The 144,179-nt window shown below is 41.2% G+C and overlaps 1 protein-coding gene across 1 annotated transcript; it reads right to left on the reverse strand.

The window, feature by feature from the left end:
* Window positions 1–385: 385 nt before the first annotated feature.
* On the reverse strand, window positions 386–100,735 carry SDC2 (syndecan 2). Its single transcript, XM_047088975.1, has 5 exons — window positions 100,278–100,735; window positions 14,020–14,131; window positions 7,449–7,582; window positions 3,096–3,231; window positions 386–2,208 (listed from the first exon to the last, which is right to left on the reverse strand). The coding sequence occupies exons 1-5, from the start codon at window positions 100,335–100,337 to the stop codon at window positions 2,045–2,047; spliced, it is 606 nt and encodes a 201-aa protein (XP_046944931.1). The 5' UTR covers window positions 100,338–100,735; the 3' UTR covers window positions 386–2,044.
* Between the last annotated feature and the right edge of the window lie 43,444 nt (window positions 100,736–144,179).

Consider the following 144,179-nt stretch of genomic DNA (forward strand, 5'->3'; position numbering starts at 1 on the left):
AGGGATATTGTGCAACTTTAGAAGGTGCTAGAACTTCCTTTTAATCACTCCAAAGTGGATTGACTCTGTAAGTGATGGGACAGGAATTTGAGAATTAAGGCCATTAAGAATTTAAGTAAACACTGTTCCGAGTGCTGTTTAAAAAAACTTTTTTAATGAGTTATGTGGTAATTCCAGGAAACGGTCTCTAAATGAAGCAGTATTCATACTTTATTAAAAGTACATTATGTATTGAAAGGGTTGCTGTTTTTGCGGTGTTCTTCCTACTTGGGCGGCTCACACGTTAAAACAAAATTTATGGTTAAAACAGAAAAGGAAATGTTCAGTTCGAAGGAAATACCCAGCCGGGTACCCTCATACTTCCATCTCCTCCTCAGGAACCCCTGCTTTGCAGCTATTTCAGTGGTCAGCAGTGAGGCCCTCCTTTTAATGCACAGAGCCTCCCTGCCCTTCTTCCCTTCCCTATGGTGTGAACTATGGCATTCCGTCTATTGGTTCTTCCGTTAAGCTTCAGGAGAGATTTGGAGCACAATTTCCAAGGTAAATCAGTCTTCAGTCTATAGGACAAAACCTTAGATACTGACATCAGGAGAGTCCCCTTCGGTTCTTTGGAATTTAACTCCTAAAAATTATTTGCAAAAGCAGGCATCCCTCTCAACGTTGCCATCAGCTATCCTACAAAGGCTGCCAACTTCACTATTCCTTCCCTGGCAGTCTTCCAATATCTACACCCGAACACACACAGGACACATTCAGATTTCCTCTGGCCAATTCAGAAGTGAATCTGGTAATAAACAGCCTCATCGATGAGCTCTTTGGTTTTGATTTACAGACACTCTATGGAACACTCAGAAATCAAACCCACATCATCCTTGAGAGCAGATGGTCATTTGCAAAGGGGAGATGTACATTTGATCGAAAATGTACAAAATTTATAACAGTGACATTTTCAATATTAGGCCACATGATTTATTCAGTAGTTTTTATGTTCCCAAATTACAATTGATGTCTATTCGTAAGACTACAAAAGTTACCATTAGAATTGTCTGTGCTTATAAAATACCAACTTTTTTTTTAAACTGTTATATATACTCATTAACACCAGTCTGCAACGAGTTACATAGAATCATAGGCACTTCAAAGGCTTAAAAAGACGTTTACAACTTAAATGCATTTTTAAGAACAAAAACTGATTTTTCCTTAAACCCCTACTCGTACCTTCAAATTGCAAGAAATTAACAAATACAGTGGCCAAAGGAATCTGCAGCAACTTCTCAAAATACTGTTAGCATCTTTGGGTTTGCTGAGGCTCGTCAGTAACTCACATCAAATCCTCCCAAAAGAAGATCTGATTAGATAGCTATGACTGAACAGTTTTGTGGTAATAATCCAATTTTACACGTTAATTTGCTGTTGCAAATCTGCCTGAAGCTACAGGTAATGAAAAACAAAGCAAGTGTAAAATGGATAGTCTGACACTTAAAAATTTATACAAAGTGGAGGTTAAAGTTTACATATCTGAAAATCACATATACACTAAATTACCATTATCTGAATTATCCAAAGACAAATTGCACCGTAACAGCTACAAAAGGCATAGAGTTTTGTTTTGTTTTCAAGGGGACAAGAGGGAAAGTGCAGAGGAGAGGGGAACAGATAAATTAACAAAGTAAGACCACTTGGTAAGGTCTATCAGAGACACGCGGACACAAATTAAACAGCTTTCATCTTCGAACTGTAGGATAAAAACGATCATTTTGTATTTGCGCATAAAAGTTTAAACCGATTCCATGAACATAGAGGGTTTTCATAACATAATATTTTGCCACTGCTATTCACAGAACACTGCAGATGTTAAGTTTTAATTTTATGTTGTTCTAAAGAAATACATGAAAAGTTTTAAATACAATGGGATTTTATCATTAAAGTGCCAGAATGGCTCTTTAATGAGAAAAACAAAAAACAAAGATCTTCATTATTCTATGCAAAAGCTTTATTTTTAAAAGTTCAGTGATCTCATAAATAGAGACACTAAGTGGGAGTTTCACGCATAAAACTCCTTAGTAGGTGCCTTCTGATAAGCAGCACTGGATGGTTTACGTTCTCCAAGGTCGTAACTTCCTTCGTCCTTCTTCCTCATGCGATACACCAACAGCAGGATAAGGAAAATTGCAAAGAGAAAGCCGATAACTCCGCCAGCAATGACAGCTGAAACACGCCAAAAAGGAAGATTACTTTTAGGACGGATTCAAAGGTTGCAGAAATTAACTCTGTCAGGCCCAATCTGTTTACACTTTTATAAAAGGCTCCATTTGAAAAACCCCAAAACATTTAGAAACGAGATTCAATGAAACAACCGGGTCGTTACACCAATCTGACATTCCCAAGGAAGGTACAATACTTTCTTTGATTAGTATTAATATCATCCAAAAGCCTCAGCAGGAAAAAATGTGGCTGGGGCCTCAACTGACTCCATACTCTAAAATTCCTTAGTGTTCTCAGTACTCAAATTTCATAGTCTAATCTTCTAATTGCTTTTTCACCAAAGACACATAACAGGATATAACTGACTTAAGTTTTGTAAGGGTAAATATGAAAAAAAGCGAGCAAATTTCCTTTCTAGTCTTGGCTTTGGGACTATCCTTTCGAGGACTAAGTGTGTTTAAATCTTGCAAATCTTCCCCTTTAAAATCAAATAATACTTCCATCAGGTAAGCTCTGATTCGAGACAGCATTCTTGATGCCTTGGGCATTATCTGTGTCAACTGCCCTCCCCATAAAGAACTTTTCCTTCTCTTGAATTTATTTTGGCATCAGGATGACTTGGAGCAGGACTGATAGAGCTGCAGTCCCACCATCCCCCACACCCAGTTGTTCTGGACCAATTCAGTTCTGAACTTTCCTCTTCTTGCATCAGGCGGTAGGATGAAGGAGCTGACAGAAAATAAAGACAACATTTGCCTAACTCTTGTCTCTTAAGACTGCTCTCGGCAGGAAGGTGACATTCAGCAAGCTTGGCCTACACCTCTGAATATCACTTAGCCAAACAGGCCTATTTAAGGACCTTCCCACCAGGCCCCCACTGGGTTACTCACCTGCCAGGACTTCTGTTCGTTTAAACAGATTGTCTGAGTGTTTCTCAGTATACACATTTGTATCGTCTTCAGCTGGGTCCATCTTCCTTTCTGAGTCAGACAGGTGAACTTTTTCCTTATCAATTTCTTCAGGTGACTGATATTGGAAAAAGGAAAAGATTAAAAAAAAATCTGTATAATGTGCTGGAAAGAAGATACAATAGATATATTCCAAGGTTTATTTTTTCCAAACAATGAATGTGGGAAATAATTGGAATAAACACCAATGGGCAAGTTTTATGATGGACCCACGCTGTTCATGGTTTCATATAACACCCATCACAGGTATAGGCAAAACAGCTGGTTAATGAGTTTGTAATAACCCTAATGACATGGTTAGGTTGTTTTAGCTGACACCTCATAAGATCTGTTTTCTTACCACTCTTCAGGCTACAACTCTCTCTCGCTGCACCAACCCAAGAGCGTGGCCCCAAGTCTCCTTGTTCCTTCATCTCTTTGCCACATGGGGCTCTGGGATGACAGCTTCCTCCCAGGCTTTCTCTCCAGGTGTTCTCCAAGGCTCTCCCTGCTACCATTCTGCAGAGTAGCTCCCCAGGCTTACTCTGTAATGCTCCCCTCTACCTATTCACCCTTACACTTTCAGCAAACCCTGAACTAGAACTTCAGGAGTCTGGGTTCTATAAGCAGCTCCCGTGTGATCCACACCAAGTCATACCACTTTCTCGCACCTTGGTGTCCGTGGCCGTTCAGTGACGTGCACTCCCAGCTTCTTGGGTATCCCACAATTCTAAAGCTCAAATCCAAGATGGTAACTCTCAGAAGCTCATCTCCAGCCAGCATTAATCCCAACCCCCCAGCAGCCTGCAGGACACTAACTAACCCCTGGCTGTAGCACTGAATAACACTGATCTTCTTTTCTATGTCCATTAATGGTACCAGCTATTTTTTGGGGGCCCCCAAAGTTATTTGAGCACATTTCAAATCATATGTTTTGCCATACCACAGTCCTGCCAACTTGCCTTTCACCATTCTCTCATATTAGGTGTCTTCCTCAGCTCCCCATTTCCACAGCCTTGTTCAGGTGTTTATCACATCACACCCACATTCTTGCAGCAAACTCTAACTACCAGGCTGAAGTTCTACTTGACCGACACTACTGATGAAAACACTGTCAACTGCATTGGCTATTATTATAGACAATAATCCTTATCAGCTCTACTAGTCTGCCTACAAACAGCCAAGTCCATTTTCATTAGGATTCTCAGCTGTGGTCCAGTTAAGTGATTGATTGCTTTCTGAAGGCCAGAGTTCATCCAAAATGGGAGCCAGCTACTCGTCTACTCAAGTCTAAACATAAAAAGGAAAGACCTCACCTTTTTGGGGTGGCTTAAGGTCACTGGTATATCCAGGAAGGACCACTAACCAGACCAGGTGGATCCATCTGAACTCCAGAGTATGTGAGGTATTGGTCCCTGCCTCAGTGAACTGAACACTAGGCTTCCAAAGAAACTGAACTGGGGCCGCCATCTTCTTACAAGGACAGTCCATCAGTGTACAGACTTCCAGGTGTGCTGGATGGAACATTTATCCTTTAAATTGAAATGTTTTATTGTATAGAAGGAGGGGTTTGATTCAGAAGGATTATTTCCACAGGATGGAACTAATCTGAAATACCTTAACTCTTGTGGATATGTGCAAAATGAAATTACAAAAAGGCAACACAGATGATTAAATGAAGTCCATTAAAGATCTGTTGCATCCACGTCTGGTTGTTGGGATGCCTTGGAAATGTATCCGAAGTAAAAGATGATGACTAATGCTCTGCTTCAACAAACACCTGGGTTCTTTTCATTGCTGTCATATAAATTTACAACAAACTAGATAGGATATCTGTAACAGTGACGTTGATGCCACTGTCAGACCCATTCAAAAGTTGACATTAACAGTATCCTAGAGGCAATGCTTAACTAAGCCGTACCATGGAACTATAAGAAAATTAAATCATTAATTATCAATAGTATCATTATCAGTACCTAGGATGAGGAGTAGCATGCCATAAATCTCTCATGAAGCAATGAATAATCACTTCGTTGAACATAAATGATACTAGGAATATACATATATTAAAATGTTTGGAGATTCTTAATTTCTGAGCTCATCTGCCAAACATCTATCTATCTTCTTTATCTAGACCTGACACGATTAATTCCTTAAGGCCAATTTTTAAAAATTGAAATCAATTTTAAATTCGTTCTTGTCAACTGACCAGAACTCGATTGTCACATTAGATTTTGTTTAGGGTACAATTTTTATCACTGAAAGCCAAAACTGGGTTTCTTGCCTCAAGCTAGTGGGTCCTAATGGTCACAAGAGATTCAGCCATGACAAGCGGTCAAATAAAACCGCAGAACGCCAAATGCATCTTTCAATAGTCACACTGGAGAACTGTGCCACCCACACTGAGGGCCCCCTCCCCATCCTCCCATCAATGGCACCAGGTACCCTGCATTCCTCCCCTTCTTCCTTCTTCTCTCATTCGTTCAACTCCGTGCACTGACAGAGCAGCTCCTGCACATGGAGCCAGCATACGCTAGTATGTCTGCCCGTGTTCAGGGACCTTCTTTTTTCCTTTCTCCTGGCCTGTGAAGTCAGTCTGCTACTGACAGTATTTGGTTCTTCTTAATCCTACAGAGCATCCTCCAGTGTGAGGAGGGTTGGCCACGGCCCCTCCACATCTGCAGAAACGCATCCAGCTCTGTCACTCACTGTCCTGTTCCCATGCAGCAGGGACACAGAGGGAGGGACATGAAAGTGTGGGAAGCCGTCATGCATTCCTGCCTGTAGAGGGGCACTTCTTACTCCAGACGAGACGTGTCACTACCTTCAGGGGACAGCCCTCCACATCTTGTCTCCTACTAAAGCTTGGCAGCAGCTCATTTCTGACCAACAGATGGAGGAGCTCTCAAAGGGGACACTTGTGTTTCTAAGTTTTCATAAGCAGTCTGCGAGCCCTGGGCCATCTACAAAGCCTCCTACTGCAGTTATAAGGCTTATTTGGTGATTGCTCTAACCAAATTCAGTCAAGGCTTACAGAATGCTTCCTGGGTCTCAGGGGCCATACTATAGGCACCCACCCACATTTAATCTTCTCACAGACCCATGAGGAATGGCTCACAGAAGCTAAGAAATTTGACAGATCCAGGATTTAAAGCCTAGGCCTTCTTCAGACTTTCATATGCATTTTCCAACTTAAATAGCTTACCCACTAGTAGGTGGTCGGCTAATTACAATATAATGATAATAAGGCCAAAATCACCAGTCTCATAGTTTTCAACAACTAGTACTTTGGCTCTAAATCCAAAGACCTTATTTCTTAGTAACTCAGCCCTCAAAATGAATATATTGAGATGCAACCACGTTCATCATTATCCCTGAAAGAGGTCAAGTCTGTATTCTGCTGATGACAGGCCTGAGGAGACTTTAAGAAGTAACTGAATGAGACAGGAACCTGGAGTTTCCTTATTCCAGAACCCGTTTCATCATGTGTAAAGTTCACAATGGTTTTGACTCAGAAAAAAATTCTTTATGAACTGAAAACAAATTTTCTTGGCTTAAGTCCAAGTAAACAAAAAATTTTGTTTCTTAACTGGGTTTTGAGACCCTTAGCACCCTATAAAAATTATCCATATATAAGCTGGGCCGGGGTGATAAAAGTAGTAGGTAGTAGTAGGTAGCTGAGTGAGCTACTGAGCTATGAAGAGACGCGGAGGAACCTTAAATGCATATTGCTAAGCGAAAGAAGCCTATTTCAAAAGGCTACATACTATATAGTGATAACTCTATTACATTCTGGAAAAACCAAACTATGAAGACAGTAAAAAGATCAGTACTTTCCGGGGGTGGGGGGGGGCAGGAGAGATAAAGAGGCAGCACAAGGTACATCTGTCAGAACCCACAGAAGGTACAACACCATGAGCGAATCCTAAGGTTAACTATGGACTCTGGGTAAAAATAATGTGTCAATTAGGTTCATCAACTGTAATAAATGTACCACTCTGGGGGGGAGGTGGTGTCTGTGTGAGGGCAGGGGGCACATGGGAACTTTCCACTCAATTTTGCTATGAACCTATAACTGCTCTGAAGAAAAACGTTTATTTAAACAACAATGAAGGAGTCGGTGGGTAAACGTCAAAACGATCATAAAGAGTAAGAAAGAGCCATTTACAGCAAGATGATGAACGACCATTTGTCCTCACATAATTTTCAGTGGGGCTTCTCAAAAGGAACATTCTGTGCAATTTTTAAAATGAAACACTTACAATAACCCGGTAATGCAATGCAAAACAAACACACCTTCGTCTGAGCAGGTATCTTGTTCTGGATCTCCCATGTCGTGGTTTCCACTTTGGGAACAGCACTAGTGAACCCTATCTTTGGAAGTGGTCGGGATGTGGTCATCTCCGGGCTCTCTACGTCCTCATCAGCTCCTGGAAAAAAACAAGCAAAGAGGAGCTGAGCACATGAATCACAACACAGATTTCTATATCAAATGGTACTGTTCAAGATGGACACTGACAGGGCCATGTGTTTTCAAAATACCTGCTCCTCAGGAATTTGGCATTTAAGGGATGCCAGGTGGCTCAGTCGGTTGAGCCTCTGACTCTTGATTTTGGCTCAGGTCATGATCTCATGGTTCGTGAGTTCAAGCTCCTGCATTGGGCTCCATGCTGACAGCACGGAGCCTGCTTGGGATTCTCTCTCCCTTTTTGTGCCCCTCCCCTGCTTGTGCTCGCTCTCTCCCCAAATAAACTTAAAAAACGAATTCCACACTTAACTTTCCTGCAGTTTTCACTGCAATAAAGTGATTTCCAAGGGATCCATGGGCAGCCTGGCATGTTTTGTAATATTGTTCTAACACTCTCAAGGATCTCCTCTTTTACTTGAATGTTCAAACTCTTCTGTGCATGAGATTTCTTCCTTTCCTATGTTGAAACATGCTACATTTTCCATTTCATTTATTTTAAACTTTTTTTAACATTTATTTTTGAGAGAGAGAGAGAGAGAGAGAGAGAGAGAAAGAGAGACAGAACACGAGCGGGGGAGGGGCAGAGAGAGAGGGAGACACAGAATCCGAAACAGGCTCCAGGCTCCGAGCTGTCAGCACAGAGCCTGATGCGGGGCTGGAACTCACAAACTGCGAGATCGTGACCTGAGCTGAAGTCGTACATTTAACTGAGCCACCCAGGCACCCCTACATTCTCCATTTTAAAACACAACAAAACAACAGAAAGAGAAGACTCTCCCACAGTAGGCCCTTTATTCTCTGAGGGGAACTGCTGCTCTCTGCTTTTTTTACAGCCAAGACTTTTCCAGTGGTGCTGTGGGTCCTCATCAGCATCCCTGCTCACCAGCTATCTGTACCCCCTCTAGTCTGACCTCCCCTGTCATCACGCTCTCAGTGCTGCTTGTTAATCAGGTCACCAAGGTCCTCCACGCTGCCATATCCAAAGGCATCTTCCAGAGTGGTCCTCATATAATTGAGCCTCCTAGCACCACTGGACACTGGTCAGCTATTGTCTCCTTCTTGATATACTATCTTTGGGCTTCTAGGACTTGACTTCCCGGCTTTCCCCCTCACCTCTTGGGCTATTTCTAAGTCTCCTCTGCGGGCTCAGGCTTTTTTGACCTAGAGTTTAAATATCAGAGTTCCTTGAGCATCAGCCCCAGGCTGCTTCTTACTCTACACTTTCTGCCTCACCTACAGCCACGGCTTCAATTACCATCTAAACACAAACAAAACCTAAGTTTATATCATTAGCTTAACTGCTCCTCTGAAATTCAGGCCTACACATCCACTGGCCTACTTGACATTTTCACTCCAGTGACTCGAAGGTGCCATCCACCTCCAACGTGTTCAAAACAGAGCTCACAATCTCCCTCTGCCCCTACAGACCTGGTGGTCATCTGGTGTTGACGGGCAGCAAACAGAACCCCCCATTCCTGGAAGTCACAACTCTGGCTTCCTCTTCCTTACCCCACACTGAATCCATCCCCTAGTTCTACCAATTTTATTTTCTTAATATGTCTTCACTCTAACAGCTTTTCACAGTCCCAGGGCCACCACTCTCATCCAATGCCACCATAAACTGTCCACAAGCCACTGTCCTGCCTTCTTTCTGAGAGCCCCCTTTTCAGTCCACTGCCCACAAACTGGCTGTCACCCCATCATCCTCCTGTTTAAAACCATTATAATGGCACTCCACTGCTCGAGATGTATAGGAAATGCCTCAGCCCAGCCTTGCAGGGCCCAGCCCTGGCCCACTTTTCCAGCCTCCTTGAGCCTCATTTTCCCCTGTTGTCCCTGATCTCCTGGCAGAAGCCCTCACCTGGCTAGTTCCTAATTCACCTCCAGACGTTAGCACCAAGGTCATTCCCCATGTTATCCTCCCTCTCTTCCATATTACCTCAGTGTCCTCTGTTAAATGGTTTTTAGTACCACTTTTCTTACCGTAATTGCATTTATCACAAATTTGTAATCCTGCATTTATTTACACAACTATTGACTGAAATCTCCACTAGTAGACTAGAAGCTCTGTAAGGCCAAGAATTGCATCTGTTTGCTCTCCGATTGCCTAAGAGAATCCCCAACAGCCACAGGCTCCACTCCAGTATTTGTTCAATGAGTAACTAACCGCCAACTGCCTGCCACCTGGACACTATTTTATTTTTATTTTTACTTTTGCCTTTTTACCAGAATAGCATTTAAGAATTTCTGACATTCAAATACAATATTCTTTTTTAAGGTGATCATCTGTCAAATGTACAACAAACTCAAACTCAAAACTCTGCAACTCTAACCTGCTTCCTCAGACAGGAGCGAAAGACAAATACCTCTAAATTCCTCACGCGATCCTGGTAAAATGAAATGAGTAGTTCGGAAGAGGTGCTGTGTTGGAAACACGGCAAGAGGCTAGGACGCTGTTGCTTTTGTTTTTGTTTTTCAATTTCGCATTTTAAAATATTTTATTCTATCAACTATCTCCTTCAACTTTAGCACGTACACTCATCATACAGAGAAGAAATGGTAGAGTATATCTGAAATACATATGGGATTTGGCATTGAAAACAAATCTAGGACTGGTTCTGGCATCTTTAGCTTTGACCTTTGGCAAGGAATGCTGGCGTCAGTGTCTTCGTGTGTGAAGTGGGGATAGGAACGAACTCTCAGAGGTCTGAATGGGATATATTTTGGAAGCACCGTACATATAAAATGGTATGTAAATGTGTCATTAATAATGATGGCTCTAGAAACACACTTCTCGTTTCTAACAGCCTACCTGATTTTCTGTCAAAGTTTGACACATAATATGCTTGATTTGCTCCTACAATGAATCATTTCCTTGCAAAAAAATGTTTTTCAATGCCAAATGAAAAATTTTCCATTAAGGGCTTTCAAGACCCCCCTTTGTTCACAGCAGTTACAAATATGACTCACTGAATTAGGAGAATCTGTTTTGAGGAGAGAGGAGATTGTGTAAAGTAGAAAACTCCCTCAAGCTAACACTTCTTACGTTAGAGACAGAGGAGTGATCTGCCTCGGGTGGTTCTTCTACTGTATTTATTATCTTTATTAAAGTACATTGACCCTCTTGCCCGAACCAGAGACCCGGGTGCCCCCTTGATCACATCTCTGTCATCCCTGACTTTCAAACTCTCACTGTTCTCTCTGGCCTGAGACATCCCAGCCCAGAGCCCGTTTCCACCTGGGAAACTACTGCTCACACTGTCTTTCTCAGAATCAACGTCATCCCCTCTCTCCATTACAAGACCATCTGCTTTCCAGCTTTCAAAACATCATGGCTATTGTCTCCTCTACTGTTTTGTGTGTCCTTGTGAGTTAGGACCAATTCCTTTATTGATGGTTTAGTTGGACATTGGATGGTATGTGTGTTCCCTTGTTTTTTGTTGTTGTTTTTTAGTTTTTTGGGGTGTTTTTGTTTTTTGAGAGAGAGGGAGGGAGGGAGGGAGGGAGGCAGGCAGGCAGGCACGCAGGCAGAGGGAGAGAGAGAGAATCTTAAGCAGGCTCCAACCCAGGGCTCAATCTCACCACTCTGAGATCATGACCTGAGCTGAAATCAAGAGTCAGACACTTAACTGACTGAGCTGCCCAGGTGCCCCAAGGTATGTATGTTCCATAGCACCAGAATACTATGTTTAACTCTCAAATTTTTGCTGTACAGCATTTTCCTATATTATATCACTCCTGACATGGTGTTATAATTGTTTTTTTCTCATTTTTACATTTCTTTCAGGTGCTTGGTCCCCTGAAGACAGGGACCAAGTCTTCCTCATCTGTGTCCCAAGAACAAGGCACTATGTCTGGCATACAGTGAATGCCTATGAAATATTTAAGTGAATGGTCGGAGTGTTCATATTCATTAATGCCCATTCTTGAGTCCACACATATAGCATGGCCCCATCTCTTCATCCAGGAAGTACCCTTTAGGCCTCCAGCCATTTCCTCCAGTCCATTTGCTTTGCCACTAGATAGTTAAGATAGGAGTGAGGACAGAAGGAACAATGGCCAAAACCCTGGAGAGGATCCCAGTTTCCAGCTGGGATTGGGCATCAGCTAGGCAGGGTGGCCTAATTCTAGAGTGGGGTATTATGACACAAGAAGGCAGGACAACAAAAGAGCAAAAAAGAACACACTCTCAAGCCCAACTCCCCAGTCCCTACCCCAGCTCCATTACTCTGACAGTGCGATCTGAGGCAAGTTACTCAATCCTTCTGTGCCTCAGGCTTTCCCATGTGAAAAGTGGAGACAATAACAATCTGCCCTTACGTAGATGTTGTAAGTATAGGAACAGTACTTGACACGCAGGAAGTGCTTTATAAATTTTGGTTACAACTTCTACCACCTTTAAGCTGCAAATCAATATACTTTTAAGCAGCATAAGGAGGTTTCCAAAGTCCAGAATGATGCACTTCTTTGCAGCAGTGATCTGCCCGGGGCTGGAGCCGAGGTGGAAGCAAGCCTTAGCTCGATCCATCTGATTAATGTATTCAGGATTTCAAATGACCCACTCCAGACCCCTTTCATCTGCAAGGGTGGCAGAGAAGCAGGGCTGTGTACCTGCTTTCTTTACATTAAACTTCAGCACAATCTTGGCAGAAGTCAGCAAAGTGATTGAACAATAGCTACAAATCTAACAACTCTTGGGTTCTAAGATCTGTGAAATGGGGGAAAAAGGGGTCCGTAGTTATTATTTCCCAGGATACTCTGATGATGACAGTTACAAAGCACTTTTGAGGTGCTAGAGGAAGAAAAGAGGTGCCATGAGTGAAAGATATTAATAGTGTTGTGGGCCACGGAGAACAACTCTTTCCACACTCATTCTGCATGTGTGATATATATCACTTCCCCAAGAATAACGACGGCTATTTTTACATTCAGATTGCATTGTAAGCTCATTGTTACTAGGTCAGCCACCACCTCTCTTGTCTTTCTCAGATTTGCTTTTTTCCAACTTAAAACACTCCTATATAGGTAGATCTCTACCAAAGATACAATTGATTTTAGTTTGTTCTTGGTCATTCTGAAGCCCAGGCTAATCTGATTACAGACATCCACATTCAGGGTAACTTTTGCCATCTGTTGAATGTACAGTGAAAACTCAAAACAAGAAGGGTCTTGGAGAAGACTTTCCTAGCACACTGCTGACCACAATTTCCTGACTTGATTGTTAGTTGAATATATGCACAAGCTCTTCCTCCTTCCCAGCTTCTTGGAGGGGGGTGCATTCCTGGTACAGGTGAAACATTTATCACTACGGTAGATTGCAAAAATGGCCAGAATCCTTTACTACCCACCCCCCACCCCATATCCACATCCTCTGCAATGTGACTTTGTACATCCTTTCATTAAGAGTTGGAGTCTGGCCTGGACCTGTGACTTACTTTGACCAATAAAACGTGGTAGTGATGCTGTGCCAATTCTAAGCTTAGTGTGCAAGAGGTTTGCACACTTATACTTGCCCTCTTGGGATATCTGCTTCCTCCTCTGAACAAATGGCTGGCCCACTGGAGGATGAGAGACTGTGTAGACCAGAGCCAAGTCTGCCCCAAAGACATGTTAGAGCCCAGTGCAGATCAGCAAAGCTGCATACCCAACCTACAGTTGCCACTGACACATGAGGGAACCCAGTTAGCCCAGCCTAAATTGCCATCTACAGAATAATAAGCTAAAAAAATGATTGTTGTTTTTAGCCACTACGCTTCGGGGTGGTTTGTTATGCAGCATTACTGAGCTACTAGATAAGTGATACACCAGAGGAGTAAGGATATCACAGTATCATGATTTTATTTGGCTGCTACGTTCTCCCTCCCACTTTTGAGTAAGAAGGCATAACTCTTCTTGGTCCCACCCATAATCTATAACACAGGATTGGTAGTTTCATGAAACTAGCATTTGAGGGATTTAAGGGTAGATTCCACTTTTACCACTCTGAAAGCCTTCATAATAAAATCAAAACTAATGTTAACAGGACACTGACTACTTGCCAAGCACTAAACTCCTAGAGCTGTAGATATGTTCACCCCGTTAATCCTCACAACAACCTACGTGATAGAGACTATTACTACCTCCCATTTTATGAATGAGGAAACGGAAGCTCAGCTAAGTCAAATACGTTCCCAAGATCTCACAGCTTAAGTGGCAGAGAGCTAGAATATGCTGCCAGGCATTTTGACTTTTTAACCACCCTGCATCCTGCCTGCCTCCTTGAAGTGAGTTCCAGTAGAATGCGTGTGTGTGTGTGTGCGCGCACGTGCACGCACACATGTGCACCTATGCATGTGCATGGGTGTGGGTGCATGTGCAAGCACAAAGAACGGAGGTGGGCATGGAAGTAGCCAGCCTTACCTGAGCCTGATGCAGAAGCATAGTCATCATCATCAATAGGATACACTCCTGAAGCTTCTTCAACAGAGCTGTTGTCGAGGTACATGTCTTTATCAGATGTTGGCTCTGCTCTCTGAGAGAAGAATGAGAAGGGATTCAGGATGGTGAGATCAAGAAACGTGCTCATTTATCTTACTTGTTCAGGTTTACACCACAGTGACTATCTCTCTCTCTTCCAATCCTCTGAACCCACATTTCCACCCTCCCCTTCCTCAGGACATCCTGATAAGTCACAGGCTAACCACAGGCAAAAGCCCCCCAAGGAAGCCTATGTAGCCTAAAATCCAGGAGAACCAAACAGCTCAGAGACGTAAGCACCTATCAGGGGCTTATTTCATTATATTCCACTAAAGCTGCCCGAGTTTGGTGGTCCCAGGGCTAGTTATAAGCCAGCTCAGGCATTCTCTTTGTTACAGGGTCACCAGCTCAGGCATTCTCTTTGTCACAGGGTCACTGTGAGGCTTCCTTACCGGGAAACTTACCAACCATTCAAATTATTTAAGACTTTCTTGGGGATGAATACAATAGTATTACCACACTTCTGCCAAATCATGACCCAAGGATCCATCAAGGCCCTGCAAATATTCGCAGGCTTGGCCACACTCAGACCTTTATCACTACACCCAAGAGCTTCCCAGTTGTCCAGGCAGCCCAGATCCATGCCGACGCCAGGCAGGGCACCCTGTGAGCAGCAGTGCCTGTGGGGTTCATCTGACAAGGGCAAAAGCCCCCACAAGCCCGCTTCTAGGGCTCACTGGCTTAGCAGAGCCTTAATGACAAATGCAGATAAACCCACACGAGCACATTCTTTTTATATTACTGGCACTTGGAAACAGCAAATCACACACTTCATATAGAGAGGGATCGTTCGCTAAGTATACCAGCTCCCCGGCTTCTTGGCTCTTCAGTAAGAGTTTTAGTATTAAAATTCACCCTAATCTTGCCAGAAGAGTACTCGCATGAATTGGAGGCAGAGTAGACGTATAAATTTTTTTTAAATGGTTTCAGTAAACTGATATTTTACCACCAGTATCTCATGAAAACCGAGAAACAAAGCAGACTGTCAGATTCTAAACAACATTTGTGTTTAGAAATGGGCAACACTCGTTATTGTCCTATTTTTAAATATAAATTGAATGTTTGTTCCTAACAGGAATTATGAAAAAAAAAATGCTTTCCTTACTACACTGGCTTTCATTAGATTTCCTCTTAAAATAAAACTTTGTGTTCCAGCGGTCGCCGTGACTGGAACCTTCCTAAGAGGGCAGATGGGTCCAGCCCTCCGTAACAGGACCAACTTTATTCTCTCGGGTTTCAGTGGCTGCCTCAAGAAGCTGAAGCATTTTAAACCTGAGCCCATGTTCTCCACCAGGCTTCAGTGCCAACTGATGGAAAAGTATGGGAACTCGTTTTGTGTGAGCCACAACACCGGCACATCGAGAACTAAAACCTTAGGGACTGGTTTTCCAGTGGGTTGGCTTGTAGGCATCGAGTGACCACCCTGAGCCAAGAGCGTGCTGGAATTTTTCTGGTAGAATGGTCAGAGCTGAACTCTGCAATCTGAGGCCATCCTGCATCCTACTGGCTTCCAAGGCCATCATCACCCTTCCAGGCAGTAATTCCCAAAGCTTGTGAAGCGTGTCAGGAGGCCCACATTCCTCAGCTCTACAATCAACCCAACTGACCCCTATCAGACTCTCGGCGGCTTTGAGGCAAGGACGGTGCCACACTCATCTTTAATCCACCTCGGCTCCCTGTAATCACAGCTCCTGGCATACACTAGGTGCTCAGCAAACGTTGCTTAGGCTGTTTGTGCTCACACCGAAGAACAGTTTTCAGTGCTGCTTATGTTAAACTCTGTCCTGTGAACATCGTCTGGAGGACCCTCTCATTCTTTCTCTCAAATCCTGTCTACGAAAAAGGTTCTGACTTCCCCGTCCCTGTACGGCATCTAGCTAGAAGCTGCTAGAGGATTTTATAGGGTATGAACAGTTTAAGCCCTAAACTCTTACTGCCATTTCTCACTGTTTCATGTACACTTTCTCTTGCGCCTCAGCTGGGTCCAACTTGCTGAAGGCAGGTCTTCAATGACCCAGCATGCTCCCTGCCTCTCTCAAAGTACATGGGCACTCAATAAATATTTGTCCATTGAGATTACCTAAAACAAATTGGCCTTTGACTCAGGTTTCAGAGTTTACACATGTCACAAGACCTCCAGGATTCCTAAGGTTAAAAATCTCTCGATTCTAAGCCTGGGCGATCATCTGCCCCCAAACTTGCCATACATGTTGCACTGCATCTATTTAAGTAGCCCAGAGTCTGAAAAGTAAGTAAAAGTATCTTTTCACATCTTAGAGACCTATCTGTCTTTTGTTCATATTGATTTCATTTTCCTCTTGGCTCTGTCAAAGAAGTTTGATGGGGCATGGGTCACACGAAGATATTTAACCCCTACGGGTAAACTGCGTTTCTATTCATTAGGTGCGGCGGCTGTCCGGACTAATACATCTGTCACAATGAACAGACAGTTGGGCCAAAAACGTCTCCAGGGGATTCTGGCCACCTCACAGTTCAGCCACACTGGGTACCCTGACGAGCAACAGACTTCCCCAGGACAACCCTTACGAGGAAGTTGTCAGGCCCGAGTCGCCACAGGGCTTGGGGTAGAAGTCTGGGCGCATTTGAAGAAGCTGGCTTGCCCTCAGCCAATCGGGGTCTGCGGGGCTCCAGCATGGTCGTGGGGCCAATGGGATATTTAATGTGCTCGAGGGCAGCTACTTGTATGTTCTCCTCCATCCTCCAGTGTGGTGCCCATAATTATGACCTCAAACTAAAAGTTATCACCTGCTCTGATGTCAGGGGCGCCAAGCGCATAGGAGGAATTACCAAAATCCTTCCACAAAGTCCAATGAACAATAAGCAGGGCCCTTTTCACACTGTAGCAGATGATGCTCAAAGAATACCTCCACTGTCTTTCCTTTAAATAAAAAACACCTTCCCAAACATGACAAATGTCTTTTGTGAAGACTCCACACTGCAGAAGACTTCTGCAGTCAACATGCCTGGGGAGAGAAATGGATTATGCACCACCACTCCCCTGGGGAAAGAAGATGTGCATCTCTCGAAAGCCAGGGAAAGGGGTGACTCAAGAGGACTTCTTTTTACACCTAGCCAAAGGTGGTCTGCCTCACTAAGCAGAAAACCCCAGGACATACTCTGAATACTTTCTTGTTCAAGGAGACAGAGCCACTGGACAAAAGGAATGGGGAGAGAATGTACGTAGACACAGCCCGGCAGCTCGGAGCAGCCGGCCAACTGGAGGATTTCATAACGAGGCTGTTTAATTTGGGACTGACCATTTCTGTGAGGCTGTGCCAATGATGTTGGCTAAGAGGGCTCAGAGTACGAGCTGCAAGAAAAATAGAGCTGGTCTTTCAGACCTTTCCCCCTTGGCTGATGCAAGATGTGAACACAGGAGAGCAAAGGGAAGTTGTGGAAAGCCGCCTGGTATACGGGGGGGGGAATCTACTGCAAACCGAGATAGAGGTTGATACTCTACGACACCTTCAGCCACCGAACCCGGAGCACCGAACTGCCTGCAGAGAGGAGGCAGTTCTTCCCAGAGGAGAATGCACATTGGACTCAGTTTTGCATCCCCAAAATGCCTCAGGGAAGGCAAGATACATACCTGCCTCCACCCTAACTCCATCCCTCCCCTGGCCCCCAAATCACAGCAACCTCATCATACCAGGCCTGGACCATTAACTACTAAGGCCTCCTTACTTGGTCACTGCTTACGTCTTTGTGTTTGGATCCATTCTCTGCAGAGGGACCACCCTTAAATGTGACGGTGTCACTCCCAGCTGAAAACCTTTTATTGGCTCCCTGTCACTTACAGGATGAAATAAAAACTCCCTAGCCTTGAAAGAAGTGCTTTCACCATATGGCCTCACCTGCACTTCAGTATCAGCTGCTGCCACTTCCTCTACCCAACCCCAGGCTCCACGACATACTCAAGAGATGCGGTCACACCGATTTCCTTTATGTAATGCCTCTAAGAGGAAATAAACTCCTTTCAGGATGGCAAATTGAGGAAAGCAATGGTGACCTAGGTCTTACATGCCTGAGGATGATGAAAACCAGTATTTTGAGAACACGATTCAGCCCAAACTTGTAACTGTATCTAGAATATAAATGAACAGAGAAATGTTAATTCAACACATAAAAGACCATCCAGTGGACCAGTCTTGGTTTTAGTAATATCACCAACCTGTCTACTTTCTCAGCAAAGTAAATTTGTGACATAGCAACTGAACAAATCTACGCACTGGATTTTCTCACGTAGATAAAGCCTACTTTGAACAAATACTACGTTTCAAACTGCCAGTGTGGAAATCAGTTATTTAGAAATCTGAGGTCTTCCTTGAAAGATACACTGCCTTATCTACTAGATGAATGTTCTCTAAGTGCCTTAAACTAGTGCAAGCGATAAACAGTGGTCAAGATAATTAGAGCTCAAAGCAGCAGGTGTTAAATTCACTTTACGGTTTAAACTTAGGTTAATAACAAAGTCAGAAAGTAGAAAACCTAACTATTCATGGATACCAGACACCCCAGAACTGACCTTCAGAAAAGTAGCCTTCGGATATAAAAATAAAATATTCATGTGGCCTAATATTGCATTCTGTATCATACCATAGAAAACAAACACTTAGATGATACTCTTCTCTTAGTTTTGGGATAAAGGCACATTTGTCCCAATTTAGACTCAAATGCATATTAATTTTTATAGTGACTATAAAGTGCCAAACTGGCTGTTAACTTTAGCTTATCTTTCCAGAGATGACTTAATAAACTATTTTATTAATAGCTAACATACACCGTAAATGAAATAATAATTAAAATTTTCTCCCATACAGTCACTCAGAGATGGTATACTTGTCCTTAAGGTGAACTTGCCAATTCTGGCTTAGGTAAAGCCCAAAGGGATATTAATCTTAGAGCATGACTGGACACTATAGGCATCAAGATCATCTATTTGCTTCAAAAGTGAAGAAACAGAGTATCACAGTGGTAAAGTAGCTGAAAATCGTTCAGTCTAGTTGGTGGCCAAAGATAAATCCAAGACTTCAGACACCTAATTCTAGGTTCTTTCTATTACACTGTAATTCCCCAGAACATGAAGATATCAGACCCATTCAGCCTGGGGTTCAAAAGGATTAGCTGTAGGTGACTGTTACGTGTTTATTATGTGCCAGGCATTTTGTGCTAAGTGTTTTATAAGCATTGGCACATTTAATCATCTCAACAATCTCCACTGCAGACCAAGGACCCGAGGCTTGCCCAAAGACCTACAGCTCAGAGGTGGGGAGCAGGCTTCCTATCCAAGTCTGGACTTCAAATTGTATGCTCACTGAGGGTGCTGGCCATGCTGTGCCTAACGTCTCACCTGCTTTTCTTGTGATTCACACCTAATCATAATAAAGGTCACGAGAAGAACTCCAATAGAGTCACGTTGAACCCTGCTTGATCCAGCACTTACAAACCTTAGCCATGGAAATCCTCCCTCCAGGGTATCTATTTAACATCTTTCAGAACTAGTATTCTTGGCATCATAGATAGGGAGAAAATTCTATGTTAAGAGTTAGAGTTCGAGCTTAACAGTTTCTTCTCTGCCTAATGTCCTGTAAGTTTCCCATATGAAGGATCCCTGGAGTCGTGACCATCAATTGCCATTCATTTTCAGTAATACCTTCATCTCTCTCAAGTGTCCCATCCAAACCAAAGATGTAATAGAAGGAAAGAACCCTATGTTTATTGTTGAAAAAGATACTGCTGTCCTTGAGTATGTGACATTTGCTTGTTACATAAGCTTACAAGCAAATACTGTTGTATTTACAAGCACTTATTTTAAGGGTTTGTTTACAGACAACTAACTACCTGGAACCCAATCATGTCCCATGCTTACTCTACCATCCTGTATATAATACATACAAAAGCCAAGGTCAAAGGTGAGGTCACACATGAAAGAAAATTCGTAAATCCCCTACTTAAGAAATCCTCAAGAAAGGTCTTTAGAACTGCTTCAAACACCTATACTAGTCCTTAATTACTTACCCAGAAAGCTAATGCCTTTTACTTTAAGAAAAACTTTAGGGTACCTTCCATAAAGTGAGGAATGGATTCACAGACATACCTCAGAAATATTGTAGGTCCGGTTCCAGACCACCGCAATAAAGCAAATATCACAATAAAGAGAGTCAAATGAATTTTTTGGTTTCCCAGTGCGTATAAAAGTTAGGTTTACTCTAGAGTCTAGTAAGTGTGCAGTAACATTATGTCTAAAACAATGTACATATCTTAATTACAAAGTACTTGATTGCTAAAAATGCTAACCATCATCTGAGCTTTCAATGAATTCTAATCACTGATCACAGATCACCATAATAATAATGAAAAGTGTGAAATATTGTAAGAATTACCAAAATGTGACGGGGACACAAAGTGAGCAAATGCTGTTAGAAAAGTGGTGATGATAAATTTGCTCAATGCAGAGGTGCCACAAACTTCAATTCATAAAAAACAAAAACAAAAAACCCCATAATACCTGCAAAACATAATAAAACAAGGTATGCCTATAAATTATTTACTTGTGCGTATTAGGAAAATAAACCCAAATTCTGAAAAAAAAAAAAACATTAGGTTTTACGAAGGAAGAATCACATGAAGGTATGAAGTGTGAGGCAGGATGTTGCTCATAAAAATGGCAAATTTAAAACAAATTAACGTAAAATCATAGGCAACTATGGAGAAATCCAACTTGTTCCATGAACCTTCTGAAACAAACCAAGCCATAGCATATGACAGAATTCCTACGGTATCTATTTACAGTTCTTCAAGTTCCAACCACTCATTTGGAATTACCACTCTGGCTGGGATTTTCCTGTTGGATGCCTCAACAGAGTGGGAATCTGATCTCACTCCTTAGAATGTACATTCCTTGAAGCGGTCTGAGAATCGGGACCCGGTCTGCTGTTTTCTGCATCCTCTACCAGACCTATCATTGTGCTCTGAGAGACAACACATGATAAAGGCTCAACAGAGGAAGATGTCACATTTTTCAGAAAGGCTGAACCCAAGCTTACAGCCACTTGGGGAAAGGAAATAACCACGCTTTTTAATGACATTACCTGGTTACCTCACATCTGGGAAAATTAGATCAACATTGTCTTACATGGTCTCTTTAAAAAGGGCAATCTGCACTTCTGCCTTATACTGTGAGAAGAGCCATAAAGATAAGTATGACCTTAGAAGAAACTACCAACTCATTAAGGATGCCTCCAATGAGCCAGAGACAGTTTTGATCTGTGGAGAACATTTAAAATGGCTGAAGAGCATTTAAAAAGTAACACTGAGTGGGGCACCTGGGTGGCTCAGTTGGTTAAGCTCCAACTTCGGCTCAGGTCACAATCTCACAGTTTGTGGGTTAGAACCCCAGTTCGGGTTCTGTGTTGACAGCTTGGAGCCTGCTTCAGATTCTGAGTCTCCCTCTCTCTCTCTGCCCCTCCCCCGCTCATGCTGTCTCTGTCAAAAATAAACGTTTAAAAAAATTTTTTTTACAGTAACACTGAGTGTACTTAATGGTAGAAATTTTCTTCTTAAAAAAAAAAAAAAGAACTGAAAGTGGTTCAAAGCAGTTAGATTTTCTAGCTTTTGAATTCTGAAACACTGGAATTACAAAAATTCAATCAATATGTCTTTATTTTTTTTTTTTTTAATTTTTTTTTTCAACGTTTATTTATTTTTGGGACAGAGAAAGACAGAGCATGAACGGGGGAGGGGCAGAGAGAGAGGGAGACACAGAATCGGAAACAGGCTCCAGGCTCTGAGCCATCAGCCCAGAGCCTGACGCGGGGCTCGAACTCCCGGACCGCGAGATCGTGACCTGGCTGAAGTCGGACGCTTAACCGACTGCGCCACCCAGGCGCCCCTAATCAATATGTCTTTAAAAAATACTCTTCCTGAAATTGGTTTATTGCTAATGCTAAACAAAAACCAGTCTTCCTCTTAGGCAACAAGGAAGTGAAGGGGGGCACGGCAGAGGAGGGGAGGGAAGTCGGACACACCAATTTTTTTTTTAAGTTTTTATTTTAATTTACACACCAACAATTCTTCCTTCTGTTTGTGGTAAAGGGTTCATATTCCTAATCCAGAGAGAGAAGGGAAGAAGCTTTGTCCTGAATTAAATCTGTTGGCAACAAAAATAGGGCTCTACGAAGCAATGTATATTAAAGCAATGCTGGGATTTTGAGTGGGATTATGTTGAATATGCATGATACACAAAAGGAAAATGTTCATTACTTACAGATGTGTTCCAAGTTGTGCTTTCTTCCTTTTTTGGAATATCAAACAGAGGAAAGCAAGAGGTTTGTAGCCATGTTATTATAAGCATTGCCGCCTCTCCCCCTCTAAACTAGAATATTCCAGTATTTATTTTGTTATCCATATGACCACAGTTTAGACTAGAGTAAAAATAGAAGCCGTGTGATCCTAACCTGAAAAGTCCCAACTGCTGGAGAGGGTCAGTATTAATATATTCTAACTGAAATAACGAGATTCTGTTTCCTGGTGGAGTTTGGCAAGAGAGGGGGGAAAAAAAGATTTGGCATTTATTTCTTACTCAGAAGTGTTTTGTAAAAACTACCATAACGAAACAGACTCCCAGTCAAGCACAAGAAGCCAACAGGCTCTGGTTTAGATTTAATAATTCACTCTAAGGGTTTTCAACTGTTACAATTTTAGGTCCCAAGGCACAAACACATATATTCTCCACCCTACACGGGGGCTGACAGAATGCCACAGGAAGCCTATGGGACAGGAAATGGGGAAAGACCTTTTGTCCAGAGGGTAGACCACACCCTCCCAGGCTCCAGCTGATGCCCAGAACCAACTTGCATTGAGGCTAGCTAGCAACAGCTGATGGATGGAATTTCCAGCTCAGCCTGTACTTCAGAGGGCTCACCTAGCCCTGAGTTTGAATGTTACTAGGAATACGGGACACTTGAGTACTGACACTTTGACGATTTAAAAGATGCCAACTAACAGGGGTATCTAGGTGGCTCAGTCGGTTGAGCGGCTGACTTTGGCTCAGGTCATGATCTCACGGTTCCATAAGTTCGAGCCCCGTGTCGGGCTCTGTGCTGACAGCTCAGAGCTTGGAGCCTGTTTTGGATTCTGGGTCTCTCTCGCTCTCTGCCCCTCCCCCACTCACATTCTGTCTTCCTCTCTCTCTCAAAAATAAATATTTAAAAAAATTAAAAGATGCCAACAGAAATTGGCACAGGCCCTTTGGGAAGCACACAGGGAATGTGTTTTAAGAAGACAGAAAATCTTGGGGTGCCTGGATGACTCAGTCGGTTAAGCATCCAACTCTTGGTTTTGGTTCAGGTCATGACCTCATGGTTTGTGAGTTCGAGCCCCATATTCAGGCTCTCTGCTGTCAGAGCAGAACCTGCCTGGGTTCCTCTGTCCTCTTCTCACTCTGCCCCTCAATTGTGCATGTGCACACGCACACACACACACACACACACACACACACTCTCTCTCTCTCTCTCTCAAAAGTAAACATTAAAAAAAAGATACAAAATCTAGATGTTTCTACTCTCAGGCATTATCCTAAGGAAATATCCTAAGAAGAAAAAAAGTTAGGGTGTTTACTACTGCATTAAAGGTAAAATCACTGAGACAACCTAAAGGCCAACTGTAGCAGGGGAGCTCTGTAAATTACGTGTGCTAGATTAACTTTCTCAGCATAGCCATTAAAAATCATATACCACAGAGCAACAAAGAAAAATGTTTAGACAACACATTAAATTTCGAAAGCACGTATTGTTTTAATTTTTCCTAATATTACAACTCCGCTAAAGTTTCATATCATTTGGCCAAACACTGGCAGGGCAATGGAAAATGAAGAGAGTTCATTGGTGAGGGTATGGTGGTGGCTTATGAGTGATTTCTTTCCTAAATGATATTATTGTGCATTTTTACATATATACGTATGGTGCTAAGTGCTCAGAAAGCACAAAACCAGTGAGTCACAGTCACAAATAACCAGGGGCTAGTTTCTAAACATCAATACTACAAATGAACTTCTGAAAACAAACTTATTACTTAACAGTTCACGCATTCAAACATTGACAAGTGCGTACGCATGTGTGTGCATACATATCTGTATATCTATATTTAGAATCTAAAGAAAGAAACATGGAATTATATAGGTGTATAAGTGACAAGCATTAAAAAGAAAACTTCACACTTCAGAAAAGTGCCACAGAATGACACAACAGTGCTTGGTCTACACCCGATCCATTTCATCAGGGGTCACAACAGCAAAAGGTCTAGCACAATGGATATTCAATTACAAGATTCCAGGTTCTAAAGTTTCCTGGGTTTAATTACCCATCTCATTAGCTACTCTTTGCTCCTAGGTTAAAGCAAGGAAGCCACTCCATGTCAAAGTGAGGTTGCCCAGCTTCCCAGTGCACAAGCTTCCATTCCAGCTTAGGCCCTGCCTACAGAGGACAAAACCTGAACTTGGAACGCTGAGCCCTGACATGCCTACAGGGCCGACAGGCCAAGTGCACCCCTGAATATTCCACATCGCTCCTGGTTTTCAGAGTCTGTTCTACCACACTTATCTGTCTGTAAGGGGAGCCTTGCATTCTGCTTCTCCTGCTAATTCCAGAAAGCCTTTGGGTTGACACAATGATTGCCTGATCTAGGAGGACTTTTTCAATAACGATGACATTTGTTGCTGGTTTCTTATCTTGGAAGACTGAAAGTGTGTCCACACTTCTCTAAATAAAAGTAACAAAACAAGAAAGAAGGGGATAAATCCAAAGGCGGTAAGACCACTGATTTCATTCTAGAGCCAAGCTGTTCTGAATAGCTGGCTTTTAAGACCCAGGGCCGAGTTCAAAGCAGCAGCTGTACTGTATGCCCAAGGGATTATTCACATTCCTGATACCTGCTGGAAAAAAACACCCTGATTCTGCCCAAGACTCATAGCCCCAGGCCCCATATTTCTTTTTATCATATAAAGGAATTGTTCTTGACCAAACTTTTTAACCAAGTGGGAAAAAAAAAAAAAAAAGGCGAGGGCCAAGCAGCTTTTAAAGAAATGATTTCCTTGACAGAGAAACGAGGATAAGATTTAAAGATATTGGGGCGCCTGGGTGGTTCAGACAGTTAAGCGTCCGATTTCAGCTCAGGTCATGACCTTGTGGTTCTTGAGTTCAAACCCAGAGCCTGAAGCCTGCTTCGGATTCTGTGTCTCGCTCTTTCTCTGCTCCTCCGCTGCTCGCTCACTACTCTCTCAAAAATAAATAAATGTTAAAGTAAATTTTAAAAAAAGATTTAAGAATATCATTAGAGTCTATTATGAAATCCATCATAGACTCTGCATGAAATTTTCCAAGAAATGGAGCCTCCCCAGGCTATACCATAGCACTTGAGGCAGGAGCATGAGCTGCTGGACACAAGCATGTGCCTCACGGAGTGCGTTTATGTGTGTCACATGACCTGCACCACCTCTAAGCAAACACATTTTAGAAAGTGCTCCTGTTGGTATGCTGAAGTGTTGTATTTGAGTCATTTACGTGAAGATGACATTTGCGGACTTGCCAAATGACGAGGAAGAAAGAGTCCTATTCTTTCCCCACCAACAATAAACACTTTATTGGCTTTGTAAACGGACATCTGACCAAAGCTCCCCAAATTCCAAAAGGTAACCTAGAGCTGCCTTCTGTCTTTCTGATCTACGTCTATCAGAATCTAGATGGGAAAAGACATTCTGACATTTTGCTGATGGAACTGTGCACTACTGTTAGGAGGGGTGTGGAAGATGAGGCAGAAGACAGCCTGCAGGATGGTTAAATTACCTGCTCAATTAAAAAATAATATTTAAGAAGGGCTTTTGTATCTATTTAAAAAGAGCATACTGTTATTATTTTTTGCCCCCACAGGAGGCTGATTCACTAGTGATCATTAAAAGTCTCAGCTGGAACACACATTCATAAGCACCATTTCATAAGAGACATAGCGCTTAGTTTTCTAAAAATATGGTAGATAAAGAAGAGAAATAGTTATGAGTTAAAATACATCAGACCATCTCAAGGAAATCTGTTTTTTCTCCAAGTGAATCCAGTAGGAAAAGCAGCCCACCAGCTGATTCCACCCAAGAATGCCAAATAAAACTTGATGATGCTACACCTAACACTAGTTTCTAAAAATTCCCACATTCCCCAGGATCTTCAAGTCTTCCCAAATTAGTGGACCACCTCTATTCCCACAAATGCCCCTGTGAAACAACCAATGACAAAGTCTATATAAAAAGTCCGTCCCACTCCTTTCAGAATGCAAGCCACCAGGGCTATCTGTACCTCTTCATTTCCTAGAGAGTGCAGTCTCAAGGACAATGAAAAACACCAGGGGCCGGGTCCACATTAATGGTCTCTCACTTGGGTTCCATCACAAGCCTTCTGAGATGGGACCAATTTCTAATAGATTGGACTGTTCCAGGCACCCTGCCTCCAGACCCTGCCTCTGCCCGCAGAGTGTTTATTATTTAATTGGTAGGAGATCCGTGTGCAGTCCTGGAATAACTCAGTCATGGCACATATGTATAGATGCCCAATGAAGACATGTCCATGGGCCTCAAGGAAACAGCTGGGGATATGGAGTGCTGTGGAGATCTTGGTTTCTATGATTCCCAACTTCAGCTGGACATACCTGCCTTTGGCCTGTGCTCTGGAATAAAAGCAGACCTGCTGATTCTCTTTTTCTGATGCTTAACCTTACACACCACTTGTCGAAAAATTACTCACTTCTTGCCCCTCCTGCATTGGAGACTGCAGAATCCGGGCCTGAATGACTGCAGCTGCCGGGGCAACCTCTTTGGCATGCATGCCAGCAACTCCTCACCTAATAGCCTTCCTCTGCCTCGCTGCCCTGGCCCGCCGGGGACGGCCACAATCCCTTCACGCAGTCACATTGCAGCACAGCCCCCATGGAAACCCATTTGGAACTGTGCAAGCTCGTACCAAAGATGATGTTTTTAATACAGATTGTTCTTTTTAAATCTCTTACAAAAGCAGCTGTAATCAATCGTGCTTTGGGGGGGGGGGCGCTCTGTAAAAAGCTGCCACTTGGAAAGCCCTAATATTGATTCCTTCCCCTTTCACGGCTTTTAAGAAAACAATCCTGTGCTAAGAACCCATAATCAATTTCTCTAGACTTGGCTAACATGAAACAGTATCTAAATTACAATATATTTTTTCAAATTAAATAAAAACCATAGCAGATATAAGAAACCCATCTGTTATCCTGCCTTTCATTCTAGGGCAAACATTTTTTTTTTTTTTTTTTGTAAAGGAAAGTCAGTTGAACAAATTTGATAATTATTAAATACTGATTAAACATCAGGAACTAAGAGTCTTTTAGCAGGTGACACTAACTTAAAGATTAAAGGGAAATCTGTCTTCATTTGAGTTCTAGCATTTCCCAATTCTTTATTTGCAAGACAATATATGCTGTTTTCCCTATGCCTATTCTTAGAGAAAACTATCAATTTTAAGCCTGTGTTTATAGACAGTCGTGATTCCAAAGCGGTCACATCCTGACTGAACTTCCAAATACCAGAATATTTCAAGTCTTTTCCCAGGAATTATGGTAGATCTATTATTCTGTCAAATCTGCCTTTCCACATTAGGCCTCTTAGAAACTCAAATATTCCAAAAAATGAAAAGTCAATGTTTAAAACTATAATGTGCAGATAGGACAACTTGGCATTTCATTTAAAAATTATATTAAAAATTCTCAACAGCCAATTTCTAGATTAGACATTAAGGAAAAGCACAGTTTAATGTAACGTCCTATTATCTGTACTTCTGTTTAGAAGGAAAAAAAAAACCCAGACTTTATTAAAACGCCTTACATAAAATGAATACAGAACTGGAATCCAAGCAGACAGCCCGTAACACTGTGTCAGCGTGGCACTTACCACGTGAATGAAATGAGATCTGGTCAAATCCAAAGAGCTGGCAATAAAGCCAAAAAAACAAGAAAACTTAGCTGCCCTTTGCTTTGCTCCCAAGGAAGTATAATTTTAATTTCAAGGGAGTGAACCATGATTCTGTGGTAAGTATCTGATCTTCATTCAGGTTTCCTGTTCCCAGCATCCAACGACCACAGGGGTTTACTGAAGGGATGGGTATACGCTTTGCAAATTTATTAGTTGAGAAGTTTACCTCCCTCTCCACACCCACCCCAACCCTTCAAATTAGAGAGGGCCCCCGCTTTTTCACCAAACTAAATAAGCAAGAGCTGAGGGTTCTGTAAAACTCCTTAACACTGGCTGATCAAGGGCCTAAACCTTTGTCAAGCCATACCTCCCAGGCCTTCCACACAAGGAGGGTCTCACAGCTTCACTGGCCTGGGCAGCCTTTTTATCCCCAGTCTGTTATTTAGAGCAACTTTCCTCCAGCAAACAAATCTCTGGCCTTCCTCTCCTCCATTGTAAAACCATTGCAGCACAAAACACTCAGGCATTAAATAGAAACCAGAATTAGAGTCAGTCTCCTGGTCAGCTAATGCCAATCCCATCCTTTTATTTGGATGCCCTAGATTAGGGCTATCTGATGAAATTTACTATACATGTAACAGTACAATTAACAGAAATGTTCTATACATGCCTTGTCCAAAATGGTAGCCACTAGCCACACATGGCTACCAGGCAGTGGGAACATGGCTAGTGCAACAGAGGCACTGAGTGTTTTATTTTATTTACTTTTAATCGATTTAAATTCAAATAGCCACATGTGGCTAATGGCTACCATATTGGAGAGTGCAGTTCTAGACAGAATTTTTAAACTGCTGTTGGAAGCCATCTACTGCTGCCAGGCTAAGCCATTGAGGGACAAGTGCTCTCCTTAAATAATCACTGCACATTGGGAGAAACCAGGGCCTAACAACATAATTGCCTTTTCCATCACGACTCTCCCTGGGCATTATACACCTGTCAGAAGAATTAAGGATTCGCTCTAACTAGGTCATTTAATGACTATTTGTCAAATACCTACTATGCACTGAAATGTGTTACCATTTGTTTAAAAATAGAACATCAAGGCTTGTGAATGGATAAACAAAATATGGTCCAGCCCAACAATGAAATGAGCTCTGAAGCCACTAAAAGACATGGAGGAAACTTCCATGCAGAACTTCCATTCTTCTAAGGGAAAGAAGCCAATGTGAAAGGGCTACATACTACAAGATTTCAACTACAGGACATTCCGGAAAAGGCAAAACTATGGAAACAGTAAAATGACCAGGAGTTGCCAGAGAAGGAGGGAGGAAACACAGGGGATTTTTAGGGCAGTGAACCTATCCTGTATGAATGTAGATACATGATGCCCTTATGTATTTGTCAAAACCCACAGAACTGTACGACACAAAGTGTGAACTTTAGCATAAACTGTGGACTATAGCTAACAATAACGTACCAACACCAGCTCCATGATGACTGCATACACAAAGGTACCCAATAATAAGGTAAAAGGGAAGGCTGGAGGAGTCTGTGCACCAAAATTATTCTACAAATTTTAAAGAGTCCTCCCCTGCCCCCTCCCCCTAAATAAGAAAGTCTATTAATTATCATGAAGTCCCTATCCCTGGAGAACTCCTGAAGCCTGCCCAAATATTCTGCCCGGAGCTAAGCCTCCTGCTAGAGTGACAACAGGTTTTTGGCAAACCAGCACACAAGAGATGGCTCCTAGTTGCTAACAATGTGTGTACCTGGCTGCCTCACCCCCATGGCATCAAACTCAATTAGCTTCACCAAACAAATGAGACATTCCCAGATTTCTAGAAGTTATAAGGCCCATTCACAGTAGTGACAGTGTTATGAATTCATTCCCATTCGTCCATTCTTGCCATCAAGCAAGGAAGCAAACTGCCAAGAACAGGCGGCCAAGTGCAGTCCTCTCCTGGGAGGATGGCTTGTTTGTGTTCATGTATTAAGTAATGAGCTGCACCATTTCCCCCCTGCCCAACTTCGTGGTCAAAATCATTGGGGTATTCTCTGATGCATTAATAAATTGCAGGGGATAAAAACTCCAATGCATTCTGGTTTAAAAGCAAGAACTGAAAGAGACATACTTAGGGCAACTGGGGAAATCTGAATCCAGACTGGCTATTAGAAAATAGCCTAGACTCATCATTAACTTTCCTAGAGAAGATACTGTTCTTAAAGGGGGGAATGCTGAAGTATTCAGGGGTGAAGTATCCAGATGACTAACATTTGCTATCAACAGCACGACTCACAAAAATCTCTATATAAAAGAGAGTTTAGCAAATGCGGTAAAATACTACCAATTATTGAATGTAGGTGGAAGAGACTGTCCTACTCTTTCAAGTCTTCTGTGTGTTTTAGAATTTTCGTAATGAAAAAGTTGGAGAGGAGAGGGAATGCTAATTGAAAAAACTTCCAGGGGACACTAAGGCTGATCACAAGACAAACAGTTCTTCACTAATGGGACAAGAAAACGTGCTTTTCATGCCAGACGGAAGAGTGAGCTGAACTTCACTGAAAATTAAACCAGCCTGTTTTTAGGTGGTTTAAACTACCTGGATCCACAAAAGACTGCACGGGAAGGGAGACAGGTGATCAGACGGTCTTCTAGAAGAAAAGGCAGCTATGAACTTGAAAGATAAACTACAGTTCCAAAGGGAAAGGGTTTCCACCTTTGAAGATATACGAGTAAGGGGAGAAAACAAAACCAATCAAGGTAAGGGACTTACCAGAACAGCATGTATAGCTAGACTCTTAGGTGATCCTTCACTGGACAAATAAGCATCTGACACACAGAGATGGGAACAGACCATTTTTACGTGTAAGGATTTAATGGAATTCATTCAAGAAACAGGATTGGAGGTAAAAATTACAGGCTGTGAGTAACTCAGATATTACCACCAGGAAAACAAAATTCTGCCTCTTGAGCATGTGAATAACAGGAAAGTCGCTGAACAGTTGTGTCAGACGAACAGAATTCAGAACTTCCTTCCTATCTCCATTCTCATCAGCCCCTTATTAATCAAACAAGAAATTGGTGGTAGCACCAAACACTAAATGATTAATGTATTACATACTTATATATTAAAAGGGCTCCTTGAAAATTCAAGCCATACACTCCTGATTTGTGTACTTTTCTGATTATGTTCTACTTCAGTAGATACTACATAAAGGGAGCAACAAACATAAAGGGAGCAACCAGAGTCTTACAAAACCCTCTTCCCTGGTCACAGCATTCTCTGTGACACAGGTTTGCAGGTACGTACATTTACAAGACACAAAGCCAAGGTCACGTGGCTTTTTTTCAGACATACCTATAATCTGAGCACTAAAGTCAGATACATCAACACTCACCCAGGAAACATATTTAGCAGGCTTTGCATCTTATGGGAGCAAAGCAAATCCCCCAGGTTTGGATTTCGAGTTGTTTAGAACATACATGTAATGCAATCATTTTCCCATGGTTCTTGAGTTTCCCCAAGAAGTAAAGCGTAACGTAGAGATGGGAGGTGTTAAATGTCTTTCTCACAGAACAACAGTAAGACCAGACTAGTGCCTCAAAACCTTCCACAGAAAGCTGTCAGATGACTAGAGACAGGTGTGGTTCCTAGCACAACAGGATAGGACCCTACAGCCTGTGTGGACAGTAGGTCAGGCTTTGCTACTTTTCAGCTATCAGAGCTTTTGTACCCGGTAACCACAGATAACCACTCTTAGCTGGATGTTGCTTGGGGGGAAAGACGATTGCTTTTGCATGAGGTATTTAGGGGCCATTATGGTTTAAATTTTGAATAGCCACATGGCAACTCTGGATAAATCCCTGATGGGACAGTTGCTGCTGATAAGGCAAAGTGTGGTGACAGTGATCTCGTTTCTCTTCACCTCAAGTTCCTGAGTGCACACTCCACATCTCCTGGTGGCTCAGCCACCAACCCAGAGTCTTCCCCTGAAGACCCAGACTGTGTCTACCCTAGCCAACCCTCCAGAGAGGCTACAGACTTGAGACGCGGGGCCCATGAGGCTAAAGATGCTGACCACTCTGTATCTACTTAAGCCAAGAGTTAACTCATTCACTTACTGAACCCCTACTACGTGCAGGGTGCTGTGCCGGGTGCTGAGACCACAGAGCTAAAGGCGAGTTGGTCTAGCTAGGCAGAAGGGAGGAGGTGCGGAGGGAATGAGGAAGACAGGAGAAACAGGCACAGGAAACACTGGCATTTAAGAGTCCAAGACAGGATGGAGAACCCAGGGGAGTCCCAGGCCTGCACCATGGAGGGGAGAGTATGTGTGCTGGAACAGAAATGACAGTGTGAGAAGAGGCTGTAGAAAGGGTTGATCATGGAGGGCCTTTGGGGAGCAACTAGGGGATTTCTATTTATTCTGTAAGGGAAATGAGGGACTTCAAGGAGAAGTTTAAATCTTGCTTTTGGAAAGATCTGCCTGGTGTATTGTAGACAATGCACTGGAGGGCCTGGATTGCAGTCAGGGTGATGAGTTCGATTATGGCTATAATTTATAATTAGGGAAGAGATCTAAGGCAGACGGACTGCAAAGGAGAGGATGAAGTCAACAGTATTAATGTGGATAAAATCTACAGGGTCTCCAAACTGGCAGAATAAGTGAGAGGACATAAGTGAGAGGACGTAAGGTTGGGTTTTTTTCTTTTTATGACAATAGCTGTTGTCCTTATAGAGTATTTGTGTGTTGATAAGACCCCAAAATACTCTCTATAGCCAGCAAGGCAGGACAATCACATTATCCCCATTTTACAGCTCCCTGAGCCTTGGGGATCACATGGTTTGCCCACCATCACCCACATAAGTAAGTCTGAGAAGAACACCCAGGTTTCTGATTTGGGCCCCCAAGTAAGGGTAGGTCCTTCACGGACTCAGGCATGTAGGAAGAGGCAGGGGTGTGGTCAGACGTTAAGTTGTGTTTGAGACATGAGACATTTGGAGAATGAGCAAGGAGGATGTGCCAGTAGGGGTTACTAAAGTAAGAACTGGAAAGGATACTTGAGAGATGATAGTTTTCTCCTCGTTTGTTGAATGACTGGGTTCATGTAGCCCTTTGGCCATGTGCCGGAAAGTTCGACAACGTGGTAGCAGCGGGGAGGTGGAAGAGAATCCATGTGGACTGAAACTCTGAAGACAAGTCTCCTTGTGGGTTAAAGGAGAAAATAATCAAGCCACCAGTGCCGGGGTTTCACGGGAAGACCAAGGAGATGCACTCTGTGAAACGGCCAGTGTAAGCTGACAAATAAAAACCCAACACAAATGATTATTTATGTTTGTGTAGACGCATTCGCTCTTTGGGGAAGGTCAGGTGCCGTGTTAAAAAAGCCACTGACTGCTCCCCAAACACAAGCCACCTGCAGGAAGGTCACACAGCTTTGTTAGTCAGTGTCACAGCTAAGCCAGTGGTCACAACGATGAGGCAAACCTTCGCTAGAGCAAAACCAAAGAAAAACAAACGAAGCTGATCAGGGCTGAGAAATAAATGAAGAAAGGATTTGTAGGCTTTGTAATTAAGTCTTAACCTCACTCCATCTCCATAAAAACCTCTCGGAATAAGGAGTTCTTCATGAGATTAGGAAGTGTTGAATTAATTAATGACTTCTGTTAATTGACCTTTTGATGGTAAACAGGTAACAGTAATCCCACAGAAATGAACACAATATATGCAGAGCTGAAAAATCCAGAGGGATTTCTGGTTTGTGGCTCAGATATCAATAATTACACAATAAAGGGACAGAACATACCTCTACTAGTTTTAGAAAATCAGCCCACATAGCACCTAGGCTCTCGGGAAATGAGAGGTCTAGTCATCTCAGGGGAGCACAAAGTATCCACTCAACTTTTAAACTCCAAACAGCCTTGGGAAGCCACAGTCATGACCTCTCCTCCTCATGCCACCTGAGATGCCCAGAGCCACTAGGACCGTTTCACTGAGGAGTTCAAATAGGACACAGAACTCCTCCACCAAAGAACAGAGCACAAGGTGATAAATCATCATCACTGGCTGGACTCACTCCCCAGCAGGTGGCCAGAGATGTTTCAAAGCCCAGAAAATGTTTCCATGAAAGATTTTAGGCATTAACCACCTTCCCCTTTAATATGAACAAACATTTTCCACCAGGGGCTCTGGAGTCAAGGACTATTAAGAAAAAGATTCATTCTGCAGCACTTCCAATGGGGTCACCTCTCATTGTCTCAGGGCCCCTGCTCGGGAAAAGGCAGTAATAACACACAATGAGGCTGGCAAGCTGGACCCGGGAAACAGAACACGGCCTCAAGACTACCTGAGCCAGCACTGATGGCCTTCAATGCAAGGACAACCCCCAACTTACCTTCCTAACGACCCTCCCCCTACTGAGAATGCTAACCCTTCCATTTGTCCAGAGCCAAAACCTTTCCAGAAGAAAAAGTCTACCTGTGCAATAATAATAAATGCTGCCGTGACCTGACAGAGACAAGATCCAAACGTGCTAACAACACTATTATCTCTCCCTCTGGGTTCCAAATAACCACCAAGCTGACAAAGAGGGAGGTTTATGAGATAGGAAATGTTCAAGGTAGTACAAGATTTTTTATTATTTTTGACAGTTTTAGTTTGTGGTCAGCTAGGTTTTCTTCTGTTTCAACACAGATTTGTTGCCAGGCATGGTGATCCACAAGCCAATGGGGTGGGGGTAGGGGGTGCTGTCTTCTGAACGCCTAGCAATGCAAAAATTATTAGAAAACAATAAAGTGTGTTCTTTGCTAGCAGACCAGGCATATAAAAGATCAAATCTCCAAACTACAAACACAATATCAGGTTTAATCAGATGAAATTGCCATTTTGTAGGTCAAAAACATCAGCAATTCTGTATGATTTAGTTTATACAGAATTTATGGTTTTTTTTTTATTGCTTTGTTCTCAAGTTGAGCTGAAGTAGTATCTGAACACTTCACCATGGCCTGTTAGACTGCATTATCTAGAACTCCCCACTTAGCATCCTTTTCTCACCCTATCTCCCCAAACATACAAACTTGTTCCCACCCCAGGGCCTTTGCAGCATCTCTTCATCTACCTAAAATTTCCCTCAAGCTTCTGTCTGCTCAATTCGTTCTCAGTTCAGAGGACTCATTTCTCTTTTTGAGGATATCCTCAAAAAAGCCTTTCCTGACCATCTTACCCATCCCTCTTTCCCAGCACAGTCTCATAAAAGTAGAACACAAGCCACATCTGGAATTTTGAGTTTTCTAGTAGTCCAATTTTAAGTTAAATTCATTTTTTGTTTTTAAGAATTGTGGTAACGCATACATGAATTTTACCATTTTCACGTTCACAATTCAGTAGCATTAAGTACATCCATATTGTTGGGTAACCATAACCACCATCCATCTCCGGGACCTTTTTCATCATCCCACACTGAAACTCTACCCATCAAACCATAACCCCCGGGCACCTGAGAACCACCATTCTACTGCCTGTCTCTAGCAATCTGACGATTCCTCCCATAAGTGAAATCATACAGTATTTGTCTCCTTGTGCCTAGCTTACTTCACTTATTTCTTGTAAGTTTTATTTAATCTGATATATAAAAATTTAATTTAACACAATGTAAGAACCAAGAGATTTATAATTTTCTTTTCATACTAAGTCTTTGAATTCCAGTGTACTTTTTACACTTACAAAAGGCTTCAATATGGACTGGCCAAATTTCCAGTGTTCAATGGACACGTGTGGCAGTCAAGTGGCTACCATAGTGGATAGCACTACGTAACAGGATATGTACCTACCGGGTTACTTTGTCTTTTTCACTTATCTTTCTCTATATGAAAAAAAAAATTTTTTTATATGTCTGTTTTCCTATGTCCCCTTAGCAGAATAGAAGTTCCTCAAGGGCAAGACCAGTGTCTGTGTGTATGTGTATGTTTTCCTTCTAAACCAAGCATAGATTAAATAGAATATAATCACATATATATTTCTAGACAAAGATCTTTGGAGCAGATTCTTCTGGAAATGGAAAGATCGGTCTCCAAAATATCACTGAGATCCTGTACTATTTGTGATAGAAACATCACCAGTGACTACTTAGTAATCATTCCCTTTAACAAGACGACTCAGTGGCAGCATGAGAGAAAGTAGGGAAGAGCCTGGAACCAGACTTGCCTGGCCCTGCCACCTCACCTACCAGCTGTGGGGCATCTCTGAACCTCAGGTTCCTCATCTACAAAAGGGAAATGATAGTAACCATGCCCACCTAAGAGACCTGCCCATGAGCATTCGATCTGTTAATATTTGTAAAGTCCTTGGAACAGTGTCTGATGCATAGTAAGTGCTCTGTCTGTTAGGTCAATAAATCACACTAATATGTCTTGCTGTTGCCATTTTAGGAGTGACTTCACTGCTCCAGGCATCTCTCTTCTTCGAACAGTTCATCTACACAGCAATACCATGATTACTTTACCACAGGGGGCATGGGCTCACACACTCTCCTGCTTACAGCAGTAACAGCCCCAACGCCTCCAGAAGCCGGTCTAAATTCCCCTGCAGGGCAAGCCAGAGACAGACAGGAAGCCAGAAAGAGCCAGATTCCAGATCCAAATGGTAAGGGTTGAGCCAGGCCCTGCACTTACAAGCTGAGTGACCTTGAGAACACATTCAACTTTCTGTGCCTCAGGTTCTTCATCCATAAAATGGAATGACAACACTTATTTTCCAGTTTGTTAAAAATTAAATGAGTTAATACCTGCCAAGCACTTTTTACAGTGCCTGGCACATAGTAAACTATCAATAAAGATCTATTATTACAGGGCCCTCCACAACTAGACTTCACCCTTAAGAGCTTCATTTCATTTAGCCAATATTTTAAGCACCTATTAAGTGTTGGGCGCTGTGTCAACACGGTTCTTCCATTCATGGGAACTTACAGTCAGGTAGGAGACAGGTAGGAGCCAGTTATAATCGAGGGGGTAGATGACGTGCCAAGGGTGACCCACTATATGCTCTGACCCACAACAGGAGAACTTACCCCAGTCTTGGGGCAGAGGTCAGGGAAAGGGCTTCATGGAGGAAAGACTATCTAGCTGAGACTATAAGAAGGGGGAATGGGCATGAAAGAACATTCTACCACTCTTACCCAAGCACCAGCCACATGAAACTTCTCACCCTTTCGTGCTTACATAATGACTTTTCCCATTTCTCTTTATGCCTCTTACTTGTATTACACTGTGACTTATATCTGCCTACCCCAAAGAGATGAATGCTTCCCCATGCCACCTGTTTCTCTACTGAGCACAGAAAATGTTCAATAATTGTCTACTGAATGAATTTGCTTTTCTCCTCCTTTCCCTTGTGACTAAAGACCCACATTTTCAAAATGGTGACTTGAGCTATGGTGCTAGACCAGGGCTGTACGAACCAGCTTCTGGCTCCCGCAGACCCAGTCTCAACTCATAGCATCTGATCAGTTCACATTCTACAAACTTGCAGATACAAGAAAAGAGGGCTCCAATTCAGTCCCTGTGGAATTCATTTCCCATCTATGAACCGGGAACTGCAAGCACCAGTCCCACCTCCAGGTTTTCCCTTACGCAAGTCATTGAACTTTCTAACCCACATGTATTACCCACCCCTCCGGCCACCTTACCTGCCTAGCTAACACAGGCGGAGCTTCAGGGCTCTAACGCCAAGTACTAATCCAACCGTTTCAGCAACTGGACAATTGTTTAGGATCTCCAAGAGGTTCTGGTTATGTTTTAAAGGCCCATTATGAAAAACAAATTCATTCGAGCTGCTCCGCCTTTTGTTTAAAAACCAACTCTTTGGGCTGGCCAACAAGTTTATTCATTACAGTTAACATTTCATTTTCCACCCCCACAAGATGTATTCTTTCACCACAAGATGTGCCAGGACTAATTAAGAACTTCTGAGGAAGAGAGGAAAAACCCACATGCTTTGCTGCAGACAGAGGGTTTACCTGGCTCCTATCTCGATAACTCTGTAAGACAAAGCAAAGAAAACAGAGGCAACCCTAAGTTTAGAATAAGCTCCACTGGCATGTTAGATAAGAGTCCGTAATTATGCCTCTATAAGGAAGCAGTGGGAAAAACATGGACTTTCCAAAGTGCAGCAGACTTAGGTTTGAACAACTACACCACCTTACAGGAGTTCCTTCTTCTAAAAAAGATTAGACCACCCATCCAGGAAATAACGGTGCCTAGCACACAGTAGGTGCTCAATAGATGTTATTCCCACTCCACTTCTCAGAATACAGTTGGGTAATGAGGCTTTTTGGTAAAAATAAGTTATGACAACTAAATTATTCTTGTGAATACTCTTAAAGATGACAGAACGTGCCAAAACTTAAGACTTTCATAAGACTCCATTTTCTCTTCAAAGTGCAATTGAGAAATAAGAATTCTTCCCGATCTTCTTGCTACCAGAATTCTGGGAAGTCAGACTTTGATGACATTCGATACAACGTGTTATAGTCATGAGATCTTACTGAAACATTTTCAGTTGTGTAAACTTTAGAAAATAAATAAAGACACACTTAAACACACACACACACACACACACACACACACACACACACTCAGCGCTCCCAAAATATAAATGCTCACAATGGGATTAAAGTATAAAAATTATAAACATCTTTCTCATATTGCAAGGTCAGAATGACTTAAGAAAAAAAAAATAGAGACCACCAATCTCAGGGAAACTAAGCACAACCAGCTAAAACACTTTTTGGTATCGTATATATGCTTTTTAGTTGTATCTGATATAAAAGTAGTGAGTACAATAGTTATTATAGGAACTTCTTTAGACAGGTAAAACATGCCCAATTAGAACCTGTTACGGGGGCACCTGGGTGGCTCAGCCGGTTGAGAGCATTTGACTCCTGATTTTGGCTTAGGTCATGATCCCAGGGTCGTGGGATCTAGCCCCACACTCAAAGTGGAGCCTGCTTGAGATTCTCTCTCTCCCTCCCTCCCCTGCTGGCTCTCTCTCAACAGAAAAAAAAAAAAAAAGAATCTGTTATTATTCACATTTCATTATTTTCCCAGAAATATTGTGAATAGAATTCTTGAAAACACTTTCACACGAATCCTTACCATTCTAACAAATTAGCTGCAGCCTTTGCTTCTGGAGCTACAATACCATTAACGGTTTCCTAACTCTACAGCATTAGGACAAATTAAACTCCCTTAAATAGTCAGGAAATATTTAAAGGCCATGAGAGAGTTTAAGTGTTTAAGTTCATTTACCAAAGTCAACTCCAATGTTCTTACACGAAATGTGTTTTTAAAGTAAAATTCCATATATTTTTAAGAGAAGAATCTAAGAAACCCACAATAAAAACTAGTCAATATAACAGTCAAAATAATATAACCATTATAATGATAAAACACCAGACATCTCCTTTTGCTGCTTTATGTCTGTGACACACGTTTATGTCATCCGGGGAAAGTGGGTGCTCACTGCACCCAGGTAAGGTAGACCAGGTAGTCAACATCATCAGTGTCAAAAAGGATGTGAGTCGAGGGTCCTACTCAAGATGACACAGCTACTAAGTGGCATAAGGGGCAGAAAAGAAGACTGGGGCTCAGTTCTTGTGGTTGGGATGCCCACTGCATTTTCACTAACAGTATGACTCTTTTGTGGGGTAGCAACTCAGGCATTTCAACCGGTTGCAGAATTTCAACTCCAAAACTTCCAACTCATCGATTCCTCAATTATCCATCCCTAGGCCCCTCCTTCCCACCTGCAGGGGAAACACCATTACATTTCAAATGTCTACATATTCTTCATAGCAGTTGGCCGTGTGGCCTTTCCAATCAGTTATTTCTAGCCCTTGTTGAAGAAAATGCAGTATTTCCCAATCTATGTGTGATGTAGGTATTACTGGGGTCAGGGAAAATTGAGACACAGCCACGAGGCACCACTCAACACTGTAGTCACAGAAGAGGCTGCTGCCGGGGTCACAGATGTTCAATTCTCTACCCTCGCCACCCTATTTCCCACTTTGTCTCTATCCTTATAGACAAGACCACATATGCATACACTTGTTGAGATTTATATATGTTATATTCTTACATATGTATATCTATCCAAAACTTACTAAACTAAGACTTAACATAAATTCACTTCTTCAGCACAGAAAAACAATGAAGATTCGATAATCCCACAAGACCCCAAGATCTCCTCTAAATCAAAACCTAAGTCAGATTCAAGGTGGTTTTGGGGGTCGGTATGATTTATCAGGACCTCACTGCCCTCACCTATAAAACAAGAGATTGGATTGGAACATCTCTAATAAAACTTTCATCTCTAGAAAAAAATGAAAACATTTTTTAAAAATTGAAAATTCACAAATGGCAAATATCGACTCACTTAACCAGACCAATATTAAATGGGCATCTCCTTTCTAAAACAAACTTCAGAAAAGAGGGCTTAGTGTATTCATGCATAATATTCATAGAATTTGCTCATATGGTATCTGTTCATAATGAACTATAACTAAAATACCTGATACATCTCATAACTTTAATGCACATGCTTAATGCATTACAATTTTCCTAAAAATTCCTTTCCTCAATGCATGACTTTAAAAGAATAAATAAATACGCCTGGGCAGAAAAGGATATCTTATTGTTAACTTATCAAAGTGTACGATGCAGAGTGAAGAAGGTACAGAGAATGAATTCAGATATGGCAACAGACAAGTAAGTCAGTGTTCCAAAGGACCACAAAATTCAACTCCAAAAACGAGGGGTGAGGTACTCTTCCCAAAGTGCTGGAAGGGCTAATTTCATCACTTAACTGCCAGCAATAGTAAAACTTGTAAGATGAACCACAGGGGGAAAAAAATGATGAATCTCAAGGTATTCCCTTGGGAAGTTTTATTTCACTTAGATATCAAAAGTCCAGATATATAAGGGAAATACCTTAGGTACGTTCACCAATCAGAAAGCACTCTTCCAGCTTTCACTTCAGAATCCTTCAGGAAAGAAGCCCTGTTAAGTTACAGGTCCTTTCCCTCTCTCTCTGAGGCTAGGCCATAGGCAACCAACACACGCAGTTCTGTGTGCAAGGGGCTGTAGTTGAGGCCAGGAGAATGCAACCCAAATGAGCACAGAAGTGAAAGCTCTTCTATGAGGTACTGATTACCTTCTAAGGAGTCCTAAATGCCCTACTCAAATCACATTCATGCTTGAACATGCCCTTGCAAAGTTAAAAACATGAAAGTGCCTCTAATAGCCCATAGGCCTAGGCAGGAGCCATGGACCTATGGCCACAGTGCCCTCCTGGCCCTCCTCTCCTAGCCCCACAGAGGGGTACAGGTGGCTTACATTTCCATTTTGAATGAGACAGGGAAATGATGCCTACATTTAACAATAAAACTACAACGTAAGCCTTCTCACCAGGACAACTGGGGACACCTGAGTCTTTAAAAAAAAAAGGTCATAATTACCAAGTCATCAAGCTACAACATGCTACAAGACTATGCCTAGGCTGGTCACAGAAGGAACCACCAAGATGCTGGCACAGGTTGGCTAAACCGCTTTTGAAACACAGGCCTGTAGTTTCGTAATTGGCAGTTGACTGGCTGTACGGCCCATTGGTCTGTAATGACAGAGTGTGGTCATCGGTGGCTCACGGATAAATATGGCAAGTATCCTCATCCAATATGTAGAGAGGAAACACAAGTATAACCCTTAATTTAACAATGCTTTTACAGGCAAAGGGCCTGTCAGCTGGCACAGATTAAGAGCTTAAAGTATATACATTTTTTTGAGCTCAAAAACATAATTTTAGCACTTTTGTACATAAACTCCAATTCACAGATCTGAATAACTAATGGCCTCCTTAGGAATTAAATTTATCCCCTAGCCTAAATGTATTAAGTATGAACTATACTACTTCTACATCCAGCTTTTCAAAACTGCTTAGAACAGCGGTTCTCAAGATGCAAGGTAGGGTTACTGGACCACCAACATCAGCATCAGACAGACACCTATTAGGACTTAATTCTCAGACCCCACCCTAGACCTGCTGAATCAAAATCTGGGGATGGGGCCCAGCCATCTATGTGGTCATAAGCCTTCCACGTGGGCCCATTGCACACTAAAGTTTGAGGACCACTAGCTTAGAAGTCTGAGAACAAAGATATAAGAGTGAAAACACAGAAGATATTTACAGGAAATGGAAGGACTAAGAGAACACGAAGAGAACTTGGCTTAGTTAGGAAGCCAAGAGCATGAGGGCGGAGGGCGGGGGGCACTAGAAAAGATGAAGGTTGCTGAAAGCCAGGAGACTGAGTGCCAGCCTGGGAAGCCCAAACTTTAACTGGAAATTTTGAGCTCTTGAAAATTTGGGGAGCAAGAAAGAGACCCTAGAAGGTTGGGTTTGGCAGGCCAGATGGAAGACTGTCAAGAAGGCTAATCTAGAGCAAGGCAACAGAATATGGCCAAGGGAGAGATTTATATAATGTCAGCAGTGGAAACTCCAATACGACTTGGCAACAGAGACCTCTTGCTGATACCATTTACAGACACAGCAATGGAAATTAAGTTTGGGAGAAGACGGGCAGATTTTTGCATTTGGTATTTGAGGTACCCACAGGGTGTCCAAGGGAAAATGTCCATCAGGTGGCTGGAATGGTGCGAGAGAAAAGAACACAGAGCCAGAAAAACAAATTGGGGTGACAGGTGTGAAAACGATGGTCTGAAGCCACAAAGTTAAGTGTTATTACTGGGGAGAAATATAAAGAAAGAAAGAAATGGAACTCTACTGTGAACATGTCCCCTCTCCCAGTCACTAACACATCACTAAATTAACCTTGGCCTCTACAGGAGAACTATCCAAGTCCCCCACTGGGAAAGAGGGAATTTAGGTTAGCCTACAGCTAAGGAAAGAGAAATGGGGTAATTTAAGCACAAAAGCTCTGCTTGAAAACATCCCTAATTTTATTGTAGGTTTCACTAGAAGGAAGAATTGAAGGTGAGGATTACCAATTATATTTGTTTCAATGGAATCCCTGGTTCCAGTGGTTACACAAAATTTTGCTCTAATTATCTTATCAGTTAGAATGAGTATGTTAGGGCCGAGGAGCCTGCAGAAGAGGAGGAGGTGAGGACTGGACTCACCGTTATTCCAGTAATGCAGACCCTCTCCCTTTCACTCTGAAAACAAGGACTCCTTTTCTCAAACTTGCAGAGCTACTGACACCCACAGGGAGTGCCCTCCATGCCAGCCCCCTACCATCCAAGCTCCCCAGGCAGACCATCACCTTCAGAAACCCTGCCAAGGGCAAGCAAGGCAGCAGCCCCATTGGAGATGCCACCTCTGTCCGGTTGGTAATCTTTACATCACGAAAAAGCTGCGGCCCAGGCATGAACCCACATAAACACAGTCAACCAATCTTTGAGAAAGGACTAAAGGCAATATAATGGAGAAAAAAGTAGTCTTTTTGACAAATGGTGCTGGAACAGCTGGACACCCACTTGCAAAAAAAACAAAAACAACAAAAACTCCCAAAACAACAAAACACCAACAAGTCCAGATAGACTTTACAGACCTTTATAAAAATTAACTCAAAATGGATCAAAGACCTAGGGGCACCTGAGTGGCTCAGTCAGTTAAATTCCTGACTCTGGATTTCAGTTTAGGTTATGATCTCAGAGTTCGTGAGTTCAAGCCCCCCAAGTCGGGCTCTTAACTGACAGTGTGGAGCCTGCTTGGGATTCTCTGTCTCCCTCTCTCTGTCCCTTCCCTGCTCGCACCCTATCTCTCACTCTCAAAAATAAACAAACGTTAAAAAAAAAAAAATGGATCGGGGTGCCTACGTGCCTCAGTCGGTTAAGCTTCCAACTCTTGATTTTGGCTCAGGTCATGATCTCAAAGTCATGAGATCAAGTTCCACATCAGGCTCTGTGCTCGTTCTCTCTTTCTCTCAATAAATAAGTAAACTTTTTTTTTTTTTTAATGGATCACAGACCTAAATGTAAAACACAAAACTATAAAACTCCTAGAAAATAACACTGGACAATATCTAAATGACCTTGGGTATGACAATGACATCTTATTTTTAATGTTATTTAAGCATAGTAGACACAATTTATATCAGTTTTAGGTGTACAACATAGTGATTTGACACATCTATAATGTTATGCCATGCTCACCTCAAGTGTAGCTACTGTCTGTCACCATGCAATGCCATTACAATATCATGGACGGTAGTCCCTATGCTGTGCTTTATTCCTGTGACTCAGTCATCCCACAACTGAAAGCTTCAGCCTCTCCCCTTCACCCATTTTGCCCAACCCTTCATCCCCCTTCCTTCTGACAACCATCGGTTTGTTCTCTGTACTTATAGGTCTGATTCTGTTTTTTGTTTATTCATTTGTTTTGTTTTTTTTAGATTCCACACAAGTGAACTCATATGGTCCAGGACGATGACTTTTTAGATGCAACACTAAAAGCAGGATCCACTGCTTAGGAATAACTGATAAGATAGACTTCATTAAAATTAAAAACTTCTGCTCTGCAAAAGACACTGCCAGGAAAATAAGAAAACAAACCACATACTGAAAGAAAATATTTGCAGAAGACAGATCTGATAAAGGACTGTTCTCTCAAGGCTGTGCAGCATGTGGGATCTTCCTTCTTATTTGACAGGGGCCACCTGGCCACTCTTCGTTTGGCTTTCACCCCACCTTTTCTCCCTGTCCCAAACCTCTGAGATCTGTTCTTAGTTTGATCCTTTTACCACGGGTGCCCAAACAACTTCCCGTAACAGTGCATTTCAAATTAAGGAAAGTAAGCAGGAAACCAGAACTGGTAAGGAAGAAATCTGCTTTGTAGACATGGTAAGAACTTCTCTATTAAATCTATTGAGAAGGGGCGCCTGGGTGGCTCAGTCAGTTGAGCATCTGACTTTGGCTCAGGTCATGATCTCACATTTGGTCAGTTTGAGCCCCACATCAGGCTCTGTGCTGACAGCTCAGAGCATGAAGCCTGCTTCAGATTCAAGGTCTCCCCCTCTCTCTGCCCTTCCCCTGCTTGTGCTCGGTCTCTCTGCCTCTCAAAAATGAATAAATGTTAAAAAAAAAAAAAAAACTTAAAAAAAGAATCCATTGAGGGATGCTGCACCATCGGGCCATTTAACAGGTATGAGATAAACAGCAGTGTTATCGAGTGGCCTGTGAGTAACAGCTATCTGGAGAATCAACTCAATCAAGGCCATCCCACTCACCTTGTAAGTGAGGCTGTTGTGAATTACCACTTCCCACTGGTCCTTTCGGAATGTGATGCTAGTTTATACAAGGGTTCTAAAATGTGCAGGCTGGAGGGGCATTACTTGCAATATGAAAGATACTCTGGTCGCTTATTCTTCCTCTTGCCAGCTCTTCCAGAGATTACTTCTCAATGTGAGATGTAGGTGCATTTCTGTGCCTAGATCAGTATCCACCTTGCTTGGCCAAACACATGTACACTTTTACATGGATGTCATGAACTGGACAGTAAACACACTTCTGGCTGATGGCTGTGTTTTCCTGTCGATGTGCCGGACTGCTCGCTCCAGCTCTGAAGCATCATTTTATCTCTCTTTTAAAAGACCAAGGGCCCTTAACCTGGTAGGTAGGGAGTGTAGGGATGGTTTTAAGGGATCCACGAACCTCCTGATTTTTTAAAAATAAAATCAAGTGTGCGTGCATAGCTTTCATCAGATTCTCCAAGGGGCTCGTGATCCAAAAATAGTTTAAGTACTACCATCCTGGGTTATACCTGGAAACACAAATACGTCTTCCATCCTGAAAGTCAAACCCTGAAGTCACAGGAACAACAACAAAAAATCTACCCCGTCACATCCAAACATTTGTTATGCATTCTATTATGTCCCACCAACTATTTTAAAGGATTAATATTTGATACCCTTTAATAATTCAGTGGAACAATTAACTGTGGAGCAATTAACTCCTGTAGCACTTCACAAAACACACCCACATAAATATCCTTTAGTCTTCACCAATTGGGAAGTAGATATTATCCACATTTTAAAGAGATGCAAGCAGACTTCACAAAGTTAAGAAATTTTCTCAAGGTCACAGAACTAGTAAACTGGGGTTTGAACCTAGGTTGCCTGATGCCAAAGTCCGTGGTAACATTTGGTATACTGGTTAAAAAAAAAAAAAAAAATCAAGTGGACTATAGAAACAGAAATTTTATTAGTGGTTGCCCAGAGCTAGAGGGGTGGGGGGAAAGGAGGTGAAAACTGCAGGGTGGGGTGTGGGGGGCAGCGACTGCTAATGGATACAGGGATTTGGGAGGGGTGGGGAAGGGAACTTTGATGGAAAAATTCTAGAATTAGATTGTGGTGATGGCTGCATAGCTCTGAATATATTAAAAACCACTGAGTTGTATACTTTTTGAATGGCGAGATTGTATGGTATGTGAATTATATCTCAAAGAGGCTGTTAAACCAACTGAAAATTGAGGGGGGGGAATGAGTGATACTTTGTCATCTTTAAGATCAAAATTAATACCAACTTAAAAACTCGCATCTGGTCCTATGTGAAGCTATAAAGGCTTCATATAAGTCCAGGTGCTTTGTTTCCCCAAGTATTTGATTCATTTCACACTGGAAAGTTTGGTAATAACTGGAAGAGAAAAGTTGGCTTAGTAATCCTGGACTAGAGCCAACGTGGTGAGAATTCAGCTGAAGAACTCTCGAGTTTCATCAATCTGCCTTCCTATAAAACAGGGATGATTGCACTGCTTATTTGCACTCTAACTTAGAGAAGTATGAACCATGGTTTCATTCTCCACTTCTCTCTTCAGAGATCTTCAATAGCCTCTTATTACTTATCTTATTAAATCCCAAACCCCCTCCCTGGCGCCATACTCCACCTCATTTCCCACCTTCTACCAACAACTGCACAAGGTGGTCACCCATGCTCACTGTCCACACTCAACTGCATCTCCAAGTGAATAGAGATTCTCCAGCAGTCCCTTCCTTTCTCCCGTCTAGCTGTCAAAATCCTAGATCCCTTAAGCCCCACCTCAGATTTCCCCTCCTCCTTGGCCATTCAGCCTTGACTCCCCTCTCCTGTCATCATATCCCACCTGGTCCCCACTGGCTCTTGTGTCAAATGATGCAACCTTGTTTCCACTGTTATTCCTTGGGGAGACCCCACATAGCAGCAGTTACCCCCAGACTGAGCATGAAGTAGATAACTTTAGCCATTAGACTACCATGAGGAGATTTAACTCCGCAGTTCCAAGAAGTCATGGAGAAACAGTCTAAAAAATAAACCAGTTCCTCCACTAGCAATTCATAAAATACTCCGGACGTTGCCTTTATATGGGATTTTGAAGATAATGAATGCACTGATTTCAGAGTTTTCCACTGAAGTGCTTGACTAATTTATATCACTTAGTTATTCACACAGTAAGAAGTTTCATTAGATTTGTGGAAATGCTTCAAAAATGGGTATTTGGTTTACATGGACTTATCCCATTGAAAAATTACATTCAGTCATTCAGTCACTAAATATTTCAGAGCACCCACTAAGTGTCAGGAACGTTCATCAACAAACCCTAAGCCCATCTCAGGAGATAAAATCCAGAAATTCTTTGTCATGTTTACTTTGAAAAGAACTCTTCCACGCACGTCAAGGGTGTAGGTGAAGACCACGGCCAACACAAGCATTCACAGAGGCAACAATACCTACCCACTGAAGGCCCGTCAGTTGTCTGCCACAAGACCATCAGCCATCTCTTTAGCCTAAGCATTGTTCCTACTTACCCAACTCTTGAGCTGGAATTGCAGATTCCCTTCTCCCTTCCCAAGAACCAGGGCCAATCTAGTCATTTTCCTCTCAACCCCATCTCCACCCACCAGAAAAGCAGCATGTCTGAACCCTAGCAAACCATTTCTAAATGACACACAGCTCTACCCTACACTTATAATCTCTTCAACCGCCAAAAACAGAATGGCCCCTTCTCTCAGACGGGTTTCATGCAATTAGAACTGCTCTAACTACTCATGCATACCAATTACGGGCTTTATTTACAAAGTACACTGAGTGTAGAAAAAGTTTAGACATGCCCTGACATCTATCCTCAGGATCAGTTTAATGTACTTGTATTCTTCCTGTACTTATGTATCTTCTTTAAAAAAAAAAAAAATCCAGCCTGGCATTTCAGGACCTTCCTACTACGCAACACAGGTATCATGTTCTTGGGTTTGGGGCAAGTATCAAACAGATAAAAATACCATGCAGCAAGAAACAGCACCATTCTTCTATGAAGACACCAACTGACCAGACACATGGCAAAACCGATACTAAAATAATCCTAAAATTGCTTAAAAGTGTGTGTGCACGGGGGTGGGGGGGGATTGCATAACCAAACAGGAAGGAGCATTTTTCTTTTAAACATAATAAAATGTCTTACCACAGCTGGTTTATATATAGTTAACTTCTCAAATCAGCCCCAAAGAAGAGAACGTAATGGCGAGAAATCGGAAATAACATTACAAAAATAACCCACATCATAAGCTTTCTAGTTCAAGTAGGATGTCCACGCATGTCACCTAATCACATTTGAATATATGTGTATGACAGTCTGAGAATTCACTCCAAACAAACTATATTTTAACAAGCAAGCCCAGGAGGAAGTTGAGAGGTCTAGCTTTTACTAGGTTTGACGATTTATTGTAGCTCGACCTGGAAATATACTATTCTTAGACCAAGAGAAAATTTATACTATCTCAAACCTTTCTTTGCAGCAAAGAAGTATGCGGATTTGTACGGATGCCTCAACTTGTAGGTCAATAAAGGGAGTTTGAAAGATGAACAAAGGAAGGTGACTGGTGCAGAAAATGCTATTAAATCTGAAGAGTAAGTTTTGTCCAGAGTAACTGAGAAGTGGCCTCATTCTTGAAAATTTCTAAGACCGGAAAGCATTATACACCAAAGAGAACAACTTTAAATCTAGCCCACTTTATTAAACTCCACCAGTGACACACATTCACGTTTCAATGTTTATGCAGCTGCCCTAAATAAATACTAATATTTGTTATCTGTGTGCTTTTACCTGGGGGCTTCCAGTAACTAATTAAATCATCCTCGTTGCTCTGTAAACATGAAGCAATGCTAAGATGGAGAACCAAGAGCCACAGCACTTCACGCCCTGTCCCCCACTCAAGTGATTGCTATTAGGACTAAGCAAAATAAAGGAGTTCTACTTTGGTCAAATCTGAGTGTTCTACCAGTTCCTCTTAATGGACATTAATGGAAGCTCACAGGCTCCCCATTATTCTAATGGCTTAAGAAAGGAGACAAAGTCTCTATCATTCATTTATCGGTCCATTCATCCAGACACGTGAGCCCTCTTATGTGCCAAGCACCGTGCCAGGGTTGAGAACAGAATAGGAGTGCACTGTAGATTTTTAAAACTAGAGTTTTGTTTTCCCCATGCTTCTGCATCCCTACAAATAGGATGTCGGTATCCTGGCTCAGGCGTCCAGTGAAGAGTGTGATGAGGCTGGTCCCTGCCACAAGTTCTCCTTCTTGCATTCCACTCTGACCCAGTGACATCCAAATGCACCAGTGAAATCTCCTCAAGCCTTTGCTTGTACGCTCCATCCTGAGTCCAATGAAGGTGCTTGCCCTTCATTCTCTCCAGCTCCCCACCTGCTTGGCTGAGCTTGCTTCCTGGGCACTCACATGGCCCTCTGCATGGCATGGCTTGCCACCCCTTTCTAGGACCTGTGAGTGTAACAACTCCTTTAATTGCATCTGTGTCTCCGAGTAGAATTTCTGTAGTCACGTGGGAATGAATTCCATTTACAACACAGGGTGCAAAACTGGACAAAGTCCCCATGCTTCTCAAGCTTGCTCTAATCAGGGAGGCAACCAAATACCAGAAAAATAGCCCATAGAGGTAACTGCTTTCATGGAGAGAGGAGCAGAGTTAAGACCATGCAGAGTGGGGGTGGGGGGCTGGAGGGTTGGTCAAAAAAACATTTGCAGAGGCCTGAAGGACAACCAGCCTTCAGTGGGGGAGGAAGGAAAGGGAGAAGGACGCGCAAGGAGAGAGAAGAGAGCTACAGGTAGACAGCCACTTATGCAAACCACCCTTTGCCCCCTTCCGCCCCCCCCACTGGAGGAAGTGGAATCTGCAGGAGAAGCTCAGGAAAGCTGTCAGGCTGCTGCTGGCTACTGAATGGCGCGAGGGCAGGGTACACATGGGGTGGGGAGACAGGGACCAGTAGTGCCTTGAGGATATGTCTTTATCTTAGCATTAAAAAGAGGAAAATCAAAACCACAGAGCTTTGCAGGGCACATTAGAAAATGGGCTGGATCCCAAATCAACCCAAGGCCCAAGTTTCAGTTCAAAAACAGGCTGGTGGCATTCAACCTGGCCTCTGTCCCATTCAGAGTGTCAGCTGAAGACACGAACACCCATATCCGAGCACCCCTGTGAGGAATGAACTAGGTAAAAGTATGTGAAACTGCTTTGTAAAGTATCTGGAAAATTAACAGCATTGTAAGATTAAAGATTATTTTTAATTAAGGGCTGGAACATAAACCACGATCTGCACAAAGTCTACTTTTTTCCTTTTAATTAGGAAACATGTGCCCAAAGATGATATCATTTTAAGAGTAATGCTCTCATATTTGTGCTTCAATGAAGGGAATGATATTCACAGAACTCGAGACTTTAATAAAGTTTGGATTTTAATCTGCATGATGACCCTTTACAAATGGAGGGCAGGCTGCTCAGATACTCCTATATATTATATTTCAATACACCAGAATCTTGTATCTTAAATAATCACCACGTAAAGCTCCTTAGGAAAAATATCCTGGGTAAAAATCCAGAATTGTGGGTAATCAATCAATTACCTCATTATATAGAGAGCTTGGAGCCAAACCAGACAGATTATGAATCTTTATATAAAATTAAACGCAAATAAGTTGAAAATACAAGTAGCTCTCATGGTCTGAAGGCAATATTCTAAAGTAGAGCAATAAAGCATAAAGGGAAGAATAGATTTGTGACTGTTTATGATGGACAAACGGCTGTATTATCTACTCTGTTATTGGTGTGTGCAGTTCTTGCCTCCAAAAAAATACCAAGGGAAAAAAAAAAGAGGAAGGTGCTTTAAAACTGATGTTGGTATAAGTGTAGCTTATCTCTACAACTTCCTACTACCCTTATCTCTTCTGAAAAGGAAGTTACTAAAGCAATCAAACTTGGCAAGAGTAATGACTCAAAACACAAACAAAAAACAAAAACAAAAGCAAGAACTAGGCAACTTATATATTAAAACATATACCTTCCAGTCATTTATAGTTACAATTGCTGGAGGTCTCTTCAATTTAAAAAAAAATTTTAAATTTTTTTAAATTTTAAAAATTTTTAAATTTTAAAAATCAAAATAACCAAACCGTATACAATTTTATAAAAATGCATTCTCCTATACAACCTATATGGATACATATACTTATAGATTACTTATATCAAAATCAAATGCCTGTGATATTTTCTGAAATTCATCCCGGTTTATAGGGCTTGGAGTCTATTTTCAAAGGATGCCTCACAAAACACATTTTTCTCCCAAATATTCATCAAATGAAACTTATTTTATGTTTTTTGGCAAATTCCCCCCTCAGTGTAAAAGCATTTTATAAAATCAGGCTGTCAGATGTCTGCATCATTTTAAAATCTGAAACTTGTAGTTTATACAACCCCCCCAAGATGAGAACTGGTTTCTCTTCATCAGTCTGATTATAAAAATAGCTAATCAAGAATTCCTGAAATACCTACAATTCCTTTTCATTCAATACCAGAAAACTCTTATAAGCTTAATGACTAGAGAAGCATTACTCCGTAACAAAGGCAAGATGCTTCAAGACTCCACAGGAATTTCATCATTCCAATTCTCTGAACACGGCAGGGAGGGGATACCATGCTCTATGAAAAGTTAACCAAATATACTAAACACCTGTAAAGTGTCTCTTCTAAAGAACAACAGAACGAAGAAAAAAAAAAATGGAGAGGGTTCAAAAACAGTAGAACACTATTTTTAATCCTATTAGAATTCAGTGACAAAAACCTAAAACCTCCTTTGTCCTTTTCAGTCTTGAATGAAGAGGAAGACAGTCTGTAAGTGGAACTACTAGAAAAGTCTGTTCAAGAAAAACTTACGACTTGACAATGATACTGAATCAGAATAAACAGACACGGCGCACACCAAACGGATTGAATGAATCAATCAATTTTTTAAAAAGGCAAAGCACAAACTGATTTTATGTCAAAAGACTGGCTTGATAGGATTCCTTCCTTGGAGACGTTGGATAGAATTCAAACAAATGTACAGTAACAACAAAGCACCATTTACTTCTCTCTCAATTTCAAAACCCACACTTGCCAAGATCAATAATGTGGAATATAATTCAAGAACTTTAATATATCAAAACAAAAGAGGAAAAGAAGTTTCTCGGGGCTTCTGGATAGAATATAATCCCAAGACGGAGCTCAGAGTAAAAACAAGCCAGAGTTACATATTAGATACTAGAATCTGTATCTCATTCCTCATTTCACCTAGAGCCTCAAACATTAACTGGAACAGGGTCTGGCTAAAGCAGGGGTTTGGGCCACACCTAGCGGGAGAAGCAAGCCAAAAGTACATACCAATGTGGCCCAGCTTCTTTGATTTTGATATAAACGGCCCAGATGCTGAAGTAGGTTACTTCAAAGATTTGTTACTTTCCCCCAAACCAGAAGACATCCAAGCCTTCCAGGGAGGCAGCAAGAACTGGCATCTCTTCCCACCAATCAAGTCCTGACTCATGGGGCATATATCCTGCACCCTAAGAATGAACACAGGCTGATCTTGTTCAAGAAAAAGGAAAGAGGAAAAGAAGATTTGAAGGAAGATGAAGATATCTGAGAACATCTATTCCAAGAAAAAGGAAATGGTCACAAGAGGGCTTGGCATCCGAGCTCACAGCATTGGATTCAGAGGGCAAGAAGAGAAAAGTCCCAGAGCACTGGGGTCTGCCAAATGCCCTGTGTAAATCACATCTTTTTCCTTGGCAGCTCTCCTCCGAAGATTCAGAAATGACCTTCCTATCTCATAAATGATCAAATTCAATCACCTGAAAAGCCCATCAGAATCCAAAATTAAGCACCCTGAAACTAGCCTACACTTCCTAATGAGAAGTACAGTAGGTAAAGGGCCAGACTTTGGAGCCCTTTTTAGATGGGTTAATTTCTGGTTCCACCAGACCTGGGTGAGTTACTTAACCACTCTGTGTCTCTCTGGTTAATTCACCTATAAACTGGGGCTAAAATAGTATACCTGCCTTCTAAGATGGCCAGGAGGACTCCATGAACTAACAAACACAGATTGCTTAGAATAGCAGTTTGGCACAAAGTAAGCAATACATCGTGTTAGTTATTAGTAATTACTTACTGAGGAAATGGTCTGTTTTAAACTGTTTTATACTGTCCCATGAAGAAGAGATGGGTTTAATTAGGAAAATTATAACCACGGGCAGACTTGCTCGCTTAATCTCAATTAGTGGGTGAGATGTGAATTTCTGGGGGCTTATAGAAAGAAGGTGATGCAGCCCAGAGCAAGGGGATGACAGGGCTCTTCTGCATCTACACCACCTGCCTAGGCTAGGAATAGGCCAAAGAAATGCCCCCTGGGAGAAGGGACTGAATGAAGTAGAAGCTCCCCACAGACAGTTAGCCACTGTTCCAGCAGCCCTGCTCGCCAACAGGACTTGGGTGAGCATGGTAATCCCCGGCTGAGCAAGTTCCAAGTCTTCCTCAACAGGGACTTGTGAGCTGTGTACACCTGGGGGCCTTGTCAGACACAGGATCATGGACAGTGTGGGTAGGAACCAAGAGCTGACTTGTCAAACCAGGACTAGAAAAAAGATCAGGACACCCATCAACAGGAAGGAATTGGACTCTTCTCACCCATCAGTGAAAGCTACACACGAGGCTTCTGGGGGCTCTAGAGACTGAAGAGGAATAATCACAGAGGGCACTAGATGGTCACGATTGGCCAGTTTAAGAATCACTGCGGCATACTTCAATCGAACATTTTTTATTTTCTAATAAAACGTACCTAGAAAAGGGAGGTCAGGGGCCTTGTTTCAGGCTGTCTTACTAAATGATTTCCCCAGGACCTGTGTGTTGGGTGGGAATCAGCCCAAGTCAACAGACATGTGATACACACGTAAAGGAGGAGTATTGAAACTCCTTTTTCATGAGCATTTTTGACACAAGTGCTGTGTCAGTAACGATGAACTGTCAGCCATTAAACTTTCGTTGTCAGTGGAATTTCTCTCTCTCTGGGAATGATGGTCAGCATTCTCCATACATCAACTGTTTGAATTAAACTATCTTCTATCCAAAATCCTAGACTCAGACTGGGCCAGCCATCCAATCTTCCATTTTATTTCAACTTTTACATCATACGGCATACTTACTCATCAATATTGGTCTTTGCCGAACTTTTTAGGTTCCCATTTTCATATAAACAGAGAGGTCCCCACACTGTGCTGCCTGTATCTGAAAGTACCACACTGGGGAGACCCAGAAAGCCCGAGTGTAAGTTTCAAACCTAAAAGAGAAAACCATCTCCAAAGGGGAACCGGATTTCAAAACTGATGAATTTGAAAATTATTCTATCTATTTTCACCTGAAAGGATAGTATACGTGTCACTACATTTACAAAGGTTTCTAGGCTCTGGTTCCACATAAAGAAATAGATCTTGTTTTTAACAATGCTCATTAAATTTCGAGAAATCAAATTCAATGGTAAACACTTCTTGAATCCCTACACAAAGGCATTTCAGGGTGTGCAGACATGTGACTGATTGTTCCAGCTCTCAGAAGAGAGACTGACAGGATTTTTAAAGCTCTATTTTCCTTGATGGGAGGCACAAAGATCAGCCCAAGAAGATCCTCTAAACAAGGAGAAACAAAGGGCCAATAATAAACATCCCCCCAAATTACTGGCTTCAAAGACCTACTAGGTGAAGAACAACTGGTTCTATCTGCCAGCTATAGTAGTTATATACCTATAATTGGTTCTATTTCATACCTAGACCTGGTTCTGCATACCAGCTATATTAAGCTAGATTAGTGCTTCTCAGTGTTCCTGTTACTAGGAAGGAACTTCCTCTCTCTCAGTAGCTGATAGGCCACTCATTTCTCTAAAAGCTGCTCAGTTCCTGGCAGCTGCTGGACAGTTCTCCGAGATCAAGGCTTCAGTCCCATATTCAGAGTTAACAGGTACGATTTTTGTTATTCACATCAACCTCTCCCATATCCTGCAAGACACCCTCAAAGTCCGAGTCTTCAGAGCTTCTCAGGGGGCTTGTAATTCAAGAATAGGAAACACAGGCAAACCTAAGGGAAAAAAGGTTGTGCCTGTTCTTCCAACTTCCCCCCCCCACCCATCACACACACACACACCCCTATGTCAAGTCCTCTGGTTGGAGGAGGGTGAGCAATGCAAAGAAGGAAAATAGGGGGAAAGTTTGGAAATTCCCGAAATTGTTCGTAAAGAACACATTTTCCTAAAATTTGCTTAAGAAACTGAGTGTCTCGATTTCAGTATCAGGGTGTTCTGTTAAACACTCAGTTTTTAGATTCATATACTTGGACTACCAAAGAAATGTTTCTGACAGATGTAATTTGCTATATGTGAGATAAAAGATACATAGGCACATTTGATTTCTATTTGCCAGAACGGTGATAAGAGAAAATTTTATACAAACACAATCTGCTGCAAAAACTCATTAAATAGAATGCTTGCTTCACATGTGCACTGTTTTCTAGGACATTCTAGGAAGTTATGTCTCCCACGCAGAGTTGGGGTCAGAGCTCTTTTACTGCCACGGTCCTACTTACCAACCAAAATGGACATCAAGACTGTGAAGTGTGCAGCCTTCAAAGTCTGCAAATTCCTTGTTTTGTGTTCACTGCAAAGCAGATTCTCAATGTTAAAACTGGCAATCTATTAAAGAGAAGGCTCAGACCAGGAATTTCATTCATCCATTTCTAGTCCTAGCTACTTCCAGTAGGTCCTTAATATTCAGGAATATCCCTGCCACTTCAAGAACTAAAAAAGGAAGCCCTAACATGAGGGGCTAAAACAGAGGTTAAAGCAGGTGGAAGGTGACACCAGGCTCACTCCAGTCTGAAGACTGCCTTGAGGTGAGAAGAATACCCTCTGTCAGGATGAATCACATCAGAAATCTGCAACAAAAAGCACTTGGGACTCTTGGAACTTTCTTCCTCCTTTACCTTTCATGTTTGGGAAAACACAAATACTTCATATCTCAACTATCTTTATTACCACTATTAGTAACATCTATAAAAGCTGCATTAAAACTTTGCATAGAAATTCAAACAAGGACCCACACCAAATCCACTCAGATATTAAGAAAAGAAGGCATCTTTTAAGCCCAGACGCCACACTTTTACGTAACAGTCACCCTGATATCCTGAATCAGCAGGCAAGAACCATACCCTACCCAGATACATCTGACACAGTTTATCACCATCTGCAAGTCTTAAGAAGAGCCCAGATTGGCTGCAGGACTGATTAGCATGGTGAGGCAAATGAATCCAGACCCTGTTGTCCGGGCTGACACCTAACAATTGCTGATTGGCTTCTTCCATAAATAGCACAGTAGAGAGCGTTGGCGGGGAGGTGGTCCCCAAGTGTATGGGTGAGCTTGAGTCATCATTAGGCATTCTAGATCCATACATACTGACTGACTCACACTGTGTAAGTGACTGTAGAAGTCTTTTAGAGGTAAGCTAATGAACCAGATTTTTACATGTCTAACCAAGGCATAAGATGCCAGTAGACCTCTACTGCCACTGAAACATGGTCAAATCAAACTTTTAAGACACAATAATAAATTGAAAATAGCCTGCATTTTCCCCTCAACTCAGATATGAGACCATTCAATCTGACACAAAAAGGTATTGCAAATCAAAAGGCCATTTCGAAATGGCCCATTTTCATTCTGCACTGTGGCTTTTTAAAAATGGTCACACCCAATATAGCAGCCTACAGGCTGTGTGGAAAGTGCCAGTTCAGGAAAAGCGTTGCTCTTTGTGATGGTTACCATCATCAGCAGAGGGAATTCACAGCAGTATACTTTGCTGGGCCCATTAATCAATATATGGAAATTCAAACAAAAGGCTTGTTTAGTCCTTCTTCCCAAAAGCATTTCTTAATTCCACAAAGGAATCAGAAGGAAGAAGAGACTCTAGGATGGTTAGAGGGCTAACCATTCCGACGAATCTTTAATGAAACACTTGAGAAATCCATTCACACGTAGCTCTGTTTCACACACCAGCTTTTTTCCTCAGCTCCAAACTTGATAGTAATAACCGGTAATTTGCCTCCTCGCTGTTAAAATAGCCCTTTCTTTGTACTTCGGCGGAGACCACCGAAATTGCTCCATGAGGAACAGAAAAATTCATCACACATTCTACAGAAAGCTCCCTGTTCCTTTCTTCCTCTGATTTATTATTAATGATGGCATGCCCACCCACACAAAAACAAATGGAAGGGCTTCTGTAGGTAAATCTAGGGCTCCACTATCGCTCCATCCAACAGACTTGAGTCTTCTTTGTTCTTCTGGCTAATCTTTTCCACTACCAGGAACTGGTTTTAGATTTTTAAAAAGAGACAGGAGAGAGAAAGCAAGCCAACCCATCAGCCAAATATTAAATCATCTTACCCAAGATCCCAGTAAGGGCTCCTCTGAGTTTGTGACCAAGACTATAGACCCTCTCCCCAGAAAATGTGTGTCCACACAAAACACTGCAGTTTCTGGGAGTTGATATGTGAAGTCCTTGGGGCCATTCAGGGTTCATGGATTCCAAGTCAAACCCCAAGACTCTACCAGTCTTTGACTGGGCTATTTTGGATGACTATGTGGAACCTCCTAGAGGGGTAGATTAAAAAGGCTAACTTACTAAAAAATTTCAACAGGTTATTTAAATGGAAATTTTCTCTACAATCTCTTAGCGGTTTACGGAAGAGGAAACTCCTTTTAAAGCTGTCTGTACCTTCTTGTGAGAAAAGTTCTACCCTTTAATTCCTGATCCTCCCTTCTCCCAGTCCCCTCAGGCATGTGTCACCACACCAGGGGCATTGGTGACCAGCAGCCTTGGACAGACATTCCAGCTGGAGCTCTAGTCTCCCCACCATAAATCCAAAAATGGAAGGACCACCTAAACGTAGTCCCCACCACCCTGCCAGCTTATCCTCTTTTACTCCATGAAGCAAGGGTTCCATCCCTCTGGGGTGTTCAAGATCAGTGGGATGTTTAGAAATGCAGATGCGCAGGCCACACCCTAATCCTCAGAACACCCCAAATTGGCAGAATTTCAGGGTGGGGTAGAATGCAGGAATGTGAACATTTCAGAAGTTCACTGGACACTTATGTACCCACAGTTTGAGAACCATTGCTCTCAAGCAGTCTTCCATGGAAGCCTGGTTAGGATCCTCCTTGCCCACCCTCACTAACAGGACACACTCATTCTCACCCTAGACTTTGTTCTATTTCTTACCTGTACATGGAAATACCCACCTCTCCACCTACCTAAATCTTACACATTTTAAAAGGTCTATCTCAATACTCTGTCCCCGACACTGATCAATTCTGGTATCTCCCAAGGAGAATTCTTCTCTGACCTCAGATCAGAATTGCCTGGTTTTTAAAAACACCAGTTATTAGACCAATCCAAGTTCTACTGAATTAGAAGAATGTGGGATGAAATGCAAGTATGTAAACGTTAAAAAAAGAAAAAAAAAGTCTACATAAAACAGCGGAAACTCCCAAAACCACCCAAAGGCTGTCCACTGGGTTTTCCAAAAGTCCTCCAAAATACTTCTGAATCTGAGGCCAGGCAGAGGAGAATTAAAGTCTTCAAACTTGTTCTCTCAGCCAATGCAGTGAACGCAAGCTATAAAAGAAAAGCTGGTCAGGCGGGGACAGCTGTGCCGCGGCTTAGCCTAACAGGATATGCAGCAGCTTGAGCAGCCAGCTCACCCAGCTTCTGCAAAGGACCTCAACTCTACATGTCCTCTCTCCCTTGACAGCAGCATTCTGAAAAACACCTAAGCAATGTAATGAAATAATAGGCCCATAAAAACTAGGGCAGACTTAAAACTGTACGTGATAACCTACTGCATAAAAACACGCAATTACTTTTTCAAATCATGCACAAACTAGGTGATAATTATACCGATAATAAGGCTCCACGTAATATCCATGTGTTTTAAATTTCTGCAATCCTCAAATCTTATCACAGTGGGCATAACCATCTCTAAAACTCTCCTTTATCCAAAACAAAACAAAACAAAACACAAACCTAAGTGCTAAGTGCTATGGGGACACCAAGATAAATAAGAAATGGTCATTGCCCTTGAGGAGCTCAGCCCAAGCTTGAGTGAGGAATGTAATAAAGACAGATAGCTAGAGTGCAAAACTGTGTGTGTGTGTGTGTGTGTGTGTGTGTGTGTGTGGTAAGCGTCACAAGAGAAAGTCAAGGCGCTACAACAGGAGCTCAAGAGAGGGATTACTAGAATAGAGAAAATAGCATTGAGGCAGTAGCCTTTCACCGGGTTCATGCGGAACGAGTCTGTGAGGTAAGAATGGACAGGACAGTCCAGCAGGAAGGGCAAGAGCTAAAGGACACAGATGAAAAAAAAAATCCCTATTTCCATTCTTGGAAATGCAATGGCAATGGAAACAGAGCCATCAAGAGGATATTTGAACTGAGGCCCCTGGCCCCTCTTGGGTATGCCCATAGGATGGAGATAATTTTGCATTAATACCGTGATTTTGCTGATGGGGAGACCACATCCTATCAGCCCAAAGGCACCCAGGTTATTTCTTTTCTAAAAAGGAACAGTGTGGCACAACCTTAAACTAGGTCTGAATGGAAAGCCAACTGGAAAAAAAAGATCTTTCTGAAATAAACTGGGCGAGAAGAAGTCAGAGGGAACATCACGGCTAGAGCAATGGACATAAAGTCAGAAGACCTGGGTCGAAGTCCAAGTTCCTCCTGCCACCTGTAACACCTTGAGTAAGTCACTCACACTCTCCTTTCTTCACATGCAAAATACAAATGGTAATTCTTCCATGAGTAAGACTTTTTGTTGATCCAACAAGACGGATGTGAAGGTCCTTGGTAAAATTGCAAAAAGCTCTTTTCAAAATATAAGGTAATATCACTGGGTCTGCTGAAAATTAAAAAAAAAAAAATTAAGTACACACAGTCATTATTAAATAAAATTCAATACGATGACTGTCCACAATGAAAGGAGTGCCAGGTTCGGGCTGAAGCAGATGCCAAAGATGCCAGAGCAGAGAAAGGAAATAAACAGAAAAGTGCTAAGGCAGTTGGGCTGCTGGATCAACAACCCTGAAGGCACCTTGCAGCTAGACTTTCCATTTACTTAAACAGGTACATCTCCTTCAAGAAAATTAGCCCAAACCTCTTTAAACTGAAACTTGCAACAAAAAACTGCCTAAATGATACTTGCTTAAAAAACACTTATTTTGGGGGCCCTTGGGTGGCTCAGCTGGTTAAGCATCCGACTCGATTTCAGCTCAGGTCGTGATCTCACGGTTCGTGGGTTCGAGCCCCACATCGGGCTCTGCGCTGGCAGTGCTGAACCTGCTTGGAGTTCTCTCTCCCCCAACCCCTGTCCTTCCTCTGCTCGCTTATTTTCTCACTCTCTCAAAATATATAAAAAAAACATTAAAAACTTACTTTGTTCAGTTTACACGGTATTCCCTTAACAAATATAAAGATATTAATATGGTCCTACCTAATTTCCTTCATGACCAGCTTGGCTTTTCTTAATAGCTAAGGTCATTCAATATTGACTATCCACTATACAATTATCTTAGTTAAATACATACACATAGAAAACAGAATTTCAGCAGGCTGGAATTCATTTTCATAGTTAGGGAAATGAATGCAAGGTATATACTCACATTTGTACATGGCAGTGAACTCTTCTGCCATCAGCCATAAAAATGTTTAAAGCTCTAAGTAAACACATTAACCTGTTAACCTGCACTAAAGGATTCTATAGTATGACTAATTAAAATAAATCCTTTGATCCCATGCTGCCCTCAAGACTTTCAAATTCTAACATATTACACTAGCATGCATATAATTTAAAAGCCAAATATTTTTTCCCATCCAAAGAATATCCAACATGTGAGACTACACAGCTCTTTCTTAAATTCCTCACCTCTTGAGTGTCTGGCAAGCCCAAGTTACTTCTCCCCACCTTCCCCTAATAACTGATTCTTCCTACATATGCCTTCTTGGAGTGATAATATGAATTATCCAAACCAGGGCATTTTTGAGAATGAGAGGGGGGAGGTATTCATAATTAAAGCAGGAACTGGGACATATGGTGACCCTACTTACAACTATTATTCTGGGGAGAAAGAAAAGCCTATTCACTGAGAAAGAGAAAGAAAATCTTGTATTTAATAGGCTGAACTAGAACATAAATATTCAGACCTACCCCAGCCCTGAGTTCCCATCCTTGAACCCTGCACAAGAAATAGAAGCTGTCCCACTGCCCCATCACCCCTCTCTGGGATGGGGAGTCCAGGCCAGCATGTACTGGGGTAATACCTGACTGTGAATTCTTTGGGACCACTGGAAAAAGCTTGGAGGGCTCATTTGTTCCCTGCTGGAAACAGAACTATCCTTCACTGCTAAAGAGGCATTAATAACCTTCAATTAAATAGGCATTAGCAATGTCAGCTTCCAACTTCAGGGGTTCATCCTCGTCCAAAACATTCATTAAGTATGGTTTACTGTGCTCGGTGCTGCAAAGGTCAAAGTACACAGCCCACGTCCTCTCTGAATTCATAGTTCAAGAAAGAAAACGATGCGGGCTGTAAATGGGAGATACACGCACATCAAATAGGGGATTTAAAAGCACAGGCCAGTGAGGAAGAGCCAAGCTGGATTGAGAAGCAGAGCAGAAAGCAATCCAGTTGAAGCAGAAGCTGGTTAAAGGACCCAAGGTCCTGGTTTAGGGATACAGCATAGGGGGCTATGTGTTGGGAAGAGAAGGTGGGTAGAAAAGGGAATTCCAAAGAGAACCATTTCACATCCTTTTTCATGGCTTGGGTCAGGGTCACCCGACTTTAGGACCAAAGCATCCTTAACCGTGACATGACCTTGGATTCCCCATCCCAGCAGCTTTGCACCCTCACCTCTCATTGACCTGTGAGCCCCCTCAAGGCTGGGGGCTTTTGGGTCAGTCACAAGTATAATCAACTCCCCAAACCCCAAAATCAGGTGCTCATAAATACCTTTTAAAAACTATAGTTAAGATCTACAGAAAATTTACCATCTCAGCCATTTTTACATGTGTAGGTCAGTAGTGTTAGATACATTCACAGAGAACTACAACAATCAACACCATCCATCTCCAGAACATTTTTCATCTTGTAAAACTGAAGCTCTGAGCCCATTAAACAGCTTCCCCTTTTTTCCCCCTCCCTCAGCCACCGGCAACTGCCCTTCTACTTTCTGTCTCTATGACTTTGCCTACTCTAGGTACCTCAAATTAGTAGAGTCATGCAATACTTCTCTTTTGAGACTGGCCATTTTAATGCCCTCAAGGTTCATCCAACATGGTAACGTGTGTCAGAATTTCATTCTTTTTAAAGACTGTAATATTCCACTGTATGGATATACCATGTGTTGTTTTCCCAGAGTATTTTTTTTTTTTAATCAATGAACTAACTATACTTCAGAGACTAGGACACAGTCTCTTCAAACTTGAGAGAACTTCAAGTCTCTTGTTCGGGCTAGAATATTTAAAATGTCTTAAGAAAAACAGACGAATTGGCAATTTAAAAAAAAACCTGGTAAGACAACACTTCCCAAGGCTCTCTTCTACTTTCTACCATGCCAGGAGAATGCATAAGTTGGTAACTCACTTGATGATCTGGGATTTTTCCCCCTAAATTATCTTGCTTTTATCAGCTTTTATTTTAACACTACAGGTTCAATGCATGAGTAAAATCTATTTTCATAAAGGCGAGGAAGATAGCCTCTTTATCTGGAAAGAGAAAGTCACTACAGAATGAACAAACACTGCTAAACCTTTTCAAATCCTGGCTTCCAAAGCCACAGAAGTTTAAAAAAGAAGGGGGAAAGGCCTCTGGGCAGCAACTGTCACCACAAGGTGACCTCCCAAGATGGGCTGGTGGGCACAGGAGGCCCCACTGAAAACCACCACTGTGTACAATTCTGATAGTCTTCAAGACATTACTGCTGTAGTTGGCAGAAGCTTCCATTTTCTTTCCTCCCGCCATCTTGAGATTCTGAATGAACATCAGAAATGCATAAGCACGCATGATTTTCATAATAAAAACTGTACTCTATCTTCTTACTCCCTAAAACTTCTTAGGGGCTTAATCTAATTATCTCAATAAGGTTGAATATAATGACTTGTTTTAAAAGCATGTCTTCTGTCAACTCTTGCTGTCAACATGGCCCCATTTTCCCAACCACATTAACCTGTTAGAACTGCTTCTGTTAATTTCTATCATAGGACGTCCTAAGGGTAGGAAAGGGTTAAATTATACCTTGATCCACATATGACACCTTAGAAAATTGGAAAACTTGGGCAATGACCCATTAGACTACGAATTCCAGAAATGTTATGCAAAGTAGGAAAACTGAATGAATGAAAAGAATGTGAATAGAATGCATTTTAGTGAAAATCTAATTTATGTACTATTGCTTTTTAATCACTAATAACTGGCCAGGAAATCAGACCAGGCAAAAAAAGGGAGCAGGGATCATTCCTCATATTTCCGTTTGATCCCTGTGGTATACACTGCTAGGTAAATATCTATTATACTTAACACATATTGATTTATAGACTGATGTTTACCTGACAATGAGCAATAAAGCAAGATTGTTGTTTCTCTTCCTTTCTTAAGCTAACTCAGTAATTTTTTAAATACAAATTCAATCAGAGTCAACATAGCATGAATCCACAAATACATACTCTACCATGTATGCAACCCTATAGAGTACAAAATCTCGTTGAGGTCAGTAAGCAAAAAAAGCAAGTGCCCCAAAATGTTTGAAGAAAACACTTTCATACCCTGTCATTCACGTTTAGATGCGTTTCATCTTTGAAAAGATGCGAGATAAAAGATCTTCCTTTAATGTCTTTTCTGCAGGAACTCCAACAGCTCATGTAGACACAGACACATGCTATTCTATGGTCGGTACTGGTTATTATGAGATAATGCCAGGCACCACCTTGTCCTCTTGTTTAAAAGAAAAACCAGAAAATGGTCTTTTAGTCAAAATTTGTATTTTGCGTTCTTTCTTAAGACACAAACACATACAGATTAAAGGAGAACATCTTAATGATGTTTGGGGAGCAAATTCCAAAGACAGCTCAACTTGCAACTGCCTTTCATGAGAGCCACACAGGGATAAGCAAAATGGATGGCAATCAGGCCCACGAAGGACTACATCCAAAGTCAATGCTTTGGTCAGTGGACTGGCAAGGCTGACTCTCAGCTGGGGACGGTACAGACCCAGATGTCTGATCTAACTATACTTACGGCAAATCAATTGCTTCAGCAACTGCTCTTTGCATCTTGAAGACTTGATTGAATTCTTAATATTTCATTCAGAGCTCAGCTAAGAAGATCCTTCTGAAATATCAGAGCATGGGTGGCTGAAGAAGTTGCCATGGCAACTGTCCCTCCTTCAACTTTTAGTAATTAAGAAACTTAGCTGCATTTCTACACTTTTCATGCGCAACACAATTTGAGGCAGATAACCCTATTATGTGACAAAATTTAAAGATCCTTGAAGCAATGGAAAAATACCTACATTTGCTCTAGGGAGATTTAAACATTGGACTCTAACAAGCTTCAGTCAATTCAGCCTAAACAGAAAAAAATTCCCCCAAAGTAGCATTTACAGAATGTTTTATGATCTTCAGTATCTTTGGCATGAAATATTTAATGAATATTTGTTTTAAAAAAAAGTACATTTGTATATTTTCATATGTATTTTTATATCACAAAACAAACTTCCAGGAATGGAAGCCCAATATAAAACATAAGCTTTACATTTAACACAGCCTACAGGAAATAAGAGTTTGTGTTATGGCCATGCCTCAAGACTAAACGTTCAGGAACCAATTAGGCCTGAAGTCGGTGGTTGCTTTAAATAAAAAGAGTTTAAAGACGAAGCTGACAGATATTTTTAAGTGCATTAGCCCTCAAGGAATGAAAGAACGGACTTTTTTCCCCTAACTTATCCTTAAAATTCATGGCTATAGGTTATATAGCCCCACTACAAAGTACTGGACTCATTAAAATAGCATTTGAAACCAGAAAAAATAACCAACATGTCCCAAAGAAAAATCTTTAAGTCAGTAATGTTTTTTTAACATCCCTGAACGTGAAGGCACTGATTTCTATGCAGTCTTTTTGACAGGACACCGTATGACTGCCTGATTTGTTATGTCCCCCAACAGAGAACCCTGCTAGCCCTAAAGGGTACCCCCACTGCATGCATTTGCTCCTTAAGTATATTCTTTTCAGAATTTCCTGAGAACTGTGTGTCAGCTCTGAGATACCTAGACACCATGACATTAGCCATAATGACATAAACCTTAGGCTGGGGATCCCGAGCAACCCAAGAAGCTTCTAGGACACAGGCAAGATTTCAAATTCCAAGGGGTTTAAGATCAGATTTATTTTTTCTTCTTAATCTTAAAAAAAAAAATTAGAATTGCCAGACCACTAGTCCTCTTTCCTATTCTGTACCATTTATAAATTATTTTGATAAGGAGGAAAATTCTTACTGTCACAGACAATCTTTTCAGCCCCCTAAAATTTTAACAGTGTCCCCAGAATTAATCACGTTGTATTATTTTTCATAATAGAGCCCCACAAAGGTACTGATGACATATACCTTCATTATTTCATAAAGCATTATATTTGATTAACTAGCTCTTTTATTACAGACTGCCACGGTCAGCTTGGACTGGCTACTGAAGATTCTGGTATAAAATTCCTCAGTGAGGAAGACTGAGGTCTTAAGAGCTTTTCAAAAACACAACACACAGTCAGGTTTCCAGTATTCTGACCAACATCAGACTCTTTGTCTAATCACCACGGAGGAAAAGCTCATAGGTAATCAATCTTAAAGCAAGCTCCCAGAGGCCAGGATTCCCTCCTGACTTGGTACATCTTCATATTTCTCAGAGTATCCACAGAGATTGAGCACAAGCTCCATGAAGCCAGGACTGTACCTATGTCACTGCTGCATCCACATCATCTAAAGCCCTGCCACGCATACACTAGGCACTTAAATATGATGGTGTCCCCCATCCAGCAGATACTCAAGAAATAGCACTGAGCCATTAATGCAACCTCTAGCTGGGAGCATCCATGTTTCAGAGTGCAGTGAAGAATTATCCTTCACTTGATCATTCCTATCCATAGCTTGTGGCAGACCTAGTTCTGCCTCTGAGAGAGGGAAATTAAATGAAGAAACAAAATGAGAAAGCTGGAATAAGCCATTCTATTTTCAAATTTCTCACCCATAAATTAAATTTCTCAAGGGGCAAGTCCATATCATCAGATTACTGCAGTATTCCTCATGGACATTTCCATAAATGCTCCTGGTTGACAAACACAAATCATTCCTGTTTGCGTTTTGCCATTCGACATCATGCCTTTAAGCTGCATGAAAAAGCCATTCCTAGGTTTCATAAAGCTGCCTAAATGTAATACTTAACTGGTAGAGTTTGTAGTTCAGTCAAGGAACCGAAGGCAAGATGCCATGTTCCAGTATGCATCCCTCTCTCAGAGGCAGAACTAGGTCTGCCACAGCTATGGATAGGAATGATCAAGTGAAGGATAACACATGGATGTATGTAAGACTGAACCAGGCTACCATTACATAGAACTGGTAAATCATATCATGGGGTAGATACAGAACTTACCAGAACTCAATGATAAAACCATGCCAGACAACCAGTTTCCTAGTGTTTTTAAGGAGTTTAAACAGTGAGTTTGAAAAGCAAGACAATTCCCAAGCATACAGGTTTTATACCTTGAGCACATTCTTGATTTGTGTAAATATTTGGTTGTTTTTTACATACACTAGGCTGTTTTTAGTTTCGTGACCTTAGTTTTGTTGTTGTTGAAAAACAACCTTTTAGTCTTCAGGTTGTGCGAAAGAAATATATAATTTTCGACTCTTAATCATATACGTCTCTGTATAAAACATGCCAAAGAGATAAACCTTCTGGGAAAATATGCCCCATAAAATGTTTTTATGGTTCTTAATGTCCTGGAAGAAGACCACAATGAGGCATCCGATGTAAAAGAAAGTCCTACTGAGACACAAGTTTCTGAAATGCTCAAATTCTAACTACTATAACATCGCTAATTCATTATGTAACCTTGAACAAGCTACTTTATCTCTCTGGATCTCCTGTGTAAACACAGAGGTGTCTCACTTATAAATCGGGAGGGTTAGATTAGGTTACAGTTTCCCAGCTGCACCAAGATTCTGACGGCCTTTGGCCCTCAAGGCAGCTGGGCAGAGCCCCCAATGGAGGCCCAGATCCATCACCTTCAGCCAAAAGAGGTCATTTGTTTTCCCCACAGTTAGCTATGCAAACCTTTTCAAGGTACACCATGATGGGAAAATGGCTGGGAAGCACTAGATGAGAGGGACACAAGGTCCATGCTAATTCAGACATTCTGTAACTCTGTAATTTTAAGTCGGAGCTACTGCCTGGGCCAACTAGGTGATTCTATCATCTACACTGCAGAGCATACTTTATAATTAGGAGGCACTCAACAAATTTGTCACAATGGCTCAAACTGCCCTGGCACCACTATAAGAAATCAACATTATAAAAATTAAATCTATAATTACAATGTTGTTTACTAGCATTTTACCAATTACAAATTCCTATTACTTAATAACTTAGTTAATATCTATATTCAGAATGTCAAGGCACACTACAAGATCCTAAGGTATTATATAAAAGTTATCTGTATTCAGCATAGTTTTAATACAAACACCAGAGTATATTCTAACTTCTATAAATAATGACCATACATCATTATTTATGCTGGCCTCACTATTAATCACTCTAAAATTTTGCTAAAGAATTATAATGGCACTTCTAATTCCCCATGTGTCCACTACCTCCACCATCTACACAAAACAATCATAGGTTTTAGACACTTAAAATGTTTACAGTCAATGAAAAGTACCAGTTTGAGAAGCCAGAAAAAAATAGGGTTTAAACACCTTTACTGTGTATAGTGTTTATCCACAGAGTAAAGCAAAACCAACAAAAGGGAGGAAAAAAAGCCTACACTCCCTGCTCTCACCACTGCCCCCCACCTTCCCCTTACAAGTCTGAAAGTTGTAGGCAACTCATTACCAGAAAGATGCAAATAAGCAAGAGGAACCTGGGAGAGGAAAAAACAATACTGGAAATAGAAGGGTGGTACATAAGGGACAAATTAAAAACAGAATCTCTGTCGCTTAGCTAAGAGGGCACAAGGGACATCTAACTCTATACACCCTGGGGATCAAGGAGAACAAAGAAAGAAGGATTATTCCCTGATTGGAGGGATCACTGGGAAGGGGAAAAGAGGGAAGAAAGCATTTGGGAAGAAAACCTGGGAGGAAGACAACTTTGGAGATAAGATATTCTGAGTAAGGAGAAGGCTTCTAACACACTCTACAGATAGGCTTTCTGCTCAAAGGTTACTGCTGATCTTAAAGCAGCCTTGAAAATAAGCACTGGGCAAGAAACCAGGGTATGAAAGTGCCCCAGGATATTTACATGAGAAGTAAGTCCAGGTTTGGCATTTTATTTTTGTTAGAATCTTAACACTGACAGCCACAGTGGTCACTCATGGAGTTCTGAATATGGCTACAAGTGAGGTTTTCAATTACAAGTCTTATTTTAAATTTAACCCACTCTTAACCTAGTAAATCTGAAAGATATAGGATATTATAAATAGAAAATAAAAATTACCCATAAGCCCACCAGGTTAGTGATTACTGTAATTACTGATAATTTTTTTTTTAAGAGAGAGAGAAAGAGTATGTGAGCAGGGGAGAGGGAAAGAATCTTAAGCAGGCTCCATACTCAGCACAGAGCCTGCGAGGGTCATGACCTGAGCCAAACTCATCAGTCCGATGCTCAATCCACTGAGCCACACAGGCGCCCCTTACTGATAACATTTTGATGTATTTTCTTCTGTTCATTTTTTAATATGGCTATTGAATATTGAGTGGGAAAGATGAGAGGTCCATTATATTTTAAATTATCTCCTTTTCCACCTAGTTTTCACCTCTTGAATTTAAAGCAACTCACCTCATACAGGCTTCAAACATTAAGTGTGATTTGTGGTACTATTTGCACAACTCCCTGGGGGAAACAAATGGCTGTTCTTGGCCAGAGGTGATAGATCTGTGGCCTCCTCCCCATGCTCTCACCAGCTACCCCTAGGCTCCATCCAGCTACCCTAAGGGCCAAGGAGCATCTGAATCTTGGCACAGTGTGCAAGGGTATCCCAGTGAGTAAACTGGAATCTAGCCCAGTAAACTGATCTAACCCAACTCTCTCCTTTTACAGATGAGGACATCAAGGCCCAGAGAGTATCTTGTTCAAAGTCACATTGTGAATTTGAGCATTTCAGAAGCTGGAGTCTAACACAGCTTGTCTCTTACACAGGATACCTCATATGGTCTAGGATATTAAGGATCATAAATCCCCTTGATAAGGCATGCTTTCCCCAAAGGTTTATCTCTTTGCCATTACTGTATACGGAGACACGTATAATTAAGAGTAGTAAATTATAGGGATGCCTGGGTGGCTCAGTCGGTTACGCGTGTGACTTCGGCTCAGGTCATGACCTCCTAGTCCATGGGTTCGAGTCCCACATAGGGCTCTGTGCTGACAGCTCAGAGCCTGGAGCCTGCTTCAGATTCTGTGTGTGTCTCTCTCCGCCCCTCCCCCACTCATGCTCACACGTGCGCTCTCTCTCTCAAAAATAAATAAATGTTAAAAAGGAAAATATAATAAAAATAAAGATAAAAACATATTTAACTCCAATTCACATGACTGATATCTTGGCATATGACCTGAGGCAAGATTTTTTTTTTTTATGGTATTCAATTTTACAACCTTCTTTACCAAATAATCTGTACCTTTCCCCCAATGACTTATCACCTATTATTCTATACACTGAGGATTTGAGACGTGCTATTTTGTCTGATTGCATATTTTTTACACTCCCATCATCTTTTATTATTATGGCTTTATAATATGTTTTAATCTCCAGTGGTACACATCTTTGCCTCATTCTTTCTCCAAATTAAAATGTGTGTGTGTGTGTGTGTGTGTATATACATATACACACATATATGTGTGTGTGTGTGTGTGTATGAACCTATACACACACATGTATTCTTCCAGATGAACTATAGAATCAGTTGAAAAACAAACTTTTTATTAAAATGATTTTTGAAGGCTTACATGCAAAGATCTCTTAACATCTCAATTTTCCCTGGTTACTTAACATGAATTATTCCACTCCTGTTCCGAACATTCAATGCAAGTTCTAAAATCCCCTGGTTTTAAAACCCCAGGACTCTAAATCCACCTAGTAGATTAGAGCCCCCACTTGACCAGCCGGCAGGGCTGCACACACTACATACAGGGTGCAGAGAGACTTTGGGGTTTGATGCTGCAGAAGCATGCAGGACCTGACCACACGGGGCCCCGTGTGACCCACTAACAAAGTATGGATTTTATCGGAAGCAACAGGGAGCCACGGCAGGGCATTTAAGTAGGAGAGTGCCCTGATCAGATTTCTGTCTTAGAAGGATGAAGACAACGATGAGAGCTGGACAGCTGGATTAGTGTTAAAGCACTGACAGAGGCAGAGAGAACAGTTAGGACTCTCCTGTGGCAGACAAGCAGTGACAGGGACGACAGTAATGGAAAACAGAATGATTCTAGTGGTATTTATGCTATTAGAGTCTTGCCTCTATTGCTGTAGAGGGTGGGTTCCAACACATCAGAAGCAGAAATAGTAAAACTCGTGAACCTATCCCCAAGCATGGTCATTCTCCCCACATGTCACCAGGCCTCCCTCTCTACCCCTGGAGGTTACATTCAGTCAACCAATATTTACTGAGCATCTACCGTAGGTCAGGCATCATACTAGCTGCCGAGATAAATCGTGGATGGGTCGATGCCAATCATCAGCAGCAGTCACCAAAAATGAAGAATATGACTCTGACATCCAAAACAGGCCCAAGTATTAGAACTGCAGTCACCCAACCTTCAGGAAAAGTCTGTTGTATGGAGCCACCACCTTCTCAAAGGATACCTGTCTCTCCCCTTCGGGCCAGAGGCCAGTCCCACAACTCCCCCAGCAGATTCAGAAGGCTTAGGAGTAACCTCGGATTAAAAAAAAGAAAAAACAAGGGGAAAAAAAAAAGGATCTGGGGATCCAGTAGGGTATGGTCTCAGACATGTCCTCTAAAGCTCATATGGAAATCTAGGTGGCCTGTTAAATAATGGTCAAAGTCTTGTCTCACTCAAATTCTGGTTCCATAAAAGAACAATAATTGTTAGAAAGTTCTCAAACATCACATCGTTGCAAGATTGAGCAGTAAACCACACAAAAATAAGAACCACCCACTGAAGTGCAGAAATGACACTACATTAGGTCCCATTCGATAGCCCAATGGGGTCTGCAGTATTTATGAGGTGTAACCACAGCAGTGCTCTGACTTCTATGAGAAAGGGGGAAGATGGAAGAGGAAAGATTTTTAAGTATCACTCAAGCGTGTTGATAACAAGCTTTGCGGCACTGGTTCATTATTCCCAGCCACCCTGCAATCATTAACCCGGGGCAGCAGTGGGGCAAGCTAAGACAAAGAAACCCAGTTCCCGGTCCAAGGAGACTTCCTGCCTTCAACCATGACTTTTAAGGAAGCTATAACTTCTACATCTGAAACCAAAAGAGCTAATACCCTAAGCTGGAATATCTAACTGAAATTAGTTCTGACTGGTTTTCATTAAATCTTTTTAGTCAGTTGTCAGTGTGCTTCAGAGGGGGGAAAATTCACACACACACACACACACACACACACACACACACACACACACACACATCATTTCACATGTTCAACAGATGTGGGCCAGAATCAAAGCCGAGCTGAGTGGAGCTGCACAGTGAACAGCAGCTCCCCCAAACAAAAGGTCAGCCATTTATAATGACATCCCCAGAGTGATATATGTGCACATTAGAAAGTTAGATTTCATGAAAAGAATGTCCAATAAAGCCATCAATTTTATTTTTGGTTCATCTGGCTGCAATTTCTGCCTACAGTCATTTTGCTCCAGGAAAACAGCACCATGCAGGCACCTGGATTCACTTCAGGGTCCCTGGTCCATGAACTATGACATTCCACACATAGTTTCCCAACACAAGTACTGAATGCCTGCTCCCTACTTCTTAGCTCACTGTCTGCAGAACATTCCCCGCCCTTTGATGTCAAAGAAAAATACTCCACTTTATAACATGACCCTGCACTGGGCTTTTTTTCTGAAAGAGGCTAAGACACCACCACCATTGTGGCCACCCTGAGTGGAGCGACAACTGTAGAATGATGGTCTTAATGTTACAAACACTTCAAGTGAGTTTACTTCCCCTAAATCCTGTTACTATTTTAAGGAAAGAAAAATCACTAGAATTCCCCCACAATTATCCTTGAAAAAAGCCCACCTCTTTGTGGGGATAGATTCTTGTCCCAAATAGTTAAGAACTCCTCTTACCTTCTTAGGCGGTAATTTGTTACTGAGTGTACGTTTAAACCACGTTTATAATGTTGCTGGTGTTCTCTCAATGAGTCTCCTCCCCTTCCTACCAGGCATTTTGGACTATAATAGCCATCCCACAGTCACCTCCTACTGGATAATTATAACACTGGGCCAATTAAACTAATCACCTTTCCACATATTTTTATCCGGCTTACAGATGTAAATCTCCCCCAGAATGCCAAGAATGAAAGACTCCTCTCTCAAAGCACCTTGGAGTCCAAACACTCCCCCTGGAAGAGGCCCAGCCCACCAGGGCAAGCTTAACTCACAAGGCACATTCATAAATAACATTTTCAAATATGTGATATTCATGTATATTCACCAGATATTCATCTTTCTTCTTCAAGAGAATCTAAAGGGTCTTCCGGTTATTAATCCTGAACCACTTCTACACTTCAAAAGCCTAAAACTTCATGTTAACGTAGTTGAGCTCAAGCAGCAAAACACCACCGAATCTTCTAAAAAGAGATTATAGAGAATGACAGTGCTATACAATGTGGGATTTTTAGCTGCTCAGAAATGCATTGTATGCTTTCTTTCTTTTCTTTTTTTGAAGGAAAAAAGATATTTAGAAGAGATTTCAAATTCAGAGGTTTATCACTGTAGTGTGAGCCCTATACTATGGAGAAGCTGAATTAATAACTCCACGGAGAAATTTTTCCTGATGAATTAACCAGAATCTTCTGGCTCTGAAAGGAAGGACATATTTCCATTCAAACGCCAAGTGACAAGCAGTGAAAAGGAAAAATTCCAATCCCAGGCAAGAACAGCAGGAGAGAACTTCATTTGTGTAAAACTAATCCAGAAACAGACCTATAGATCCTCTGCCTAGAGAAAGCTACCACCTGAAGACTGTTACTTCTGGTCAAGGTGAGGATTTGGAAGCAGTACACACAGAGGATTTATCTTACACCCTATATCCTGAAACCGCCCATTTTGCTAAACATCCAATTGCACACCTTCATAACTATGAAATAAACACAGATCACAGGTCCTTAATCTATTCTCCCAGCCACAGCTGTCCAAAGGGCTCTCCAAAAAGTTTTATAATAGGTCATATAAATTGGAATAACTTCTTACAGAGAAAAATCACTTTAGTTACTTCTTTTGACATCATTACAACATTCTAACAGCATTGACACAGTGTTTCTCAATGGGGACAAAGAGCCACTGCTATCCTCCATTAAGGGAAACAAAGGAGGAAAGGATTAACCAACCACCTTTTGATACCTTCTCCAAAGGTATCCAAAAAGTTGGTCTCTGGTGAAGAACAAAAACAACAGTAGCTTTCCCTTCTGCCCAAACTCGTCTCCCGTCAGAGGAGAGGGTAAAAGTATCTGGTCAACACTTGAAAGACTCAGGCCAACAGTACTTCGAAAAGCTCAGTCACTAAGCAGACATGGGTATATCCTAATTAGGCCACTGAATAAAAAATATTACCCAAAGCACAGCTCTGAAAGAACTCTTACAACTGCCAGTTTGAGAGGTCTCCTCCTTCTGTGCGCTCCAGACCTCTCTTTTCCCCTTTACTTACAGCTAGAGGTCACCAAAATCTTAGAAGAGGAATAAATGCAGACAAAGACATTCACCGTATCTCAAAAGAGTATCCAAAATGTAACATTTTCTTTCAAGCTTGGTAGAAAGGATGGGGGACACAGAAGGACACTCAGCTCACACTCACCTTTGAAGATGAATAAAGCAATTAAAAACACTGCTATTAAGAAAAAAAAATCCCACTGTTAAAACATGTAACAACAGATTCCAGATTCACTTGGAATTTGAATGAGTAAGAGCATCATGATTTTTCTCTCTTGCTTAATCAATACCTTTTAGGTCAGCAATGGTAAATAGTTCCATTATATCAAACAACTCAGCTCAACTGGCAAGAGCGCTTCCCCCATTTGGGTGATATCCTTGGATTTAACGTATTCTTTTCCAAGAGAAATTATGTTCCCAGCCTTTAAAAGGAAGAAAACTGGGGATCCTATTGACCACAAAGCAGGGAAAATTTTCAATTCCCGACACAGACGTGGAATAAACAGCAACACATTACTCTCAAAGAATGCGAGATGGCCATCTTCTTTGACAAAGCCTTCTGTTACCTGGACAAAGCCTTCTGTTACCTGGACAACCTTAGGCTCAAAGACCCCACACAGGCTCCTCAACACAGATAATGTGAGCCCACCTACCTTCTCCAGACTGGAGGCCATAAATCTTCAGAGGCTGCAGCCCTGCTCCAGACCGCCATAGTTGAACAAAAGATTCATTACACCAACATCCTTCCTAGTTTCCAGAGTGGTCTTCCCATTTCCAGTTTTCCCTCCCAACACCTCTCTCCAATATGCTTGTTCTGCCTCCCAACACCTCCCAACATGATTTAAGAATCATGCATAGAATTTACTGGAATAATGTATTTGCTGCTCACCTAAGACTTGCACAATGATAAAACACTACTGCTTGGAAAGAAAACCTGAATATGCCTGGACAGTCTATAAAAGGTGGTTAATACAAAATTCCAAAATGCTTTTTTTAAAGTTTCTTCCCTTTCGTCCTCAGTTTTCGAAAGGGTAGGGTTTGTATTGACATGAGAATTGGGTCATCAAGAATGTGGTAGGATGGGGGCGCCTGGGTGGCGCAGTCGGTTAAGCGTCCGACTTCAGCCAGGTCACGATCTCGCGGTCCGTGAGTTCGAGCCCCGCGTCAGGCTCTGGGCTGATGGCTCGGAGCCTGGAGCCTGTTTCCGATTCTGTGTCTCCCTCTCTCTCTGCCCCTCCCCCGTTCATGCTCTGTCTCTCTCTGTCCCAAAAATAAATAAAAAGCGTTGAAAAAAAAAAAAAATTAAAAAAAAAAAAAAGAATGTGGTAGGATGTAGAACAGCTCTAACCAGAGAATGAGGAGTCCTGAATTTTGGTTCTGACTAGTTCTCTTTGGGCAGAGTCACTCAGCTTCACCTTTGCTTCCCCATCAGTAAAATTAAAGGGTCTTACTTAAAAGGCACTTGCAAGCCCGAAATTCTACAGCCTTCTTCCTAGATTGTTCTCTCAAATTCAATCTTCAAAAGCTCCACCTTCTTTTAACCTCCATACTGTTTTGGCTTTTGCCCTTGGGTGTCCAGGGGAAGAGTCTTTTGTTGAAAAGACAGCCCTGATGTTCCCCAGGGGCCCCGAGGGTTAATGCAGGTCTCCCAGAGCAGGATGTGCATAATCAAACTCAGACAGCAGCTGCTGAGTTGGAGATAATCCTAAAAGGACTGCTTCAGACCTCCTCTTTCTCTCACAGTGAAATTGCCTGGCACCAGGCCTGTTCCGGCTGTTTGGACCTTATGTTTTCGGCACATTGCAAACAACATCTTCTGCGGATTCAACTCTCAAAACGCCAATGGATTTTTCTGTTTTGCTTTTTCAAGCTGGCTCTCCAGAAGCAAATACTTAAAACATAAGCATGCACGGTGTCCACATGCTGATCATATATAAACAGTCTGGGATGGGAAAGGAGGCTCTTTGAGGGGCAGGGATAGAGAACTCCTTATTAGTGGAATTATTACTGCTCCTCTGTTCACTCTGACAAACAAGATTTCATGAAATTGCAAAAGTGAGGAAAGTAGCAAAAACCACCCATTTGGAAACTGCTGAATTTATAGATATCACACTAATTTCTAATACTGATTAGTGTTTCCATGAAGTCACAGCCTCTCTTCACTGAAGGGCCATGGCCCTAAAGTAAAAATAATTCTATCTTGTTTTCCTGGAAATATAAGGTGACTTAAACAGGTTAACCTCGTAAAATGGGTTCCACTTGTGATTCAAGAGAGCTTTTTACAAGGTGTGCTTCCAAGTGTAAAAAGGTTGTCAATGCAAAGTCTCCCTGGCAGGATTCTTCTATCAACTATACCTGACAAAAGTCATCTTGTTCCAGGAAGTCCGGGGAGAAAGGTAAAGATGATGTATTGGGAGAATCACTTAGTTTCAGTTAATAACTATTTACTAACAGCCAAATTAGCGGCCAGCATTAGTTAGGAAAAGTACCAATTTGTTCACACAAATAAGGTTATACGACTACTTCTAAAATAATGCAAAGTTAATTGCGATCAAAAACTTGACATAAGAAATATAAAGTTGAGCTTTTTCTTCTCCCCAAGTAGCCAAGGTAATAATTTGATACAATTACATGTTCTCATAAGACATCTATTTTGTTGGGGCACCTGGGTGGCTCAGTCAGTTAAGCGTCTGACTTTGGCTCAGGTCATGATCTTGTGGTTCGTGAGTTCGAGCCCCGCATCAGGCTCTGTGCTGACAACTCAGAGCTTGGAGCCTGCTTTAGATTCTGTGTCTCCCCCTCTCCGCCTCTCCCCTGCTTGCTCTCTCTCTCTCTCTCTCTCCCCCTCTCTCTCTCTCAAAATAAGTAAACATTAAAAAGAAAACATCTATTGTGCTGTTTTAAAATTTCTCAGAATACAACTTCAATCCAAATCATTCTTCAAGAACACATGCTATTTTTTATACTTACTCTCTAATAAATATTGATCATTTTGAAACATGTCTCTGATGAAACATTAAGAAACCATGGGAAGTAAACTCTTCCAATAAACTGTATTAATACTTTGGAATCTGAGGATTTTATAAAAAGGGGGTTGTAAATATCTTGTTTTATCAGCTTTATGATTTTTAAGACTACTATCAGAATTGAAAGAGTTCTTCTTATCCCAAGGAAGTTGTGAGGGCAGCACCTGGTTCAACCTCCATTCACAAGAGCCTTTAAAGCTAAGGCTCTCTCCCCTAACAAGCCCAAGTTCCTCCAGCAGAAATGGTCCTGCTGCGGAGGACCACATCGGAAGCTACAAGTGCCCCATATACTTTGATGCAGGCTGATGGTACTTCTTTCTGGTTTCCGCCTAACGGGGGTCTGCAGTGAGGATGTCCAGATAAATTCTGTTAAGTGTGGGTTAGCTTTGTGTGACGTGTGCTTTTCGTTGGAAGGCATGAGAATCAAACCATCAAAACCCTTGTAACAAATTAGCAAGACAAGGCAGATTTGCATACTTCCTGACCAAAACCTAGGATGGACCTCCTCCAAATATTCCATTTGAAAACTCTGCCAGACTTCAAGACTTTGCCAGACTTCAAGACTTCAGATCAAAAAAATTTAGGGGATTAAAACCAACAGCTTAAGAGGTGAGCCATTTTATTCCTAATTATTATTACCACTCTATTCATGCACCAGCTGTGAATAATTAAAAGCCTATATTTCTAAATTCCCAGGAACCCAAGAATAAAATTAAGACATTTCTGAAGTAAGTTTCACTCTTTATCTGTAGTTAACTGCTCTCAGGGTAAGGCAGTCTCTCCAACTATATCCACAAGGCAGAAGCATACTGCATACAGCAAAATCTTGTGTTTTCCTTTCGCTATGTCATGCATTCCGTCTTTAAACATTAAGATAACCAAGAAACATTAAGAGCACATGACTAGGCTTTTTATACCATTACACTAAATAACAGGAGGGCTAGTCACTCATTCCCACTATTTGTTTGTTTCCCAGCCTCTTCCTACCAGAATCAGCAGGAAAATAGGAGTAAAAGTAATAAGGGGTCTTTATTCCTTTGGTTTTATGTACAGAGGACAATGAGGAGATGTACCACTTTTTAGGGGCTGGCCAGGCACACAAATCACAGAATTTCAAGTCGATTGGGGTATTGGGGGAGAAGCATTAGAATCTAGTCAAGCTCTTTCATTTTACAGCCAAAGGCTTCAGGCCCAAGAATCCATATGCAGGGTGAAGGAGATTCAGATCTCCTGACGATCACTTAACCAAGCCCTGACCGGCAAGGCTAAGCCAAGACCACAGATCTAAAATGTGCCCCACTCCAAAACATTCCACAACATACTCCACTTCAGGAGGAAGGGGGAGAAAGGAATAAAAAGAGAAGCATACCAACCACCCGGCTACCTACTCTCTGTATCCCTGGCAAGTGGACTCAACAGAGGCTTGAGGGACCTCATGGCCAAGTCTCCTTATGCAGTTAATGTCTGAAATTCCTACTTTGTAAATTTTGTTCCATTTCCTATCCGCCTAAATTGAAGCCAAAGGAAAGACAGCATTCACAACCAAGTTTAACATGCCCTTGTGTTTGTGTACATACACACACACACACACACGTAAATAAATAAGTGGAATAAAATTGAGACTCCAGAAATAAATCCTTACATTTATGGTCAAATCCTTACATTTATGATTTTCACCAAGGGTGCCAAGACCATGCAATCGGGGCAAAGAACAGCGTTTGTAACAAAACGTGTTGGGACAACTAAATAACACATGCAAAAAAAAAAAAAAAAAAAAAGAATGAACGTTCATTCCACAACATATGCAAAAATTCAAACTGAATCATAAACCTAAATGTAATAGCTAAAAACCACAAAATTCTTCAAAGAACACACAGGAATAACTCTTTGCAACCTTCAGTTAGGCAATAGTTTCTTACATATAACACCAAAAGCAACAGAAGAAAAAAAAATTGATAAATAGGACTTGATAGGAATTGAAAACTTCTGTGCTTCAAAGGACACTATCAAAAGAATGAAAACACAACCCACAGAATGGGAGAAAATATCAATGAATTGTCTGATAAGGGACTTCTATTAAGAGCATATAAAGAACTCTTAAAATTCAGTGAGAAGATAACCCAATTTTAAAACAAAGGATTTAAAAAGACCTTTCTCCAAAGAGGAAACACAAATGGGTAATAGGAACACAAAAAGATGCTCAACATCATTAGTCATTAGGTAAGTGCAAAACCACAATGAGATACCACTTCACACCCACCAGAATGACTATAAGCAAAAGGACAGACAGTAACAAGCATGAGCAAGGATGTAGAGAGACTGGAAGCCTTGTGCACTGTGGCGGGAACGTAAAATGTTACAGACACTTTGGAAAAGTTTGGCAGCTCTTCAAAATGTTCCACATGGAGTTACCACATGACCTAAGGGAAACGAAAACATACATCCACACAAAAAACTTGCACGTGAATGATCAAAGCAGCATTACTCCTAATAGCCGAAATGTTGAAACCACCAAAATGTCCATCACCTGACGAACGGCTAAACAAAATTTGGCATATCCATACAACGGGGTGTGGTTTAGCAATAAAGAGCAATGCAGTCCTGACACACGCTCAGACGTGGATGAACCTTGAAAACGTCATGCTAAGTGAAGAGAGTTGGTCACGGAGACCAACCATCGGAGGATTCCGTTCACACGGAAGGTCTGGGATAAGCAGGTCTACAGAAACAGAAGGTAAGTGGGTAGCTGCCTAGGACTTGCTTGGGGACTGGAATGAGAAGCGACTGCTAACGAATACAGGGTTTCTTTTGGGGATGATGAAAATGCTGTAAAATTAGACTGTGGTGACCGATGCCTCTGTGATAATACTAAAATCCACTCAACAGTACACTTTAAGTGGGTGACTTTTTGTAGCATGGGAGTTAAATCTCAAGAGAGCTGTTAAATATTAGGTACATTAACTGCAAGTAGCATAAAAGATACTGTTTGACATTCAGCCTATTGCATGACCAGATAAACTGCACTTTTTTGAAATGACCGCTTTCCCAATAATGTAGGTCTTGATCCGGAGCTCAGTGGCAAATTTTGCATTTTGTAGAGGACCTCAGAGCTGGAACTAAAAGCACCAAAAGATGAGCATAGAAGTGGGGTCCACAGAAACTTAGTCCAAGCTTTCTGGTCACTCAGCCAGAGCAGTTATTCTGTAACTTCGGTACATTTTGACCACATTCAAATACAGGGACTAAGGTCAGAACCAAGAATGTGCCTTTTTAACAAATCCATCCCACTGCCACCCAGAAAATTCAAATCCAGGCAGGGTGAGGACAGCACTTTGTACTAGGCCCATCAGCCTGGAAAGGCTCCTTTCCTCTGGCAGCCTGGGGCTAATGAGCTGGAAACTGGGGGTATTGGGGGGGGGGGTGGGTCAGATCACAGGTCATGATCACATTTTTCACCTGCTTCATAATAAATAACTCTTCCCATCAATTTTATAGGCATTTGGGAAATTTTCTTTCTTTTAATGTTTATTTTGAGAAGAGAGAGCACGTGTGTGCATAGGAGGGGTGGGGGAGGGGGAGAGAGAGAAAGAGAATCCCAAGCAGGCTCTGTGCTGCCAGTGCAGAGCCCGACTAGGGGCTAGATCTCTGGAACCAAGAGATCATGACCTAAGCTGAAATCGAGAGTCAGAGAGGAAGGCCAGCTGCAAGAATCCAAGTCTTTTGGCTACCTGTCTGCTATTCCCTTGCTTCTCCCAGGATAAAGAAGGAAACACACAGTGCATGCTATTTGGGCAAAAGACGTAAAGAAACGGCTCCTAACCCAGAGTCCCTGTGCACCATTTGTTTCAGTCTTGTTTTTTCACAATGGCTGCTTGAGCCTCACGAGGAAAGCTTTGTGCTAGGAACCATGGGTCATGTGTGATCATGGCACGACACGACTGCCCTCGACCTGTCGGTCTGTGTGGTGTGGCAAACCAGTGGAAGAATGAATGCTTAGCAGGCCAAAGGTACCTCCCAAACTTCTGCCAGTGGCCCCTTTCCCTGTGACCTTAGAGACCCTCTGCCTCTCCACCTCTAGAGGCTCTCTTCCTACCCCCTCAAGGCCACCCACTGCAACTTTATCTCCCAGGTACACATCTCTCTGGCTCACATCAGTCAAGCTGGCTATTCCACCTGATTAAGTACCTGTCAGGGCCACTTGAAGTTTGGAGAACACCAAATTTCAATAATTACACGGTCCCCTGAATTGGGCAAAGAGAGGTTTTGTGGTTAGTCTACAGAAAGTTTGTCCCAGAATGCCATACTCCTTCAACCAAGGGCCAAACCTGATGTCTAGTTTCAGTCAGGCCAAGTTATCAGGACAGGAAACAAAATATATTTTAAGTGGCTCAGCCTTCAACTTCAACATACGGTAAGAACGACAGAATCTAAGGTTAGTAGGAAGCTGTAAACATCAGCTAACCTCCCAGCTAGCTGAGGTTTTGAAGATGTCAAACAGCCAAACACACGCTTGCTTATTACCTCTAGGTGTGGGGCCTCGCTACTTCTGAAGTGGTCTATTCCCTCTGTGACCACTTTTTAGAAAGGTCTTCCTTCCATTCAATCAAAATCTGCCCCTTTAAAAGCCTCCACACCTTTCACTCCTGATTGTCCAAAAGAAGGAAGATCCAGGAAGACAAAGGATCAAATGTAAGTCATTACATTATATCTTCCTGGTGTTTCGTCGATGATGATGCTTTCCAGAAAGTTTTTTGTTGTTGTTGTTGTTTTCTTTTTTTTCTTTTTCTTTTTTTTTTTTTTTTTTTTGAGAAAGAAAGAACGAGCAGGGAAGGGGCAGAGAGAAGAGGGGGACAAGGATCCAAAGCAGGCTCCGCGCTGACAGCAGGGAGCCCAATGCGGGGCTTAAACTCAGGAACCATGAGATCATGACCTGAGCCGAAGCCAGATGCTCAACCAACTAAGCCACCCAGGCACCCCCAGAAAACCTTTTTACTCCTGCTTTTGAAATTTCCAGTAAAATAAAAACTGAACCTCTGGCACTTCTAGAGTACTAAAAGAAAGTAATTTTATATTAAATAGACTAATTCTCCTGAATGAATACTAAACACATCTGCAAATAGTTTATGGTATGGAATTTGTCTGAATCTTCCGGGTTCTCTGCCTCTATTTATACCTCAAGGCACAAAACAACAAAAACAGCCTGGTAAAGACTCACAAGAGTAGTTAATGCCCAAGGAGAGAAACAGCAAACACCAGGAGGCAACTCACAAATGTTCTCTTAATATTTATTAAACCAACAATAGTGTTTTGGGTAAATCATATTAACATAATACACAAAGTTCTGGGCAAATGAAATTTTTAATTCATTTACATCAAATGTGCCTGCAGTCCACATTTTTATTAAAAGGACAATAAGCATTCAGTTGAGAAGCTTGCAAATAGCATGTTATTTTGAATATCATGTATTATTTTTCTATCATTTAAGACTGTTAAAACTTTTTTCGAAAAACATTACACGGTAAGCTTTTAGAAAGCTCTGGTTGCAGGAGTATAATTCAACCATTTATATAATTTCTTCTAAAGGTTGTGGAAAAGGTATGCAGTCATGGAAATCACCTCAAATCCTCTCTGTAATGAGTAAGATACCTATATATATATATATATATATATATATATATATATATATATAGCATATATATGTATATAATATATACACACACACACATATATATATATTTTTGAAGGAAACAAAATCTTGCAAATGAGAGGGTAAACACAGCAATTCATCCTTTGTGTAGCACTCACCATTGTTTGATGTGCTAAAGGCCTCTATTTATACAATCTTTAGCAGTTAAAGATGCAAACCACTTCACTGAAAACATTTTAAAAGAAAAGCACTTACCAATCTGCCAAAGATAAACAGATTTATCTTTTCCTTTATTCACATTCCTGGACTTCCCCCATTACCTGAGCCACAATGTTCCTTTTGATTTCTTCATGCCAATCTGCGTTGGGATTTTTGCTGCTAGCACCTGCAAGTGTCTTAACTGCCATCACTCCCTTGATGACGGCTTACGGGCTGTTGTTACACCCGAGGGTCCCAGGTCCTTTTAGCAATAGCTACCATGCCAACTGTCTCCCCCGGATCGATGCCAGCTTCCCTGAGTCAACACCAGGCAGAAGCCAAACAAAGCTGCTGTGCTGCCTACCTCACAAAACTTGTAAATGAAGGGCATTCTAGAACTGGCTTCTAGGAAGAAAACTCACTATTTCTATATTGTTTTCACCAACTTTAATGTGCTTATGAGTTGCCGGAAGCCTTGTTAAAATGCAAATTACAGTTCAGTAGTCTCAGGTGGGGTTGAGATTCTGTATTTCTAACAAGCTCCCAGGTGATGTTCATGCTGGTCTGGCGTCCACATTTTGAGTAGCGAGGCCCTAATGCAGCGGCCCGCAAGCATGGCTGCACATTAGAATCACCAAGGCAGCTCAGAAAAAAAAAGACAAAAACAAAACGCTGATATCCGGGCCCCACAAGCAGGGGCTCTCATTCAATAGTGTCTGGGACAGCAGGGGTGGGAACCACTCTCAGTAGCTCTCAATCTCTAGTAGCATGCAACAGAATCACCCGGTGGGCTTTTTAAAGCAGAGTCCTACTCTCAGATTTCTGACTCAGTCGGTCTGGAGTCAGGCCCTGAAGCTGCATTTCTAACAAGTTCCTAGGTGATGCAGATACTGCTGACCTGTCCACACTTAGAGAACTGACCTAATGCCTGGGTTAATGACTCTCCCGATAGACTCCAAGTTCCACTGAGGACAAACACTTCTTTAATTTTTTTTTTTTAATTTTTTTTTTCAACGTTTATTTTTGGGACAGAGAGAGACAGAGCATGAACGGGGGAGGGGCAGAGAGAGAGGGAGACCCAGAATCTGAAGCAGGCTCCAGGCTTTGAACTGTCAGCACAGAACCGCACGCAAGGCTCGAACCCACAAACCATGAGCTCATAACCTGAGCTTAACTGACTAAGCCACCCAGGCGCCCCATGAGAACAAACACTTCTATGTACAAATTGTATTATATCAGCGCTCTGCAACATCTATGTGTCAGGGACACACTAAGGTTGGGGGGGGGGTAGAATTCACATTTCCACTCCCTTAATTTCTAAGATTAGTCTACATGTACGCTTCATGCTTTGGAAAGACATTTACACCGATTGTCCCCCCCCCAAAAAAAAAACCCAGCAATGCTGAATTTCATTCTAGATATTACAGACTTACTAGGTTTAAAAGCATATGAATCCTAGCAAATGGTTTATTTTAACAGCTTGCTCAGAATAATCCTCCTTCCAACTCCATTGTGGGACAGATACATGTTGAGTGGCAGTTTCTAAAGGGTGAGCACTTTAATGTTATCCTGCAGAGCAATTTTTAAAAGCTTTGAAAACTCTAGAATTCTTAAACAAGGTTTTTTTTCCTGAGTCAATTAAAGATAGCCCCCTTTATTCAAGGGATGGAAAATTGTGTTTCAGAATTGAGTGAGGGCAAACATGTTCCCAAATTAGATATCTGAACAAAGTAAACTATGAATAGATTAGATAATGGGCCGCTGCTTTTTTACTGAAGCAAGAACTAAAGACAACTCAGACGTCTTATTCACAGGATAGCCAAAAGCACTCGCTCTTCCCTACTTCAACCCCGGAAACAGTAGAGTTCCATGGAACTAATTCAACTTGAACGAGGTCCAAGTAGCTGAGCTGAAGTAATAAAGTATAAACTGAAGAAAAGGACCATCATTAAGACACGTGTGTGGGGCTTATACATGATCAGTAACTTCAGACAAGTTCTAGGACACATTCCCAATCAGGAAAACACAATCTCTCTGTTCAAAGCATGAACTCAGGCAAATCTAATAAGCTGACCAAACATGCTTTTCTGCAACCAGGCCAGGAGGACAAGCATCCTTTGTTCCACTAAGGAAAGTTTTTGAAAGGAAAGGGAAATGTTTCCTTTTTTTAAAGACATCCTCAGAAAGAATTTATACGTATATAATCTTCTGTGTAAAGAGCATGTATCATAATCTACCAACATAAACTATCAGAAAAGTATGAGCCAACAGAAAAAGATGTTGAAGAGAAGAGTAGAAAAGGAAGAATCCCGAAGGGAGCAAGCATATCCTCTTGTATACAGCTTTGGACTGTGACGGGCAGCAGGACAGTCCTGGGAAGCCACTGCAATCCATGGGGCTTGGTCACAAGCAATAGGAAACATGGTTTAAGAGGACAAAATCTTGGGGTGCCTGGGTGGCTCAGTTGGTGAAGCATCTGAACTCGGCTCAGGGCATGATCTCACAGTTCGTGGGTTGGAGCCCCACATCGGGCTCTGAGCTAACAGCAAGGAGCCTGCTTGGGATTCTCTCTCTCCCTCTCTCTCTGCCCTGCCCCCACTCATGCTTTCCTTCTCTCTCTCTCTCGCTCTCTCTCAAAATAAATAAACTTAAGAAGAAGAAGACAAAATCTTACCTGCTAGATTTGCCTCTAAGCTGGAGGAGTCCATGAAGGCACCCAGAGCAGTTCTCAAACCTTCTGGAAGCTAGAATCACCTGGTGAGCTTTTACAACCAGCTGGGCCCCACCCCCTATGGAGTCTGATGTCCCAGGTGGGGCCCAGGCATACAGAGCTTTCCAGAGTTCCTCAGATGAGTTTAATGAGCAGGAAGGGGTGAGAGTCAGTGATCTAGAACATGCCCCTCACTCTCCAGAGCTAAGAGCTAGAGAGGCTAAAATACCTTTTCTTTTCACCAAAACACAATAGCCACATTGAGAAAAAAAAAAAGAAGAAAGAAATCAGCCTATCCTTTCTTTCCCATCTGGTCCATGGCACCATCATTTTTCTCAGTCTCAGGTTCAAAACCTCCGAAGAGGATCCTCTCTTCTTTGATCAGCACATCTAATCAGCCGTCCATTTCAATCAGCATCAACAGAGACCAGTGCTGACTCCACAGCGGGCACGCTTCTAAATGCTTGACATGCAAGAACTCACTAATCCTCACAGCATCACCATGAGGTGGCTACTGTGACGAATCTTTTTACAGATGAGAAAACTGAGGCAAAGAGAGACTAAGTAATCTGCCCAAGGTCACACAGCCAGACATTGGCAGAGCTGAGAATTTAAAGAGACCCTGTGAATTCTACTCCTTAGTTCCCCCATTACCAGACACAAGCTTATGGAGAGAAGCCATCAAAGCAATAGGCTCCACGTGGGTAAAGAAATCAGAATATGGGTGGGGCACCTGGGTGGCTCAGTCAGTTAAGTGTTCAACTTGTGGTTTCAGCTCATGTCACGATCTCACCGTTTGTGGGTTTGATGGGTTCGAGCCCCACGTGGGGCTCAGTGCTACTGGTATAGAGCCTGCTTGGGATTCTCTCTCTGCCCCTCCCCTGGTGACTCTCTCAAAATAAATAAATAAACTTAAAAAAAAAAAGGAATATGGGTGACCTACAGTATTTGGACAACCAATGCAAATGAAGTGTGACACTTCATTTTTCTGAGCTACACCTGTTAGACCGTATTAAAAACTGGTTATACATTTAAATACTTTCACTGCTCTCTTGAAAGATAATAGTATCATGTCAGGGCTATTTAAAGCTAAAAAAAAAAAAGCCCCCAAAACATGAGAATCTAACTTCTGCTAGGCCACATAAAATGCAGTCGTGGCAAATGCCACCTGGCAGTTGTGAGACAATTACAGACAAGAATGGAAAGTGCCTATCATGGCTCTAAGTACATAGTAGGACGTCTGTGTAGTAATTTTCAATGTTAGTGTCCTTTAATAAAATTCATTTCTTTTTTTTTTTTTTTTTAAATTTTTTTTTTAACGTTTTATTTATTTTTGAGACAAGGAGAGACAGAGCATGAACGGGGGAGGGGCAGAGAGAGAGGGAGACACAGAATGGGAAGCAGGCTCCAGGCTCTGAGCTGTCAGCACAGAGCCCGATGTGGGGCTCGAACTCACGGACCGCGAGATCGTGACCTGGCTGAAGTCGGACGCTTAACCGACTGCGCCACCCAGGCGCCCCAATAAAATTCATTTCTTAAAAATACCACCCCACAGACTAATTTTCTGAAAAATTATGAGGCAAATATATTTATGTTATTACGCTAAGATTTACCAAAAATGTTTTCAAGAGAAAAATGTTGGGAGAAAAGATGACCCTACGCCCAACACCAGCAAAAGGAACTGAGCAAAAAAGTACTTCTACCTGGATCAGAAGTGCCTCAGCCTCTCTTTTCCAGGAAAGCACTGACATATTTTTAGTATAAAAATCTAAGGAACGCTCTTCTTCCCTCAACCTACCATAGCAGCTTTTTTTAATCCCATAAAATGTGGTATTAATTCATGAGGACTTTGCTTCTAGTTTTGATTCTTATCTCCAAGAAACTTTCATCTCCTTTTCTGTCTACAAGTCTCCACAATCTTCCTAGGATTTACGTCAGCCCCTGGTATCTCCAAATCCTAGTGCTTTCTGTTCTCCTCCTTGAATTAGCCAAAATGTTTGTGGATAATAATCGAGTCCACCAGAGCACAAGTTTTGCTGCAAGTTAAAAAATTATCTAAACATCATTTTAAATTATTCATTTTGCACAGAACACATTAACCACACTGATTCAGAGCATATAACATATAATGTATGTTCCATTTGATATTGCATTTACGTACCAACCATGGGCCAGAAGTAAGTGTATTAGGTGCTAATCATTAATGTGCACAATGAAGGAGAAGAAGGAGCCAGAAAGGGAATGTTTTATGGTAAAAAAAAAAAAAAAAATATTAACAAATCAGATGGCCTAGGTCCAATATATAGCTCTACCACTAACTATATGATATTGGACAAATACTGATGGGTTTCCCTTTAAAAGTCAATTCCAGGGGCGCCTGGGTGGCGCAGTCGGTTAAGCGTCCGACTTCAGCCAGGTCACGATCTCGCGGTCCGGGAGTTCGAGCCCCGCGTCAGGCTCTGGGCTGATGGCTCGGAGCCTGGAGCCTGTTTCCGATTCTGTGTCTCCCTCTCTCTCTGCCCCTCCCCCGTTCATGCTCTGTCTCTCTCTGTCCCAAAAATAAATAAACGTTGAAAAAAAAAAAAAAAAAGTCAATTCCAGCTCTAAATCCATTGTTACATAATGAAAAGGCAGAGTCCAAAAGAATAAAATAAAAATCATCCTGACACTTTTATACCTCTTTCATTCATCAGTTAAGACGATTTGATCTTAGCCAAACACATAAGGTCCAGTTCTCACCTGTCAGAGCCCCAAGTTTATAGAGTATGGAAAATTAGACTATATGAAACGTAAGGTTTCTTTCCCCTCGGATACAAACACGAAGAAATTATTCAGGTTCTAAACAATTTCTTAATCTTTGTGTCTTTCATACATCTTAATACCCAGATGTCTTTCCTCAGAGAACAGATGGGGAAAGAGAAAAAAATTTGAACATCAAATGTCTTCAGGTCATGAATAGAATTATTTTTCTCCAACACATCATGCCACTTCAAAGAACGTTTTGTTTTTGCTTTTCTGGGAAAGCAGTGACTTCTCTTCTACAAGGGGTTCTTCTTATCCCTCTCAATTGTAGATATAGTTCTTTGGCAGTTTTGATTGCTAGGTATGTCTAACTAGATTCAGACTGATACATATAATGCACATGTTATCTATGGGCCCAATACATCTTCAATTCCCCTAAATAATCAAAAGGTAGATGATAGTTGCTTAAAGATAGGTATCATGTCGTAATTTCTTTTTTTACCTTGCAAGACCAGCAAAGAGCTTTGCTCTTGGTCGATGTGCCAAGATGATTTAAGTCTTAACTGATTGACTTACCAAACATAAAACTTCATTCAATAACCAATCAGAACCATTACAAAATCTAATCAAATCTAATACAGTTTCCTCCCGCTATCCGAAAGCAGAGAGTTCCCATGAAACCTTTCGTAAGCCAAAGTGGCAGAAAGCGAAGAAGCAATTACCAGTAATTTATACGGGAAAACCTTTGAGCATTCCCAGACCCAAAAAATAACCTCCCTTAGGCTTTTCTGGTACCTTAGGACACATCTTGCTAATGGATACACAAAATGAATCAAGATAAAGCACAGATGCTCACACAGTTCAAAGCTGCAGTGGTTTGATGCGAAGATGCTGTGTGTAGTTCCACAGGAAGGAGACTGGCGGTGCCCTTCTTGATGCTTAGGGTACATGCCACCTCCATAATGGCTCACCACAAAACAAACGCTCAACGTATTTTCACTTCTTGCCTTGTTTCGTAAAAGCGAAAATTCTCTTCAGATTTCTTTCAGTTAGTGAAAACAGGTACTAAGATAGGTCTTACGTAAAAATGCAATAGCCTAATGTGAACTTTCAAAAGGCAGGGGGATGCCCAAATTATGAAATAAAAATACTCACCACTCTTATCTAAATGAGTTCAAAGCGGGGCAGAAATAAAATTAAGATTTTAATTCATTAGCAAACCTAACAGATAAATCAGGGTTTACAGCATAAGATTCCAATACTGACCTTCTGTAAGCATTTACAATGGTAATCCCAAGTACTGTGTCAGGTTTCATGAAGCTTTCATGAAGTCTTAACTAAATTTTCAACTTATATGCAAGTCTCTTTTGAGCTTTAGCTGAATGTAACTGAGGAAACAGATGATGGCAGAAAGAAAGTATAATTCGGCATCACACCCTGCCTGGTAAAAAATAAACTGGTCATAAATTTGTGAAAATACATAGCCCTTGGTGTCAGGGGTCAAAATGCAAGTGAGAAACAAAAAAAACATATGCATACATATTTATGCATGTAGAATGTATTCCAGAATCACAAAATTTAAAGCTAGAAGGAAAGAGAATCAAATGTGCTTAAAGCACGTTAGAAGTTTTCAGTCATTATTGAAGCTAATCTTCAAAATAACCAAAAAGCAAAATATTATAATTCTCGGTCTTACACTGAAAACACAAGGTCAGAAATGATAAGAAATTTCCTCGAGGTCACGTGGATTTCAAGTGGTAATACCGAAAACCAAACCCCAATACACTGGATTCCAAAACCCTGAAGACCATCTCCTGTGTCATCTTAATTTGGGAGAGCACAAAACTGAAACTCGGCAAAGCCAGAACTACAAGTTCATATGGATTAGAATCTACATATGTTATGACCCCACACTTCATTGCACTGTCACACACCTGTCACCCAGGCAACTAGACACTGTTGCCTCACGACTCAGTAAACAGTGATCTTTTGGTTGCTAAACATGTCAAGTGAATCGGAGCCATCAGCACAGATGTACTAACCCTAAATAGTAAACCTTCAGTTAACCAGAAATTAGAGACCCTTGTATTAACATTTTTACAATCTTTTCTCAGATGTTTCCTGCATCTATTGAGATGATTATATTGTTATCTCCCTTCAACTGTTGACTGCATTGCTTTTCTGATGTTGAAGCCTTCCTTGGATAAACTCTATTTGGCTCCATCAGTTTTTTAGTAAGCTGCCATTTTCAGTTTGATAATGTTATACGTAAATTTTTGGCATCATAAGTGAAGCTGGCCTGTAGATTTGTTTCCTATGCCCTCCCTGTCTGATTTTGACATACAGTAATGCTAACCTGATAAAATGAAGAACAGCCTCTACCATTCTGGAAGCTCTATAACAACAATTATTATCTACTCCTTCAAGGATCGGCAGAACGTACTTGTAAAACTCTCTGCATCTGGCGCCATTTTTTTAAATTGATTTTTTTTTGTTGAGATAATTACAGATTCACATGCGGTTGTAAGAAATAATACAAAGAAATCTCTTCTACTCTTTATCCAGTTTCCGCCAATGGTAACATTTCATAAAACTATCATGACTATCACAAGGATACTGACATTGACACAATCCACTAATCTTATTCAGAGTTCCTAAATTTCACTTGTACTCGTTTGTATCTGTGTGGATGCATATATTTAGTTCTGTGCATTTTATCACATGTACAGATCTATGCATACACATATAAATTTATTTAATATAACCTTAGTGTCACTATATATAGCTTTTTATCAGACTTTTTGTCTATTATAAACAGTTTCCAAGTTATAAACATTCTTCAAACATATTTTTAATGGCTGTATATTTAATGTATAATTTAGACTCTTTTATTTAACTAATCTATTATTATACACTCAAGTTGTTTCCATTTTTTAACTATTATTAATAAATCTTCAATAAACACATTTTACCCAGCTATGACTATTTCCTTTGGATAGATTTGAAAAGGTAAAATTACTGGAAAAAATGGGCACTCACATCTTAACACTCACAGCTTCATCTAGTTCCTGCAAAGACCCTTTCAGAAATAACTAATGACATATCCTCTCACATCACCCATGTTTAGAGAAAAGCTGAATCCAAACATATCTCCAATGTCTCAACATAGAGCTAGGCCTCCTCAAATCAGCAAAGAGAACCCCAGCTATGAAAGAGCAGGCTCAGGGCACTTAGATGGCTCAATCGGTTGATCATCCGACTTCAGCTCAGGTCACGATCTCGCGGTTCGTGCTTATGGCTCAGAGCCTGGAGCCTGCTTTGGATTCTGTGTCTCCCTGTCTCTCAGCCCCTCTACCACTCGCACACCATCTCTGTCTCTTTCTCAAAAATAAATAAACATTAAAAAAAAAGAGAAAGAAAAAAGAGCAGGCTCAATCGTTCATCTCCTGGGCCACTCTCTGGGCTGCAGCTGCTCAGATAAGCCCATGTAGTGTACAAAGCCCCCACTCTTTAAGGAGGCAGAAAACCATGAATCAGAAAAATAGTAACTAACACATGACATAAAACATGAACATGTGTTAAAAGCTCCTACATATTCTGTCTCGCATAATCCTAAAAATCTTGTTTAGAATATTCCATTTTATAGAGGAGAAAACTGAGCACAGAGTGGTTAAGAAAACTGTCTCAAGTTACACAGTGAAGGGGATTCAAACCCAGGCAAGTCTGACGTCCAATGACCAGGCTCTGAGCCGGTCTACCATACTGCCTGCTAATTTAGATTCTTGTTTGTGGTGACCACAGCACTTACACTGGGTTCCAGTGCTACAGAGAGGAGCTGAGGGGAAGGCACCAGTTAAAGTCCCCTCTCTAGAAATGGGCATCTAGGCCAGAAACCAAATGAGAAGCCTGAGACCCGTCAGTGACTTATGCCTTTAAAAAGCCCTCTAAGGGGCGCCTGGGTGGCTCACTAGGTTGAGCGTCCAACTTTGGCTCAGGTCATGATCTCACGGTTCATGGGTTCAAGCCCTGCACTGGGCTCTGTGCTGACAGCTCAGAGCCTGGTGCCTGCTTCAGATTCTGTGTCTCTTTCTCTCTCTGCCCCTCCCCTGCTCATGCTCTGTCTCTCTCTCAAAAATTAACATTAAAAAAATTTTTTTTAAAAAGCCCTCTAAATTAGGGGCGCCTGGGTGTGTCAGTTGGGGTGCTTGGGTGGCTCAACTGGCTAAGTGTCAACTATGGATTTTGGCTCAAGTCATGATCTCATGGTTCATGAGTTCGAGCCCCATGTCGGGAGGCTTTGGAATATCTGTCTCTCTACCCCTCCCCCACTCACAGGCTCTTGTTCTCTCTCAAAATAAATAAATAAACTTAAAAGAAAAAAAGCCCCCAAATTATATCAACAAGTTATGTTTTCTTCTGTCGAGACTGAAAGTGAATTCCATCACATCAACTTCATGCTACACTGGCTTGTATCAGAAAATATATGAGAAAACACTAGATCATGAACATTCAGAGCAACGTATATAATCCCAGTACATGATGAACACTCCATTCAAGTTAACTGATCACCATCAGCTCTTGGAAATGACTTACCCTTCAGTAATGTGAATGAATTCCTTGTTTCAGTAATAAAATAGTAAGTATTTGGCAGGAGCTTAATAATTACTTATTGATTAAGTTAATCTTAACATTTCTCCAATCTTACCCGGAAGCATATAGAAAAACTAAATGCTAAAGACAGAAAATTCTTCTAGTTCACTCCATCATTTTATACACAGGGAAGCTGAGGTCCCACAGGGATTAAGATAATGAACTGCATGTATGCAAAACCTCACTTTTGCCCTAAATATTGTACATTTATTTCTGCTGTCTTTATATTTAATAATATACCACACAAAACTAATATTTGACTTTTACTCTTTCTTGGTAAGAACTAGAAAAAAATAATCTTCCCTTAAGATTAAGAGTATCTCATTCCATGTGTCATCTTATCATGAGACTAAACTCTATTAATTGCACATACTCCTTAAATACCAGTACTATTTGTATTTAATATACCTGTATAATCATCAAAGAAAATAAACATCCAAATGCTTTGTAAAGGGCACGCTTTCTGCATCTTTGTGACATTTTCGACAAAACGAATTGAACAGCAGAGGAAAAAAATGTAAAAACGTGCCTTGTCTTTAACAACATTTTCCATAGCTTGAAGTCCAAGACCAGGAGCTGGCTCTCACATCACTGAGTGCATACCAGTTGGCCTCTCTCTGCTGATATGAAATTCAAATAGGAAATCTCCAAAGACTTCAAGGTTTCTCCCCTTCTCCCAGTCCTACCAATTCTTTGAGATAATCAAGAAAAACATTCACAATTCTATTTCAACAGCGTTCTTTGCTATTCAGAGGCAGTCACCCCTCCAGCCTTGTTGCTAAAACTAATGCGGCCCCAGAAACAGACTTGTCAAAACACAGTGAGATTTTTTAATAGTAGGAACCGAAACTCAAATTGCTAAAAGGAGAAATTTCATGCATTTCTACTCTCAAAAAATACTCTTTCTCCACTCCCCCCACCCCCACTGCCCAACATTCCCTCACCAGCCCTGCTACCTCCTTTCAGATGACCAGCTTCACTCCAGCATGCAATACAGACATGACTCTCTCCTTCCAGTCTGCTAGAATCTCAATGGAACCAAACAGGAGGAAGCATGGATGTATACCAATGACTGCAGGACTTGACCTTGTCTTGTTTACTCTTCATGCCAACACTGCAATGTTGATGAAACTGAGGTCTAGTGAGTCAAAACTGGCAAACTAGCCCAGGTACACCCATGGGTTGGTGGATTCAGTTGATCCCAGACACACTGCTTTCAGTGGCCAGGGCAAAGCTGAGCTTCAGCAGAAATGATGGATCCTGACTGCCCTTGCCACGGGCACCTGCATTTAAGTATGGATCATTAACAGTTATTTACCAAGCTCAGCACTGAGCAGGGGTGAAATGTGTGAAAAGAGGGCCCTCCCCTTATATGGCATCAATCTCAATGGAAGAGAAAATTCACCTCTTAGAATGTCAGAGGGCTTAAGAACATCTTATACAGCTCCCACATTTCATAGACAAGAAAACAGAGGCCAAGAAAGGAAGAAAAAAACCACGTAGTACTTTCTGTGCCTCAACCACCATTCCTATGCACCCTCATTTTATGCCCACAATAATCATGTCATAAAGGCATTCAGGTCCAAATTATACACATGTACATATGTATTTTTTCAAGTGACTTGGAGTTGTAGCATCTTGTCCAAGTACTATAGTAAGTGGCAAAGTACCAGCATGTGAACCCAGCTTGTCCGCCTCCCATGCCAAAGCCCTTCGTGTTTACAGTGGTTCCCAAGGTCACACAGCTCTATACTGCCAGGAGCCCACCAACCAACACAGAATGGCATATAAGAAGGGGAAAAGTATGTGACCCAGACCAGTGGTTCCCAAATGTGGTTGATTCATTAAAATCATCTGAGATGCTTCATAAAAATACCCCACCCCCTTTCAGGCTACTGATCATGTAAGTCCGAGAGGAAGCCCTGAAATCTGTATTTTTACACGCTTCCAACGATTCTCATCATTAGTCTGCTGTATCGTTTACAGAAAGATAAAAACAAGGGCTCAGTCAAACATGAAAAGCCATCTGGGGCTTGGGTCTGAATCAACAGAATGTTAAAGGAGAAACACTAAAGAGGTGGCTGTGTCCCAAGAGTGTTCATGACAGTGAGGCCAGCAGGCAGGTGCTGGGAGACATGATGGGAGTGATCAAGGGGGAAGAAATAGGAAAGAGCAATATTATGAGCATCTTCTAAACCTGGCAGAGATATTTAGTTAGATTCCATGCCATGATAACAAGGAAACACGGAGGTTTGAGGACCATGGGAACACCATCAGAATGGTACAGGATAAATCAAACAGCAGGTGAACATCCGGGCAGGAAGGACAGCTAAAAAGCTGCTGACATAAAGGCACAGGTCCCAAGAAAGACAAAACTAAAGAGGAAGCTACCTGGATCACTAGAATGTGAGCTCCAAGAACACAGAGGAGTTTGCCTGGCTTGTTCAATGCTTTCTCTCCGGCATTCAGTAGGTGCTGAACAGTGTTTGTGGAATGACCACATAGGTGGATTTAACGTCCAACTGGACATGGACGTCAACAAAGTGGAATGAGTCAAAGATGTCTTCAAAATTCAAATCCAAAAGCCTAGAATGAAGATGATGGTATTGGCACAACTAAAAAAAAGTAAATAAGACTAGCTTATTTTCATCAAAGCCTCTTCCTCATTCCTTCCTGCTTTTTTGGGTTTTTTTTTTTTTTCCTCTAAAAGTTTACTTTGGCTTCTGGGCCATGAAAGAATTAGGTGATTGTGAGATACTGGAGTGTACTGTTGATGGTGGCAGAAATGGCAGGTCTTCTTCCATGGTAAGAACGAAATGATGAGGGATGCCTGGGTGGCTCAATCAGTTAAGTCTCTGACTTTGGCTCAGGTCACGATCTCACTGTTCGTTGAGTTCGAGCCCCACGTCGGGCTCTGTGCTGACAGCTCAGAGCCTGGAGCCTGCTTTGGATTCTATGTCTCTCTCTCTCTCTGCCCCTCCCCTGCTCACACTCTGTCTCTGTCTCTCTCTCTCTCACAAATAAACATTAAACAAATTTTAATATAAAAAAAAAGAAGGAAATGATGAGCAAGATCATTTAGTTGGATTTTTGGCAGTATTGAAAAGGGACTGTGTTGTGAGAATCTAAACCCAGATGACATTCCTTATACCACCTATTGGATCACTGCCAGCTGACATGCCAAATAGCACAGTGGCTTGACCAGACTCCTTATAAACCTTAATGACAGAGCTGTCGGGATTCTGGGTGGCTGGATCAGCCTCAGGGCTTTGCCAACCTGAGGAGACTCCAGGCCACCTGTGGCTGACCAGGCAGGTCTCCCAGGGCTTCTGGAGACGTGAGAATTAGTCCTGCCCAGGAAAAAAACTAGGTAATCTTTTGAAATCCTCTCCAAACTAATGATTATTCAAGGTGCTATGTGAGTAATCATGTTACACAGCCCTTCAAAACTAGATGTACCAGGCCCCAGGAACAGGAATTGGAGAGCAAACTCTAATTCCTTTTAGGACAACCATCTTACAAGATCTTTCTCCAATGATGTCTACCTACTGCTAACACCACTAAAAGAGAAACAGAAATTCTATAAAATTCCCCAGCAAAAGTAATTTGTTTCATTACTAGAGCAGCCAAAATATATTTTTTTAAAGAACTGAAAAAGGTTATATGGTTCCAATTCTATTTTTCTCTCTAATGCAAACTTTCCAAAGGCTGCCTTTTATAATGCACTGAGAGGTAACGCACGGGTCCAAATGACTTGACAGTTTCTTTTAATTTACACACACTGAAACGTGTATAAAACTCCACTAGTTCAAAACACTTCCTCTTCTTAAACATATTTCTAGTTCCAATTATGTGTTTATAGCAGTCTGCAATATATTATTTCTAAAGATAAACAGTCACATTAAAAAAAGAAATGGATAGAAAAACAGCAGCATATCACTACCGCCACACTCAGTCTTTCCCCTCACATGGTGTTCCCGCAGCAAAAGCCCTAACCTGCTGGTGCAAAGTATGAATGCATCACCACTGCTGTCTCCAGCATCCAGAAAGGAAGGGCCACAGTTTCTTCTCACAGATAGCTTTGAGCCTTCATTGCTAAGAACCTCTTCGCCCTCACCTTGCCTTGTGCTTAGTATAAAACTCAAGAATTCAATAACTGCAGACATTTTTCCTTTCCTTTTTACAAAGACAGACTTAAAGCTCGGAAGACCTCTAACTACTTCTAATTCCCAGAAAACTGCTGCAGTTTTCAAATTAAAATACGAGGTACTGGAAATAACGTGCTGTAATAGCTAATTGTTAAAAAATTAAGTCTATCAACTTCACCTACGTTCATGCCGCTATACATGAAACAGAAACTAAAAAGTAATTGATATGGACTAGTGGCCATCCTGGGCTTTGAAACAGCCTAACAAAGATTCTCTGCTAGAGTCTCCAAGTTGACATTTTAAAAATATCTAATCACCCTTCTGGATGGTAGTCCAATTACTGAAAAGAGTATCGACCACAGTGAAGGAGCTCACTGGGAAAGCATCTAATCCTGGTAGGAAATGAAAAATATTAGATCCACAAAGAGAGTTCAGGGGAAAGGTGTCACCAGGTAGGAAAACAGTTCAGCCACAAAGCTTCCTTAAGGAGCAATATCAGATTTATGCAAAAATCCAGAGAACCAGAAAATAGAGACATTCTTTCTGGAGAATCCCCAAACACTTCCTGGCAAATCCTGAACAGGATTTGACCAAAAGAAGGACTTCCTTACCCCTGTACAGCCTTTTAGGCAGGCTTCTCTTGAAAACCTTTAGAGGGAGTTCTCCCTTTGCCCTGTTTTGCAACGAGATGAGCAATAACGTTTTTTTTTTCCCCTGAAATAAACAGAGAATCTCTTCCTTTTTGTGTACAATGAGTCAAAGTTCATAACTGGCTGGGAGATTACCAGTCCCAACGGATTAGCCCATCATTTGCCAAAGAGAAATACTGATAAGTCTCGCAGTTCTGTTTTACAGCCCAAGCACCCAAATACTCATCTCTTCTGTGTACAGTGTACAATTCTACCTGCTTTTCAATCTCAAGTAACGTTTGGGGACCTTGCTGGCACACACAGCGGCTCCCACACTGATGGAAAACGCCCATCTGCTGCTCAGTGCCCAAGAGGTTTTCAACTCCTGAACTGCTGCTTCAACTCCAAAAAGAGGGAGAAGGGAGAGGGAAGTAACACTCCAAAGGCGAGGAGGAAAAATTCACAAAACCATCCCTGGACAAGTTACTAGGTGGCAAAAGGAGGAGGTATGGGGAGCTAAAAAAGGTCAGAAACAGCTGCACTCCGTCACCAAAGCCCGGGAACGCACTGAGGCTGCAGACAGTATCTGGGTGCTCAGGCTTCCACCTTAGCCTGGCAAAGCTCGGGGCGCCCAGGTAGGGGCCGCCACCGACCAGAAAAGCCCAGGAGGCAGATCCCTTTAGAGGGCGCTCATCGGGCGACGTAGGAAACAAACTCCAGCCCCAGAAACTCGACCCAAAGGAGGAGAATCCAAGTTCCCATTGCCGCGGCCGGAGGGAGGCTGGGTGCCCGCAGCCGACCCGGGCGGGAGAAGAAACTCCACCGGCCCTCGGAAGCACCCCTGCCAGAGCCCGCGAGGACAAGCGTGGCAGGCTGAAAGCCTCGGTCCCCGATGGCCAGGCGACCCGAGGCCGAGCTTGGTGTCACCCGCACCCGGCCAGGTCCGGCAAGCCGCACTCCAGGATAATCCGTATTAAAATGTCCTCCTGCCCCTAAGGGCCCGCGGGGCCGCCCTCCGCCCCTCAAGGAGGAGGGGTCGCCGCAGGACTGGGATTCCAGAGCCCCGGGCCCCAGCATTTTCCGGCGCGTTCCGCGCACCTCGCGGGACCCGGGACTGGGCCTCAGCGGGGGGGTAGCCTTTCCACGAAGTGTCTGCTACCTGGCCCCAACCACAGAGAACATCAAACAAAAGAACTTCTGCAACTTTCCTCCCCGGACACTCTCAGGTTTCTTAAATTGGAACCCCACCTCCCCAGAATTTGCATTCAACTGAGTAGGAAAGCTAAGCTAGCGTGGGGGGTGATGTGTGGAGGAGAGGACCCCAAAGTTTCCAGGTTGTCCCTGGGTCTCGCCCAGAGCGCGGAGGGGACGGGTTCCCTCGCCGGCCATCCGACTGTTCTGACCCCCTACCCCCCCCCCCCCCGCCTTTCCCTAGGTCCTTCTCGGGCCAGGCAGCAAGACCCCTCGAGGGCGAAGTTGCGAGTGACTCCACGGGCCTCTGCGGTTAGACAAAACTGCGATTCTCGCACCCTCATCCCCGGGGACCTCGCGGCAACTCCGGCGAGCAGCGCTTTTTTGCGGGAAGGGAAGGCAAGGGGGAAAGTGGTGGAGGAGCGAGCGCATTTGTCCCAGTAGATCCCCGGGGACCAAGCGCCAGGTCCGGGTGGGGAGCGGGGATAGGGATCCCCCAGGAGGCGCTGCCCGATTGCCCGCGGGCGCTGCGGACTCCCCGCGGCCCCGAGCACCCGAAACGGCGCGCGCTTCCCCCTCCTGGCCCACTCACCGACTCCGCCGACACGCAGGCCACCAAGCCCAAGGTGAGCAGGATCCAAGCGCGCCGCATATTCCCCGGGGACCGGCTGCTCCCAGCCGCCGCTTGCAACGAGGGCGAAACGAAGCCTACTGCCTAGCGCCCGGCGCAGCCGGTACAGAAGGATCCGGGGCAGAGCAGCCGCAACGACCGCGGCTTGGGCTCGGGGACTGGGGCTCCCGGCTCAGGGGCGCTAGCTGGCTCCTCCTGCGTCTGCTCTCGCCGCCCGCGGCTGCGCCCCGGGAATGCGGCGCTTTTCTCACTTGTTGGTTTCTACACTCCCGAAGCTGAGTTGTTGCTCCTGGGAGGCTGTTCTCTAGAGCTCTTCTTGCTCTGCTGCTGTTTTACTCCTCCGCGGACTCCTTCCCAGTGTCGCGGCTCAGTTGCTGGTTTTGAGGAATAAATTAGATGGCTTGGAATGTAGCTGCAGCTGAAGTTTGGGGGCAGAGCGGTCAGGGCGGGCGGTCCGCGCGGCTGGAGCTCCGGGAGTATCTGGAGAGAAGCGCGTCCGAGCGGGGCTAGTGGCTCAGCGGCTGCGCCCCTCCTCCTCTCCCGCCGCCGCCTCCCTCCCCCGATCCTCCTCCTCCTCCTCCACCTCCTCCTCCTCCTCCTCCGTTCCTCCTCCTCCCGCTCCCTCCCTCCCTCCCTCCCTCCCTTGCCTGCTTCTCCCAGCTCCTCCGGGCGTCAGGGGGAGAGGAGGCGGCAATGTGACTCCCAGCTAAACCCGGGAGAAATTCCTACAGGATTACGCCTCGATTGGCAGCTTTGGGGACCAGTGGGCGCCGGTGGCTCCGCGCTGTGGCCGCTCTGGATCTGCTGGTCCGCAATCAGTGCTCCAGCGCTCCAATGCTCCTTCATTTTTCTCCTTCCTTCTCCTCTTTCCCTCTCTCCACCTTCATGCTCTTTTCTTCTCTATTTTCTTGTCCCCCGCCCCCTTTCACTTTTCTGGCAAGAGATCCGGGAAGCAATGAGAGACATATTTTAGCTTTTCTGCCTGCGAGAATTAGACCAGTAGAAAGAAACTGCTTTGGGAGTTGGAAAAACATACACAAACTTTACAGATGCCTTCAAGCAGTGTGAACTGCTCATAAATCACAAGTTCATGAAAATTGTATTTTAAAAGAGAAGACAATAAATGTAATAAATGTGTAGTAAGAGTATTCCTCACCCTTCCTTAACCGCCCTCTGCAAAAGAAAAAAAAAAAGAGGAGTGACCCCTGTAAACTCAAAATGCAACACTTTCAAAGCTCATAATTTCATTAAGGACTTAAATACCAGTTCTGCCTCACACACAGTTTAAGCCCCTCAGTCATTTTATAGGCTTCATTTCAGCATTGAGGTGTTAACGTTAGGAAGCTACAAATAGGGCAATTTGACGAGAAATTGGATAGAGACACTGAATAACAACAGATTTAAGAGAACTTCAAAGAAAAGAGGGATAAAGTAATTTCTAGTCTGAAGAAAATAATGAGCATGTACTTCCTGAATAGAAGTAATTGAAATATTTTGTGATGAAAACTTTTTTTCAAATCTGTGGCCATGGTATGTGTACTAGAGAACACGGCAAATACCTATTCCCTTCCAGTTTCTAACACTGCTTTTCTCTCTGACTTATGGAGTAAATGAATTGTGGAACCCATTCTCCTCGAATGCCCACTCCAGGAGACCGGGGACCTCTCTGTTTTTCACCACTGTATTCTCATTCCTGGTATGTAAAGACACACGATAAATATTTATTGAACAAATTTTGATCTAAAACCCAATCTATACTGCATAAGAATTGTCAGCTTTTAAGATACATAGATGTGGACACATAGATACGAGGCCATGGTAATTTTTGAATTTAGAATAAAATACAGTCATATTCTGAGAATTACAGTGTCTTAGTAACCTTTCAGTGTAATAAATCTCAAAGAAAAAAACTTTAGAAAACTGGAGAGTTATAGCTCAAACTCAGAGGCATCCAGCCCTTTGCTGCTGAGTGCCATCCACGAAGCTCCCCATGGGCAAATCTAGGGCATTGGCAGTCCAAAAGGTAATGTAGAGAAATACAAGAGTGGACAAAGGAGGGGGGAAAAAAAAGAAAAAAATCAGGAGACTGGAAGTTGTATCATCAGATGCTTCTGATTCCATAGAAACTGAGCTGGCAACTGTGGGGTCAATGTGGGTCCAGCTTGGTTTTTGGAAGAATGAGCTACAGCCATATTTTTAACATGGATTCCTTGTGGTTTGAAGAATTTCATGAAATGGGGGGAGAGGGACTTCTGAAAGGAGTTTCCAAAGGAAAATAAGCAGTGTGATGGAAATACAAAGAGCCACAAAATGTTACCTCTACCCCCAGAAGAGATCTAGCCTGCTCTCCAGTCTCACACCTCCTTTCTCCCCATTAGTTACAAACATCAAATAAATTAGAACTCTAATGAAAGGGGAAAATGCACTCATTTACTGGCTCTCTGAGTTATTGCTGTTTATTGGGGCATCTACCTAACAAGAAGCACGGTGGCTGCTCTCTGATTCAGCTTGGGCACACAGTGATAAAAATAAGTAAGTACATGCATCTGTTCGAGGGACATATACACCTAAGCTCTTGGTGTTTACGGGAGCCTCAGTGATTTGTTTTTTATAAATGATCCTGAAGCATTGAGAGCCTGCGTGGTAAGGGGAATGGTACGCTTTTGAGAGTCACACAGTATCAGGTATTTGATAACAAATAAATATTCAAATCCTGTGTGCAAATGCATTAACAGGTCTGGCCAGAAGGATAATCTGGAGGCATAAAAGGCACTAATAGGAAGAGCACCTACCTAAGGGCTGAGTACAGAAAAGCTGCCTCATGCTGAGTGGGGGGTGATGGGAGGGGACAAGAGATGTCCAATGGTGTTAGGAACATGTCTAAACTTGGAAATGACGAATGTCCGTGTCTTAGTCTGTTTGGGCTGCTATAAGGAAAATATCATTGACATAAACAACACACATTTATTTCTCACAGTTCTGGAAGCTGAGGAGTCCAAGATCAAGGTGCTGGAAAATTCAGTGTCTGGTGAGAGCAGGCTTCTTGGTTCACAGATGGCTCTCTTTGCTGTGTTCTCACATGGTGGAAGAGGTGAGGGAGTTCTCTGGAGCATCTTTGATAAGAGCATGAGAGCCATCCAGGAAGGTACACTCTAATGACCTAATCGTTTCCCAAAGTCCTATCACCAAATAACATCACCTTGGAGATCAGGGGGTTGGGGGCTGGAGCCAGGACACAAACATTCAATCTATAGCAGCCTGTTTGTGTGTCTTGCTAACTGTAATTTTTTTTTAACTGAATAAAATTCAGTGGAATTTTGTGGCATATATCTAATACACTAAGCATAGCAAGTGGTTAAAGCCAAAGGCTTCTCCCTTGTGTATGTTTTCATGCCCTCCTTTCGAGGGCTGTGCTTTAAGGGGCACAGCAAATAAAATAGCAAAACCAATCACTTCCCAAATAGCTCACTGATTGCTGAAAGAATAAACAACCTACCTCAAGAATCTCACAAGAAAATATAGAAGATGAACAGAATATAAACATAGAGATGCAGGGGTGCCTGAGTGGCTCAGCCAGTTAAGTGTCAGACTTCAGCTCCAGTCATGATCTCAAGGTTCGTTGAGTTCAAGTTCCAAATGGGGAGCTCTGCTGTCAAAGCAGAGCCTGCTTTGGATCCTCTGTCCCCCTTTCTCTCTCTGGCCCTCCCCTGATCAGGAGTGTGCTCTCTGTCTCTGTCTCTATCTCTAAAAGAAATAAACATTTAAAAAAAATTTTTTTAAGACAGCGATGCAGACATGTAAATAATGGGGGGAAGGGCACTGTGAATTAAAAGGAACAGAACACATGAGATGATAGAAATGAAAGCTACTAGAGACATATTTTTAACCTAAGCTGACACACTGGAACTTTGTCATTATGGTACCTAATGACATCACATTATCGCCATGGACAGGCAGGTGCTGTGGCCCAAGGTGAGCTGTCAGAGTAGGACACTGCAAAGGGAGAAAGATGCCACTTTGTTGTCTTTGGTTGTTTTTCACTTGCCATTCCCTGGAATTTACCGGGGTCTAGGTGAGAAATCTATTCAGTAAGATCAGCCCTGGCTAAATTCACTTGAAAGATGACAGAACCTGAGAATAAGAGGAAATCCAGCCAGCCGGCTGTTAATTACTCAGGCTAATAATGGCAACTGAACTAAGGCCATGATGAAAATCTACAGGCAATCCAAAAAAATCTCTTCTTACCCTCAGCCTTTCCACTCTTCTCTCCATTCACTTGCATCATTCCTTTGCCAGGGACATTGGCTGACTTTTAACTTAAGAGTTGACCTCGAATTACAAGTCTGTGACTAAGGTACACGTCAAATTGCATCGTAAAATCCAGGATGGAAATTTTAAAGAAAGCATCATTTATAGACTACATAATTTTGGGGCATCAGACATTTACCTAAGAGTCATACTTGGATATATGAATTCAGGAAAGTTCCACAAAGGTATCTTCAAGTTACTCGCATTGCATTTGCATATATCCAGTTGAACAGGAAAATATAATCCCAGCTGATTTTATGTAAAATGCTACTACTCTTGTTACTACTATCTGGAGGCTATGATTTTGAGGGCAGCTAGCTCTAACCCTCCTCACTGTTCTTAGGGATCCACCCTCTCCAAGGCCCTGAAGGAGAGCCTTACACGCTGTATACTAAATGGTCTCACACCTCTTTGATCACAGTTGTGTGGCCCAGGGCCCTGTGTGGGGAGAGGCAACTTATTAGTGACCACTGACCAATCAGATCCACCCTTCAGATCCAGGGAGCCCGGAGTTGAACTCAACTGTACATTGACCTGGGAATCATCCAAAACTGTCAAGGGCTCCTTGTGCCATGAAATAGAAAAGGCTGATTGATGTGCAGTGGAAAGAATAAAGTGGGTAAACAGAGAGAAGCAGAAATAGAAGACACATGGTTCCAGAAAAACGGAGGTCCCTGACTTTTGTTTTTTCTGTTCCTTTTCCAGCTCTTTTGAGACTCCAATTAAATTTATTCTTTTAGGGCCTGTGAGATATCCTTTAAGGTAATTTTTTTTATTTTTCTTCAGCTAGTTTAAGAGGACTTCTGTTCCTGGTCAACAAATGATCCCAGACAAAGACAGAGATGAAAATGAATCAGAGTTTGGACACTCTTCACTCTGAGCAAAATGAATTCCTCACTATTTAGTGCTTTATAAAGCATATATATGTAAGAACAGGTTTTTTTTCTTTTTTCTCTTTTTAAAACAGTCTTAATTAAGGCAAACAACTATAAAAATTATTTTTAAAAACTAGATTGGTAGGGAAAAACATTTTTAAAGAAAAGATGTTTTAATTATTGAATTTCCTTAGGGGAAATGCTTTCCATGTTCAGGAGAGCTAGGTATCTTAAAAACTCTAAAAGCAGCATAGAATACATTGATACTTCTCTGAATAAAATAGTATTCATAGTGGGATCACCTACAGGTTAATTCAAGGAATTATTTCATTGAATATTTTTCTAAGATATCTAGAAGGCAAAGTGCACAAATTTCCAGGTATGCAAATGTTACTACATTCTTTCAGGTAATGAAATGTGAAACAGGTCAGATGCTCGGGTAAGCTGTTAAGTCACTCCATACAGTAAGGAGACGTAAGGCATGCTCTTACACCTGCTGTTACTGGAGTCCATACACAACAATCCATAGTAGCTCAGGCTTTGTTGACAGACAGCCTGGGGTTTGAATCCCAGTTCTACCTCTCCCTGTGTTCTACGAGGCCTTGACACCTGAGCAAGCCTCAGTTTCCTCACCTATCGATTGGAGATGATAGGGTGAATGTGTGGAGTGCGTGAACTAATTCATGTGAAGTATTTAGCCAGTTACATTAGTGAACTCACAATAAATGGTGGTTGTCTCAATAAATGCCAATTGTTATAAATGCCAGCTGTCATTAGTAATATTTCCTCTGCCTGGAATGACCTGTAAGTTCTCCCAGTTCTCTGCCTGGCTAATTCCTAAGTATCCTTTCAGTGTCAATTTAGAAGTGTCCTCACTAGCAAGTAGCTGAGTGCCTCCTGTGTGTCACACACCTCCTCCAGGTAGCCTTCCCTGAGTCTCCTAGACTGAATAACAGATCTTGAGGATAATTAATGCTCACCTATGAATTATAATCTAGTATAGAATATTTGAGTATTGGTAAAACTTGCTTGTAGAAACATGTTATGTTGTGGGGCTAAAAAAATATGAACAAAACAGACCAAATAGCATTAAGAGGACATAGGAAACAAAAGTACCCATCATTCAGTCTTCAAAAAAAAAAAAAAAATCAAAAAAAGTGCACCTTCACAAGTTTAAACCCAAATAAAAACCTAGAGAAAGAGTATAAAATTCCAACATTGCAAATCCTCAAATAGAAGTGAAGAAAATTAAGTTGTGAAAACAAACAAAAAAATCATCCCTTTGAATTAAGATAGAAATAAGAAAAATGCTGGGGTGCCTGGGTGGCTCAGTCGGTTAAGCATCCATCTGATTGGCTCAGGTCATGATCTCACTGGTCGAGAGTTCAAGCCCTGCATTGGGCTCAGAACCCGGAGCCTGCTTCAGATTCTGTGTCTTCTTCTCTCTCTGCCCTCCCTGGTTCACGCTCAGTCTCTCTGTCTTTTTTCTCTCTCTCTCTCAAAAATAAGTAAACATTAAAAAAAACGAAAAATGCTTTCTTCTTATAGCTATTAGTAATGCAATGATAGAAGATGGAAGGTTCTCTGCAGAATTAATCCCAGTGCTGCACTGCAAAACCAGCTGGTCCTTCCCCCACACCCCCCCCATCCCAACCCCTATTCACCACAGGCACACCCAACGTGACCTATGTGAATGAATCATCTCCTTTCTGTCCCCTCTCATGTAACCCAAATAGACATACACACACATCCATGACACAGGAGTTTTTTGTTTTGCTCTTATGTGTTTTACTATTAAACACCTTCTTCATCTTGTAGAAATTCCTCCAAGTCACCTGACAGAACATTTATTCATTTTTTTAATGGCTTCTTATTTCCCTTTGGTGTGGGTATTTCATACTTCATCCAGCCGTATCCCTGCAAAGGGCATTCTTTCTGTTTCCAGTCGTTTCCTACAAACAATCTTACAGGAAATACCTTTTATATATTTCCTCAATTAATGGTGATTTTCTTTCTGTGGGCTAGATTCCCAAGAGTAGGATTGCTGAGTTGGAGAGTTATAAATGTGTTTAATTTTATGAGATGTTGTTTGACAGTTTTACAACAACAACAAAAAAAGTTCTCATATTCCTACTAGCGATGTTTGAGAGTATCCTTTTCTTTTTTCCACTCCTCGCCAGCAATTGGTATTAATTTTCTTTTTTGGCCAATTTGATAAGTATGAAGTGACAGCTGAAAGCTAGTGCTGTTTACATTTCCCTGCCTACTAGTGCTTTAGAGCATCTTTTCATGTGTTTATTATACTTGGAGTCGGTCTTCTGTAAACTGTCCTTATTTTCTTCTCATTTTTCTACATGATAATATGACTTCTTGTCAGAGCTCTTGTATGACTGCTATTAATATATCCATCGACAACTATGGTATTAATGCATCTTACATGTATTCTTACATATAGTGCAGTCTGCTTCCAATTCTCTATTCCACCCACAGATCTATGTGTCTATTCTCATGTCATGCCATATTCATTCGATTACCTTGATGATATAGGACCCTGGGATATTTCCAATCTCTTTATTCTTCCTCACCACACACTATTTTCTTTTTCTTTTCTTTTTCATGTTTTTCTTGAATATTTTGGGGGTACCTTTTTATCCATATAAATTTTAGGATATTTTAGACACAATAAACCATTTTAGAATTCCATTTGAAATCCATCTAAGCTTTGCAACAATTCACATTTTTCATGATAGTATGGCCTCTCAAACCAGAAAATATTACATACAACCTTGTTCAGATCTTTAACTATTATTTAATAAGGTTTTATCATTTCCTATAGATCCTGTTAACTTCTTTTTATATGTATTTCCATTATTTATATATACTTTGTAACTATTACAAGGAGTAACAGGGAAACAGGATTTCCCCTGTTTTCATTTAGGAACCTTTTGCTAGAGGAAAACTGTCTTATCTTTTAATATTTACTTTGTATGCTACCATCTTAAAAATTCTTTAATCTAGTACATTTTTTTACTAGAGTTTCTTGGATTTCTAGGTGTGCATTTATATCATCAGCAAAGAGTGTGGTTTAATATCTCCTCTAATGCCTATCTATGCCAGCTACTTAACAACAGAAGTGTTATAAAGAAAAATGGTGATAACAAGTATCCCACTCTAGCTTCTGATTTTAATGAAAACAATTTAGTGTACTGTGTCTTATCATTTCAAATGATGGTTGTGGTTGGTTTGGGATAGTCTTCAATAGACCAAAATTTTTGTTACTTCTAATGAGTTTTTATTAGAAATACTTGTTGATTGGGGCGCCTGGGTGGCTTAGTTGGTTAAGTGTCCGACTTCAGCTCAGGTCATGATCTCACGGTTCTTGAGTTCTGAGCCCGGCTTAGGGCTCTGTGCTGACAGCTCAAAGCCTGGAACCTGCTTCACATTCTGTATCTCCGTCTCTCTCTGCCCCTCCCCTGCTCTCACTCTGTCTCTCTTTCTCAAAAATAAATAAACATTAAAAAAAATTTTTTAAAGATATAGCTGTTGAATTTTATCAAAGCTTTCCCAAGATTTATTAATATGATTCTGTGGGCTTTATCCTTTAGTTGGTTGATGTACTAGACTGTGCTGATGTTCCCTGAGGGTGATTTTCTAAGAGCAATCCACTTTCATGTTCCTTTAATAACACTTGCTTGATCTTACTGCATCTATTTTTGAGAACTTGCTAATATTTGCTAGTATTTTGCTTAGAATTTTGTGCATCTTATTTGAAAGTGATAATAGCTCTATAACTTTTTCATCCCACTTTCTACTTGATCAGGCTATGGCATTAAAATTGGGCTGACTATATTTCCTCTCTGGCCTGGGATAATTTGAACAGCACTGAAAGAATCAGTTCTTTAGAGATTAGATAGCACCACTCCACCAACCCACTTAATCTTGGTACCTGTTTAGACGTTAGCTCTTTTACCACCATTTATTCTGCCATAATTAGTCTTTTTAAGATTACTATTTCTTCTTGGGTCAATTCTTCGTTCGTATTTCACCACAAAGTCATTATTATCCTCTAGGTTTTAAAATTTGTTGCCATATATATGTGCTTCTAGAGAGATGAACATTCTCTTATGATTCTTAAAATTTCTCTTGCATTCTTCTTTCATTCCTTACCTTGTCTCTGACGATTCTCATCTGGCTCTGGAGATTTATCTTTTCTGTTACCTATCTTCTTTAGAGTAACTTTTACATTTACTTAGCCTTACTCTTTTTGTATTTATTTGCTTTCTCTTTTATGTTTATTCTCTCATTCCTTTCTTTTGTTTAAAAAATTGATCTCTTGGGGCACCTGGGTGGCTCAGTCGGTTAAGCGTCCGACTTCAACTCAGGTCACGATCTCGCGGTGAGTTCGAGCCCCGCGTCGGGCTCTGGGCTGGCGGCTCAGAGCCTGGAGCTGCTTCGGATTCTGTGTCTCCCTCTCTCTCTGACCCTCCCCGTTCATGCTCTGTCTCTCTCTGTCTCAAAAATAAATAAACGTTAAAAAATAAAAAAATAAAAAATAATAAAATAAAAAAATAAAAAATTGATCTCTTTAAATTTCTTAAATGGAATTCTAACTTATTTTTGTCTATTTTGTAATAATAAAAGCACTTGAGGCTATGCATTTTCCCTTTAGGTAAATTTGTTCTTTCAGTTTAAGAGCTTTTAAGATTTTCCAGTTATCTTTAGAATTGAGGAGTTTTACCAGGATATACCTACATCCTTGTGATTTCTCATCAATATACCTTTCAGTTTTCAGATTTGGGTCTTTCTGCTCAAGTAAAAGTTTCCTTGTTTGTTTGTTTAATTGTGAATTTTTTGTTTGGTTTTATTTTGTTAGTTTTATTATTAAAATTTCCTCACTTTCCTTTTTTTTCTTTCCAGAACTCCTTTTTTTTTTTTTTTTGGTCTGTTATTCCTACTATTTGTTTGCTACATGTCCTAAATATATTTTCCAAGTCTCTTATCTTTTCTGACATGATTTCCATATTCCCATGTTTTTGCTTGCTCCTGTTCATGAATTTCCAGACTGCTATTCAGATCTTAACAGTGGTAAGCATTTCTCCTTTAACTTACCTTCTGAACTTTTTATCAGGAAATCTTATGTTTTATTACTAATTAATATTATTTATTTGCAGATGCAATTGTGTTCTTAAAGTACATTTAAAAAAAAACTAATGTTTTCATCTGTTTATTCTAGGAGTTTTATTTCCTTAGGTATATGATCTGGTAGGTTTTCCTCTCTCAGGCTGCTGGATACCTACTGCTTCGACAGGGTATATTTCTTTGTTGGCTAGTTTGGTCTCAGATGTAGCTGATCAGAGAATATCCTTATGATGGAAATCACAGGTGGAGGAAGGCAAAGGGGTTCTGCTCATGTGTCCCTGCACTGACTGGCAGGCATGCCATCAGTTCTCTTGCCTCCCTGCCAGGCCACCTGAAGGAAGCTTCTCTCTTCCCTGGTCCTCAGCCTCAAGATCAGGAAAGATTTACCCCTCCTTGGCCTCTGCAGAAGGGATCAGAAAGACCTAGCATGCCAACACGGAGCAGAAAGTGTCTTCTGCCCTACAGACACTCACTCTATGGCCCATCTTCTGGATTCTCCTTGGGGGAATCGAGGGTATAAATGGGTGTGTGTGTTAAGGACTGGCACTTTGGTGGCCTCTTCTAAGCTGTTATATTTTCTAAAAGGAAATAAATCACTGAAATTATAACAGAGTGGCTGGTCTGGGCTGTGGCATCAGACCAACAGATCCAGGTTTTGTTGCCCATTTAAGTGAGAACAGAAAGGTTTAAGGAGCAAGAGTTATTTGCAAGGTGAACATTTCAGGGAAAATATCATACAAACCAAGGAATGCCTGTGTATAACAGACTAGAAACCGTGGCTCTAGGAGTACCATCATTTGCCCAAATTGATCCAACTCGTGAGTTTGAGAGCCAGGATTCCCAGCCCAGTGTGTCTGGAAGTTTTAAGTCTTCTGAAATTTCTTCCATAGTTGAGTTCTTCCATTAGTTACCTGTTAGCTTTTTTTTAAGGCTTAAGCAAAATTTATAAATATTTCACTGAGGGAGTTTCCAGTTTTATTTTTAATGTGTTTTTTCAGTTTCCATATTTGTAGGTTTTTTTAATCTATTTTTTTTTATAATCAAGTGCCAAATGACTAGTATTGTCATCAGAGAACATAATTGGGATATTTTTTATCTGTCATTGCTATGTGTCTCAAGCCAAAGAGGACCTCAAGGTAAGCTCAGAACCTCCTTGCTGGGTGATGTTTATTTTCTTCTTGTACATATCCATGGTGGATGCTTGCCTAGAGTATCAGATGCAGCTAGGGTTACTATGCTTCTGAAAGAGGCATAAAGAACATCTGAAGGTTCTATAGAAAAACAACAAACGGACCACAGATGTAAGAGCTATCAAATGAGGAGAAACTAAAGGAAATAGTAGAGCTCAGATAAGATAAAAAATGGTGGGGGGAGCACCTGGGTGGCTCAGCTGGTTGAGTATCCAACCTGATTTGGGCTTAGGTCGTGATCTCACAGTTCGTGAGTTTGAGGCCCACATCAGCTCTGAACTCACAGTGATGAACTTGCTTGAGATTCTCTTTCTTTCTCTTTCTGCCCCTTCCCTGCTTACATGCTCTCTCTCTCTCTCAAAAATAAACATTTTTTTTTTAAAAAGATAAAGGACAGTAGGAAAGTGACTTACATTTATACAGTAATGAAAGTAATCTTGGAGAGAGGTCAGACTTGTTCATCAAATTCTGGATTTGGAACCAAAGGGCATTATTTAGTTCTTGGAGGATAGTTCTATGACCCTGAGAGAACAAATTAATGACAGAGAATTGTGAACTTTTAGAAATTTATTTATTTTTGCTATATTTTGTTATAAAAAATTCTAAATATACACAAAAATATAAGAATTGCATACTGGAGATCTTTTCCCTAAATAGGGCTTAGAATGAAAATATGAACAGATTCAAGAAGCATTTTAATAATGCACAAATGGTGACTGGACCCTGGACTTTTAATTTTTTTCTAAATGCTTACTTATTTTTGAGAGAGAGAGAGACAAAGCACGAGTGGGAGAGGGGCAGAGAGAGAGGGAGACACGGAATCAGAAACAGGCTCCAGGCTCTGAGCTGTCACAGCACAGAGCCCAACACAAGGTTCAAACTCATGAGCTGTGAGGTCATGACCTGAGCCAAAGTTGGAGCTTAACCAACTGAGCCACCCAGGCGTCCCAGGACCCTGGACTTTTAAAAGCTCTTAAGGATTTGGGGTATTCAAGTTTTGAGATGAATATTTCAGAAGATGTGGATGGTAAGACATGTGGGCTAGGGTCCCCAGAGTGGCATGAGAAGGGGAGCACTGCGAGTGGGGGTGGAGGAAGGTACAAAAGTCCCAGAGAAATATTCTCACATATGAAAGGGAAAAAACTTACAGCAGTTGGAGATGTGACAGCTTTGCAAAAACATGAGAAATTAGATCTCTGAACTGTGAATGTTAGTCATAATTCAATTTGCTTTGCAACACCATAAAAATTCGAAATTTTTATTAAAACAAAATGAAAGCTTATAAAAATCAAGTAATGTCACTTCTTCTTCTGTCCAGAATGGAGTAATTGCTACTGAATTTGCCCACCTATCATGAGCAACTATAAAATTGAACAAAATATATGAGGTAACTAGCTGTTTTAAAGTATTGCATAACAGGCAGTGCAGGATTGTGAATCTTGGGAGAAATGAAGCAGACAAAGGGACACTCATGGCTACCCTGGCTTTCTGTGTAGGAGAAATTTCTGGATCACGACTTAGGGAGGGAAAGCCCAAAGAGAGTCTTGCTTTTTTGTGGAGATGAGATGAGAGATGGGGCTCCAAAAGGCTGAGATATGTGAGCAGGGTACTGGACAGGATACAGCTACACAGAGGATGACACCAGAAGTCTGTGTGGAGATTCATCATGGATCCTTGGAGAGTACTAGTAGCCTAGTAGAAGACAGCTAGTGTGAAGCTAAAGGCAGAATAAAGATGCTAGACATCCTACAGTGATGGAAAATGCTGGAGTCCTGGCCCAGCCAGAGTAGGGATGTCATTACAATCAGTTAAAACCAGAGAAATACCACATCTTCAGAGTAAACTCTAGCCATTTCCTAGGACTAAGGATAAAATCAAAATAGAATCACTCTAACAGAGCATAAAATCAAGCCTGACAGGAAAATGAAGATCTAATAATATTGTAAATGCCTGCCAGAACAAAATTCAGCGCTCTTTGAAGGAAGGCAAAATAATCCCTACAACATATCACCCATAATATTCAGAATACTATTGATAATGACTAGACATGCAAAGAAATAGAAAAAAAAATGTGATTCAATGATTAAGAAATATATATAGTTAATAAAAAATAGACTCTGAGGTGACCAAGATGTTAGATTTACCCAATACAGGCTTGAAAATAGCTATTATACGTATTTCAAGGACTTGAAGGAAAAGATGGACATAATGAATAAATAAGTAAGGAATATTAGCACGTAAATGGAAATCATAAGAAACAGTGTGATGAAAATCCTAGAACTGAAAAGTAAAATATCAGAAAAATAAAAATCAAGTAAAAGTGAACAGAGTCTCAGTAACTTGTGGGACAGTATCAAGTGATCTAAAATACACATATTGTGAGCACCTGGGTGGCTCAGTAGGTTAAGAGCCCAACTCTTGATTTTGGTTCAAGTCATGATCTCATGGTTCATAGGATCGAGCCCCAGGTCAATACTGACACCTTGGAGTCTGCTTGGGATTCTCTCTCTCCTTTCTCTCTGCCCCTCCCCCTGCTTGCACACACTCTCTCTCTCAAAATAAATAAATAAAAATTTTTAAAAAATAAAATAAATAATAAAATACATGTATTAGTGCCCCAAAAGAGAAGAAAAGGAGAAAAGAGACTAGAGGGGAGGGGAGAGGATGTAATGGGGATGGAGGGAAAGAGAGAGTAGGAGGGAAAAAGAGAGATTGAGAGAAACAAGCAAGGGGTATAGAAAAAATATTTGAAGAAACTGTGGCTGAAATTTTTCCAAAATTGGATACAAGAGGCTCAACAAATAGTGTGTGGGATGAATACAAAGAAAACCACACTTAGACACATTATGGTCAAATTGATGAAAACAAAGATAAAGAGAAAAACTTTAAAAAGTAAAAAATAAGGGGCATCTGGATGGCTCAGTTAGTTAAGTGCCCAACTTTGGCACAGGTCATGATCTCATGGTTTGTGAGACCGAGCCCCATGTCGGGCTCCATGCTGACAGTATGGAGCCTGCTTAGGATTCTCTCTCTCTGTCTCTCTGTCTCTCTGCCCCTTCCCCACTTGTGCATGTGTTCTCTCTCTCTCTCTCTCTCTCAAAATAAGGAAATAAACTTTTTTAAAAAGTCAAAAATAAAAGACCCATTAGGCACAGAGGAATAACAATAAGAATGTAGGATGACGTCTTTTCTGCAACTTTGGTGACCAGAAGACAGTGGGAGATTATCTTTAATGTGCTAGAGGGGTGAAAGACAACTGTCAACCCAGAATTCTATAGCTAGTAAAACTGCCTTTGAGAAATGAGAATGAGATAGATATTTTCAGACAAGCAAAGGCTGAGAGAATTCATTGCCAGCAGACTGGCACTGTAAGAAGTATTAAAGGACATTTTGCATGTTGAAGGGAAATGATACCAAATGGAAACTAAGTCTACAGGCGAGAATGAAGAACACCAGGAGTGGTAAATAAATGTACCATATTAAAAAAGAACTTTTTTTCTCCTCTTGATTTCTTTAAAATACACTGATTGTTTAAAGCAAAAGTAAGTATATATTTAGTTTGGAGTGTATAATGTATATGTAAGTAAAATCCGTGAGAGCAATAGCAGAAAGAAGGGAGGAGAGGTAGTAAATGGAATTATAATAAGGTTCTTACATTTTATATGAAGAGGTACAATAGTAATTTGAATTAGAAATTGATAAGGTAAGGATGCATCTTGTGATCCGAGGGTGACCAACTCTTACGGTATGCCTAGGGTTGATGTGTTTCCTAGGATGGTCGTCCTATCTCACATGTGTGACAGAAAAAATAAAATTGCAAGATGGTAAACTTAAGCCCAGCACTAGCAACACTTATATTAAATTCAAATGGACAACACACACCCATTAAAAGCAGAAATCAGTCTGGATTTTAAAAAGTAAGGCTGGGGCCACCTGGGTGGCTCAGTCAGTTGAGCATCCGATTTCAGCTCAGGTTATGATCTCATGGTTTGTGAGTTCGAGCCCAGTGTCAGGTTCTGTGCTGACCATTCAGAGTCTGAATCCTGCTTTGGATTCTGTGTCTCCCTCTCTCTCTGCCCCTCCCCTGCTCGTGCTCTGTCTCTCTCTCTCTCTCACGAATAAATAAACATAAAAAAAATTAGAAAGTAAGGCTGAACTATAGGCACATTATAAGAAATGCACTTCTATATATGAAAACTCAAATAGATTATAAATAACAGTATAGAATAAATATACTTGGTAAACAGTAAACCTAAGAAACTTGACTTGGGGTAGCTATATTAATATCAGACAAAGTGGGCTTCCGACAATGTTACAAAAGACTGAAAAACATTAAAGTGTCAATTCATCAGGAATACATAAATATATATGAATTAATAACAGGGCTTCAAGACACAAAGCAAAAACTGACAGAACTTAAGGAAGACAATCATAGTTGGATATTTTATCACTCTCTTCTCAGTAATTGATATAATAAATCGATTTAAAAATCAGTAAGGATATAGAGGATATAAACAAAACTACCAATCAGCTTAGCCTTTTTGGCATTTGTAGAACACTGTACCTACCAACTGTAGAATATATATTCTTTTCAAGTGCACATAAGACATTCACCAAGGTACACCATAAACCGAGTCATAAAATAAGTTTCTGTAAATTTCAGATTTAAATCTTACAGAATATCTTTTCTGTCTACAGTAGAAATGAGTTTAAAACTAATAACAAGTTAGAAAGTAATAATAATAAGATACTTAGAAAAGGCCTAGACATTTGGAAATTAAATAACATACTTCTAAATAACCAGTGGACCAAAGAAGAAATCACAAGCTACTTTACAGAGATTTTTAACTGAAATTAAAATGAAAATAATGTATTAAGTTTGTGAAATATAACTAAAGCAGTATTGGGAGAGAAATGTCTAGCTTTAAATGATTATATTAGAAACAAAGAAAGGCTTAAAACCAACTCCTTAAATTTCCAATCTTAAAAAGGTATAAAAGTGGGTGCCTGAGTGGCTCAGTCCTTAAGCATCGGACTTCAGCTCAGGTCATGACCTCAGGGTTCATGAATTAGAGCCCCACCTTGGGTGAGCCCCTCCTCTCTCTCTCTCCCTCTCTCTCCCTCTCTCTCTGCCCCTCCTGGGATTCTCTCTCTCTGCCCCTCACTCGCTTGCACCCTCTCTCAAAAAAAAAAAAAAAAAGGTATAAAAGATAAGCAAAGTAAACTCAAATAGGTAGAAAGAAGGAAATAGTAAAGTCAAGATTAATAATATAGAAAATAGACAACCAAATAGAGAAAACAAGCAAAGCAAAAAGTCAGTTCTTTGAAAAGATTAATGGAAGTATTAACCCCCTAGCAAAATTGATTAAGAAAAAAAGTAGCCCCATAGGCAAAAATGAAAAGCTCAAAAGAACTATACATGTAATTGCTGCTAATTAGGGTGAAGTGTGCACCGGTGTTTTGTTGGCTATAGAGATAAAATCTAGGAAGTCATTTATCTGATTTTCGAGAAAAACATTTAAGTATTTTCTCTTCTGCCCATTTCTCCAACTGTAAGTTAAAAATGAAACACTAAGAAGAGACAAAGTCAGAGGAGGTGGGTAAAAATACCGTTATGTAATTGTAGCATCTACGGATTGAAACTTGTAGTAATCCTTGAAAGATTATAAATGCACAAATAAGACCAATTATGAAATCACTATTTTTATTTTTATTTATTCTCTTTTGGGGGTTTAGGGAGACCTCATATATATAAAATCTGGTTAATCATAATCCTTGGTGAATGAACACTTTCATCTTTGGTCTGGGGTTAGCTATCTTTTCTTTTCATTCATTTATTTTTTTATTTGCTTTTGTTTAGTTATTTAATGAAAACCTATGAATCCGCCATCCAATCTAAGAACACCTATCCTCAAAATTAAACTTACCAATGTGTTATCAACCTCAACTCCAGAAACATCCATTATCCTGCACTTTGTCTTTATTATTTTTATATATGCATGAACAATATGCTGCTTAGTTTGCTTCATTTTATATCTTGGACATGCTTTTCTCACTCAACAATATGTTACTAAAATTCATCCATATTGTGGGTAGTTATAGTTTACTCATTCTATTGGATGAATATGCCACAGAATGATTTCTGCTATATCATATCATATATCATGTATACATACATAAATCATATCTGTTCCGCTAGTGTGAACATATTTTGGGCGGTATTCTTAAAAATAAGAATGTTTGGGTGGTACACAAGTGTGTGCCTAGGAATAGAATTACCAGGTGATGAGATATGACTTTACAAGATAATGCCAAATTATCTTCCCAAATGCATGTAGCAATTTCTACTCCTACCTGAAATGTACAAGTGATTCTGTTGACTCATATCTTTTCCAACACTTGGTACTGTCATATTTCTTAATTTTTGTCAATTAAATGGGTATAAAATGGTTACTTCCTAGTCTGGATTCACATTTCTCTTCTTACTAATAAGCTTGAGTATCTATCTCTTCAAATGTGTTTTGGTTGTTTACCTCTTCCATGAAATGCCTCTTCATTTCTTTTGCCTATTATTTTATTGGATTTTTTTGTCTTTTTCTTATTAACTTGAAGGAGTTCTTTATATGCTCTAACAATAACATTGTCTGTTATGTGTGTTACAAATACCTTCTCTCGGTCCGTGGCTTATCTTTTCAATTTTGAAAGGTTTCTTTTGATGAGCAGAAGTTCTTTGTTTTAACATAGTTGAACTTCTCAAGCTTTTATTTTATTTTATTTTATGGCCAGCACAATCTGATGGATTGTTTAAAAGATCCATAGTCCAAAAACATATTCACCTACAGAACTCTAAAAGTTTTAAAGTTTTACATTTGACATATAAGTCTTTCATCCACATAGAATTAATTTTTGTGTTGGTATGAGGTAGGGATCCAATTTCATTTTTTTTCCCCCTTTATAGGTAATTATATCTGTCTTCATTGTCTTCAGGCAGGAAGAGGGACAGAGAAGCCTCAGAAGACAATCTCTGAACATACATTTTTTTCACTGGAGTCAAAGGGGAGAAGTCCATATCCCCCATTTGTGAGAACACAAATCTAATGTACTGCTCTGAGATTTATCATCAGATTGCAGAAACGGGAAGAGCCTTCAGAGTTATATAATCTGTCAGCATCCAGAGATGTTTCAACTGAACCACTCAGGACAAATAAATATCTGACTCATTTTAAGATATCTCTGGGAAAACATTTCTCATTCCAACCCTTGACTATCTTTGCTAGACTCTCCCTCTGCCTAGTCATAGAATCATGCTCATTTCCTTATATCAACCCCTACTGGGAACTAATTTACTGTAATAACGGTTTGCACGTGGATCACAAATCTCCCCAAAGATCATAAACTCAAAGTAGTTTAAATTAGTGTTGCAGATCAAGGTTTTGCACCTGATTCCATAAAAAGTTTTACCAGCCTAGAAAACATTTGCCTATCTTTTGGACCATGTCATAGCCCTGATGTGGTAATGCCAGGGGTCATTAAGAGCATAGAGAATATTGACGATTCTTTTTCTCAGTTGAAAAATTATTGCATTAATTTAATTTAATTTAAATCTAACCCAATCTATTTTTAGCCCTAATGAACCCAGAGGAGGGAATAAATATATGGATGGAGTCAGGAATTGTGGTTGTTTTAAATAATAACAACAGCAGTAACAATCAGAGAATAAATTGGACATAATGAATTTAAGTCTAACTCCTAGGTTTTTTTAAATTTCTTTAAGATAACAGGGAAACGGAAAGCAAAAATAATTAAATAGGCTGTAGTTCTAGTTTAGCTAATTACAAGATGAAAATAGAACACCAATAAAGCCCTTCCTGTAATTCAAATACAAGATCACCCTCTTGGGTAGATATTCTATCTAGTAATAAAAGTGGTAATTGTCTTCATATTTGTAAAGTATTAGAATAAAAATAAGCCAGAAAACCTACCCAAACCTGAAAATTAGGAAGAATGACCATAAATTATTTCATCTCTTTCTACTATATTCTGATGCTCTTTCTCTCTGGTGAAATTTTCTTCTTGATACCTCTTAATTTGCTTGCCTTTAACATTCCCATTGTAGACCCTTTGTCACAGGCTAAAGGACACTTGTTTTTTAAGGACAGGGTTTGAGTTATGGTTCTCCTGTACAGCTTTAGTGCTCCGGAGGTAAGTATCCAAGAAGTGAGTCATAAAGGCTCACATCAGTGTTAGATGGAAGTTGTTCATGATGTTTTTATTGCCTTTATAGACAATAGGAAATAGCAATGTGCATTTAGGGGTGGGGACAGGGGAAAGATATATAAGCATTTAATTTCCTTTTAGTTAAAACAATCTCTTGTATAGGAATGTTGCTAATAACAATCTAAATGAAAGCCTACTTAAGGCTGGTGCTAAAACCATTCAAATGTTGGAATAGACTTTAAAACTCTAAAACTGGAGGCTGTATTCTCTGAGAATTAGTACATGCACTAGAAGTTATATTTGTTTTCATTTTATGTTCAAAGATGAGTACTCAACTTTTCCCCCCATTAAACTGGAAGCTATATAAGCTCTCTGGGTTCAGATCAAAGAGTTATTGCTTCCTTGCTTTGCCTCTGCCATGAATGTGATGAGTTTTTAACAAATCACTCCATTTTTCATCTGTTTTCGTTGCTATATTAAATGGAGATGACCAGCACATTTTACAAGGCTTTTGTTGGAAATAAAAATAGTTCAGTATGATTAACTACTACATGCTATATTTACTAGCACAATTCCTCATTTCCCCTTGAAGTAATTTGTAAGACATCTGGATTCTGGTCTATCTCCATTCTTGGTTTAGAACTAAAAAGGCTAAAGCAGAAACTTATAGAAAAGACCATACAAAAGTCCCAAAGCACATATTACTGTATATTTTTAAGAGAGAAATGAGAGGAAGGAGTAAAGTATCTTTTCTGTCCTTTCAAGTTTCAACTTAAACCCTAAAACAGCAAAAAGCAAAGAATTACATTGGAGATTCTCAATGTGAAAGTGTCAAAACATGTGTATGCCAGTATGTTTCTAAACAAGAAGTAGACAGAGAGGGGCAAGCGAGGGCAACCTTCTCTTTAGCCCTCCCCAGACCCCCTTCTCGTGCGTAAGCACCTCTGGTCCTGGGGGAGGATGTGCACCCTTTCAGGGACTGTGGGGGGACCAACCTCTATAGGCCAGTCACCTGGCAGGACTGGAGGGGGTTTGTTCCCTCACCAAGAAAGTTTGAAGGTAGTTCCCACACTTCAGTTTGGTTCATTTGGTTTCTGACAACTGTCCAGAAAAGTTAAGAAGGCAGTGGATAAGAAAGAATGAAATGCTTGGGAATGCAAGCTGGTGCAGCCACTCTGGAAAACAGTATGGAGGTTCCTCAAAAAACTAAAAATGGAACTACCCTATGACCCAGCAATTGCACTACTAGGCATTTATCCATGGGATACAGGTGTGCTGTTTTGAAGGACACATGCACCCCCATGTTTATAGCAGCACCATCAACAATAGCCAAAGGATGGAAAGAGCCCAAATGTCCATCAATGGACAAATGGATAAAGAAAATGTGGTATATATATATACAATGGAGTATTGCTTGGCCATCAAAAAGAATGAAATCTTGCCTTTTGCAACTAGGTGGATGGAACTGGAGGGTATTATGGTAAGTGAAATTAGTCCGAGAAAGACAAAAATCATATGACTTCACTCATATGAGGACTTTAAGAAACAAAACAGATGAACATAAGGAAGGGAAGCAAAAATAATATAAAAACAGGGAGGGAGACAAAACAGAAGAGACTCATAAATATGGAGAACAAACTGAGGGTTACTAGAGGGGTTGTGGGGGGGGTGGGCTAAATGGGTAAGGGGCATTAAGGAATCTACTTCTGAAATCATTGTTTCACTATATACTAACTAATTTGGATGTAAATTTTAAAAAAGAAAAAAGAAAATTAAAAAAAAAAGAAAGAATGAATGAAATACAAAAGGAAATGGGTGGGAGAGAGTCACTAATTACCATTCTTCTTATCCTATTCAGTGGCAAAGGATTGGTCCTTGCTGGGGTCCTTTCATTGAACAGGTTCATGTCCTGGGAAGACACTGCCCTTTAGATTTACAGGATTCCCCTGCTTCCCAAAAGTAGAGCATTCCTATGAAAACTTTTGTAAGCCAAATGGTATAAAGTAAGGAAGAAACTATCATCAATTTACATGGAAATTTTTTTTAGCATTCCCGGACCCAAAAAATAACCTCTCTTCGGCTCTTCTGATACATTAGGACATATCTTGCTAATGGATGCACAAAATAAATCAAGATAAAGCACAGATGCCCACAGACACAGTTCAAAGCTATGACAGCATGATACTGAGATTCTGAGTGTGGTTCTTGGAGAAGGAGCTCGGTGGGGCTGCTCTCCTTGCTCAGGGTGCATGCTGCCTCTATAAGGGCTTCCTGCAAAACAGCAACAACAACAACCACCACCACCACCAAGCAAACAAAAACCCTACACACTATTTTTGTTTTTCACCCTTCTTCATAAAAGTGAAAACCTTCAGGTTTCTTTCAGGTAGCAAAAACAGGTACTAAAGTAGGTGCAGTGGGGTAACAAGAACTTTTGAAAAGCAGGGGAATACCATGGTGTCCACACCTCCAACGGAACATAAAGTGAGTGCTTTTTTCAGTGAACCCATATGATATTCTTACAACTCCCAGAATAGCTTGCCAATGACCACAGTTATTTTTTTTAAAGGTGTTTCAAGAACCATTGTACAGATGATGTGAGAAAGAAGAGTTTAAATGGGGGCAGGAGTTGTCTTGGATAGAGGGGAAAGTCAGGAAGGAACATAAACATGTAAACTACAGAAAATGTAATGAAGTAAAATTATAAAGTACTGAGATGCTATGACAATAAATGCTTATATATTAAGCAGCATATGACCTACAGGGAAAATAAAACAAAAAGATAATAGTATGAATTGCTGAGATGTTTCAAAATTTAATGACTTATTTGGTCTTTTTTCTTTCTTTTTAAAATCTATTCAGGAAAAACTATAAACATAATTTTACTTGTCTTAGAAACTTTTTATTTGTTTTCTAGGTACAGGAAAATTTTGAGCTCTTAAGTATTACTTTTAACATCTAGGACATAAGGAGGCCTTAAGGGGTAGCAGTGTTATTGCTTTTGAAAAACAAATTGACTCTGTGACAATTAAGGTTGGGTTGAAAATTGCATTACACATTCTGTGTGTGTGGGACACAATGACACCTGAAGGTAGCCGATAGAGTAAAGCCTAGTCTAAAAGTATGCATTTTCAATTCGGTGCCTACAGGCCCAGTGTGGGCTCAGGTCATTCTATGAGCAGACCGTTCCCTGCTCCTCTAGCCTGAAGCTCTCCTTCCCCTGCAATCCCACAGGTCTTTGTTACCACCTCCCAGGTGTTCATCAGCCCCTACTAAGTGTCTGAGGACTTAGACCACAAGTTAGGTCAAGTTCCCTAGAAACAGAGCTCACAACAGAGCTCACAATGTGATATATGGGGGGACTTCTCTCAGGAGGCATCTGTCATGTAGTGAGGACAGCAGGGTAGGGAAGGGCAAGAATGTGGCTTCCACCAGATCCTTTCAAGCTCTGGAGCATAAATTATGCAGCAGTCTGTCAAGGGAGACTTTTATACCCTTCCCCAGGGTTTCTGAACTAGAGAGAGGGCATTTTAACTCTGGGTAAGGTGGTTTCCATTGCCCAAGGGCAATCCTCTAGACCCGGTTGCAGGGGTCACCCTTCAGCCAAAGCACCAGCAGAAGCTGGGAGGGACAAACACGCCAACCAACAAATAAAAGGGTTTCCCAGGGATTGGGGTGAGGGCACCAACTTCTTCTGTCTCAGATTGGCATGGGAATCAGCATCATGCTTCCAGCTGTGGGAGCATTTGGGAGCAGAGTTAACTGAAATACAAGCAGAGCTGGGACAGCCTATGGTCTGCAGTGAGGGCTTACTTGGCAGGAACCAGCATGGACTAATCAAGGCCTAGAGCCAGATGATAAATAAGAGTAACCATGGTAATAGTTAATACCTCTATAGTGTTTTCTGCATGCCAAGCACTGTTGTAAGCTCTTTATTTAAATGGACATGTTTATTCCTCACAATAACCTTATATGAGGTTAAGTATTGATCTTATTCCCAATTGACAGATGCGGACATTAATTCACAGATGAGGCAGCCATTCACAGAGAAGTTACATGACTTCACTGAGGTTGCAAAGTAAGCGGGTGACTGAGCTGAGTTTCAAATCCAAGTGGTCCCTACTCTGAGTCCCTGTGTCACTATTGTCTCCCCGATCCAGAATTTAGATACCACTGCTAGCAAGGTGGGCTGTGGGGTGTATATTAGTTTCTTACTGCTACTGTAACAAATTACCACAAACTTAGTGGTTTAAAACAACACACATTTATGACTTTATAAATTCTGGAGGTCAGAAGTCTGAATGGATTTCATTGGGCTAAACTCAAGGTGTTAGGTAGGCAGGGTTCCTTCTAGAGGCTCTAGGGGATCATCTATGTCCTTGCCTTTTCCATCTTCTAGAAACCTCCCACAGTCCTTGGTTCATGGCCCCTACCTCTTTCTTCAAAGTCATCAGGGTAGCATCTGCAAATCTCTCTCTTACTTTGACTCTCCAGCCTTCCTCTTTCACTTATAAGAGGCTTGGTGATTATCTGGAGCTTCCCAGATAATCCAGGATAGTCTCCCCCTCCCAAGATTCTTACTCTAATGACATCTGCAAAGTCCTTTTGCCATATAAGGTAGTATAGTCATAGGTTCTGAGGATTAGGATGTGGGCATCATTAGGGGACCATTATTCTGTCTACCACAGAGTGGCAAGGAGCTGTCTCAGATGTAGTTTTGGCCACCTAACCAAACAGAAGGGAGGTTCAAAATATATCTGAATTTTAATTATGGAAGAATCAAATCACATTTCTTCCACGTCTGAGTTTGTACACTGAATTTATATCTGGGTACTATGGCTTCTATACACATTTGTTCATTCATTTAATAAACATTTATTTACCACCTGCCATGGACTGTTACAGGAGAGAGAAATGATCTTCTATTGTATTTTAGTCATTTTATATTTTGAGGTAAACTTTTTGGAGTCTAGCCTATCCCAGACAACTAATTTTGAGAATGCATCTTTAAATATGAGCACTAGAAGGTAGGTTACTCAAAGTCAAAATTATGCAAAATCTAGCAGATTCCTTCTTGTCTGGGTTAGACCATTTCTAATTTTTTAAAACTGGTAAAACACACATAACATTTACTCTTTAGTGCTGAGTATACTCACATGGTTGTGAAACAGATTTCCAGAACTTTTTCATCTTGTGAAACAAATTCTGTGTCTATTAAACAAAAACTCTTCCCTTCCTCCTTCCTGCAGCCCCTAGCAACCACTATTCTATATGCTGATGCTATGAGTTTTACTTCTTCTAGATACCTCATACAAGTGGAATCAGACAGAATTTGTTTTTTCGTGACTGGCTTGTTTCACTTAACATGATGTCCTTCAAGTTCATCTATGTTGTAGCATGTGACAGAATGTCCTTTCCTTTTTTTTTTTTTTTTTCAACGTTTATTTATTTTTGGGACAGAGAGAGACAGAGCATGAATGGGGGAGGGGCAGAGAGAGAGGGAGACACAGAATCGGAAACAGGCTCCAGGCTCGGAGCCATCAGCCCAGAGCCTGACGCGGGGCTCGAACCCATGGACCGTGAGATCGTGACCTGGCTGAAGTCGGACGCCCAACCGACTGCGCCACTCAGGCGCCCCTGTCCTTCCCTTTTAAGGCTGAGTAATATTCTGTTGTATGTACAGACCACATTTTGTTTATCCATTCATCTGTCGATGGACATTTGAGTTGCTTATGTGTAATTCTTTCAGAGTCTAGGAGCCTTGTCAATAGGAGCGGTGCCCCACTGGTAACATTTTATTTATTTATTATTATTTTAATTTATTTGAGAGAGAGAACGAGTCAGGAGGGGCAGAGAAAGAGGAAGAGAGAGAATCCCAAGCAGGCTCCACACCCAGCACAGAACCCAACATTGACTTGGATCCCACAACCATGAGACCATGACCTGAGCTGAAATCAAGTGTTGAAGGCTCAACTGGCCAACCCTCCCAGGTGCCCCGATCCACAGGTAACATCTTAGTTTGGCTCTTTATTTCCCCACCTCCTACTGACCCCTCTCTACCAACTGCATTCTAATTCAATTACTTAGAAAATAGTTGAAGCAAAATATGTAGAGTTGCAAAATAAAGTTAGAAAAAAAAAAGCACTCGAGGATTCACTAGTACCTTCCCATCCCCCCATATTTTGGTGTTCCATGTATTAAAAATAAATCTACCAAAAATACATTGAAAATATAAGCAATGAAGGGCATTACTGTAAGATATAAAGCCTGAATTTGACATTAACACACCCCAAATTATATTCATTACTCTGAAATTTTTTATTTGCCTCATGCTGAAGAACAGAATAGAATTTTATAGCTCTGTTATGATTATACAAAGCTTTTTGGTCTATTATCTAAAATAGAAGGCCTATAATTTATACCTCCCATCTTCCAAAAAGATGTTTTTCAGCTTTACATTAAAACAGATGAAGAATGTTCCCAAAACCCATTTAGGTCAGAAGTTAGAGTTGTTTTAGCAACTCAATAATTAATAAAGCTCAGAATTTTAGTTTTATTTTTTTTAACAATGACACGCTACTTTTGATGTCTCTCCTACAGCAACATTGGCAAATGTACACAAGGTAGTGTGAACAAAAACATTCAATGGATTATTGTTTGTGTAAAGACAATAGAAATGTCCTAAACATCCAAACACAGGAGAATGGTTATATATAGAACGGTATGTCAATACTATAGAGTAATGTATGTCCATTTAAAACCATGTAGCAGATTCTAACATCTTGACCTGGAAATAGCTCCAAACATATTGTTACATGAAATAAAATCAAGCCACAGATTAATCCATATAGGACTCATTTATTCAATACATCCTTGTTGACAGCCAACTACCTCATAGCTAGTTGTAAGGAGTTAATGAGGTATAACTCAGGCAGAACTTATTTAGAATGCAGCCTGACACACTTACTAAGTGCTCCAAAATGTTAGTTACTTTACTAGGTATTATTCTGCTACTACAAAACAGGCAGAATGACATCGAAGAATAAGTCTCCAAGACACAATTTTTTTACTTTTGTAAGCAGGGCCAGCCCCCAATGAAATCATGGACTTGATTTTTATCATTCTATTACCCATATGGCAGAATTCCAGAGTCCTTGGGCTACAGTACGTGCATGGCCTTGTGTCCATTGCACATGCGGCCCTCACACAGACCCACCATATTTGGGCAGAAGATAAAATGTTTATCTGTTCTATGCCGGATGCCTGTAAGATGCTGACTGACTTATTACTAATCTGAAAGAGGTAGTTTGTAGCAGATCTATAAGTTTTTTCTAAGGATTCTCATTTTCCATAAAGACGTCTCCTCTCAGTGGTATGTTTTAGAAATACTCGCCTCCTATGGCATAACCACAGGATCTCTACCACTCCTGATTCATAGTACATGGAGAATGGGGTTTCTATTCTGGGTTCTGAAGTCCTGTGACCTGGCTTGAAAGCCCAAATCCACCATTTGTTCTGTGATCTAGGCCAAATGACTTACTATTTCTAGTTAGAATTGTAAATTGTAAATTATAAATTGTAAACTGAGGATAATATGTACTTTTTAAAGATCATTGGGAGGATTATTAATAAAATGATATAAAGCACTTAACATAGTGTGGGGGGGCACATAGGGTACACTCCCCACCTGGTAGCGGTGTAGCTGGTGGATATCTAGACAGGCAGTTTCATGTGTCTGGGTCACTTTCTCAGTAATATGTATGCTGGTCTCATCTCCTTACTACAACTAATCTTGAAGATGAGACCCTGTTCTCTACTTAATTTATTTTCTCGCCCATAGCTAAGGTGACCTAGTTCCCAGATTTTGCAAGGAATCGTTCCTGTCTTCTTTGAAAGACCATGATCTGGATCGTGAATCTGCTTTCTGGATTGGATGGTATGGCCAGCAGGATAACACAGAAGTTAAGACTATGCTCCCTGGAGTCCAAGAGACATATTTCTGCCTGATATTCACTGTGCAGTCTTAGGCAGATTACTTTACTCCAATAAGCCTCAGTTTCCTAATATGTGTAAGTGGCTAACAGAAATTCCTACCTCATAGGGTTGTGTGACGCTTCCTTAAGATTGTGTGTATAAAAGACATAGCAGAGAATTAGGCATATGATACGTGCTGATAAATGTTAGCTGGTGGGGCGCCTGGGTGGCGCAGTCGGTTAAGCGTCCGACTTCAGCCAGGTCACGATCTCGCGGTCCGTGAGTTCGAGCCCCGCCTCGGGCTCTGGGCTGATGGCTCAGAGCCTGGAGCCTGTTTCCGATTCTGTGTCTCCCTCTCTCTCTGCCCTTCCCCCGTTCATGCTCTGTCTCTCTCTGTCCCAAAAATAAAATAAACGTTGAAAAAAAAAATTTTTAAAAAATAAAAAAATAAATGTTAGCTGGTATCATCTTCTTCCTCCTCCTCCTCATCTGAATTCTGGAAAACCCAACCCTAATGTTGAACACAGAGCTCTCATTCCTTCATTTGGACAATTGCCTAATGAATGCTAACTACACCTTGAACTGCAATGGGCACTTTAGAATATGAAAATGGATGAGTGTGCTCCTGAAGCCATGTTGCTTACTCAATGATGAAGGAGACAAACACATAGACAATGAGGTGAATTAAATGGGAAGGTGATAGCAGGGAGGGGGACAGAAGGAAATCAATATGTTTTCTGGATGAATTGAGTGGGCATAGATGCGCTCACTGAGAAGGCTAATCCATCATTGTATTTCTCCTCAGATCATATAAGTGCAGCTTGTCCAGGGCTGGGGAAAACACTCTACCTTCATTGCTGGACTCTTAGCAGAGGCCACCTGGGAAGGCTTTCAGGGCAAGTGGGAAGAAAATGTGACGTCATGACACAGGAAGAGATGTTCTGGAACAGGCAGAGCTCTGTGGTTACCCTCTGACCCCCTATGCTGGCAGTCACTGCTTTGCCCAGATCTGGGGCAGGCTCTCATGCATGCACATGCACTTATTCATTCATTCATTCATTCATTCATTCAACTGTTTGTGAACCTTGCCTGGGTCAATCTCTCATTACTGTGGTTGGTTAGGCTCCTACATAAACACGTATATGCCTTGTATGTTTCATGTTCACAAACACTCAAAACCTTCTATCAACTATTTACTTGTTAAAAGATTTGTGTATCTTCTATGTTTACATATTATGACGCCATATACAAGTTTTCATGTATAGAGAAGAGAGCAAATGATTTGAGTCATGAAACTTCGATTTCCATCACAGTGGATGTCACTGTAACTTTCTAGGCCACGCCTCCCTCATCTGTAAAATGGGGATGATAACACCGGCCCTCACAGACTCACAGACTCATTTTAGCATCAAGAGAAGGAAGCACATTCCAAAATAAAGAGAATATGTATATTTAAGCTGATGTTATCATTGCTATTACTGGAAAGAAATTTTACATTTGTAACTGTTTCTTTTAGTAAAGAATAGAAAGACCAGTGAAAAATCAGTGGAGAGAGGGTGTTGACTTGCCAGCTGCTGATCAGTATACATATTTAAAACACACTAAAAATGTCTTGTACAAACTGAAATGCTCTAAAATGTTCAAGGGGATGCCCACAGAGTGTCAAAGTGCAGTGATGGTTTTGACAGTCAATAACAGACATGGCATAGAGGCCACATCATTTTTAGCACTTAAAAAATGTTTATTTATTTATTTTGTGAGAGAGAGAGAAAGAGCATGCACAAGCATGGGAGGGTCAGAGAGAGAGAGAGAGAGAGAGGGAGAGAGGAATCCCAAGCAGGCTCTGCACTGTTAGCACAGAGCCTAGCACAGGGCTTGAGCCCATGAACTGTGAAATCATGGGACCGTTTTGGACCTTAGCTGAAATCAAGAGTTGGATCCTTAACCAACTGAGCCACTCAGATGCCTCCACTTTTAGCACTTTAATGTTAAATGGGAGAACTGATTCAAGAGATTCTAAATGTGGTGTTTTAATGGAGCAGAAGACAGCTGCGCTCTGTTAACCAGACAGGAGGATGTAAGTGGATGGTGACTTTGATCTCTGAAGAAATTTGTATGGAGGGATAAGAAAGGAAGGAGAGGAAGAAGCAGCAGTATTAAGGAAAGAAACATCAATTAAAAAGAAGCCAGAGCAAGAAAAAGTATCTGAGCCCAGGGCCCTGACTGTGCCCAGGGAAATGGATCAAAATGTCATCAAAAAAAGCACTGTATTGAGCTTTATTCATATTCGGATCTTGCCCGAGCAGAAAATTTCTATAAAACTTCTAACTCCATTTACCTTGGGAACTCCATTTTTGAGCAAGGGAGGGTTCAAGTTATTTTACACATTTGTAATATTATCATTAAAATTAACCGTGAAATGAAATTTGCATTTGAGGTAATAATAAGAGTTGGGATCAGATCACTCCGGATTTTAATTCCCCTGAAGCATTCCAAGGCCAACTTACCCAAGGCTGCCCCTAGCCAATGGCCAGCCATGGCGGGGTGCAAGAGCCCAACAGGGGACTCCTCTAATGGGAAAGTTTTGCTTTGGATTCCCTCCGCCATAACCGTGGATGAGATTTTCTCAGAGCTGTGCTACAGTCTGTATATCCTCCTACTCAAGCCCCCTACCTTCTCCCCTCCTTGCACAGGTGTCAGGCCAGATCATGATCTGAAGGCTTCCCTGTTATTCCTGTTCCCTCTCCCCTGCACTTCTAAATCCACCTTGACATTTGCTTCTTAGCAACCTGAACTGCCACACATCCTTAAAAGTTTGTTGTGAAGGTTAAATGAGATAATTCACGTAAGGGGGTTGGCATGGTAGGGGCGCCTGGGTGGCTCAGTTGGTTAAGTATCCGACTCTTGACTTGGGCTCACAATGTGTGAGCTCCGTGCTGACAGTGTGGAGCCTGCTTGGGATTTTCTCTCTCTCTCTCTCTCTCTCTCTGCCCCTCCCCTGCTCACTGTCTCTCTTTCTCTCTCAAAATAAATAAATACATTTTTTAAAGGTGTTGGCATGGTATAGAATTCATAGCAAAAGTTCACTGACAACTGGTTATTGAAATTTTGAGAAAGAAGAGTACAGTTGCAGGAACCACATTACTTGATTTTAAGACTGATCTAAAGCTACAGTTATCAAGACAGTGAAGGTATTAGTGAAGGGATATAGACACACAGATCAATAGAGCAGAATAAAGAGTCCAGAAATAGACCCACTCAAATACAAAAGCCAACTGATTTTTTTACAAAGGTGCAAAGCAAGTCAATGGAGAAAGGATGGTCTTTTCAACAAATGATGTTGGAAAAACTGGACGTTCATAGGCAAAACATGAACCTTGACCTAACTGCACACCTTATACAAAACTTAACTCAAGGGGCGCCTGGGTGGCGCAGTCGGCTAAGCGTCCGACTTCAGCCAGGTCACGATCTCGCGGTCCGTGAGTTCGAGCCCCGCGTCGGGCTCTGGGCTGATGGCTCAGAGCCTGGAGCCTGTTTCCGATTCTGTGTCTCCCTCTCTCTCTGCCCCTCCCCCGTTCATGCTCTGTCTCTCTCTGTCCCAAAAATAAATAAACGTTGAAAAAAAAAATTTAAAAAAAAAAATTATAAAAAAAAAAAAACTTAACTCAAAATAGATCATACAACTATATGTAAAACCTAAAACTACGTAACTTTTAGAAGAAAACACAGAAGTAAATATTTGTAACTTGGGCTTAGTGCCTAGACATGACACAAAAGCATGATTCATGAAAGAATACAATCATAAGTTAGACTTCATCAAAATTTTGTCTGTGAAATACACTATTAAGAGAATGAAAATACAAGTCGCAGCCTGGGAAAATACATTGACAAATACTTTCCACAAATGACTTATATCCAGAATATATAAGAATCCACAAAATTCAACAGCAAGATAACAAACCAGTTAAATCACAGACAAAAGACAAACAGACACCTCACCAAAGAAGATATAATGAGAGCAAATAAGCACAAGAAAAGACATTCAACATCACTGACCATCAGGGAAATTCAAATTGAGGTCACTATGAGATGTCACTACACAGTGGACAGTTAAAATAAAAAAATATTGGCAACACCGAATGCTGGTAAGAATGCAAAGCAACAGGAACCCTCATACATGTCTGATGGGAATGCAAAATAGTACAGCCCCTCTGGAACTTTCCTATGAAGTTAAATACAGACTTGCCATATGACCCAGCAATCCCACTCCAGGGTATTTACCCTACGTGAATGAAAACTTGTATTTATACAAAAACCTGTACACAAATATTGATAGCAGCTCTATTCTTAATTGCTAAAAACTGGAAATGACTCAGATGCCCTCCCCCAAAGATGCATAAACTGTGGTGCATACATAGACTAGAACACTACTCAGCAAAGTGAAGGAGCAAACTATTAATATGGGCAACAACTTGGATGAATCTGAAAGGCATTATGCTGAGTAAAAGAAGTCAGTTTCAAAAGATTACGTACCACATGATTCCATGGATAGCACCATCTCTAAGACACAAAACTATAGTGATACAGAACTGATCAGTGTTTAGGGGACAGGGGTGGGAGAGTGTGACTACAAAGGGGCAGAATGAGAGTTTTTTGGGGTTAATAGAATTGTTCTCTATCCTGATTATTGTGGTGGTTACATGAATCGCTGCATATGTTAAAATTCATAGCACTGTACACCAAAAAAAAAAAAAAGTTGACTTTACTATGTGATAATTTAGAAAATAAATCTAGAAATCAGCCATTGGTTTTATAAATATTGACATCATTGAGCATTAGTTATGTAAATAAAAATTGCCAGTGATCGCTACACCTCATTGTTTTAAGTATTCCTACTTTTCACTTCCATACCCTGGGAAACCTTTCACGAAGCTCACGCCAACGCCTTCTTGCTGTGTTCTAAAACCTCATTCAATCCTACCGTCAGACTAGGGAGATTTTGTTTAGAAAATTGGTTCAGCAAGGGACAGCTATAAAATGCCATGAAGATTGCACAGTCAATTTAATTGAAGTTAGTAATGCTGACAATGGTGCTGCTGCCGCTGATTATGATAACAGCGTTCTGGAACTCTGGAGCATTTTCTCAATGGTTCATCGGTGTAGGAAGAGCCTAACAGATATTGACAATAACTCTTCCCCATTGGCATGAAAGCCAGCGAGTCATGGCTCAAAATGTGGTAAGGACTTCCTGGGGGATCCCCAGAGTGACACATCAGTGTGATTTTAAAGGACTGAAGGATTCTTCTGACTTTCTGGGAAAACTCTCAGTGGGTCCACACCAGAGAGCAGAAGCTGCGGAAATAACCATGAAGCTTGATTCATCTCGTTTTCCTTGTCATTTTTTAATCAAGCCCTGACTCTTCATCAGTGGCTGATTCTGCTTCTGAGGATTGGGTACTGCTGTCTACCATATGTCTCTGGAGGGCAGATGGTTGGCCTTCGTAGATGAGTGGCAGAATGTGAAGGCAGAGATGGAGTTACCTGGTATACCAGTTGTATGTGGCAAAGTGTAGCCAGTCAACCACCTTCTTCTCTTTGGATTGTCAGCTTTTCTCCAGAGCCCACTCACCTCACCTACCACCCACAGGTCCATGCTGAGTTCAGAGCTCCTGCATAAGGCTAAGATTCTGTAGTGGAACGTAGAATTTCATGAACATTATTTACCCATTCATTGGAAGTTCATCTGCAGTTGTTAATGAAAGTTCACCAAGGGTAAAAGTGTGATTTTTGTGTGTACAGAGGACACTGTGGGTGTCTCCTTTGATGATATACTGAATGGCAGATCCCCAAAGTGCTTTCTCGGTGTTTTCTCCAAAAGACACATTTTCGACAACACTGGTAGCAAAGTAATAAAAATTAACAACACCGAGTTATCTTTTTATTTGTCAAATTGGCTAAGAGTAAGAAATTACTTTGTCCAGGCTTTCGTTCTGCAAGTTCATGGCTTGAGTGGTCTAATACCTTCGTCAGGCCAATTGTTCTGTCCCTGTAACACACGCCTCATGTTTTATCACTATTTATTTACTATTATTTAATTAAGTTTGCTGCTTTTATATCACAAAAGCAGTATGTGCTCGGTACAGACAATGTAGAAACTACCAAAAAAGGCAAGCAAGCAGAAACAATTAACTGTAGTCTCAGTATCCCAAACAACCACTGTTAAAATGTTGATGACATTCCTCACAATGTTCTTTGTAAGCAGCATTTGTTCCTATTTTTAAATGGAGGTAGGATGGCATTACATACAGTATTCTATAGCTTACTTCATTTTCACGAAACGTCTTATCAAGCACAGCCTCCTGTTTGCACCTACATGTTGACTTCATTTAAGCAGGGCAGTGCTCAGTTCAAAAATTCTTGTCCTAAACGATAGTTATAATGCCTCGTCATAAAAAATTTACTTCACTGCCATGTTCATTTCCTTTCTCTGTTGAGGCTTTTGTTCTCTCTCTCTCTCTCTCTCTCTCTCTCACTCTCTCGCTCCCCTCTACCCCCTCCCGCCATAGGGAACTCCAGGGAGAGAGAGAATCAATGTTTATGTCGGGTTTTCACTTCTGGTTAAAAGCTTTATGGCTGACAAACTTCTTCCTCCCTGAAAGGTCCTCTTGGGATCCAATTTTGTATTTCTTAGAGAGCCTAGGATGTGTCCATGCAACACCCTGGCATCCTTCCAGCAACGTCCCAACACAGAGAGGAGATATGTGTTTGGTTCTAGTATTACCATCCTTATTAATGCGTAATTTCTTCTCTGGAATAACACCACCTGCCACCGTTAAGAGTTTTGCTTTCAAAAACCCTCCTAAGTGTTTCCTAGAATACCCAAGAAAAACAAACACCCATTTGCTATAGTCTTTCAGAGCTGCTTCCTGCAACATAATGGCAACAAAAGGTTCCAGCCACTCCACAGTCTCAGAAATGACCTAAACCTTTTGAATCTTATTCAGACCTACACTCTAGAAATAAAAAGGAATAAAATCATAAAGCATTAATGCACATCCAAAGACAATGCAGAAAAATACAAAGCATCCCAAATTTACAAACAGGAATCTTCAAGGATTTTCAGTGCCCAACCCAAGCACTCTCCTTCTAAGAAGGCTTCCTGGAAGAGATGGTTTCTGAGCCAAGGTATAAAGGATGAGTAGGAGTTAATCAGGGTCAGGTGGGGGCAAAGAGCGGGACCATCTTGGCAAAAAGTATGATATGAGCAAAGTTATAGAAACAAGAAATGGGAAGGTGAATCTGCAGTGTTCTGCTCTTAAGGAATAAAGTACACAGTGGTGTGACACGGAGAACAGCAAGAAATGAAACTGGAAAGCTTAGGGAGGGAACAAATGTCTAAGGAAAAAAAAAAAACTAGTCCAGGGTGCCTGAGGTTATATTCTAGTGGTCTATATTGCTCTAGTGACTGTTTCTGCTATTGTAGTTTTGTACAATATCAAAATCCCTATTTATAAACTGAGGTTTAAGCAAAAAATTTCAAGCAATTTTGTACTCCTGAGATTTCTTCTCCCCAATAAAAACCTATTGCGAAGTATTTTCTCTCCTTTCTTGATGTAGCATTTTAGGTAAATTTAGATCATTTGCAAGTTTCACTCTAACAGTAGGAGATAAGGTCATATTTTAATTATGATATATGTTGTGTATATATATATATACAAGCATATGTGCGTGTGTGTGTGTGAGAGAGTGTGTGTGTGTGTGTGTGTGTGTGTGCGTGTGTGTCAGGTAGCACAACAGATATGCCTTATCCATTGAACTTCATTCCCTGAATACGTTTTCATATCTGGGTAGCTTGGTCCATGCTGTTCCCCATGCTTGAATACCTTCCCCCCTGTGCCTTCCCAACCTGGCAAATTTTTGCTTATCCTTTACCCCTCTGTGAAGCCATCCACCATGGTCCAGGCAGTGATAACTTTTCCATCTGGGTTCCCATAGTATTTTCTATCACTTTTGCAGCACTTAGGATAGTAGTTCTCAATGGTGACTGTATATTAAAATCATTGGGGCTGCTTTGTGAAAATACTCTTGCCTGGGTTTCACCCCTAGATTATCTGATGTCATTGGTCTAGGAGGGGAGGGCCAGGAATCAGTATTCTTAAAAAGCTTTCCAGGGGATTCAAATGTGAATCAAGACTGAGAATCACCACTTATCTAGCACTAATTTAGCTCCATCTCACAAATACTGAAATGTTGTAACTTCATTTTCATTCTGTTCAAAATATTTTTTAATTTCTCTTGAATATTTACTTATTTATCTTAAGAGGTGGGGAAGAGCAGTGAGAGAGGGAGAGAGAGAATCCCAAGCAGAGTCCGCACTGTCAACAAAGAGTACAATGTGGGGCTCGATCCCCAAACTGTGAGATTGTGACCTGAGCCAAAGTCAAGAGTCAGATGCTCAACCGACAGACCCCCTCAGGCACCATTCCAATTTCTCCTGAAACTTGTTCCTTGACCCATGGATAATTTAGAAGTGTATTCTGTAATTTCCAAGTATTGGATATTTTTAGTTTTATTTCTGTTGTTGATCTCTAATTTAATTTCATTATGATCAGAGAACTTACATTGTATGATTTATTTTAACTTCATTAAAGTTTGCATTAGAGTGCAGAATATGGTCTGTTTTGGTCAATGTTCAACGCACACTTGAAAACAATTTACATGTTTCTGTGGTTTGAGTAGAATATTGTGTAACTGTCAATTTGATGTCGTTGGTTGATGGTGGTGATCGATTCTACTATATCCTTGTGGATCTTCTCTTTACTTGTTCTATCAGTTGCTGAGAGGAGAGCATTAAAGTCTCCAGCTTTAACTGTGGATTTTTCCATTTCTCATTTCTGCACTATCAGTTTTGCTTCCCATATTCTGAGATTTTTTGTTAGTTGTAGGCACATTGAGACTTGTCATATCTACTTGGTGAACTGACCCCTTTGTCACTGTGTAATGTTCATCTTTCATCCCTGGTAACTTTCATTCCTCTGAAATTTACTTTGATATTAAAATAGTCATTCTAGGGGCGCCTGGGTGGCGCAGTCGGTTAAGCGTCCGACTTCAGCCAGGTCACGATCTCGCGGTCCGGGAGTTCGAGCCCCGCGTCAGGCTCTGGGCTGATGGCTCAGAGCCTGGAGCCTGTTTCTGATTCTGTGTCTCCCTCTCTCTCTGCCCCTCCCCCGTTCATGCTCTGTCTCTCTCTGTCCCAAAAATAAATAAACGTTGAAAAAAAATTTTTTTTAAATAGTCATTCTAGCTCTTTTCCATTAATGTTTGCATGATACACCTTTCTCATTCTTTTAACCTATACCCTTATATTTAATGTGAGTTCACTGTAGACAACATATAGTTGGGTCTTGCTCCGTTATTTATTAAGGCATTCTCTTTCTTCTAATTGATGTAGTTAGACTATTGAAATTATATGTCATTATTGATATATTTGGATTAGGTATACCACTTTATATTTGTTTTCTATATTTTTGTTCATGATCTCCACCCTGTCCTGCTGCCTTTTGGGTTATTTGAATATTTTTCAGTATTCCATTTAAGTTTATGTATTGAGTTTTAACTATATTTTGTGTAGTTTTGTTAGTGGTTGCTCTATAGATCACACTATAATATTTAACATTCAGTCTACTAAGAATAACTATTTTAGCACTTCAAGTGGAATTTAGAAAACTTGCCATCACATACATCTCTTTATTCTTTACTCTCCCACTTTATGTTACAGTTGTGATATGTATAACATCCAGCTACACTCAAAACCCATCACATCGTGTTGTAATTTTTGCTTTTAACTGTCATATATATATTAAAGCTTCAATCTATTCTATTCATCCAAATATTTACCATTTCTGTTGTTCTTTCCTTCATGAATTTCAAGGTTCCCTCTAGCATCATTTCCTCTCTAATCTGAAGAACTGCCTTTAGCATTTCTTCTACAACAGGTCTACTGGCAACAAATTCTATAGTTTCCTACCCCTGAGAATGTTGCTAACCTTCGAAGCAAAACTGTACACTTATTTTACTAGCAAAAAAAAAGGGGGGGGGGTTAATTCAGGAATAGCAGAGAATCGCAATTTGAGACATGCAAGCTATAGCAAAACCAAAGTCAAATTCAGAGAAAAGTGAGAAAGACTCTTTGATAGAGGAAAGGGGGGGAAGGTTGGGAGGGGCTCTTATAAACAAAAAGTTCATTGGAGTAAATTGGGAGTTCCAAATGTAGTGGCTTTTCATTGGCTGAGTTGTGACTGTCTCTCATTGGCTGGGCTGTTGCCAGGCAAGGAGAAAACCTCCTGCTGGGGCATTAAAGTATAGGCTTCTTCCTGTTGGGAATGCAAAGTAGTCTCTTTCTGTTGGGGTCTGCAATTGACAAGGGGTGGTAGAGCATGAGAGCTCCCCCTGCTGCCTCCAGGCTTCATTTTAAATGAGGTTTAATTTAGTAATTGGCATGTCTTTATTTTGCATTCATTTGTGAAAGATATTTTCATTGTGTATAGAACTCTAAGTTGGCAATTCTTTTCTTTAAACACTTTTAAAAATGCGCTGGCCTCCACAGCTTCTGGCCTGTGGACCAGGCCAGAATTCTCCTGGCCTCCACAGTTTCTGATGAGAAACCTACAGTTGTTCAAATTATTGTTCCTCTACAAGTAAAGAGTCCTTTTTCTGTGGTTTCTTTCAATATTCTCTTCCCTATTTTTAGTAGTTCTGCAGCTTGGCTCTAATATGTGTCAGCATTTATTTCCTAGAGTTTCTTTTGTTTGGGGCTTCTTGAATCTATAAGTTTATGTCTTTAATCAAATTTGGTAAATTTTCAGCCAGTATACCTTCAAATGTGTGTATATATTTTATTATTTTTTTTTTCAACGTTTTTTTTTTTTTTTTTTTTTATTTATTTTGGGGACAGAGAGAGACAGAGCATGAACGGGGGAGGGGCAGAGAGAGAGGGAGACACAGAATCGGAAACAGGCTCCAGGCTCCGAGCCATCAGCCCAGAGCCTGACGCGGGGCTCGAACTCCCGGACCGCGAGATCGTGACCTGGCTGAAGTCGGACGCTTAACCGACTGCGCCACCCAGGTGCCCCTGTGTGTATATATTTTAAATGTACATATCTTTCTCATTCCTTTCTGAGACTCTGATGACAAAAATATCAGACCTTTGGGTGTTGTCCTACAGATCCCTGAAGTTCTGTTCCTTTTATTTTCAATCTTTATTGTTTCCATTGGCTAGTTTCTGAAATATTATCCCTCCAAATAGAAAAACTGTGCTAATGTTAACTCAGTCATTTACTGTCCTGTTTTATAGTCTGTTGTGGCAGCAGTTAAACTAAATTCATTTCTCACAGTCTTGCAATCACTGATGCTAGATGATAATTCTTAACATTTATATGGTGACAGTTTACAAAATGTATTTTCACACATTAGTGATCCCTAAAACCCTCAGTGAAGAATCAAGTATTATTCTAATTTTTCAGGTATGGAGTTTGAGAAGCAAAATAATAAGCCAGCCTAGGGGCACCGGGATGGCTTAGTCAGTCAAGTGTGCTACTCTTGATTTTGGCTCAGGTCATGATCTCACAGTTCCAGCCCCACATCAGGCACTACACTGGCGCTTTGGAGCCCGCTTGGGTCTCTCTCTCTCTCTCTCTCTCTCTCTCTCCACCCCCACCCCTCCACCCCCAGTTCATGCATGCTCTCTTTCTCTCAAAATAAATAAACATTAACAAAAATAAGTAGCCAGCTTAAGATAACAAGCTTATAGAAATTAAAATCAGGACTCAAGCCAATTGATTATAGAGTGTATATCACAGTTCTTCTTTTATATCAGGGGAATTAGAAGTGAACTTTAAAATTAGGACTCTGTTTCCAAGCAACATCTTAATAAAACTCCAATATGTATACAGATGTGAACAGAGTTGCTCTGGTTGAAGGGCAGGATTGGCCTCTAGGACATTATGGTCTGAATGGTAGAGTGTGAAAACCACTGCCCTGCATCCCAATTAGACATTGAAGGACTGAAAACTGACCACTGAGGATGTAGTTTGTTCTCGCCAGAAGTGCAGCCCATCTGTCATGCATCCATTAGTTCAGCACATTTCATCACAGTTCAATCACAGCCTCCCCTTCTGCACACTGATGTTGAACCCATTTTTTCTTGTATTTTTACTCTAAAATTGGAAAGAGGTATGGGCATCCTACATCTTGACAGACTATCACCCTCTACCGTCTTTGTTAATTTGTGGGATTCTCACCTGGATTTATGAAAGAACAGAGACAAGATTAATCTTGGGCAATGTTCATTGTAATCCTAGGGTTTCTCTGTTTTTTTTTTCTTTCCAGCCATTCTTTGCATTCCTAAAAAAGGATGCTTTAGCAAGGTGACAATGTTGAGAAGCAGAATGGTTGTAGGCAAGGGCTCCAAGCCAGTTGATAATGGTGGTCCTATGTCTTGTCCCTAATAACTTAGTAAGAAGCCAAGTTTCAGCATTTTAGTGTGACATTGGTGGCTTTCTGCCACACTTCCACATGAGTAGCATCTCAATACGGTAATAGTAATGATTAAAATTTTTAAAATTTACAGTGCTATTATTTATAAGTTTCAGACACAGAATTCAATCTCTATTAGTTCCTGGAGAAGAAAGACTAAGTGGCCCCAGCTCCTGTTGTCACTCTTCCCCTCTCCACGCCTCGAGGTACAATGAGGGAACCATGTGTGAGACCAAACAGCCTACGTCTTAGGATATATACCAGTGCCGGTGTGTTATTTCTGTTATTTCTGAGACTCTCTATTCTGGCCATAGGGGCTAGACTAGTACCTATTCCAGCATCACACAGGAAGGCAATAGCCTTATAAAGGATTTCATCACCTCCCACTATTGTGCCAGGTCAAATCCTTCACTGATACAACCTATTTGATTTTTGTTGGAATTTTAAAATTTTACCTTTTATGTTCTTATCTTTCATGTTTCATATTTCCTGCCTCTGCTCAGTATCGCATTCCAGATAATTTGGGCTCATTAACCTACTAGTTCTCCAGTTCCTCCTTCAGGGATAACTGTGTCTAGTGTAGTCTTTTAAAGCATTTGCCACTGGATTCTACCCCCCAAAATAATGACTAGCTACTCTCTACTCTAATAAAGACAAAGCATACAGAAGTGTCTACCATTTATTTATTACTTCAAAATAGAAATAAGTTGTAGGGTGACAATCTTACTAACAATCAAATGAAAAACTATTAGAACACCCACATAATAGTGTCTTTTTTTCTTTTTGGGGGAGACTAATCAATGCTACTCAAGGCTAACAAGGATTTTCATATATTGCAGTGTCAGTATAAATTAGTACGATATTATGAAGCAACTTAAAAACTACATATTGGGGTACCTGCATGGCTCAGTTGGTTAAGCGTCTGACTTTTTGGCTTAGGTCATGATCTTGTGGCTCACAAGTTCAAGCCCTGCATTGGGCTCTGTGCTGACAGCTCAGAGCCTGGAGCCTGGTTCAGATTCTATGTCTCCCTTTCCCTCTGTCCCTTCCCTGCTCATGCTCTGTATGTCTGTCTCTCTCTCTAAAATAATTAAACTTGAAAAAAAATACATATTAAGAGCAGCACCTGGGTGGCTCAGTCAGTTAAGCGTCCGGCTTCATCTCAGATCATGATCTCACAGTCTGTGAGTTGGAGCCCTGTGTTGGGCTCTGGGCTGACAGCTCAGAGCCTGGAGCCTGCTTTGGCTTCTGTGTCTCCCTCTCTCTCTGCCCCTCCCCTGCTCATGCTCTGTCTCTCTTTCAAAAATAAATAAACATTTAAAAAAATACATATTTAGAAAATTTACCGAGGAGTTTAAGCTCATGAAACATACAGACCGTAGATAATACTTTGGAAATAACATTAATTTGAAAATAAAATATAAATTACATATGCAATATAAATTATTACTATGGACTATAAACTGGAAGAAAATGTGAGCAGTATTTGGATTTGGATGGTGCAGCTATGAGTGGTATCCTTTCTGCCTTACTTTTTAATAAATGTTCTTATGCTAGACTTTTAAAAAATTGAGTAAAATTCACATAACATAGAATTAATCATTTTTTTAAGTTTATTTATTTTGAGAGAGGAAGGCGGGGGGTGTCAGAGAAAGGGAGAGAAAAAGAATCCCAAGGACACTCCATGCTGTCAGCACGGAGCCCGATGCGGGGCTCGAACCCACAAATTACGATACCATGACCTGAACCGAAAACAAGAGTCGGATGCTCAACTGAGCCACACAGGTGTCCCTAGAATTAACCATTTTTAAAGTGTACAATTCAGTGGCATTAAGTACATTCACAGTATTGGGCATCCATCACCTCTATGTAGTTCCGAAACATTTCATCATCCCAAGAGGAAACCCTCATTAAGCAACATCCTCACCCTTCTTCTTCCCCCAGCCCTGGCAACCACTAGTCTTAGCTTTCTGTCTCTACATACTTACCTTTCTGTATATTTCACATAAATGGAGTCATACAATATGTGCCCTTTTGTGTCTGGCCTTTCACTTAGTATAATGCCTTCAAAGTTCATTCATGTCAGAGTATGTATCAGTACTTCACTCTTTTTATGGTTGAATAATATTCCATTGTATGAGTATACCACACTTTGTTAATCTATTCATTCACTGATGGACATTTGGGTTGTTTTTATCTTTTAGCTATGGAAAACTGTGCTTCTATGAACATTTGTGTACAAGATTTTGTTTGAACACCTATTCTCAATTCTTTTGGAAATATACCTAGGAATGTTTTTAGACAGCCAGATCTAGTTACTCGGCAAAGGCACATTTATTCATTTTTCTTTCTGAATTGGTGTGTAGCATCTTGGATGTGATGGGGCACGTGAAAGGAGACCCATATGGTTCTCCCATCCCAACAGTTCCAAGTGAAAGTCACGATAAGTGTGTGAGCCCTGGTGGGCTGCCACAGGGCTCCTGAGGAATAGGTGCTCTAGTTCAGTGCTACTCAAAATGCAGGCTGGGGGCCAGACGATGGGGGGTGAACAATGTCGTACCAGTCAGCAGGCTGGAAGTTTGAGTAGTGTTGCTTAGCACTGGTAATGTGCTAAGCATTGAAAAGAATCTAGGGAGGTTTTGTGATAAGACTAATGGAGGTCCAAGAATCTGAGAATGAAGGCTAGGAAAAAAAGAGGTCTTTTAGGTCTTTTGGGGGTCTGAGTGTAGGTTTCTATTAACCTTGTATGGCAGCCGTGGGCCATAACTGGAGGTGGAGAAAGGTCGAGAAGAGTTTATACTGCCTTCCATGCTAGCAGACCTCTTCATGCCATTTATGACTCAGGCCTGGCTTAGTGGATTGATGGTTACCTGGGCAACAGATGTTGTATGGCTCTCATCGATAGTTCTGCTCTGTGTGTGACAACTTGGTCGGGACCGCTGGGCTTTGCAATGTTCTTCTGAAACAGTTGGGGCTCTTATCTGGGATTTGCTCCCAGTTTCATTACAGAAAGCTGATCCCAAAATTACACACATGGCCTGAATGCACCTCTACTTCTGTTTCCTGCAAGAAGAATAAAAGTCATAAAAAATAAAAAAACGATTACAAATGGAGAAAACAACTCTCTTGATGAAATGGATAGAAATTCATTTACATATTATTTTTTGAATGTCATATATTTAAGCCCACAGGAGCTGCTGGAAGGATATTACAAAGATATTGCAGCCAGGAAAAGAACCCAACTACCTGAGAAATAGTTGTTCCTCTTAATAGGATGTGGAGATTAATCCCAATTGGGTATCAGACATCAGCCAAGTACTCAAAAACCACTGAGGCAGAAAATGTTGCAGGTTTTTAATCAAAGTTCTGGCTGGGTCAGAGTGACGTTCCAGGTTAGTTCAGCCTCACATTAATGCCCCAGCCCGAGTTGGGCAGCCTTTACCATCTTTCTTAACTACAGAGTGCTTTAATTAGTGGAAAGCAGAGCAAGCAGCTGGTATGAATCTGTTCGGCTGTTAAGTTTTCAATGCCAAAGCCCAATTTTGGGCACTTCTTAACTAAGCTTTCAGTATCATTCTGGAGTCCCAATTTGGGGTAGTCTGCAAGTGCTTATCAGCGGCAAATGG

The sequence above is a fragment of the Lynx rufus genome, unplaced genomic scaffold, assembly GCF_022079265.1.
Source record: "Lynx rufus isolate CCGP_SWC_20201006 ecotype Redwood Valley unplaced genomic scaffold, mLynRuf1.p SCAF_26, whole genome shotgun sequence".
Lineage (NCBI taxonomy): Eukaryota > Metazoa > Chordata > Mammalia > Carnivora > Felidae > Lynx > Lynx rufus.

What these genes read in the sequence shown, in the direction of transcription:
- SDC2 (XM_047088975.1), bottom strand. Translation starts at nt 100,337, where the DNA reads ATGCGGCGCGCTTGGATCCTGCTCACCTTGGGCTTGGTGGCCTGCGTG. An exon ending in CCTGCGTGTCGGCGGAGTCG is followed by an intron (nt 14,132 to 100,277) that starts GTGAGTGGGCCA and finishes TTCTTCTCTCAG; the next exon opens with AGAGCAGAGCCAACATCTGA. An exon ending in TGCTTCTGCATCAGGCTCAG is followed by an intron (nt 7,583 to 14,019) that starts GTAAGGCTGGCT and finishes GTTTTTTTCCAG; the next exon opens with GAGCTGATGAGGACGTAGAG.